General features: G+C 55.0%; 13 protein-coding genes across 20 annotated transcripts in view; 8 read left to right on the top strand and 5 right to left on the bottom strand.

Moving 5' to 3' along the window:
- The window catches only part of LOC137156929 (chelonianin-like), a 2811-nt gene extending 721 nt beyond the window's left edge, over positions 1-2090 (top strand). Inside the window, exons 3-4 of the mRNA XM_067553937.1 lie at positions 1089-1256; positions 1769-2090. Coding sequence (XP_067410038.1) covers positions 1089-1256; positions 1769-1779 — 179 coding nt within the window. The 3' untranslated portion in view covers positions 1780-2090. The remainder of the gene's footprint in view (positions 1-1088; positions 1257-1768) is intronic.
- Positions 2091-34681: 32591 nt separating this feature from the next.
- On the top strand, positions 34682-48512 carry DNTTIP1 (deoxynucleotidyltransferase terminal interacting protein 1). Its single transcript, XM_067553931.1, has 13 exons — positions 34682-34855; positions 35089-35159; positions 38875-38971; positions 39499-39597; positions 42476-42544; positions 43116-43172; positions 43470-43531; positions 44734-44779; positions 45276-45334; positions 45601-45661; positions 46121-46192; positions 47463-47518; positions 48024-48512. Exons 1-13 carry the CDS (start codon positions 34697-34699, stop codon positions 48160-48162), a joined length of 1047 nt encoding a protein of 348 aa, XP_067410032.1. The 5' UTR covers positions 34682-34696; the 3' UTR covers positions 48163-48512.
- A 2919-nt stretch (positions 48513-51431) lies between these two features.
- On the top strand, positions 51432-53490 carry UBE2C (ubiquitin conjugating enzyme E2 C). Its single transcript, XM_067554568.1, has 6 exons — positions 51432-51578; positions 51739-51766; positions 51975-52061; positions 52175-52379; positions 52869-52928; positions 53249-53490. Exons 1-6 carry the CDS (start codon positions 51469-51471, stop codon positions 53305-53307), a joined length of 549 nt encoding a protein of 182 aa, XP_067410669.1. The 5' UTR covers positions 51432-51468; the 3' UTR covers positions 53308-53490.
- Positions 53491-53992: 502 nt separating this feature from the next.
- On the bottom strand, positions 53993-55518 carry LOC137157275 (regulator of G-protein signaling 9-binding protein-like). Its single transcript, XM_067554567.1, has 2 exons — positions 55281-55518; positions 53993-54542 (listed from the first exon to the last, which is right to left on the bottom strand). The coding sequence occupies exons 1-2, from the start codon at positions 55516-55518 to the stop codon at positions 54055-54057; spliced, it is 726 nt and encodes a 241-aa protein (XP_067410668.1). The 3' UTR covers positions 53993-54054.
- A 1590-nt stretch (positions 55519-57108) lies between these two features.
- Positions 57109-60585, bottom strand: TNNC2 (troponin C2, fast skeletal type). 2 transcript variants are annotated; one of them, XM_067554566.1, is made up of 6 exons: positions 60490-60585; positions 58866-58917; positions 58527-58670; positions 58324-58438; positions 57753-57889; positions 57109-57420 (listed from the first exon to the last, which is right to left on the bottom strand). In XM_067554566.1, the coding sequence occupies exons 1-6, from the start codon at positions 60490-60492 to the stop codon at positions 57389-57391; spliced, it is 483 nt and encodes a 160-aa protein (XP_067410667.1). In that variant the 5' UTR covers positions 60493-60585; the 3' UTR covers positions 57109-57388. The 2 variants fall into 2 exon arrangements, with proteins under 2 accessions (XP_067410667.1, XP_067410666.1); XM_067554565.1 differs by lacking the exon at positions 60490-60585 and adding an exon at positions 59340-59375.
- Positions 60586-63690: 3105 nt separating this feature from the next.
- Positions 63691-67766, top strand: SNX21 (sorting nexin family member 21). Of its 2 annotated transcripts, none has more exons than XM_067553928.1 (4): positions 63691-63892; positions 64582-64837; positions 65205-65335; positions 65883-67766. In XM_067553928.1, exons 2-4 carry the CDS (start codon positions 64600-64602, stop codon positions 66552-66554), a joined length of 1041 nt encoding a protein of 346 aa, XP_067410029.1. In that variant the 5' UTR covers positions 63691-63892; positions 64582-64599; the 3' UTR covers positions 66555-67766. The 2 variants fall into 2 exon arrangements, with proteins under 2 accessions (XP_067410029.1, XP_067410028.1); XM_067553927.1 differs by having other exon boundaries at positions 65205-65362.
- Positions 67666-71628, bottom strand: ACOT8 (acyl-CoA thioesterase 8). Of its 2 annotated transcripts, XM_067553929.1 has the most exons (6): positions 71455-71628; positions 70856-70992; positions 69626-69851; positions 69120-69277; positions 68196-68387; positions 67666-68090 (listed from the first exon to the last, which is right to left on the bottom strand). In XM_067553929.1, the coding sequence occupies exons 1-6, from the start codon at positions 71625-71627 to the stop codon at positions 67972-67974; spliced, it is 1005 nt and encodes a 334-aa protein (XP_067410030.1). In that variant the 5' UTR covers position 71628; the 3' UTR covers positions 67666-67971. The 2 variants fall into 2 exon arrangements, with proteins under 2 accessions (XP_067410030.1, XP_067410031.1); XM_067553930.1 differs by lacking the exon at positions 68196-68387.
- Positions 71629-72014: 386 nt separating this feature from the next.
- On the top strand, positions 72015-78583 carry ZSWIM3 (zinc finger SWIM-type containing 3). Of its 2 annotated transcripts, XM_067553926.1 has the most exons (3): positions 72015-72194; positions 72446-72671; positions 74493-78583. In XM_067553926.1, exons 2-3 carry the CDS (start codon positions 72517-72519, stop codon positions 76510-76512), a joined length of 2175 nt encoding a protein of 724 aa, XP_067410027.1. In that variant the 5' UTR covers positions 72015-72194; positions 72446-72516; the 3' UTR covers positions 76513-78583. The 2 variants fall into 2 exon arrangements, with proteins under 2 accessions (XP_067410027.1, XP_067410026.1); XM_067553925.1 differs by having other exon boundaries at positions 72015-72671.
- A 515-nt stretch (positions 78584-79098) lies between these two features.
- Positions 79099-86641, top strand: ZSWIM1 (zinc finger SWIM-type containing 1). 2 transcript variants are annotated; one of them, XM_067553920.1, is made up of 2 exons: positions 79099-79260; positions 79727-86641. In XM_067553920.1, exon 2 carries the CDS (start codon positions 79907-79909, stop codon positions 81752-81754), a length of 1848 nt encoding a protein of 615 aa, XP_067410021.1. In that variant the 5' UTR covers positions 79099-79260; positions 79727-79906; the 3' UTR covers positions 81755-86641. The 2 variants fall into 2 exon arrangements, with proteins under 2 accessions (XP_067410021.1, XP_067410022.1); XM_067553921.1 differs by having other exon boundaries at positions 79099-79517.
- NEURL2 (neuralized E3 ubiquitin protein ligase 2) lies at positions 86338-90396 on the bottom strand. Its single transcript, XM_067553924.1, is given in 3 exon segments — positions 86338-86474; positions 89366-90054; positions 90056-90396. Coding segments are annotated over 3 exon segments (870 nt in total). The 5' UTR covers positions 90121-90396; the 3' UTR covers positions 86338-86358.
- A 323-nt stretch (positions 90397-90719) lies between these two features.
- Positions 90720-97776, top strand: CTSA (cathepsin A). Its single transcript, XM_067553923.1, has 15 exons — positions 90720-90786; positions 90977-91143; positions 91531-91642; positions 91941-91991; positions 92468-92554; positions 92689-92844; positions 93275-93366; positions 94274-94358; positions 94698-94789; positions 95098-95176; positions 95569-95717; positions 95815-95890; positions 96118-96207; positions 96484-96585; positions 97078-97776. Exons 2-15 carry the CDS (start codon positions 90977-90979, stop codon positions 97159-97161), a joined length of 1422 nt encoding a protein of 473 aa, XP_067410024.1. The 5' UTR covers positions 90720-90786; the 3' UTR covers positions 97162-97776.
- A 666-nt stretch (positions 97777-98442) lies between these two features.
- PLTP (phospholipid transfer protein) lies at positions 98443-105179 on the bottom strand. Its single transcript, XM_067553922.1, has 15 exons — positions 105064-105179; positions 104659-104758; positions 104181-104309; positions 103681-103836; positions 103485-103548; positions 103018-103081; positions 102686-102777; positions 102294-102467; positions 102101-102160; positions 101723-101887; positions 101433-101500; positions 101153-101195; positions 99153-99216; positions 98988-99064; positions 98443-98709 (listed from the first exon to the last, which is right to left on the bottom strand). The coding sequence occupies exons 1-15, from the start codon at positions 105170-105172 to the stop codon at positions 98575-98577; spliced, it is 1500 nt and encodes a 499-aa protein (XP_067410023.1). The 5' UTR covers positions 105173-105179; the 3' UTR covers positions 98443-98574.
- Positions 105180-111915: 6736 nt separating this feature from the next.
- Positions 111916-131000, top strand: PCIF1 (phosphorylated CTD interacting factor 1). Of its 3 annotated transcripts, none has more exons than XM_067553917.1 (17): positions 111916-112074; positions 112569-113067; positions 115890-116028; positions 116248-116372; positions 116883-117020; positions 118883-119013; positions 119235-119389; positions 119659-119806; positions 120011-120094; positions 121132-121231; positions 121470-121632; positions 122856-123028; positions 124104-124190; positions 124683-124867; positions 127322-127415; positions 127635-127785; positions 128855-131000. In XM_067553917.1, exons 3-17 carry the CDS (start codon positions 115905-115907, stop codon positions 129145-129147), a joined length of 2151 nt encoding a protein of 716 aa, XP_067410018.1. In that variant the 5' UTR covers positions 111916-112074; positions 112569-113067; positions 115890-115904; the 3' UTR covers positions 129148-131000. The 3 variants fall into 3 exon arrangements, with proteins under 3 accessions (XP_067410018.1, XP_067410019.1, XP_067410020.1); XM_067553918.1 differs by having other exon boundaries at positions 127635-127810; XM_067553919.1 differs by lacking the exons at positions 127322-127415; positions 127635-127785.
- The last annotated feature ends 2514 nt before the right edge of the window (positions 131001-133514 follow it).

The following is a 133514-nucleotide window of genomic DNA, read 5'->3' as shown; positions in this document are numbered from 1 at the left end:
ACACTAGCACCCCTAGGGCTAGTCTCCAGCAGTTCAAGGAGCCCTGGTATCTCCCACAGTGAGAGATCGGGTCAGATAAAAGGTCCCCTGAGTTCCAGCCCTGCTGTGGCTGTGGAGGAGGACCTGGGGGTCCCAAATCACAGGGCTCTGAGCCATGGCACTATTAGCCAGGAACTCCTGAGTGCCAATCCCAGCTCTGCCACCTGCCTGCTGTGTGGCCCTGGGCAGTCGCTGCCCCCTTGTATCATGGCCTGTCCTGCCTCCTTAAGGAGCTAAGGGACACATGGGGCAGCCAAGGACCCGGTTTCCCAACTACGAGCCTGTGCAGCCAGCATCTGACTCCAGATCTGGCGGGAGCGGACTGCTCGACTGGATTTGAAATGCTGCCAGCAGAGACTAAACACCCAGCCAGGGACACGCTCAGCCTCTTGTTGAGGAACCCCTCAGACCCAGCCTCTCACTCCGTCCATTGCACACATGGTTTGGCGCAGCTGGATAGCGAGTACAGAGCTCTGAGCGAGAGACGGCTGTGCAGTGCCATGGGCAGAGGCTGCACCATGAAATCAGGGGCCATCTTCCTTCTCCAGGGACTTTTCAGCCGTCCTGACAGCCAGTTCTGTGTTCCTGTGCAATCCTTTGTGCCAGTCCTAGGGTGACCAGACAGCAAGCGTGAAAAATTGGGACGGGGGTGGGGGGTGATTGATAGGCACCTGTATAAGACAAAGCCCTGAAAACCGGGACTGTCCCTATAAAATCAGGACAGCTGGTCACCCTAGCCATCCCTCCTGCACCGGGAGAGGCACTGCCAGCTCTGCGGGGCACGAGGGAATCTTCCATCCTCTGGAATGCCCTGGCCCTGGCCCTGGCCCCAGTGCTGAGTCTCTGCTGGAGCTGGACATGGATGTTTTTCCCTGATGATTTCTCGCTTCGAGTGGTAAAGGCTACATCACATAGCACGGAGCCACCCACGGGACAAGCCTCTGCTCCTGTGCCCTCAACCCCACCCACTTCAGCTGGGTGTGGGGGAGACACATCCTGGCAGAAATCTCTGCTTCTGAGTCGTTTGTCCCTCTGCCCTGTGCCCACAGATATCTGCAGGCTCCCTGCTGAAGTGGGTCCCTGCACTGCTGCCATTCCTCGCTGGTTCTACAACTGGCATGCTAAGAAATGTGAAAAATTCTCCTATGGGGGCTGCAATGGGAACAAGAACAACTTTGAGACTAAAGCCAACTGTCTCGAGGCCTGTGCAGGGCAAGGTAAGAACCCTGGAAACTGGCCAGGGCTGCCCTTTACACAGGGCAATACTGGGGGCTGCCGGGCCGCCACACTGCTCCCTAGTACATGAAGAGTGTATGTCTCCTACCTATTCCTAGGGCACCTGGGTGTGTCTGGCTGTGTCTCGGAGCTGCTGCAGCAGGCATGGAACAAGCCCGGTTCATGGCCAGCGAGTGCAGATATGAGCTGTGCAGGCAGTGATGATGTGCACGCTGCATACATGGCCCATCTCCCACAGTCCCATGACTGCAGACGGCAAGGACCCAGGCCACTCCTGCAGTGCTAGCCACCATTCCCCCACTCCCAGAGCTAAAAGGGTCTTGGTGCGGGGGGACAACAATGCTCCATGGTTCTGCCGGGGCCAGGTCTGAGTCCCCAGCACTGAGTCTGCTGGGATTTAAACCATCTTCCAGGCAGGGCTGGGTAGGGAGTGGGGCAGGCGCCTCACAGGTCCATGGGACCAGGGCTCTGACAGTTTCATCCTATTTCCCAGGGGCTCCCTAACACCTGGATGCCAGAACTGGACTCCGGAGGGGATGAGCTGCCTCAGCCCCACTGACCCGCACAGGCCGATTGCCAAGATTGGACCAACCCAAAGCCAAAGACCCGGCCCCCCGGGACTCTTCCCCCACAGCTGTGCTCGTTTCCAGAGGACCAGGTCGTGGTTTCCTGGGGTTCCTTCTCTTCCTCAATAAACATTTCCTGACGTCCCAGCACCTCGGCCTCTGCTTCATCATTCTCCAGGTCAGGCCTGTCCCAGCCTGGGCTGCCTCCGCCACCCTCCCCTTCCTCTCCTCCCCTCGGGGGCCCGTCGGGCTGGACACAAGACAGATGCTTCGGTTCAGGGCTGCAGTCCAGAGAAAGAGAGATACTGAGCTGCCTCTTGGGGCCCCGGCTCCAGCAGCTGTTGCTGTGTTTAAGCGCCGGGGCTGGGCTAGGCCTGCCCTGTGCTCCGGAGGGAGCAGGTGCAAAAGCCACCAGCCTCTGGGCAGGGCCAGAGCCTAGAAGGGAGGGCATCTCTCCCACCCAGACACTTTGCTGGGCGGGGTGCACAGCTCCTCAGCACCCTCAGGGGAGCAGAGCCATCTGCATAGGGCCTAGACAGCACCCCTGTGAGAGGCTCAGGGGCCACAGTCGAAAGTGGCGGAGGAATAGGCATTGGGGTGAAAGTGTGAGCGGGGCATGGTCCTGCTATTGTGGGGCCCTTTCCTGGCTCATGCACGACCCCGGTGCAGCTGGCTAGCGACCGGATCTGAGTCCTCGCTCCCACTCCCTTTGCCCAGGCCTGCCTGAGCTCGAGGGCTCCCCTCCACTCCCCTCATCACCCCGACAAGGCTGGGCCCAGGGTTCCTGGGGGTTCAAGCCCCAACCTCGCCGTGGTCACTTAGGGCAGGGCTAGGTTGTCCCCACCCCGGGTGCTCTCTGCGGTGGGTGCTGCCTGGCCCACTGAGCACACGTGTGATTCAAAGCGACACAACGGATTAAACAGTGACCAGTGCGGCTGTGGCTCGGCTGGGCTGGGCTGGGCTCCCCGGCCTGGCGGCTCTGCCCAGGCAGCTCCTCCTCACACGGAGGACGGGACCTCTGGCCCCTGGCTCCCTCATTGGCCTGTCGGCCCTGTCAATCAGGCTGACCTGGAGCGTTGGCCTCTCCCCACTGGCCCTGGGGACTGTCCGTCTCAGGGCCCTCCTTTCTCCTCGGCCCGCCCCCGCCGGTTGGCCCAGTGCGGGGCCAAGGCTCCCCTCACAAAGGGGCCGGTCGGGGGAGGGTTTCCCAGCCAGCCCCTTCCACAGCTGGGGGCTGCTTGCGGGGGGCAGACCCGCTCAGAGCCCGGCAGCCAGTGAGCCCGGCCCGGGGCTCCTCGCCGTGCGAGTCTGGCTCGGCTCCCGGTGCCGGGTTCGGGCCGAGTCCTGGTGGCGAGGGTCTCTCGGGGAAGGACGGACGGGTCCAGCAGGGACCTGGCCTCCTCCCTCCGCTCCGCATGGCCCTGGCCCCTCAGGTGACCAGGTGGGGCTGGCCCCTCAGGGGACCAGGCCTCCCACCCCCCAGGGCTGCCTGGCTGGTTCCTCAGGGAGGAGGCGCTGGGGGCTCTGGGCCTGGGTCAGCTTTGCAGAGTTCACAGGGGCTGTGTCTCCCTCGCTGATTCCCCCAGCTCCATGAGGCCTGGGCCATGTCCATTTCCTCGTTACCCTAGGCAAGGGGCCCCCCCTTGGCACAAGGCAGGGATGGGACTGGGCCTAGTCGGCCCCTCCTGGACTGAGGCAGCCAGGCTGCAGGGCAGGGGCCACTGAGCAGTCGCCAGGGTCCAGTGGGCACTGCTGGCAATCGAATCCCCCGCAGGGACTTTCTCCAGAGCCAGTCCCGTCTCCTGGGCCCCACTGGGGCTGCCAAATCCAGATACTGAGATGTAGTGGGGAATGGGCCATGACTTGGCTGCCAGCCCGTGTCTGGGGTGAAAGGGTGACTCGCACTCCCCTGCAGGGCGAGCGGTCTGCACCCCTGAGGCCAGGAAGGAATTACACATGCGCATCTCCGGAGCCACTGGCAGGGGCCCGGGTTTTTCCTTCCCTGGGGTCAATGAGCTGGGTTTGTCCCCTAGGATGGGGTGGGCATGTGCCCCCCTCAGTCCCTGTGACCCCAGCCAATGGGCCTTTTGGGCCTGGGCCTCCCTGTTTCTCCAGGTTCCTTCAAGGGGGTTTCCCAAGCCCCGGGATCGTTGCTGTTTCCTCCTTCCATCCAGGGGGATTGATTTATTGTCAGACACAGCATGCTGGGAGCTGGAGGATGACAGAAGCGATAGATCCCTGGGGCCACTTCCTCCTGTCCCCATATCTGAGCAGGAGGAATCAGTCACTGGATAAAGGTCCAGGACCACATCCCCATCACCAAGCCCTGAGTGATTCCCTCCAGACATCAGCGGCTCTGAGTTTCTGCCAAAGCTGCAAATGTAGCTTTCTTGCTGTTGGGACTTTCTCCCCCGATGAGCCCCCAGCTCGAGAGCCCAAGCACTCGGGTCTCTCATCAGCCCTGCTCTGGCCCATTACTCTCAGGTGCCTCCCTTATTCCCACAGGGAGCCAGTAACCTTTAGCTGGGGCAGCTCTCTGTCAGGACAGGAGACTCTCCGCCACAGCCCATTCTGTGGCCCAGGGAGCCATGAGCGAGGCCCAGAGCAGCTTGGCCCTGGTCTCTCGTGGAGTTCTGCAGCGGTGTCAGTTCTTGTGGTGAAGGAGAAAAATGCTTCAGGAACGGGTGCAGCCACCAGCACACGAAAATCTCTGGAGGTAAGAGTGGCCTTGTAATGCCTGACTCCACAGTGGGACCTTCACTCCCTGGGCCAGAGAGGAGAGCAACTGGGGCGCAGGAAGGTATATGCCTATATTGAAACAGCAGAAGAAATTGGGGTCACTCAGTGAAGAGCCTGGACCCCAGCCCATAAATCTGTGCTGGGTGATCCAGCTCCCCCAGGGGTTCAGGTTCTTCGCTATAACAGAAGGAAGACAATCCTGGCCTGGTTGGGACCTTCTCATTCCCTGGGTTGGAGAAGGGGATCTGTATAATTGAGGGGTTGAGTGTCTGTGGGGCTGAATCTGATGTCCCTCAGGTTTCATACTCGTGTGTCCCCAGTGACTTCAGTGGAGTCAACTTTGTGGATGACACTAAGCTGGGGGGTGTGCTAGATACACTGTAGGGTAGGGATGGGATACAGAGTAACCTAGACAAATTGGAGAATTGGGCCAAAAGAAATCTGATGAGGTTCAACAAGGACAAGTGCAGAGTCCTGCACTCAGGACAGAAGAATCCCATGCACAGCTACAGACTGGGGACCGATGGGTTAGGCAGCAGTTCTACAGAAAAGGATCTGGGAGTTACAGTGGACAAGAAGCTGGATATGAGTCAGCAGTGTGCCCTTACTGCCAAGAAGGCTAATGGCATATTGGGCTGCATTAGTAGGAGCATTACCAGCAGATCGCGGGCAGTGATTATTCCCCTCTCTTCGGCACTGGTGAGGCCACATTTGGCGTATTGTGTCCAGTTTTGGTCCCCCCACTACAGGAAGGATGTGGACAAATTGAAGAGAGTCCAGTGGAAGACAACGAAAATCAGCTCTGGGATGGAAAGTGCTGTGCACTGGAAGGGCTGAGGGGTCGTATTACCACAGATCATCTTTGCCAGTAGAAATCGTATTCAGGGACTAATTTTGGGCCCCGTCTGGCAAACATTTACCTGTGTGCTTGGCATGTAGCATGTGAACAGTCCAATTGAAGGTAAGCACGTGAGCATGAGCCGGATCGGGATCCTCCTGTGTTCTTAGCCACTAACTGAGGAACTAGCGGAAAGGGCGTCTCACAGTATCCTGGAATTAGGCTCACAACAAAAAAGAAGCTCCTGTCCTGTTAGGGAGCGGGCAGGGATGAGGAGAGACCAGGGACTCAGAGACACCTGAAATCAAGGACAGAAATTCACAGCAATATCCCGGCAGGGGTTATTTTTAATATCCATGTTTATTGAAGAGATATTTTCATTTCTAAAACAGAGACAAAGACTAATCCCAGAGCAGGTGTCCTGTGGCAGAGAACACACTCTGCGTCATGACCAGATCTAAAGGCGGCTCAGCCACCTGGCTACATGCAGAATGGAGGGGAAGCAGCAGAGATAAACACAAGCCCCATTAACAACAGTGTTACAGGTGAGGGGACTATTTACTCCAAGGAAGAGAACGGTGAGAACAAGAAGGATTTTTACAAAGCCAAGCTGTTTGTGTCCCTGGTGTAGAACACATGCAGGGCCTAGCTCCCCAAAGGGCAGTGGCCTAGGGACCTGCACAATCCTGCCTCTAATCTGCAGAGCACGTTACGATGCATGGAGCCTGTCCATGCAACGTGACCATTAGCCTGTATGAGTGGCCATCTGAACACCCAGCTGGCCATCTGCACAGCTTGAAGATGTCTCCTCGACGCTTGTTCATGGAAGTAGGCAGCCTACGACTGCGCACAGCACTGGGCTGGTGACATGTGGAGAATCAACCCCAATGACCCTACACACCATTTCTTTCCCTACATTCTAACAGTTCCATTTACTAAGTGCTGTACCAGTCTGAATTGGTGAACTCATCATCCCCACAAGGCAGATCCCGCATTGCAAACATGGGGAAACCTACACAGACATATGGGGTCTGTGCAAGCCACAGTTACACATGGGCAGAGCTGAGATTACAAATATAGCAGAGCACAGAGAAAATATACCCAGGCCCCAATCCTGGCTGTCAGCACTACAGCAGACTGGCTCTCTTTCTGCATGTTTAGTAAAGGCATGACTTATTAAAACATTGTTAATCTTGGAGTCAGGTGCAAGTGTCAAGTGCCTGGTTGCTCATTCCACAAGCCTTTATCAGGATCTTCCAGAAATAGACCTCCGTTTTTATGTGCAGAGCTGTGTAACTTGTCTGGTTTCCAACACATTGCCTCCAGCCTACATTGTCCCCAGGAGTTTGGAGTTGCAGAGGCCCATCCAAGCTATCCAAATGGATTCGAAAGCCAAACAATCCACTTCTGCTCCCACACTGAAGGGCAGCCCAGTGCAGCTGGGATGGGGCAGGAGGGAACTTCTCAGAAACCTCTAGCAGTTAAATGCTCAGACAGAGCTGTGCAGGACTCAGAGGAGATGCTTTATGGCAACAGAATGTCACCAAGGCCTAAACCAGAGGAGCAGCTTACAACTGAAATGAGCATTAAGAGCTAATGGAATGAGTTGGTAGCAGGCCAATGCTCTGTGGAATTCCCTAGATCTTCCGGACTTATCAAGGCATTTCAAGAGGACTCTGTGGCACCTGGTGCTGGGTCCAAGCTCCATTAATGGTGCTGAGGCTTGTTAGTGTGGATTACACCAGCAGAATTTGTCCAACACAGAATCCAGCAATTTGTCCAGAAAATCTTCTGACTGCTGCTGCCTCCTAAGTTCTGACTTGTTCAGGAGATACTGGTTAAAGACCAGCTCACTAGACAGTCCAAGAAATCATGTTAAAACACAGCTTTGAACATTTGGGCTTCTACACTGTAGTTTCCCTGGAAAAGGGTCTTGCAGCATTAGAGTGGCCTGCTACACTGCTGTATAGTGGTGATCTATGACATATGCCAAAGGATCAGCAGTAGTCACCTGATACTGGCTGAGTGCTAATAAAGTGATGCCTTTACTGAGAACAGAGAGAGTCACAGTAGTTAGAGATGGAAAACGTCCGTTAGCTCATTCAGCCCATTCACTCCATGGGGGCCCAGCAAAGGATGTATCAGATACTAAATCAAAACTAAGATGACTCTTAGCCAGAAGGTCTGGCTGAGCTCAGGGCAGGGGGAGACACACCAGAAGGGAAATTTGTGAGTAAATGAGTTTTCCTTCAGCTTGGAATTCTGACTCCCAGATGAAAACACTGGCCCTTGGTCCAGTCTTAAGGTCTCCAGAGGGAATGGCTCTGGGTGCACCATGTGACAGGACAGGTATCTAAGAAGAACTGGCCTAAACTGAGAACACTGCTAGGAGTGGATAACATCCATGCAAAGGCAGCTAACCCATCAGGAAAGATTTAATAAGAAAGAATATATCTCAAGAAAAAATTACCTGAATCATAGTGCTCAGATACTATGGTAAGGAGCTTAGAAAAGAGCCTCGAGAGCTAACCCCAACAGCCCCTTGCACCTTACACAAAGATGCATGAACGTTGATTTCTTTCACCCAGAGATACTGATCCCTGAGCAGTCACCTTGTCATTCAAAGAGGCAGCATGTTCCCTGGCCACCACTAGTAAAATAAAAGAGAAAGCTGGAAGAAGGAAACAGGAAAGAGAGAGGCACTTGTTGCCAGGAATGTGTCTTTAGGCTGATCTGATATCAGAAGGATTCCACGTCATCAGCTGCTTTAGAACCACTATCCCACAGGTCAGAATCAACATCTCACCTATCAGAGTCATCAGCCCTGTTAGAGCTTCCATCCCTCAGGTCAGTGTCATCATCTCCCACATCAAAGTCATCCTCCCCGATGTCAGCATCAGCATCTCCCCCGGCAAAGTCATCATCCCGCACGTCAGCATCATCATCTCCCCCGGCAAAGTCATCATCCCCCACATCAGCATTGTCATCTCCCCCGGCAAAGTCATCATCCCCAGCAAAGTCATCACCCCCTACGTCAGCATCATCATCTCCCCCGGCAAAGTCATCGCCCCCGGCAAAGTCATCACCCCCTGCATCAGCATCGTCATCTCCCCTGGTAAAGTCATCATCTCCCCCAGCAAAGTCATCATCCCCGGCAAAGTCATCATCCCCCTCGTCAGCATCGTCATCTCCCCCGGCAAAGTCATCATCCCCAGCAAAGTCATCATCCCCAGCAAAGTCATCACTCCCTACGTCAGCATCATCATCTCCCCCGGCAAAGTCATCATCCCCCACGTCAGCATCGTCATCTCCCCCGGCAAAGTCATCATCCCCGGCAAAGTCATCATCTCCCACATCAGCATCGTCATCTCCCCCGGCAAAGTCATCATCCCCGGCAAAGTGATCATCCCCCACGTCAGCATCGTCATCTCCCCAAAGGCAAAGTGATCATCCCCCACGCAGCATCGTCATCTCCCCCGGCAAAGTCATCATCCCCCACGTCAGCATCGTCATCTCCCCCAGCAAAGTCATCATCCCCAGCAAAGTCATCATCCCCCACGTCAGCATCATCATCTCCCCCGGCAAAGTCATCATCCCCGGCAAAGTCATCACCCCCTGCATCAGCATCGTCATCTCCCCTGGTAAAGTCATCATCTCCCCCGGCAAAGTCATCATCCCCGGCAAAGTCATCATCCCCCACGTCAGCATCGTCATCTCCCCCGGCAAAGTCATCATCCCCGGCAAAGTCATCACCCCCTATGTCAGCATCATCATCATCCCCGGCAAAGTCATCATCCCCGGCAAAGTCATCATCCCCCACGTCAGCATCGTCATCTCCCCCGGCAAAGTGATCATCCCCCACATCAGCATCGTCATCATCCCCGGCAAAGTCATCATCCCCCACGTCAGCATCGTCATCTCCCCCGGCAAAGTCATCATCCCCGGCAAAGTCATCATCCCCCACGTCAGCATCGTCATCTCCCCCGGCAAAGTGATCATCCCCCACGTCAGCATCGTCATCTCCCCCGGCAAAGTCATCATCCCCGGCAAAGTCATCCTCCCTCACGTTAGCATCGTCATCTCCCCCGGCAAAGTTATGATTCCCAACAATGTTACTATTACCCACGTCAGACTCATCACCCCTGACAAAGCCATTAGCCCCAGGAAAGTCATCATTTCTCACATCAGACCCATCTCCCACAGCAAAGTCCTCAGCTCTAGGAAAGTCACCATTCCTCAGGTCAGAAATAATGTTGCCCCCATTAAAGTTATCAGCACCATCCGAGCCATCATCCCTCTGGTTGGAATCTTCATTCCTCCCTTCAGCGTCATCATCTCCTCCACCAGACACAGGTTTTCCATTCAACTTAGGTTCTGTTCCAGATGTGGGTTTTTCATCAGACACCAGGTTTGTTATCCCCAACACAGGTTTTTCCTTCAACTCAGCTTCTTCTGATATGTTTTCCCCTGGGTCATCACTATGGAAAGGAGAATCTATCCCAGGGTTCCCTGAAAATGGGAGAAAAAACAGAAAAGTCAGAGACCCAAATATGTCTCAGTCATATACATCTGCTCCCAATCCACACAAAGCATGTCTAGAGGACATGGGCATTGCCCCTTTCCTTGGATAGTCTCTAGATACCCGTACACATGATACTTGATTCTATTCAGGTTCTTATACCGCACCCATCCCCGTGGTATCTGAGCACCTTTCAGAAGTGCAGTAAGCAATGTGACTGAACCCCAAGGTCTGAGCTCCTTGGTCAGACTCCAGGTAAGAGCAGCCAACTCTTGTCCCCCACCGCACGTCTCCAGTCCTTTGTTCTCCGGCTGGAGGATAGTGCTCAGCTTCCCTGGTGAGAGGTGGGGAAATCTATATCCCTCTGCATCATTGGTTGTAGGTGTCAGTGACTTGGTGATTGGATTTTCCATTGTCCTCTTAGGTACTGCACTGACATGGGGACTGAGGCCCAGACAGTGAGGCGACATTCATATCTATGTCCCTTAGCCTGTCCTGAGAGCAAACAGTCCTTTTCCCCTCACTGGGTAACAATATAGCATATAGGGGAAATTGAGGCACACACCAGATGCATAAAAATGTTACAGAAAATCCCCAGCTTGTCACACTGAGGTATTACGGAGATGAGGTCCTCATCCATCAAGATGGGATGTTGTCACCTAGCCCATCAGAGAGAGCAGAAAGTGTGACTTGGAGACACTGCCATGTGAAAGCTTAACACGAACAAGGAATCCAGGAGCACTTCTAGACTGCAGACTGACTTGACTTAGTGTGGCTATGTATCTGCAGCCAGAGGAGGCTGAATGGGGGCTGCAAACTCCTCAAATTATTTCCCCCTGCTACCATGACTGCCACCTTGCTAAGTTTCAGTTTCAATCAGCAGTTCTTCTTTGATGAGCTGACCTCAGCTAAGCAGTGGGTTGTTGTATGTTGTGAGGGATAAGATAGAGCTGTGTGTCATCTGCTATTGTTGGCATCTGAGTGACTGCTGTCTCACCAGTTCCCCTAAAGGCTGCAGGGAGATGCTGAATAGGGTTGGAGACAGAACTGATCTTTCAGGCCCTTCACAAGTGAGGGGCATGTGGCAGAGGTGCAACTTCCCATCACCATCCTTTGGGTGCATCCTTGCAAGAAAGACTCAGACCATTTGTGCCTCCCCCTGAGCCCTTGCCTGCATCTTCAAACCAGTAAAAAGTATCTCATGACTGAGTGTGACAAATACTGCAGAGAAACCCAGAAGAATAAGAATAGATGCCTGCCCTCTCTCCATTCCCAGCAGCAGATCATCCATCAGTGCCAAATACACTGTTTCTGTTCCATGTACGGGGCTGAATCCACACTGTGCTGGGGCTAGGAGATTGGCTTTGGATAGACAAGCTTGTAAGCAGCTTTCAGCTAGAGCTTGCATAGGAATGATGGGTTTGATACCAGGCAATAGCTAGATCCAATGCATCCAGGGTGGGTTTCTTCACTGTTGGTTGAACTATTGTGAGTTTGAAGGAGGGGGGGAGATTTCTTCAATACAGAAGGCACTGGCCATTTCAGTCAGGAGAGGTACCAGTTATTTGTGGTCTTCTTTTATTAGCCAGGAAGAAGAAGCATCAAACTCCCAGGTCTTTGGTCAAGTCTCCTTCAGGGTCTCCAGTGCTTGTGGCATGAATGAGCTGAGCTCATTGAGGCAGGCTGTTTGTTGGCCAGCACAAGGGGATCTGATCCTTGCCGCCCAAGGAGACTTCTGGATGCAGGGGATCTTTTCCCCTCCTGCCTTTGGTGTGAATTATCAAGGCCCTTCCTAGCAGGTGGCTGAACTGCTCCAGAGGAAACAAAAAGAGACCCAAATATCTGACCTGTTTGGAGTTCACCTATGCCCATTCCCAAATGGCACCAAAAATCTGTTCCACTACCACCATCCCACTCCTTTTCATGCGCATATAGCAAAATAGCAAAAGCTTTAATCTCTTGTCTCTAGTGAACTGGAAACAATAATGCTGAGCGATATGAACTGTCCCTATTAATCTTGATGTAGGTTCACGCTGAATCCCAATGACAATACACTACATTCCAATTTGCATATCTACTTCATTGGTGATCATTTAAGCAGAAGCATCAGGTTAATGTACTTAGCCAGTATCATTTTGATATAGTGGCAGCCATTGCTATGGGGTGCAGTGGTACAGCTTGTCAAGGGCTGCTGGGGTGGGGAATGAGGAACTGAAGCCACTCCATGCCACTCCAAACCTGCCTGAAAGAGGGATGGGGAGAGGAGATGCTCTTCCCCCAACCCTCCAGTGACAAAGCCTCAACTGCAGTTTGGGAGATCAGACACAGTCCTGACATGCAGTCTGTTGCCATAACCCTCACATGTCCCCTTTTCAACTCCCAAAACCTCCACCTTCCTGCAACAAATTCTACAATGCACTTACTGGCTGACAATCCAAAACTCTGGGGGACGCTGAAGATGGAAAAGTAGAGTAAAATAAACTGAATTTCATACCAAAATAACTACCGCCAGGAATGCTGCACTGACTGTATGCACCTGTGAAAACCTCCATTTCAGAATTCACCTGAAGCTGCTGCAGTGTTTCTAGTTTACTGCAGAATTCAGGCCCAGTTTATAAGCTCCACACTGCAGTTGTGCTATACTCATTGACTCCACATTGTAATTGTGCCATGCACATACAGCCCCAAGATATATCTGCAGCATGCACAATGGCACCACAGCACCTGAGTCCTTGCTTTACGCCCTGAGGCCCCTCTCCATCCCAGGACCTTTCCTTCACTATTCAGCCTCTGCTCCAAGAAGCCACACTGCTTGGATAGAAGGACGTCATTACCCTCCACAGGATATCATATATTCCAACCATAGGAGGCCTTATGTTCCCAGACCAAAGGAAACAGAGCAGGATCGTTCTGTGTGGGTCTCCAGGGGAATCCATTGCCATGCTGGGATGTGGACAGAAGTCTGAATGCTCAGTAGCCCATGGAATTTATTTTCTCCTGTCCTGAAGGGACTTTAACACTAGAATCCAGTGAGTCAGGAACCACGGCCAGTCTAGATGAAGGTGTTCAGGAAAGGGACTGTGAGGAAGATGGTTTATGGTATTTTGGAAAAGACAGATTCCAAAGGCCACTGCCACCAGAATGGGTCTCTTCCATGGGAAGCATTTACAAGCTTTTAAAAATACATCTATGTTTATTGATTTACGCAGCAGAGGAAGCAGAAATAGCTGGATCTCTCCTGCTGGGAGTTTCTACATCCCTGCATGTTGGGGCCAGGAGAGGGCATGGCCAGAGACATGTGTGCTCCAGCAACCCCTAGAAGACAAATGATGCTCTCAGTGAGGATGGGGAGAGCACAGGACCAAGTCAAGGTCAGGGAGCTGTGACTGGCTCCCGTCAGTCAGTCCTCTCAGCTGTGTCCGCCAGAAACCAGGCGCCCATGAGAATCTGGCCCCACACCTTTTCAGTCCTTCAAATGGCTTTGGGGTGCAAGTGAGAAATGGGGTTTCACTGTGTATATGTTTATATGGAGCTGCAAATGGCCTATCGTCCATACAGCTGCGGATCCACGGCTATTAATAGCACACAAGCTCAGTCAGAGCTAGCGTGGGCACATCTACCCGAGCTGGAAATTACACCTCCAGCACCAGTGCAAATGCACCCAGTGTCTGACCAGTGGATTAACTGCACCTCAGCTCAGCAATGGCAGGTCTCTCTGGTGAGCCACAGCCTGGTCTTTGTTTTATTTTAGTATATGATGTCTCTCCATTTCGAAATGCAAGTGGAGAATGAATGGCAATCAAATAACAGCTTCCCAGCCCACAAACACAACAACGCCCAACTCAGGAACCCAACGCCGTTCAGCCTTCCTCCTGAAAACATCGTTTGTCCACTCAGCAGCCAGAAGAGCAGCCTGGTACCAGGACTCCACGGCAGAGCCCTGCCTGAATGCTGAATACCTGGGAAGCAGTTGTGGGGAAAGACTATTCAGAGAAGCAGTGGATGGCATTATAGGCCCATTGTGACAAGGCAGCATATTAAGGGCCATCAAAACCTGGTGGGTTGGGCGATCACGTGCCTGGCTTCTACCTGAGCTAACTGGCAAGAGGCCATTGTGTGCAAAAGTACTTCCTCGTGTTTGCATTAAACCTGCTGCCCATTAATTTCACTGGGTGACCCCTGTTTTTTGTATTGTGGGAAAGGGTAAATAACACCTTTCTATTCACTTTCTCCACACCACTCATGATTTTATAGACCTCTATCATACCTCCCCTTTGTCTTCTCTTTTCTAAGATGAACAGCCCTAATCTAATGGAAGTAGCTCCACACCCTGGGGCATCTTTGTTCCCCCTCTCTGAACCTTTTCTAGTTCCACTGTACCCAGTTTGAGATGGGGGAAACCAGGACTGGACACAGGATTCAATGTGTGAGCGTACCATGGATCTATATAGGGCAATATTTTCTGTCTTATTTTCTATCCCTTTCCTAATAGTTCCTAACACTCTATTGGCTTTTTTTGACCGCAGCTGTGCACTGAGCTGACCTTTTCAGAGAACTAGCCATGGTGACAGAGATAGCTGCTGATATTAGGGGGAGCACAATGAAAAGGGGGCACCTCTAAGAAGTACCTTCCAGCCCCACCTCCTTGAGCCAGGGCAGCTAGTCCCGCTGGCTCCTGAGGGACTAGGACCGCAGGAGCAGGGAGCATGTGTCTCTGGGCTGGCCCTGGAAGGCATGCTGGCGGGGTCGGGGAGGGGGACTCACAACAACACAGTTTCTCCCCGGAGCGCCTGCTCCCTTGTGGACACCTCAGCAGGGGGAGGGGTGCAGGCAATGCCCCTAACTCGGGCTGAGCAGAGGGAACCTGCTCCTGGTGGCTTCCCCAGCGACCCCCAACCCTGCGCCTGGCCCGGGACCGCTGCACTCTTCCTGCCCCCAAGGGGGCGGGGGGCGTCTGTCCTTCTCCCACTGAGCCTCCACCCACGGCACATTTCCAGCTTGCTTGGCCCCTCTCCCTGGCAGCTGGGCCCGGGCAGAGAGCAAAGGGGACAGGCCACCACCACCTCCCCAGATGGGCTCTCGCTGGCAGCCACTACGCTGCACAGAGGCAGCAACCTGGAGGCTCGCAGCCACCCTCCCTCAGCAGGACAAGTAGCTCCATCCCAGCCCTTCCACTCCCTGCCCCAGTCCAGCTGCTGGGGAGAGGGAAACATGCCCGGGTGGGGAGGCACAGCAGGAAAAAGAGAACCTCCCCACCCCGGCAGGCCAAGCAGAGGAAGCCCTGAAAGGGCAGCTCGGCCCTTGCAGAAATCTGGGGGCACATGAGCCAACGTGCCCTCCCCCCCATGCGTCACCCCTGCTTGGTGACTCCAAGATCTCTTGAGCGGTGACAGCTAATTTAGAATGCATCGTTATGCATGTGTAGCTGGGATTATGTTTTCCAATGTGCATTACTTTGCACTTATCAACATTGAATTTCTTCTGCCATGTTGTTGCCCAGTTACCGGTTGGTGAGATCCCCTGTAACTCTATGCTGTCAGCTTTGGACTTAACTGTCTTGAATAATTTTGAATCATCTGTAAAACTTGCCTCTTCTCTCCCTTTTCCAGGTCATTAACAGTTATATTAAACAGCACAGGTCCCAGTACAGATCCTCGGGGGACCCCACCTGTTCACCTCTCTCCGCTGTGAAAACTGACCATTTATTCCCACCCTTTGTTTCCCATCTTTTAACCAGTTACTGATTCAGGAGAGAGCCTTCCCTCTTAGCTCATGACTACATAGTTTCCTTAAGAGCTTTTGGGGTGGAACCTTGTCAAACACTTTCTGAAAATCTAAGTACACCATATCAGCCGGGTCACCCTCATCCACATGCTTGTTGACCCCCTCACAGAATGCTAATGGATTGGTCTGATTTCCCTTTACAAAAGCTGTGTTGCTCTTCCCCAACAAAGCGTGTTTATGTAGGTGTCTGGTCATTCTGTTCTTTGCTATACTTTCTACTAATTTCCCAGTTCTGAAGTTAGGCTCACTGCCCTGTAGTTGTCAGGATCACCTCTGGAGCCCTTTTTAAAAATCGGTGTTACATTAGCTACCTTTGAGTCATCTGTTACAGAGGCTGATTTCAGCAGCAGGTTACACACCACAGTTAGTAGTTCTGCAAGTTCACATTTGAGTTCCTTCCGAACTCCTGTGTGAATATCAGCTGGTCCTCATGACTTATTACTGTTTCAATTATCAATTTGTTCTAAAACCTCTTCTATTGACACATCAATGAGGGACAGTAAGTCAAATTTGTCACCCAAAAAGAAGAGCTCTGATGTGGGTATCTCCCACGTGTTCTCTGCAGTGAAACCCAATGCAAAGAATTCATTTAGCTTCTCTGCAACAGCCTTGTCTTCCCTGAGTGCTCCTTCAACAACTTTGTTGTCTATGCCCCACTGCCTGTCTGGCAGGCTTCCTGCCTCTGATGTACTTAAAGATTTCTTACTCTTAGTTTTTGCATCTGTAGCAAGTTGTTTCTCAAATTCTTTCTTGGCTTGACCACCCTCTTTCAGCACAGAGTTAGACAAGCAGACACAACTCCCAACTCATCTGCATTACCACAGAGTGCATAGCTATTTGCTGATGTCACAAACCTATTTGATAAGGTATAGAGCCTTAGCAACTCCTTGGAATGGACTTTTAGTGACTGTTTGAGAAAGGAAGGATCCACATTTCCAGACCCAGGCCTCTACACCCACACTTAGGGCCCTAAATAAGTGGGCTCATTATCAGATGTGCTGAGCACCCAGAGCTTCCATGGAAGTCAAGTTAGGGCCTAATCAGGGCTTTCGGAGCCTGGCCTCTGGCACTCAGATTGGAACATTTGGCTGAATGACATAAAAGGGCTCCACAGGATGGTCATTGGCGTGACAGAGAACACGGAACATGACAGCACCTGACTGACTGACAAAGGGCCTGATCCTGCAGGACATTTCTCCACAGCGCATGTCAATCCCCACCATTGACTTTCCTCAGCCGCAGGACAGTGACCTTCCCTCCCTGAGCACCTGCACTGGGCCAAGTGAGACATTCCGGCTCTGAGGGCCTAGCAGTAGGGGCACAGCTGTTCAGTCAAGGAGGAATCGAGTGTTTTGCAAAAAGTGCCCCACTGGGAAAATGGCAGAATGGATTTTGCTTGACTTTTTCTCCAAAAGCACCTTCGAGCCGACACTCGCACGCGATGCTCCAAAGCAAAGGGAGTGTGTCTCCGAGTTCTGAGCAACTGACCAGAAGGTTTTCAGGGGAGAGTGACTCCAGGCTGTCACTAGGGGCTGCGCTGTGATATGGGGCTGCTTTCCAGGCCTGCAAAGTGAGAATTTGTTTGGCTGCTGAGAAATGCCAGCAGGACCCCCGGCCCTGGTTTGCGATAACAAACCCTGCCGAGGCGAGAGCATGTTGAAAGCAGGTCTGTGTGTGCTGAGCAGTCAGGAGCTACCAAGAGGAGTTTCAAAATGGCTGTTCCTGATGGGTTTCCTTGCTGAGTTTCATGTTTGAGACAAAAAACTCAGGTCAGAGCAGAAACAGTCTCGGAGCCCCATGTGAAGCACCAGGTGTAGAGCCCACCATCTTCTCTCCCCATCTATACCTGGGTCCCTCACGTTCTGGACACCCCTGTTCCCCCTCGCTGCCTCCTGCCTGCCGACCTACACCCAGTTCAGACTGTGGCCGCCTCCCTCCCACAGGTGACATGCCCCACAGCTTCTGGGACTGCTCTCCTGGAATCAGAGAGTCGGGAGGTAGAGCTCAGACGCCTCTTCCCAAACAGGGAACTGGGGAAGGCAGTGCGGGACTATGTTCTGTGCCGAAGGCAGCAGGAGCTGGAGCCAAGTGCCTGCGTGGATGAGCAGTCTGAGATGATGGAGCTCTGGCTGGCATGCTAACCATGTGTGGTGCACGGCCCCAGAAGACACTGTAAATCTCAAAGTCCTCAGGACACTGTAGTGCAGTTTGGCACCTGCATATTCTTATACCTTTTTATTTTGACGATAAAAGCCTCCAGCTAAAACAGTCCAGACCCTGCCGGCTTGAGCCCTCAGACCCCTGCCCTTCAGTGCCTGTCACTCAGCATCTCGGGAACTCGCAGTGTCCGGCCAGTCCAGCGGGTCTGTAAATCTGTCTGCTGCTCCGAGGGAATCTCATCCCCTTGCCCTGGCTTTGCTGTGGTCCGTGTCATTGCTGTGCCAGTGACTCTGACAATGGAGGTGTGTCTATTGCTCCCTGCACCAGGTCATTGATGAGGCAAACCAACCATCTAACGTGTCCGGTATTTCCAAGCACCACTGCCCCTGCCCCTTCCATGCCAGGTCTCCCCTCCACGCCCTGCTCTGCCTGTACTCACGTTTTGTTGGGGCGCCCTGTAGTGCTGTCCAAAGGGTGAAGAGCCCCAGGAGAAGAAAGAGGCCACCCGACTTCATGGTGCTGCTAGCAGCCAGGTCTGAGTGCCCAGAGCTGAGCCAGCCTGCAATTTAAAGTCACACCCAGGTGGAGCTGGTTCAGGCGTGGGAGGAAGCAGCTCACAGGTGAGCTCTAAGGACCTCCCATACGTTAGCCTAATTCCACGTTATAAGGAGCCAGCTCCGGGTATCTGTCCCTGCCCACACAGAATAAAGATATGATCAGGACCTTGTCATGTTTAGAAATTGGTTTGGAAGACAAAACAAAGAAACTTAAGGAGGAAACTGGAGAGACCAAGATCAACCAGTGCCCAGGGTCATCAGCAACTACAGAATACTGGTTGTGTCGGATATACCAACCTGAGTCCAGCAGACAATCCTTGCTCTAGGCTTCAGAGGAAGGCAGTCGCTTCCCAAGTTCTTTACTTAATGCCACCTGTGGGGGACTTCTTCTGGAACCCCAAGAATCATGATGACTTGCACTGCGTTATGCACAGGTTAGGAGACTGATCCCATTTGCAGAACAAGCCATGGGCATTCTTACGCCTGGCCATTTCCCTTGAGGCCCAGTAAGATGGATTCTGTCAGCACCTCCCTGGGTTGAGGATTGGAAATAGCAAAAGCCCTCTGTGCATTTAATGCAAATATCACTTCTTTTTAATCCCAAATGATAGGTGTCCCCATGTCCCCCTTCCTCACCCGAGTCCAGAGGTGCTGAAATGCTACAAAATCTTTCCTCCCCACTCCTAGGAGTCTTCTCTTCTCCAGACTGGACAGACGTAAGCTCTAGGCTGCGCTCAGAACTAAACTCTGTGTGTCGCTGAGATTAATTTAGCAGCTCTTCTCTGCCCCTGCTCCCAAATTTGTAGTTCCCTAGTGCGGTGATGTGCCAGAACTGGATTCAGGAGTCCAGGAGGGGCCTGTTCCTGACCTTGGCCAGGGCTTTATAACATATTCTGTCTGTTTTATAATACGCCTTCTGGTGAGAAATACATCCTCTTGGTCTTTCAGGCTGCAGCTGAACACAGCGCAAGCACTGCATGGCAGTGATAACAGAAACTCCTGCAATCCTTTCATTGCCCACACAGGCCAGTTCCCCTTTGGCCCAAGTGGACGACATTATCTTTATTTCTGTTAGATCCATCAGCTCCTCCTAGCCTCTCCTGTAACAGGTTTAAATCTTCTGGGTAGTGTCTGTGTCAGTGACCGTTCTGTTCTGGGAGCTGGTGTCATTTACACGGCCTTTTCCTTTCCATGACATCCATTTGACTCCCCTTCTCCTACCCCCAGCTTACATGCCTGTCTTCTGCTCCCAGACTGACTTGCGTAGGTTATGTAGCACATTGACTAAAGCAGGGGTTCTCAAATTGGGGGGGGGGTGCCCCCTCAGGCGGTTGTAAGGTTATTATGAGGGGGGGTGAGCTGTCAGTCCCCACACATGCCAGTAAGGGTGGGATGGCATGGGAGGGTGTGACACGCTGTACCCCATGTACACCCTTATGGTGCGATCTGTGTATCGTGCATCTTCACCCTGAGGGCGTCACTGTGCAGTGTCGGATGCAAAGGTTGCCATGGAAGGAGTTTGGGGCATGCTCGTGGCATATGGAACATTACTGTTGTGGTAGCACGTTTCCTGCAACGTCCCACATGTGTACAGACATGAAACTGCTGTGTCAGATCCCCAAACCTGTGTCTGGCATGGTTCGAATAGATGCAGACGAGCACAAAGCTGTGTTCCCACGCCCCGCAGAGGCCTGCACACAGGAACAATGGACTGGCCTGAGCACCTGTGAGCACTTCCGCTCAAGTGGAAGAAATCATGCCCATGGCCGGATAGAGCCGATCACCTGACCCCAGGGGTGTTGGGGAAACTTGTTAAAAGCTGAGGGGTCTTTGACTCAGGCTCTCCCCTGGAATCTTTCTCCCAAGTGACATCAAGGGCTGGCACCTACCCACAGGGAGGGGGAGCCTGGTTGCAAGACGCATCGCAGCCAGCCTGTGTGGTAAGCTGACATCACAGAAGCTAACGTCATGGATTGAAAGAGACTGGACTATTAACCATTGTGTAGAATACGAGTTATCTTTTAGTTAACTGTGATTAACTCCTTGACTCATTTATTGATCTTCTGCTTTATATTAATCTGACTTGGAATCAGTTAAAATCTTGTTGTAGTCAATAAACTTATTTCTAAATAAACTTCTTCTATCTAAAGCAGGGCCTGTGGACTGAGTGTGTGCAGAGACCTCACTCAGAGTGACAGAGCTGGTGCACATCAATTTCTTTGATAAATTGACAGACAAGTGTAAATGAGCTGGCAGGGTGCAATGTGCAGCACTGAACCCTGCGAGATGGCAGTTACTGGGGTTGCTCCTGGGACTGGGGGTGTTTTCTGGCGGTCCATCCATGAGTGGCTGGTCAAAGCGCTCCTTCACTAGGTGAGGGACTGATTACATGCAGGAGGCTGGGCATGGGCCAACCCAGGAGTGGGTGTTCACACAGCAAAGTGGGGTAAGTCAGGCCCAAGAGTGAAGAATTGGGGTGACACAGCTACACACCAGTCCAGATAGCAGGGAGGGAATGTCTCAGGGGGTCATCACTTTTTGGAGGGGTCATCACAGCCTGAAATATTTGCAAAGGGGGTCCTAACAAAAAAAAGTTTGAGAACCCCTGGACTAAAGCCTAAATGTGGTGAAGTGGCTGCCCCACACTAGCCTGGGAAGCGTTAATAAAGCCGTAGGGAGGCTGCGCTAGGAGAAGCCAGTCAGGGACGAGGAGGCCCTGTATAGGCAGCCAGCAGAGAACACAAAGGGCAAAGCACAAAGGAGCTTGGAAGGGAAGGCTGGTGGAACAGAGCAGAGGTGGACAGAGCAGTGGCTAGCGCCGGAGAAGGAGCAGCTGAGAGCCCTGAGGTAAGGGCCTGACTGTGGACTGCAGCTGCCCCTGAAGGAAGGGGCTAGACTGGGACTGTGGAATCCTCCCGGAAGGGGAGAGAACACAGACTGTGGCCCGGCCAGAGGGCTGTGTCATGAAGCAGACACCACAGGCTTTGGAGACACCGGGGTCCTAAGATGGAGACATAACAGCGGGCGAGACACAACCACGTGGGGCGCTGAGATTGACAGAGCTGATTCCCCAGACTAACCAGCGGGAGGTGCAAGAGTGGTGGGTGGAACCCCGCTACACTAAATCTAAGGGCCAGATCCTGAAGCCCTGAAGCAAAGCTCCAACTGAAGTCGGTGGATAAAGACAAAGCAAAGACAATATCTAGGCCATTCAATAACCAGCATTAGCTACATTTCCTCTAAGTCGCCTCTTTGTCCTCTTCAAAAGGAGATGAGAGGACTCTGGCGTGCACCAGATTGGTTTCTGCTATTCATTCCTGTCTCTTCAACCTATTCCCTCCATCTGCCCTTCCTTATGGCCTCCGGAGTGTCACTGAGAACTGAATTTAGAGTCACTGGCCTGTAGTTTCCTGGTTTACACTCTACCTTTTTTAAACTGTGAGGCAACATGAGCCATGCCCAGATGGTTAGGTCTTGCAGACAGTGCACGCTACCAGGGGCAGGCTTTCTACTACAAATGGGTCTAACAGACAGGTCTGAAGACACGTGGATGGCAACGGGTGCACCAGCAAACCTAGACAGACTGGGCCATCCATAGTGACGCTACCTAGCATTCCATGGTGCAGCTGTCAGATGATTTGCAAGACTTTCTCCTCGGGATGTGGCGTGCCCCCTTTCTGCTTTGATTTGGGACAGGAATCCACAGCTAATGAGGCAGCTCAGCAGAACACAGTAAGTCGGGGGGAAAATCGCATGCTGTGACATACCAGACCCTCTCCGTTAAGGCCTATGATTGGTCATTCAATCAACCAATCATGACACTTTGGACACAGGTGCTTCCATTCTGACTTGGCCTGGGACACAGTAAATGACAAGGAGCAAAGTCTGACCTGGCAGATTTCCTCTCGCTGACTTTAATAACGGAACGCCAGGTGTTCACAAGCACAGTCTCTCACAGCAGCACATCAGAATACGCCACATTTGTACTGAAAAACGTGTGGGAATCAGGCAGCCTGAGGTTCATCAAGATTTCCTGCAAAGGGTGAGCATGGGAGACCCATAACTCCTCTGCAAACATCTCCCCAAAGGTCTCAGAGATACACTACGTGTATGTCACTAAGGTGTACCCAGGCAGGTCCCCGAGTTCTAGGTGTGTTTCTTCCACTCCCTGGGACAATTCAGTGGCAGAGGGGAGAGGTGACACATTCAGAGCATCCACAAACTGGACCTAACAGGGCAAAGTGGCATTAAAATACAAGGAAAGAAAAGTGCTGAGAGAAACCAGAGCCAGCCAGTTTAGAGTAACTCCCAGAGCTGAGTCCCTCCTCAGAGGCTGTCCCATTGCCCTGGGAGAGCCAGCACTCAGGCATGCTCAGATCTTGTCTCACCAGTTCTGGTATGCTGTTATATTTTAAAACAATACACAGAACTCTGAGGAAAACAGCAGGAGTCCACGTCCCAGGGAGAGTGGATGGCACCTCTCTCGTTCTCCCATCTCTCTGTTGATCATGTTCTCAGCCTGCCTCAAAGCACCTGCAGAGAGTGGCGTGAGAGTCCTGTGTCTGGCTCTGACGGTTCTGCACAGCCCCCAAGACCTCAGCTTGGAGTCAGGACGTTCCAGGCTGACAGAGCAGTTTCCAAAAGGAAATACTAACAGCAGACTTGTGGCTATTTGGACAGCAGACGTGTCAGGAAACACTCAGAAAAGGCCAACTTCACTGTTGTTATTATCATGTGTTACTTGTGTGAGCGGGGCATGGTCCTGCTATTGTGGGGCACTTTCCTGGCTCATGCACGACCCCGGTGCAGCTGGCTAGTGACCGGATCTGAGTCCTCGCTCCCACTCCCTTTACCCAGGCCTGCCTGACCTCGAGGGCTCCCCTCCACTCTCCTCGTCACCCCGACAAGGCTGGGCCCAGGGTTCCTGGGGGTTCAAGCCCCAACCTCGCCGTGGTCACTTAGGGCAGGGGCTCCGGTGTCCCCACCCCGGGTGCTCTCTGCGCTGGGCGCTGCCCTGGATCTCTGATCACTACACACAGTGCAAAGTGACACAATTTTTTAAACAACCAGCAACCGAACATCAAATAAAAAAATAAGAGAAGATGAGTCAGGTTAAAGGAAAACACTCAGCGCTGCCCCTGGCCCGGGGCCCCACACAGCATCTCTGGGGTGTCAGGGATGGTCACAGTCTGCTTTCCACACGTCCCAGGCCCCCTGCCCAGGCCCTGGCTGCGTGGCAGGGATGCCATGGGTTGGACACTGCTCTGGCAGTGGCCACACACCCCCAGGCGTTAGGGGCATGGCCCTTCTCACACCGTCGTCCTGTCGGAGTCATGACCCCCCTCCCCGTCTGGCCTGCGCAGGCTCTGGGCTGGGGGCGTCTCCCTGCGCCGGGCCCTGCCCAGGGTCCCCCTCGCTCCCCCCAGCCGCTCGCTCACCACACCCAAACCTGGGCCCTGCCCCTGCCCTGTCTCAGTGCAGCTTGGCTCCCTGGGACACTCCTTGGGCCCCTCTGGCTCTGCTGCTGTGGATCTGCTCAGCTCAGCTCCTGGGTTTCTTCTCTGGCCTCCTGCACGCAGCTCCAGATGGTTCCTGCACCCAGCCCCAGCCCCAGCCCCACTCTGTTCAGCTCAGCTCCCTGGCCCGGCTGCTCTGTCCTTAGCTCTGCCCAGCCAGCTCCAGCTCACACAGGGAGGAGGGCCCCCCCCGCCCTCCTAGCTCCCTCATTGGCCTGCCTGCCCTGTCAATCAAGCTGACCTGGCGCGTTGGACTCTCCCCACTGGCCCTGGGGACTGTCCGTCTCAGGGGCCTGTTTCTCGAGATGCCAGCCAAAAGGACCGACTCAGTTTTGGTGAGGGGCTGGCAGCCCCTCAGACCTGTATTGCAGTAGCAGGCAGAGACCCACTGGGCTGGGTTCTTTTCAAACACAGACCGAGACAGTCGATCTTACAATCTAATTAGCGCCCAGGCCCAGTTAGCAGCTGTAGCAGACGAGGGGAGGAGAGAGGAGAGTAAAAGTGTTAGGCGCACGTGGCTGTAGAGCGGCTGAGGGCGAAGTTAGCTGGCTGCAAGTCCCTGGACGCTACCAGAGCCATTCAAACTCTGACCCCGCTTACAGCGCTAACAGTTCAAGCTGCAAATGCAGCCGCTCCTAGTTCCTGCAAGCAAGTTCCAAGTGCTCTTTTAAGAAGCAAATCTCTCTCTGTCCATGATCTTCTCACTTCTTCATTAAAGGCTTTCTCCTCCTTTTTTCCTTCTCTTTCCTTTCAGGGTGAGGACAATCACCTAGAGAGGATCATTAAAGCAGAGAGTTATTAGCTCCTGAAATTACAGTTAAATTAAAGGCCACACTTTCCACTGGCCTCAACTCACCCTCCAGTTGTGGTTGGGAATATATTTACATGTAAACGAGCATTTGCACAGGCAGATCAGGAGGCTGAAGCTTAATGCAAGTCCCCTTTGCACTGATGCAGTTGTTTTGTATGGTTTTGTATTTACAATATTGAAGGCCACTTTTGGCAAACAGGAACCTCCATCTCAGACTCGCCTCAGTCCATCCTTACCCAGAGGACTCCAGGCTGGGGGATGCTGCTAGAACCTACTGGCTTCTGGAGCCCGGATTAATGAGGGCAAAAGTTTCACATCTGGGAGCCAAGATTATCCCCAGCAATGAACTCTGGCTTCCCTCCTCACTTGTCCCCTCTCCTCTGTGCTCACCCTCTGTCTGAATCCCCTTGGGCTGTAGTGTAGTCCAAAGGGAACAGACACATGCTCACCCAGAGGAAAGTGAACTGTATTCGGTATACCCATTCTCCCACCCCTAGCCAGGGGAGACTTCTTCCTGCATAGCCCCAGAGGCTCTGTCTCTGTGGGGACTCGGTGAGGGACACAGGGCTGGCCAAGCAGGCTTGCTATGAAGTTGCTCTCTGTCTGCAAGTTGATTCCGAGTGCAGCGTGTTTATTATTTTCCCAAATCTCCTCAGTAAGCAGCATCCCTTGCATTCTTCTCTTGCCCCGCTGACTAGAGACTCATTCCCAGTGGGGCCTCATGTCATTTCACTGGGAATCCCTTTCAGAGGGTGTGAGATGAGAGCTCTCCCTCACAAAATGCAGCCCTGAGCGTCCACCTTCACACCCAGGTCTGTAAAATCGTAGAATCGTAAAACCCTCCAGGCTCTGCAGAGACTCACCCGGGTGAAGGCAAAGCCGAGCAGCCCTTTCCCCAGGTTGAGGGCCAACAGCCCCAGGACAGTAGCAAGGACCGGAACTGGTTTCCCCCTGCAGCAGGTGGAATTAGGGCTCACGCTGCTCCCCAGCTCTGAATCCAGCAGCATAGTCCTCCTGGCTGAGGTGACTGACAGGAGGGTTGAGCACTCTGAGAAAACAAAAGGCCAGGTACAGGCAGCACTAGCTCTGCCCCAGGGTGAGGTCAGACGAAAAGAAAGTGACCTGCCAGCCCCTACTGCTGACAGCTGGACTTCACACTGGGGGAGACGGGTTCAAGGGGCTGGGATCTAGATGGGGCTCCACACTAAAGTTACCAGCTGCCACAATTGGTATCTGCAGCCCCCTCTGACCATCACAAGGGAACCTAGTGGGTCGTTATTTGTATAAATAATTGAATGGATATCATATATAGAATAGTCTGAATATACTGTCACCAGATTCACCCTCCATTTCCTTGACTGTGATTTCCGGCTGAAGGTCCGTCCGCAAGCTGTGACAGTTAGTGGGTCAGATCATGCCTTCCGTTACCAGGACATTAAGTGATTTCAATGGAGTTGCTCTGGGTTTACACCAGTGTGAGTCAGGTCAGACTCTGGCCCAGAGCATGTTGAGAGCAGACAAGTAGGGAAAATCTCCCTACTCATTAACTGGCCAACAGGAGGGTGGGTGAGAGAACGGTGAAGCACGACAGGAGGTCCGAATGATTAGCCTGCACAGGACACACACGCATCAGGCCCAAGGAGATGAGACACCAAGCCCAGAAATGGCTCAAGTTTGAAAGCTGCAGATTAGCCTAGAAATAGCCCTTATCCCCACAGCCCCAACAAGCCAGGTATGCAGGGGAAATGGGTTAGAACTGGACATTATTTCTATAACCTCTAAACCAATACGTGGCACTTCAAATGACACATAGAAAAACAAGATCCCTGCCTCAAAGCACTTCCAGTCAGAACACAATGAGAGGGACAGTAATTCAGGCGTGGGAGGCTGCTGAGGAAATCTGTGTGGGAAGCCTCCTTGCAAGAAGCAGGTTTTAAGTACAGGTTAACTCCACTCTTCCCAGCTGTGGCTCAATTCTGATGCCAGCACTCAGTGATCCACCTTCTTCTATTGCATTTCCAGTATTCCACACCTTGCAGCCTCCTGGCTTTCATCCCAGACAGTCAGTTGTTTATCCTGCATTGTTATTATAAATCACTGTAGGACTGAAAACACCATTGAGTTAATTGCTTCATGCTGGTTGATTCTCTAGAAGGTGAGAACTGCAGCAAATAACAGCTCACTCTGGACACACCCAGCTATGATCTGAAATATCAAAGTACCCCAGCAGTAGCACACAGTGATCAGGTTTCCATGTAATGAGACTTCACAACCTGAAGCCAGGCTATGAGGCATGCTGTTAGATTTGAGCTAAATATGGCAGGCCAGGTCAGTGCTTAGATAAGAGACCTCCAAGAGAACCCAGGTGCTGCGGGAAGTGGTACTGGTGATGATCTTCCTTCTGAGGCAGTTCAGAACCCATGCTCCATCCTTAGAGATCCCTGGACACTTTTCTCAAGAGCAGGGGTGTTTGCCTTGGTTTCCTGGCCAAATTCCAATGCAGAAAATCACATCCTGGCTCCCTAAATCCCCTCCTGGATTTTCAGATGAATCAATGGTTTATTTGCAGTGTCACTGGTGAATAGCAAGTTGTACAGATTTCTAACCTAGACATGGCTGCAGATAGTTCCTGGGGGAAGTGAAATCTATCTACAGTCTTAAATTGGCTAAACTCTCCGTCTAGCATGTTGTGTAACAAATGTTATAGGAATTCAGGGACTGGTGGTAGTAATTAGACAATCATTTGCATAATATGAAACCCAAATCCAATTCCTCCTGCCGGCCCCCGGGCACTTTCACAAGATAGCAATGCAGCAGAGAAAGACACTGGGCCAAATTCCGCCATGAGCAGATGTGACTCACTGATTTCAGTGACGTGGCAACCGCTTATACCAGGGCTGTATTTGGCCGCTCGGTGGCCAGTCCCACAAAGGAGGCCAAAGGAACGTCTCTAGGAGGGCACAATCCTGCAGCACTCGGAGCCAGTCACAGACTTTTTGTGTTTGGCGACAACTCCCCATTTCCATCCTGCATCATTTTTGCACTTTTAAACATTTTAATAGTTTTGAATCTGTGTAACAAGCTTTTCTTAGTTTCAGAAACTCCATAATTTTTACAAACATTTATGTACTGAAACGCGCACAGAGAGGTGCATCTATCAGCACCTGGATTTTACAGACACAGGACAAGATTGTAGCCTGGTCTTGTATGGCTATGCAGGAGAGCAAACCCTCTCCCTCCCCAAATACGCGTGATCTTCTTATGCCCAGGAGCAGAGGCAGAGTAGAGGCAGCACCTGCTCCTCCCCCGGGGAGCAAGTGGGCAGAAGCATGGCTGGTCTGGCCAGGCCTGAGGGGGGAAGTAAGTGGCATGCTCAAAAGTCACAGCTCACTTCCCCCATCCTGGAGCAAGAGGGGAGTGGGAGAGGAATGGTGACTCTCCGAGCCACGGGCCCTTCCTGGGGTCCTCTTGGGAAGGTACAGCTCTATACCACCCCCTAATCAGGCCTCAGATAAAGGCTCCATTCAGCTCTCGGGAACTACAATGCTCTAAGCAACCTACTTTATGCCCGTATCTGGGTGATTACTCCAAATGTTACTAGTTTATTTAGCCCATTGCTTTTTTGCTGGAGTGCCCATTGCTGGAGCAGGGCAAAAGCTGTGCCCCGGTGTCTTTTTTCAGAGCTCTTTTGCATCCCTGTGATGTTTGGTTTGTGATTCCAGCCGTATTTACAGTGTGTGTCACTCACCTGATACCTGCAGAATGATGTCTGCCTGCTGATTGAAATGCCCAACTCTGGCCCACAGTGAACAGCGGTATGCACCAGAGTCCTCTGGCTGGACCTGAGGAATGACCAGGGATTGCTGCGCATCCATCAGGAACTCCCTCTGGATCCCTGAATATACACGTGTGCTATTCTCATGTCTCCGAATCAGCCCCATTTCATGACTCTCATTGGCTACCTGCAAAGGCCACCAGACACCCCATTAGCATCTCAGAGGCTGAACAGGGATGAGCAATGACTGTGTTGCCAGATATCGTAGGTCCACACAGGCTGACTTCCATTCTTGCGCACAAACATTTGCATGCGCAACTGACTGTGATCACAGCAGTGGCTGACCCCATCTTATGCACACAAACACCCCATTTGCTTGTATAAATTAGGTACTGGATCACCCAGCTAGGCAGAGCTGTACATGCAAATGAAAGTTTCTTTCATGTGAAACAGGCGCAACTCAGCTGGAGTCAACATGCTAAGATGCCCCCCCAAACCTAGAAGCTGGACACGAAGACCAAGTCTTTAATGTCTCTGAAGGGAGAGCCCACAGCAGCTATATGGAGAAGCTACCACCTCCTCCAAGACCTGGAGGAATAAGACAAAAAGAAACATCACCACAATCCCTCTGTGTCTATCCCCCATCTGCCCAACCACTCATGGCTTGTGAAATACTGTCAGAATGACAGGATACCAGTGAGACCTTCGCTGGGTTTGCTGGCCAGGAGAAGCTTATGAAATGTGTTGTGGCTCAGAAAGGTTGTGACTGCCCAGGATGGTTAATAATATGGTTACCTTGTACCAGCCAACGGCCCAGTAGTTGTGCATCCCTCTGGCAGCAGTGGGACACGGTAGGATTGCTGTTTCCGCACACTGGACTCTTACGGACCCAGCTGTCACAGCTGTTCTTTGCAGGGTAAGCCAAAGGCAACAAAGAGCTAGAAACGAGAGGAGAGAATCAGGGATATGAGCAGCCTGATTCCTCTTACCCCACCTGGGTGTTCTCATTATCCAGGAAAGGCCATCAATAGATCTGCTTCAGAATTCCTTGTAACAGGAGCTGCTTTGCATCAATGCTGTTTCCACTGGGGCTGGAACCCAGGTCATTTCAGGGGGATTTCTTGTCACTTCTGTACCTGCCAATGTACTTGCCTCCTGCACCTACTGGCACTTAGAGGTTCTAGTGCACCTTCTCCATCTCTGCATGACACACTCCTCATCCCTGAGTCCTTTGGCTGAGCTTTCAGAGATGAGCTGCAGAAAGGTGACTGTTGTTTCTCTGAACTGCGATGAATTTATTTGAAAGAGACGACTGACATTTAAAACACCTTGGTAACAGCAGAATGAGACCGAGGTCACTCAATGCTCTTCACAACATGTTTTTAAGTATTACACCTATTATCAAAATCACATTTGCCTTTGTTTTACATACTGGCCAACAGTTTCAAACATGGTTGCCTAAAAGTAGGCCCCTACATCCAAATTTAGCCACCTAAATTAAAATGGCCTAATTCTCAGAAGAGCTGAGCACCTGCCATTCCCATTGGCTTCAAAACAAACTGTGGGTGATCATCGCCTCTGAAAATCAGGCCAACTTTATTTAGGCCCCTAACTTAGGTTTTGGGGTTTTTTCTTCCTTATCTGTATCAAAACATTTGCTAAACTGCCCTCAGCATGGCCAGTGGTCCCATGGACATTTATTCACCTCTGAGGGGGTTAAGAATTTGAGTCCCTTGACCCAGTTTTGGTTAGGAGTTTGTCTAGTCGTTTATGTGGCAGCCAGGAGCAGCTGACGTGTAATTACTTAGACTGGTCTATACTTAAAAGTTTTGCTGGCATAGCTACGTCAGTTAGAAGTGTGAAAAGATCACACCCCTAATTTACATCGCTATGCCAGCAACAGCTCTAGACACAGATATACCAGCAAAAAAAGCCCTTTTGCTGATGTAGTTTATTTTGTTTGGGGAACCAGTATAAACTATACTGGCATTATACTGGCTTCTAGCTTTGCTAATATAGCTAAACTGGTATAGCTATACCACAAACACCTTCTAGTGTAAACAAGGCCTTGGTAAAAAATAAACAAAAATGTTCAAAACCAGTAGGAAAGAGAGTGTTGCATCTTCTCAAACCAGAGGTATGGCATTCTATACTGTCCTTCAGGTGTGTTTGTTCTGTTTCAATGAATCTGCTTGAGTCAGAATATAAGATCATAACATAGGGGTATCAGATGCCAGGGAAAATCAACAAGAAAGCAATCACTTCTCTGACAGATCTTAGAAGTATGTCACAGAAGCTAGTATCTCTATTTTCGGTACTTCCGTGGCCCCAATTGCAGTGGTCTCTGAGCACTTCTCAATCTTTAGATGAATTTTCCTCACAACATCTCTAGGAGGTAGGAAAGTACCATTATCCTCATTCCACAGAGACTATGTGACATGCACAACGCCACACAGAAAGTCTGTGGCAGAGCAAGGAATTGTATCTTGGGTCTTTCTTGTCTAAATGGAGACTTAAGGTACGTCTACACTTTGAGCTGTAGGTGTAAATCCCCAGCTCGAGGAGTGAGACCTACATGAGCTGAGAGCGAGCTAGCGTACTAAAGACAAAGTGTAGCCACAGTGGCACGAGCAGTGGGTGGGGGTAGCTGGCCAGAGCATGCACCTAGTGTCTCGGGGCAGCTAGCCCTTCCAGTTGTTCATACTGCTGCAGTTACACTCTATTTTTAGTGCACGAGCTCAATGAGGGCTAGCGTGCGTGTCTCCTTGGGCTGAGAATTACATCTCCAGCTCAAAATGTAGATGTACCCAGAGTGAATGGCAGGCCAGGATGCAAATCTACAGCACACTGGCACGGTATGCACTAACCAGCCACATAGACCTTGCTACCATGCGCTAAGAGTTCCATAGTGTAGGGTTTTTGTTACCATAGAGCCTGAACACATCACTAACATTAATGTATTTAGTCTCACAACACCCTTGGAGGTAGGAACATTTATCCCATTTCCCAGGTGGGGATATTGAGGCTCAATGAGATTAAATGACTTGCTCAAGGTCTCAGAATGAGTCTGTTGTAGAGCCAGGAACAGAACCTAAATCTTCTTAGCCACAAAATCATCTTGCATCCTTCTTTGGGAGACATCTGGGGCAGAAGACGTGTCTCCCTGTGTGTCTAACACATTATTGGCACCGCCAGGATGCAAATAAAACAATAATAATAGAGGCGAGGCTTTGATTGAATTTGGTTTTAAGAATAAATTCCACTCCCTTCCAAGTTACAGCCACTCAGACAAGTAATAACATTCCCCCTGGAACTTAAAAATAAGCAACACAACTCACTATCCTTTAGGGAATTCTGCTTTACATTGGTCTGATCTGCTTCACTGTCAGGCCTTCACCTTGCTGAAACACACCGCCTGTTGAAGGGGTCACTCCCCAGAACGCAGACAGCAACAAGAGATAGAGAAACTAATCCAGGTGAATAAATACCTAATGAGGACTCACCCAAGTGCAGGATCTGCATGGTCTGGACAGCTTGCAGCCGCAGGAGTACTTGTGCCCTCTAAGCTTCCTGTTCTAATAAATGGAAACAAGTGGGCTTGGCGTTGCAGAAAATGAAAGCTGGCTCTTCATCAAACACTGCTATGCAACATAATGTACTAGCTGGAACCCTAAACTCCACACAGCCTGAGCATGGAGGCAGAGGAACGGGACACAAACTTCATTAGATTGTGATGAGGAATTTATTAAATTGTAACTGAGCAACTCCACACAGCAGAGACATCTCTAGCTCTCCCCTGACACTCCAAGGGCCATTATTTTTTCCTTTTGGACTTGGGCAGCCGTTGGTCTGCTCGCCCCACAAAAGATTTCATTCTTCCCTCCCCACTGCTTGCTACACATAGAATGTCCTTCCAGAACTGATCTGTAAAACCAACACATTCTCTTCCTTCAGACACCTCCACAAAACCCACTTCTGCTGGGATGTCATCAAGAAACCAGCCATTCAATGATGGCCAAGTTGAAGGGTACTTGCGAAGAGCTGATATGTTTGTTTGATTAGAAAAAACTTTCTGCTGATTTCAAGCGATCACCTTACCCACAAAATGCCTAATCCTGACCCAATTAAGTCAAGGACAGCACTCCCACTGACTTCAATGGATACATGCTCAAACCTCTAGCGAGCCTACGTACCAGTCTGAGCTTATCACCAGCCTCCTCCTTCCTTCCCATTTCCCTCCTCTTGTGTGTCACACTCACTTGCTGTGTGTTGTCTTATATCATTAGACTGTAAACCTTCAAGGACAAAGACTGTGTTTTCCTGTGTGTATGATAACCACCAACGCACACTGGGGTCCCAATTCTGATTGGGGTCTTTGGGTGCTGTTTTAATACGTGCTGATACATAAACGATTAGCATAATCGGATAAAATCTGACCAACAAAATCGTAAAACTTTGTCTAACAATATAATACAAGGTAGTGTTTCTTTATATTGTAGGCTGGAGGTTCTGGAAAAGTCCCGTGCCTCCAGCACCTGTCAAGTAGGCCTGAATGAAGAGTCTGAAAGAGATAATCCTCCCATCACTTGGCGATATAAAGTTTCACCCTCCTGCATCAATAGAAAGAGCTTTTGTTTGCCTATCCAAACCTTTATTGAAGCAAGAACGTTTATTTAATAAATGGGTTTGTTGAACCCTTCTGACTGAGCTCCATTTTGTAACTGATCAAGATGAAGTTTTAAATCAGATTACAAAACAGAAGAGTGGCATCTTTCAGGCTCATCAGATCTAACGTTTTCTGGCTTAGCAAGGAAGGTGCAGGAGAGATGACAGTTCCAGCTCCCAAGGGAGGAATTTCACAAAGAATGGCACTCCAACAATTTTTTTTCCCAGATAAATTCCAGCTTATTTTAGATAGCATCAGGGAAATATGTATGGCTTATGATGAAGCAAATGGGTTAATGTCTACAATTGTGGCCCCTCTGACATCCAGAGGGTGAAATGAGTTAGATCTAAATCCAGTTTTTACAAGATCCCTCCATTCCTGATTTGGAATTAATAGTACAATCTTGTATTTTTCAGGTTTAAAGCTATCTTAATGGGGAATGTTTTTACTAGACAAGACATCCCATTGTTCTGGTAAATTCAGCAGTGATAGCTGTGTACAATTTTGGATAACTAAGGGTTTTTCTTTTTACACACACAAGGTTTTATAGGTTGAGTACAAATGACCTTGTGGAAAAAGGTTACTTCAGGTAGTATAAAAGTTTGAAATAACCAGGCAAGTTCTAAGGGCCGGCCTTCCTCTTTCATTAACGCCCCATAACATGCTTGGTTTATTTCTTTGTATTTTGCTGCAATGCGGTGTGGCTTTAGCAAGTATCTATTTCAGGGCGTGCGACTGATTATGTAGGTCTCTGTAGCCGCGCTGGGCATGGGTTACACCCTCAGGCTCCTCTCTGCAAACCGAGAGACAGTTTAACACCTACTGCTGTGTGGAGCCAGCACAGGCAGGAAGTGGCTTGGGAGAGATGACAAATAACCACAGCAGGCCTTCCCCCGGTCATGGGCTCTTTCGATCAACCCTTGCCGGGTGGGCAGGAAGAGCCCAGGAAGGTGCTGGACTCAAACATCGTCTGGTGTAAATGTCGGGTTCGGGGTCTCCCCGCTCAGCCTGCGAGGATAACCTCTGACAGGCGCGGGGGTCCCCGCACGGCCGCTGACACCGCCTCCAACACCCGCCTGTGCCCAGGGATCCCGCTACACGGCCTGGGGCCGAACATGCGCCTGCACATTCGTTCTGCGCTGTCTGCCGGGCCCGCTCGGAGCTGGGCCAGCGGCTGGAGGGGCAGGGCCGTGACACCGGCCGCCGGCACGGCCAGGCTGGAGGGGTCAGCAGGGCGGGAGTGCGAGGGCCTAGGGCCGGGCCGCTGAGGGCGGTGGGGGCGGGGCGAGCGAGCCTGGCTCGGGCCTGTCACGGCGGCCCTGGCCCCGAGGGGGGGGAGGGGACCCGCGAGCGGCGCACACGAGCCGCGGCCCCGCCCACAGCAACATGGCGGCCTGGCGCGGGCCGAGTCTTCCCCCCCCCCCCCGCCGCGGTTGCCATAGCAGCCCGGCGCCCTCGCGCTGCCTGGCCCTGCGTGCGTCGCGGACGCGATGCCGTCGGGCCGGCTCCTTCCGGGTGCGGCGGCGGGACGGGCACGGGCTCGCTTCCGGGCTCGATCCGGGATGGGGGCCGCCCGGGATGCCGAGCAGCAGCCGGGGCCGCCGGGGGAAGGGGGCCCGGAGGAGGGGGACGGGCAGCTGGCGAGCAGGGTGAGAACGGCGGGGCGGGACCGCACCGCACCGGACCGAACCGGGGCCATGGGCCGCGTTCCGGCTGGCGCCGCCACGGCCGAGCCCGCGGGGGGCAGCGATGGCAGGGCGGGCCCTGGGCGGGGGGGGTGCGCGGTGGCCAAGGCCTGCCTACCCGGGGCGGGACCCCGCGCCCGGCTCGGCTCGGCCCGGCCCGGCCCGCTACAAACCCCTCCCTGTGCTCCTCCCTGCAGAGCCCCTGGAACATCATGATCAAGCACCGCCAGGTGCAGCGGCGGGGTCGGCGCTCTCAGATGACCACAAGGTAAACGCGGCCCGGAGCACCGCGCTCTGCCCCCCGTGCTGGCCCTGGCCCGGCCATCCGGCGGCCGTGCACTGCTGGGGGTTTCCAGGTGTGCCTGTGCCTTGCGGAAGGCCTGCACAGCTGGCAGTCACTGCATCCCCAGGTGGGCAGGCGCACCGGCCCTTCTCCTGGCTCATGCAGATAACAGGAGCCTCCTGACGCCCACCCGACCTGCTAAATACAGGAGTAAACCCAAGCAAATGGGATGTGATAAGAGGAAGAAGCACCATCGTCCAGAGGACTGAGCAAAGGCGCAGTGTATAGAAACGCTCAGATTCTGATGCTGGCCCTGACGCACGCTCACTGCGGCATTGAGCAAGTCATGTCGCCGGCCTGGGCCTTGTTTTCTCTGTAGAATAGGGCTCTTTACCCAGGGGAGCAGTGTGCGTAAAGTTCCTTGAAGACTGAAATTCTCTACCGTTACTAAGTGGTGATGGTCACAGTGTGAAATGTCCGGGAACCTAGTCATAGCACAGGTCACTGGCTCAGCAGGTAGCCTTTTCGATCCTGGTGAAGTGGGAAATTCGTAAGAATGGCCACACTGGGTCAAACCAAGGGTCCATCTAGCCCAGTATCCTGGCTTCTGACAGTGGCCAGTGCCAGATGCTTCAGAGGGAATGAACAGAACAGGGCAATTTATCAATTGAGTTATCCCCTGTCATCCAATCCCAGCTTCTGTCAGTCACAGACAGGCATGTATGATTACCTCCCCTGTGGGCTGGTAGCATATGTGTGCATGTGGTGCAAGGAGCTCCCGGTCCACAGAGGCTGCATACGGGCTTTGGAGCAGGGAGGCTGAAGTGAAGGAGCTAAGGGAGACAGAGAAGTACATAGATGAGACTTTCCAGGACACAGTGGAATGGTCCCAGCCCTGGTCTGACAACCTCTGTGCTGTGGAGGAGGATGAAAGTCTCAGAGAAGAAGAACATCAAACTGGAGCACAGGAAAACTATCTCATAGTTGGGACCCTCCTTACAGATGATGCCATGGTATCCTCTTGCACTGAGAATACCTCTCCAAGGGAGGGAACTCCAATTATTAGAAGGAGACAGGTAATAGTAAAGGGGATTTGATCATTAGAAACATAGGTAGCTGGGTTCCAGAGGGGTAGCTGTGTTAGTCTGTATACAGCAAAAACAATGAGAGTTCTGCAGCACTTTAAAGACTAACAAATTTAATTTCAGCAGGCATAAGCTTTTGTGGGCTTCAGCTCACTTCCTCAGATGCAGTTGGTAGAAATAATACAGGTAGCTGGGTTTGCAAGACTTGGAGACTTGCTTGTCAGTTGCAAAGGTTGTGGATCTCTTGAGATATCTAGACAGCTAGGAAGAAGCCGGTGGTCATGGTACATGTAGGTACCAATGACCTAGGGAAGGATAGGAGAAAGGTCCTGGAGAGCAAATTTAGGCTGGTAGGTAAGAGATGGAAGTCCAGGACCTCCATGGTAGCATTCTCTGAAATGCTTCCAGTTCCATGCGTGGGATGAATTAGACAGGCAGAACTGCAGAATCTCAGTGTGTGGCTGAGACGATGGTGTATGGAGGAGGTATTTAGATTTATTAGGAACTGGGGAACCTTTTGGGAAAGGGGGAGCCTGTACAAAAAGGATGGGCTCCACCTGAACTCAAATGGAACCAGATTGTTGTCATATAAAATTCAAAAGGTATAGAGCAGGTTTTAAACTAAGAACTGGGGAAGAGCCAACAGGTGCTGCGGAGCATGTGGTTCAGACAGAGATATCTCGTAGGGGAGGATCAATTAATGGAGATTCTCTATATCCTAGTATGGAGGAGAGACTGGAAGAGGATAAAATATAGGTAAGATCTGATGAGAAACAGTCAAATGAAAAAAATGCAATTACATCCTATAATGGCAGACAGCTAAAACATGACAATTTTTTGAAGTGCTAATATACAAATGCTGGAAGTCTAATTACTAAGATGGGTAAACTTGAGTGCCTTCTAGTAAGCGAGAGGATATTGCTATAATAGGCATCACAGAAACTTGGTGGAATGAGGATAATCAATGGGACACGGTAATACCAGGGTTCAAAATATACCAGAAGGACAGAATAGGTCATACTGATGGGGGAGTGGAACTATATGGGGGGGCGAAAAGCACAGAGTCAAATGAATTAAAAATCTTAAATGAACCAAACTGTGCCATAGAATCTCTCTGGCTAGTAATTCCATGCTTGAATAATAAGACTATAGCAACAGGGATATACTACCATCCACCTGACCAGGATGGTGATAGTGACTGTGAAATGCTCAGGGAGATTAGAGAGGCTATACAAATAAAAAACTCAGTAATAATGGGGGATTTCAACTATCCCCCTATTGACGATATGTGTCACCTCAGGACAAAATGCAGAGAAAGTTTCTGGACACCTTAAATGACTGCTTCTTGGAGCAGCTAGTCATGAACCCACAAGAGCAGAGGCAATGCTTGATTTAGTCCTAAATGGAACACAGGATCTGGTCCAAGAGGTGAATATAGCTGAACTGCTTGGTAATAAGTGGCCAAAACATAATAAAATGTAACATTCCTGGAAGGGGGACACCAAAGCAGTCCCCCACGGTAGCATTTAATTTCAGAAAGGGGAACTACACAAAAATGAGGAAGTTTATTAAACAGAAATTAAAAGGTACAGTACCAAAAGTGAAATCCCTGCAAGCTGCATGGAAACTTTTTAAAGACACCATAATAGAAGTTCAATTTAAATGTATACCCAAAATTAAAAGCATAGTAAGAGGACTACAAAAGGGCTACTGGCTAAACAACAAAGTAAAAGAAGCAGTTAGAGGCAAAAAGTTAAATCCTATTGAGGAAAATAGAAAGGAGCAGAAACTCTGGCAAGTATAAAAATATAAGTAGGAAGACAAAAAAAGGAATTTGAAGAACAGCTAGCCAAAGACTCAAACTGTAAAAGCGACATTTTTTTAAAGTTAAAAATGAAGAAAAGAAAGTATTTCTTTACACAATGCACAATAAACCTGTGGAACTCCTTGCCAGAGGATGTTGTGAAGGCCAAGACTATAATGGGGTTCAAAAAACTAGATAAGTTCCTGGAGGATAGCAATGGCTATTAGCCAGGATGGGCAGGGACTGCTGTTTGCCAGAAGCTGGGAATGGGTGGTGGGATGATTACCTGTTCTGTTCATTCCCTGAAGCACCTGGCATTGGCCACGGTCAGAAGACAGGATGCTGGGCTAGCTAGACCATTGGTCTGACCCAGTATGGCTGTTCTTTATTCTAGAGGTTTAAGGACAGCCAGAGCACGAGGTTGAGTTCCTCAGCATCTTGCTTATAGCCATTGATGGATCTGTCCTCCATGAATTTACCTAATTCTTTATTGAACCCAGTTATACTTTTACCTCATTTGCAAACCACACACCTTTCCTGCTGACACTTCAAGCAGTGATGAATTCAGAGGAGCGTTGAATCCAGCACTTCTCTTCTCTTGGGAGCCCTAGTTTGGAGTGGAAATCATCCTTCAGCCTGTATTAGGAGAATTGTGTCCCCGTAGAGGTCTGTAAGCTCTGGAGGAAATCCATGTGGGTGAGAACACTGGGGACAGCACTGTGGAGTAGGATGCTGAGGGCAAGGGACTGTCTGAGCTGGGTGTTCTAGGTATGGCAGTAAGGTCGTGTGGAGTCATTTCTCTTGTGTTCAGCTTTACAGATCCTGCTGTCTCCATGGATTTGTTGCGAGCTGTTCTGCAGCCAAGTATCAATGAGGAGATCCAGATCGTCTTCAATAAATACATGAAGGTAAAAGCTCACTCAGAGAGGGAAATCTCTTGGTGGGCAGCAGCCTTCTACTACCTCCAACTTGTGCTATTAGGCTCTGACCTTATTAAACTCCAGCCCTGTAGCCCTCTTTACATACACAATACAGCCTTGTGAACCTGCTAAGAAGGGCAGGTGAGGGCTGCTCTGTGTAAACCTGAAAGGGTCACACTCCCAGGGCTCCCAGTCCTTTCTGGAGGAGTCAGAATGCACACAGTTAAGAGGAGACTTTAAAAATGAGTTCTGCTGGGAACAGCGAGTGACCAGAGGGGATTGAGTCAGCTCCCAAGGGGCACGGAACTTCCTAATGGGGTTGTATCCCATGTGCTTAGTGATGTCTCTGATGACCATACAGTATTTAGGTGTAGTATGAGCAGAGATGAGTCCTGGGATCGCCAGCCCCTGACTTTCTGTTCATATGAGAGCCTTGTTCCAAGGAGGCAGCCCCCTGTGGGAAGAGGTTAGAGCAGCCAGCGTCATTCTAACCCTCTCCTTGGGCCCTTTTCCAGTTTTTCCAGAAGGCAGCAGTTAACGTGAGAGAGAACATTGGGGAGGAGGTGGACCCAGAGCAGCTCATCCAGGAAACGTGTCGGAGCTGCCTAGAACAGGTAGGCATGTGCCATTGCCACACACAGCTGGGGTCACCTCCCTCTGGGAGTAGCCTTGCAAGAAAGAACCCAGTGGTGGAAATATCTGTGCCACAGTCACCTGAGAATACAGAGCACCACAGGCTGGCTGCCCGGAACCTCACAGTACAAAATGCCCTTGCTAACATGCCTTTATATCTAGGTCAGTGCTAGTCCGACTGAGGCTCACCAGCCGCAAGGGGCTCGTTACGGTTTCTACTGCGGCCCTTTGCAGTACATGACATTAAAACACCGTGAGATTTAGTTATTAACCCATCTAAGTAACTAACCCGTCAGGATGCTTTTCCTGTGTTTACCAATTGTAGTTAATAAAATAATAATACTTGGTCAGTCATTTTGCTGTGCGAATAGCGTGCGTGTGTGCGTACACTAAATATTTCCCTGTCATACTGTTTAAATATGAATGTATAGTACTAATGTAAATGAAACAATGAGTTCATACAACTGTGGCTCTTTTGGGGAATGCTGATTACAAATTCGGCTTCTCAACCACTGAGGTCTGTGTGTCTGTGAAGTAGGGAGAGCCGGCCAGCTCGGTTGTGTGGTTCAGCCAGCAGAGGGCTGTGGTGGGAGGAACTGCATGATCTTCTCTATCTCATGCCCCGTGTGGGGATGTTGGCTTCGTAAGCTTGGCACGATGAGGAGCCTGGGGTATGTAGCCAGCACTGAGCTGCTTCTCTTCTCCCACTCCTGTCCCTAGCTCTGTCCAGGTCTGGTTAATGCAAGGCCAACCAGCAAGGTGTGTGATTCTAGGCCCCGGCAGCTGTTGGATGATCCCATTGCAGCAGTAACCCAGTCACCACTTTGCCATCAGTGCCGGGCCAGGAGGCTGTGACCTTTCCTTCCCGATGCCAGCCGTGACTCTGTTCTCCAGGCCTATGACACCTGAAGATCAGACTATTGCAGTGTGGTCTGCGTGGGGCTGCCCCTTAAAGCCAGACAGACTGTCGCAGGTGCAGACCGCAGCAGCTTGATTATCGAGCGGGGCCCTTCCCCGGGAGCTGTGGGATCAGCACTGGCTGCCCATTGGTCTCTGCATGAAGTCTAAGGTGTTGGTTACAATCTGTGCAGCCTTAAATAGCCTGGGACCGGCCCTACCTCAGGCCTCACCTCTCTCCCCGGGCCAGACCACCACAGCTGCTGTCAGGGATCAGCTGCTATCTGGATCCCCCTAGCTCTAGAACAGAGAGGTGGCGGGCAGGGCATTGTCTGTGAAGGCTCCAGGACTCTGGAACTTGCTGTCCCTCCCATCTCCTCTTCGTCTGAAATACCCACATTTGGTGATCCTGTAATGCGCAGTGCAGGAGTCCTCTGTTTGGCAAGGTTTTGAAGGGGCTGAGGCTCTGCCTCTCGGAATGAGGACGTGGCGGGGTGGAGCTCATTGTGTAGGTGGCTGACTGGCCGAGCTCCTATCTGCAAGATTATTCTAATGCTGCTAGGGTTTGGTTGCAATACTAATGACGTGTTTGGGCACCTACATTTTTGGATAGGCGTCTCCATTATTTTAAATTGAAACAAATAAATGGATCTTAATTGGATTTCACAATTTTCTTCTCATTAATAGAGAGGAGCTGTAACCTCCCACTGTATGCTCAGCTTTGCTGTTCCTCAGCTGGAGTTTGCCCCATAGAGAGGTGCACAGAGCTTTACTGGCATGTTGCATCAGAAATGGGTGTTCTGTATAGAGCAACAGAAGCCACTTTCTGCACTGAAACATGTTGGTACCTTCCGAGGGAGCTCATGATGGACTGAGGGGTCTGAAGCGAGGGCTCAATTAATAAATAATTAAAATTCCCTCCTTTAAATCATGCCAATCAGTGCAGGCTTATGGAAAATAGATCCTGTGAGACTACCTTGATGTCTTTTTTAATCAAATTACAAGTTTGGTTGCTAAAGGTCGTAGTATTGATGTACTTATATATACACTGACATGGTTGTAAGGGATCTGACTTGGTCCCATACAACATTTCGATTAAAAACCGAGAATGATACAAAAATAACATGGCACACATTAACTGGATTTAAAACTGGCTAACTGACAGCCCTGTAATGTAAACAGGGAGTCGTCATCAAGCAGGCATGCTTTTAGTGGGGTCCCACGGGGATTAGTTCTTGGTCCCACACTGTTTTAACATTTTTTCAATGACCTGAAAGAAGACCCAAAACCATCATTGATAAAGTTTGCAGATGACACACACACACAAAGTCGGGGAATGGTAAATAAAGCAAAGGACATCATTTCAGGAATAAAGGTGGGAAACCTGCCTTCTAGTGAGACGCTCAAGGATCTCCATTTGTTTAGCTTAAAGAAAAGGTTCAGAGATGACTTGATCCCAGTGTGTATGTACCTAACTGGAGAACAGAAATGTGATAAGGGCTCTTCAGTCTGGCAGAGGAAGGCCTGACACCATCTAAGAGCTGGAAGTTGAAGCTAGACAAATTCCAACTGAAAACGGGTGTAAAGTATTAACAGCAAGAGTAATTAACCATTGGAACAATTTCCCAGTGGTTGCTGGATTCTCCGTCACTGGCAATTTTGAAATCGTACCTGTATGTTTTCTGGAAGATCCTAGTTCAAATAGGAATTAATTCAAGGAAGTTCTCGGGCTGGTGTTGTTCGCGAGGAGGGGAGGAGACGGGGCAGACGATGATCAGAGTGATCCCTTCTGGCCTTTAAGATTCTGTGTCTGTGTGACTCCAGAGATTTGAGCCAGATATGCCATGTGTAAAACCCATTATGGGAATTTATCAAACCCAGCTGTGAACACACACGGAGAGAACTTGTCCCATACCCAGCCTCCTTCTTGACCCTCCTCTAACTTTGCCTCTCTCCACACAGGCCAAGCTGCTGTTCTCTGACAGCAAGAAGGTGATCCCCAGACTGACCCACGAGCAGTCAGTGCCAAAGGTAGAGCTGCTGTTCATGACAGAGGGCTGAACTTCAGGGAGCTGGGGTGGGAGGCTGGGGTTGGGCTTCTAGTTGTTTTGTTTCTAGCACTGGCTTGGCAGGAGCTGGGAAAGGCCCATAGCAGTGTTAGTTTCGTATCTGCTGATGCTGAGAATCGAGAGATGGAACCGGAACCAGTAAGGGGTGGAGTAGGGATCTTCTAGCCAGCCTGATCTTTGTAAAGCCACCTGGCTGCAGAGGAGACCTCTGTGTAAGTGGATTCTTTGCCTCTCCATCAGTCCTGCTGATGAGGAAATGGAATCGGGGAGAGTGAAGGCTGGGAGAGGAGAGGACTTGCACAAAGCAGTGAGGGGCCCGGGCCTGGTCTCTGCCTTGGGCAGGTAGAACCCTGGTTGCCTATCTCTAAGGATCAGACTGGGGTGTCTCCACCTGCTTGAGTGTCATGCGCTTCTAGGTGCAACAGAGAAGATGGGAGTTGCTGGGTGGTCTAGGGCTGTAGCCGTGAGCTCCCATGATGTAGACTGTGGAAGGAGAAGGGCCGTGTTCATCCTGTCGCTAATTTCTTTGCCAGCGTGCCCGACAGATGGAAGAGGAATTGAGTCGGCGAGGAAGCCCTGTTCCCAAAAAGGTAAGGACCGTGTAAGGACTCCACCCTGACACGCTGCCTCCAGAGGATACGTGGCCCTTGTTTCTTGTGCAGGTCTCACTGGCTGTTCCCTCCCTATTGCTGAGGGAGGGCGCAGTCCCAGGCCAGCCTGTGGCCTCCACCCTACCCAGCCATGCTGGCTCCTTCCTCCCAGTCTCAGCATTTCTTAGAGTTTCCTCATATGGTTGGGAGAGAAGCTTCCAGCACGGAATGCATACGTGGGCGTCTCAGGTCAGTGTTGTGTGGAGAGAGAGTTAATGAAGGGCTTCTCTCTTGCAGAGGAAGGGGCGACCTCCAGGGCACAGCCTGCTGAACGATCGTGGTGCCTCAGGCGTGGTTGCGTAAGTGTGGCAATACGAAGGGAGACACAGGGCTGGCTGAGGAAGGGGCAAGGCAGCCCAGCTAGATCTCTCCTGGGGGGGCGGTGTCTCACAAATGGATAGCCACACGGGAGAGATGCTTTCAGCTGAGGTTGACTCATCCTCTCTCTGAGTCCAAGCACTGCAGGGCGGCAGTTCTGAACACGAGAGCTGCAGGGGAGAAGGTTCAAAGGCATGGTGAGATTGGGCATCAAGGCAAACAGGAGGCTCAGGCTTGGAGAGTGGAGACAAACATGGTCTGCTGGAGCCTGGCCATCAAAGGGTTTCAATGCAAGTTCAAACAAGCGAAAGAGGAGCATGTAGATGTCAGTGCTGTTGCCCCACTCCCTGCCAGTGGGAAGGCAGAAGCATATTGCATGTGCTGGAGACAGGAGAGCAGGGACTCGGAGGCCATAGAGAAGGAAATAGCAGTAGCAGAGGTGACAAAGATCTGCCGAGAAGGTGGAGGATTTTTGGCCAAGTCAAGACAGCTGCACACATGAGCAGTGTCCCCCGCAGGTGGCAAGGGCAGATTTGCAGCCATGGAGGATGTAAAGGAAAACTCCTGGCCAAGGGTAGAACTCCAGGTGTGACCTCTGGAGGTAAATGGAAAGCCTGAGTCAAGAAGGGAGAAGGGGGTCTGAAGCTCAGTTCAGGGGCTCCTGGCCAAGAGAAGCATTTCAGTGTGGGAGACCTTTGCTACTTTTCTTCAGCAAAATGTGCCGGGTCAGTGAGACTGGGGTAGAGTTACTGAAGGTCCTGAAATATGTGCGGTTGAGTATTTTCAGAGTAAGTTTAAAGGCAGAGATCAGAGGAGCCAGGGGAGATACAAGAGAGCAAGAGGGCCATGAGTCTTGTGGGGCTCTGGAGAGGAAAGGTGCAGAAGAGAAGCCATCACCAGAGAAATGGGTGGGGGATATTCAGGGGTGCTCTGTCTGTCTGTCAGGAGACAGTGTGGGGTGTCTCCGGCTCAGGAGAGCAGAACTGTCTTATGTTGTAGGCAGCTTGGATTAGTCAAACCTAAGGATGGCAACACCCTGGAGGTCACCCAGCCCGCCCCACAGGCTCTGTTCCCTGCAGGGCATCTCCTAGCGCTCTTTAGCTGGTCTAGATTTACATTCTTTGGTGGCTTCTTCACACAGTCCTTCTGAACTTTGGTCCTATATGCGTTCTTTCCCCATCAGGTGGAAGCTGAAATCTTGTGAGCCGCTGCGCCGGGATGGCCCAAAGGTACGTGTGCAGCTGGCCACCCTTTCCGTGGGGCTGGGTCAGTAGTGCTCCTGGCAGCCTCCCTCTCCCCTCTGCCTCTGTATGCAGTGATTGTCTGCCACCTGCAGGAACCAAGGCTGGTTCTAAGCCATGCTTTACTCAGCTCTGCCACCTTCCTGCAAAGACTGGGAGAGCAATGGCTAGGCGGAGGCCCTCATCTGCTCTCTCCCTACCCCAAAGCCTGTGACCACTCCCCAGTGCAGCCCAGCTGCTCAGAGGAGTTAGAATCCTCCTGGCTACCTATGATACGTCCCTGGGCAGCATGTTCTGCTTGGAAGGCCAGAGGGACTCACTGCCTGTTCAATCTGTCAAGGTAGGAGACACTTTCCCCTCCACGCAGCCCATCGCTAGTTAGCTCCACTGGAGTCGCTGGGGCCACTGCAGAGTTCCCTACAGAAATCTGGGGCTGGATCTGTTGGGGTTTCTAATCTCTCCCCCTTTCCCAATTGCTCTGTAGTGGGATCCATCCCGGCTGACTGAGTCCACGACTTTTGTGCTGGGATCTCGAGCAAACAAGTAAGGAATTGACCTGTGGGATGCAGGGTCTGTGCCCCTGGGGGTGAGGGGAAGAAGGCGGCAGTGTCGCTGTCTCCAGGGCTGGAGCCCATGGTACTCCTCTCATCAGTTAAATATCTCTGCACTCTGGAGCAGAGTGGGGAGGGCACGGGCTCTGGGGGTGGAAAGAAGCCTCTGTACATCTCATTTCAGCTTCCCCTGCTGCACAGGCCTAACCCTGCCCCTCCCCTTCTCCCTCCCTTCCCCCCCTTCCCCCCCCATTTCAGAGCTCTTGGAATGGGAGGAACCAGAGGGCGACTCTACATCAAACACCCCCACCTCTTTAAGGTCAGAAACCTCAGAACAATGCTTCCTTCTTTGGGGTTTGCTCGGAACTTGCTTGTGTTGGTGATGGGGAATATATAATGTGCTCGAATGTTCTGCCTCCTCTCACACCCTTCTCACGCTGCTTGTCGTCTTAGACTGCAAACTCCTTGGGGCAGGGACTCCCTGACACACTGAGGATATTACCTCAAGGTAGATAAATACAACTAGACCGTGGCTTCTGGTGGTGTGATGAATTTGTCTCGCGCAGGAGGCTTTGCTTTGCGGAGTAAGCAGGATGGGGCTGAGTCCTCATTCATAGGAAGATCTCTCACTGGGAGACCTGGGATTATCCCTTGGTTCCCACAGAGAAGGACTGGGCCAGGGCTCTGTGTCCATACCCAGAAGTTGCCCCATGATGGTGGTTACAGATGTTGGTATGTTGCTTGTGTGTCCGCCTCTGACCTTGCTGCTCTGTTGCAGTATGCAGCCGATCCCCAGGACAAGCACTGGCTGGCAGAGCAGCAGCACATGAGGGCCACTGGGGGCAAGATGGTGAGTGTGGCCAGGCCTGGCTGGGATCTTGGTGGGGAGGGAGAGAATCGTAAGGTAAACTGGTTTAGAATTGAAGGGTGCAGATAAACAGAAACCCAGTGCAGGAAGCAACAGGGATTCCAGGGGTACCCGGTGTGCTGCAGCCCCTTCAGAACACTGTCTTGCAGGACGCTCTCTGCACCTCGTCACTTGGGGCTGAGTTTTGGCAGCTGTTGCTTCAGCCTCAGCAGTGGAGGATTGGGCCAAAAGAAATCTAATGAGGTTCAACAAGGACAAGTGCAGAGTCCTCCACTTAGGAAGGAAGAATCCCATGCACAGCTATAGACTGGGGACCGACGAGCTGGGCAGCAGCTCTGCAGAAAAGGACCTGGGGGTAACGGTGGATAAAAAGCTGGATATGAGTCAGCAGTGTGCCCTGGTTGTCAAGAAGGCTAATGGCATATTGGGCTGCATTAGGAGGGGCATTGCCAGCAGGTCACGGGAAGTGATTATTCCCCTCTATTCGGCATTGGTGAGGCCGCATTTAGAATATTGTGTCCAGTTTTGGGCCCCCCACTACAAAAAGGATGTGGACAAGTTGGAGAGAGTGCAGCGGAGGGCAACCAAAATGATTAGGGGGCTGGAGCACAGGACTTATGAGGAGAGGCTGAGGGAACTGGGCTTGTTTAGTCTGCAAAAGAGAAGAGTGAGGGGGGATTTGATAGCGGCCTTTAACTACCTGAAAGGGGGTTCCAGGGAGGATGGGGCTAGGCTGTTCTCGGTGGTGGCAGATGACCGAACAAGGAGCAACGGTCTCAAGTTGCAGGGCGGGAGGTCTAAGTTGGACATTAGGAAAAAGTTTTTTACTAGGAGGGTGGTGAAGCACTGGAATGGGTTACCTAGGGAGGTGGTGGAATCTCCATCCTTAGAGATTTTTAAGGTGAGGCTTGACAAAGCCCTGGTTGGGATGATATAGCTGAGGTTAGTCCTGCTTTGAGCAGGGGGTTGGACTAGATGACCTCCTGAGGTCCCTTCCAACTCTAATATTCTATGATTCTATGATTGGCTTTGACGTGACTGCGATGAGACGGGGTTTGTGAGAGTCGGCGGGAAGATGCAGAAACCCTTTTGCCCTCGACTCTCCGGAGCAATTCTGCCCATGGCTGACCTGGGTCCTTGGAGGTAGTGGGGGATGAGTGCTATTTGCAGAGCGAGCGCTGCCGCTGGTAGCCACGTGGAAGTCTGAGCCTTTGTACGTGCTCCTTACCATCTCGTTTCCCACCTGCTGCAGGCCTATCTCCTCATCGAGGAGGATATTCGGGATCTGGCCGCCAGTGATGATTACAGGTGAGGCGAGGAACCAGCACCGTCTCCACCCAAACTTATAAAACAAGAAACAATTGGGGGAGGGGATTGGGGTTCATCATGTCCACAGGGCGCCAGGAGCAAGAGAAGCAAGCAAGGCCTGGAAGCAGAGTTGGTCCTGCCTAGGATTGTGCAGTGCCCTCAGTGCCACCTTGTGCTCAGTACCCATGATTGGGATGAGACTTCTCGGCCCCAGTGTGTGCCCACCATGCTGAGCTCTGCGGAGACGCGGGAGAGCCCTGCCGCTCTGCAGATATCTGTGGTTGCAGGTGCAGATTTATTGTTTGCCATGTTGCGGATCGTGGATCAGATGCGGATCCAAATTGTGCGTCTGCACAGGGCTTTAAAAATTGGGCTTCTGAGGGGGGCTGGGCTCTTGGGAAAATCTCACCTCAGTTGTGGGTTCGGAGCTTTCCTGAAACCATGACCCCGACAGTGTCTGTGTCCCTCCATACGTGCTCACTCCTGTCTCCCACTTGCTCACCAGGAACTCTCTTGATTTGAAGCTGGAGGAGCTAAAGCCTTTTATCCCACCTGCATGGATGACTGAAAAGATGCAGAAACATATGGAGATGCTTCGCCATGAAGGGGACCCACAGCCTCTGGAGGGAACCCATGAAACATAAGAAACCTCCTTGCCAAATGGTGCCCAGTCACCGCCGGTCACGACACGGACTCTTACAGGAGTTTCCCCATCTTTCCTTCCTTTGTGTTCCACTGGACACGTTGGGGCTTGCGCTTTTGGTGGCCCAGGTACCAGAATGCTGCCCACAGGGAAAAGCAATGCAGCAGCTGTGTCAAACCTCCCCGGAGCTATCGGCCCTTCCCCTCCATCAGTTGCTGCTGGCAGCAAGCAAAGTCACTGGCTGCTTCCTGCTTCTCTTCAAACAGAGCTGCGCTGCTCTGTGTGTGTGAACTTCCTGTTTTGGATCCTCTCTGTGTACAAATGGATTTGTAATAAATGCTGCTGCCAGAACCTGCTGGGTCCATGCAAAGGCATTTACTGGGGGGGAAGGGGGCTGGACTGGAGAGAGGGATTCAGAGCTGTTGCTTATTCAGAGCTGCTGAGGGAAGGCGTGAGAGTTTCTCCCACTTTTTGGGGCCAGGAGCTGGGAAAGAGGACACATGAGCTGCCACTCCTGCCTCCTCATGGAGAAGGCTCTTTAGTACAATCTGGAAAGCTGCTCCTGTCGTTGGTATAGCAGAGGATCTAGGGCAGTCAATAGGCAGACTGTGGGCCAAATTTGGACCACCAGATGCTTTTGAATTGACCCCAGAATCTTTTTATTTACTTACTATTATCCTTGTTGTTTTATTAATTCTTTTATCTGGAAACTGGAGCTTGACAAAAAGTAATTGACTACCCCAGTCCAGGTTTTGAATTCCAGTGCTGCCATCCCTTGTGCTGCATCTGCTGCTGTCACCTTTAAAGTTGGGGCCTGCTTCCTGTTTGCTCTCAGCTGGTGCCCTTCTGTGGAGCTGTGATTTTCCAGACAGAAGTGATGACTCATCCAGGCTCCAAACTGCACATTGCTCCACAGAGACAAGCTGGGAGAGGTAATATCTTTTATTGGACCAACTTCTGTTTGAGAGAGAGAGACTCTTCTTCCAGTTGCTTCAGAGACAGAGTTGGAGGGATCCTGCCTTGTAGCACTTGCTAGCTGAAGAGAGAAAACAAAGGCTGGGGGAAGGGGTGCAGTGAAAACAAGCTGCTGCCATGGCAGAGGCGGGGCCTTGCTGGTATCTCTATGCCACGTCAGTAGCACTTGTTTTCCTTTTTATACACTTGTCATCCCCGCCTTCTCCTTAGGGCCTGGCTGGCTCCAGGGGGTGGGGTAAGGCTGGGCCCAGCTGGCTGGAATTTAGCACATGCATTTGCATTTTGAAGTTAAATATGTCACATTCTGCAGCTCATACTAGTGCTAGTTGAGTAGATCATAGAATTGTAGGACCGGAAGGGACCTTAAGAGGTCTTCTAATTGAGTCCCTGCACTCAAGGCAGGACTAAGTATTACCTAGACCATCCCTGACAGCTGATTATCTAACCTGTCCTTAAAAACCTCCGAAGACAGAGGTTCCACAATCTCTCTAGGCAATCTATTCCAGTGCTTAACTGACCTGGCAGTTAGGAAGTTGTTCCTAATGTCCAACCTAAACCTCCCTTGCTGCAATTTAAGTCCATTGCTGCTTGTCCTAGCCTCAGAGGTTGATAAGAACAATTTTTCTTCCTACTCCTTGTAACAACTTTAAGTACTTGAAAGCTGTTCTCATATCCCCTCTGTCTTCTCTTCTCCAGACTAAACAAACCCAATTATTTCAATCTTTCCTCTTCGGTCATGTTTTCTAGACCTTTTATGCTCTGCTCTGGACTTCCTCCAATTTTTCCACATCCTGCCTGAAATGTGGCGCCCAGAACTGGACACAATACTCCAGTTGAAGCTTAATCAGCACGGAGGAAAGCAGAATTACTACTTGTGTCTTGCTTACAGCACTACTGCTAATACAGCCCAGAATGTTTGCTCTTTTTGCAGCAGTGTGACACTGTTGACTCCTATTTAGCTTGTGATCCCCTGTGACCCCCAGATCCCTTTCTGCAATTCTTCCTAGGCAGTCATTTCCCATTTTGTGTGTGCGCAACTGATTGTTCCTGCTGAAGTGGAGCACTTTGCATTTGTCCTTATTGAATTTCATCCTGTTTGTCCAGATCATGTTGAATTTTAATCCTATCCTCCAAAGCACTTGTAACCCTCCCAGCTTGGTATCATCCACAGACTTTATAAGTGTGCTCTCTATGCCATTCTTTAAATCACTGATGAAAATATTGAACAGAAACAGACCCAAAACTCATATCTGCGGGACCCCACCTGATATGCCCTTCCAGCTTGAGTGTGAACCACTGATAACTACTCTCTGGGAAGGATTTCTCAACCAATTATGCACCCACCTTGTAGTAGCTCCGTCTAGGTTGTAGATCCCTAGTTTGTTTGAGAGAGCCTGTGAGATAATATCAAAAGCCTTAATAAAGTCAATGTATACCACATCAACCCCTTCCTCCTCCCGCCCCCCCCCCATCCACAAGACTTGTTACGCTGTCAAAGAAAGCTATTAGCTTGGTGTGACAGGATTTGTTTTTGACCAATCCATGCTGATTGTTACTTAATATCTTCTACCTGTTTGGTTAATTATTTGCTCTATTATCTTTCTGGGTACTGAAATTAAGATGGCCTCTGCATTATGTATAGGAGAGAGAAGATTACACTTTTTTCTGAGCAATGCTTATATCCCACCATGTCTTCCAGAGAAGTTTGCAACTCCCTCAAACGCACAAGCAGCCATCTGTTTGGGATCCAGTTCTGAAGCATTTAACTCTTCCAAGATGGGGGTTGTCACAGATGAAGCCGATGTGTCTCTATAACCTACTGACATCAAGAAATCACGTGCAATGACTTAATACTTGATGCCCATTTGCATGGGTGCATTCGTTAGTCATGTTATGCAAAAATATTCTAAATGGGGTGAGTTCTTCACTTTTTCAAGGGCTGAGTCTTGCTTTCAGGGTGCACCACATGCTTCTAAGCAGTCAGTTGAGGTCGTGGTAGGCAGTGTGCATTTGCCGATCCTGTTTTGGACCCAGCGTCACCAGGGCTAGCAGCGGGGCGGAGACGCTGTGTCTGCGGTTACTGGCCCTTTAAGAGCCGGGGCTCAGCGAGCGGCCTTGCGTCACCGCCAGCAGCCAACGCCGGGTAATTGACGCTCCATCGGACCAATCCTGCGGCTGATGGATCCGGAGGGGCCAGTTGCCAGGGCGCCCGCGTCCCCGGCGAGCGGCGATTGGCTGGATCGAAACACAGCGGGCGGCTGATTGGCTGAGGGGCCGGAGGTTTGAAACATTCAAACGCCGGCGCGGGAGGGAGCGCGGGGGCAGCGCCGCCATGGCCTCGCAGAACGCGGACCCCGCCGCCCGGCCCGGCGCCGCCGCCGCCGCCGCCCGCAAGGGGGCCGAGCCCGGCAGCAGCGCCGCCCGCGGCTCCGTCGGGAAGCGGTGAGCGGGGCCGGGCCGGGCCGGGCTGGGACCAGGGCTGGGGGGTCGGAGCCGGGACCGGGACCGGGTGGGGGCTGGGGGGCTGGGGGGACGGACGGACCGACCGACCGACCGACCCTGCCTGCGGCCGCGCCCCACTGACCGCCTCCCTTCTCCGCAGGCTGCAGCAGGAGCTGATGACGCTGATGGTGAGTAGCGCCCGGCACCCTGGGCCCGGCCCGGCCCGCGGGATGACACCCCGGGGGGGTGCCGCCGCCGCCGCCTCCCGCCCGGCCCAGGGGCACCTGGCGGTCTGGCCCCGGGGACTGAGCCCGGCCCCCCCTGACCCGGCCCCGCCCCGGCCCTTGTGCTGCCCCCGGCCCCCCCTGACCCGGCCCCGTCTCTGTCCCTGCGCAGATGGCCGGCGACGCAGGAATCTCCGCCTTCCCCGAGTCGGACAATCTCTTCCGCTGGATCGGGACCATCGACGGCGCGGCAGGGACGGTGAGCGGGGGCTGGGCTCGGGGGGCCGGGGGGCGGGTCTGGGTTGGGGGCTGGGCCCCGGTGTCCAGCGTCCGGTGGGGCTGGGCTCCTCCCGCTGACCGCCCCTGCCCTAGGTCTACCAGGACCTGCGGTACAAGCTGTCCCTGGAGTTCCCCGACGGCTATCCCTACAACGCCCCCACCGTCAAGTTCATCACCCCCTGCTACCACCCCAACGTGGACACGCAGGGCAACATCTGCCTGGACATCCTGAAGGAGAAGTGGTCTGCGCTCTACGACGTCCGCACCATCCTGCTGTCCATCCAGAGCCTGCTGGCAGGTGAGGCTGTGCACACGCGCGCGCGCACACACACACACACCCGGTCCTGGGGCTTTGAGCTCCCGGCTCCCCCTCCCCACCGCAGGCTCCTCTCGCTGGCTTTGCTTGCCCCCGAATTCGGAGGTGACTAGTGCACTGGTGGATGTGAGCACAGCCCCTCGCGCTGACCGGTGTCGCTCCCCCGTCTGCCTGCGTATCCGTCTGCCACCGGCTCTGCTGTCCGGCCCATCAGCTCTCGGGGCAGGGACACTGCTTTTGTTAGGCTTGCACAAGGCCTGGCAGGGTTGGGGCCTGGTCCGTGGCGGGGGCTCCTGGAGTGACAGCTGTGCCCCGGGGCAGGAGGCTCAGGGCACCAGGCTGAAGAGAGCAGGGCAGCCTGGCGGGACAGTGGGACTGGCTGGAGCGGGGCGGGCGCCTGGCTGCATAAGTAACGGGCAGCCTCTTCTGCCCTGGCACTGACCCACTCTGTCTTCTCCTCCTGCCCCTCAGAGCCGAACACGGAGAGCCCCCTGAACACGCACGCGGCCGACCTCTGGAAGAACCAAGCAGGTGAGTGTCTCCCGGCGGGGCCCATCGGGCACCAGGCGTTCTGGTTACTCCTGCGTCACCTGCATGCCGAGTGGCAGCTGAGCTGTCTGCGGGCCAGCCCGGAGTTGAGCTGCTCCCCAGCGGGCTGGGCCCTGGGACTCGGCCGCTTGCTGGCCTGGCTTCCTTTTCCTGCCCAGTTGGGAAATCGGCTAGCTTCCTGTGGAGCCTGCTCTGGCCAGCCAGCCACGTAGCGCTACTATCGTGAGTGGAGAGACCCAGGGTGAACCTCCTGTGGTCCCGGCGTCTGCCCCCTCCAACCCTCTCCCCACCTCCCTCCCCAGCCTTCAAGAAATATCTGCAGGAAACCTACGTAAAGCAGGCGAAGAGCCAGGAGACCTGACGTCTGTGTTCCCTGTCCATGCTGCAGCTGTCTGTCTGTCTGTCTGTCTGTCTTTGTCCGTCTCTCTCTGCTCTCTGGAACTGTCTTCCCCTGCCTGCTATGTACAGGACTCTCATGGACTGGTTTACATGAATTCTGCAATGGGAACCCCCGTGACTGTATAAATAAACGCTCATTTTTTAACTCGGGTTTTGCAGTTCATGGTACTTGCAGGTGGCTGCCCGGTGTCTTGGGCCACGCTGACCCCTCTGGCCTGACTGCCGTGCCCCGGCAGGAACTGAACCCGGGGCACCTTTGAACGGTGCTGGTATCCCACCGCCAGCGCCCCGGCAGACAGGGAGTCCAAGCACACGTCTGTGACTTCAGACACCTCCGTCACCACTGCGGTGTGGAAATGGTTCCCTGAGTCGGGGGCGCTAAAGGGAGGAACACAAGTGGGAGAACAATGACGTTTATTAATCCACCAGCCGCCGCCTCGCCACGGCTCCCTGCAGTGCGTGTGCTGCAGGGGGACGCCTCTTCCTCCCTGCGCTGGTAACACCCTTCACACCTCGCAGCTGGTCCCTTGCCAGCGCTGTCTCGGGCTTGCCGCAGCCAACCTGCTCCTCCCCCAAGCCAGCCCCTCTGCCTAGCTCTCCCCGCTGTGCTCCGAGGAACTTGCCTCTCTGGGCTGCTGTGGCTGAGGGTCCCTCTTCTGGATTTCCTCCCCTTGGGAGCAAAGTCCTGCCCCTGGGCGTGGAGAGTGAGTCATGACGCTGTGCAGCAGCGTGCAGGCCAGCCCCCACCCTGCCTGCAGCACCCCGGGCCAGCCGCCACCGCCACAGCCTGGGTCTCGCCGCACACGCTCTCAGGCCAGGCCTCCTCCGTAGCCTCCACTGTCCAGACAGGGACATTCACTCTGGTCTCCATCTCCAGCAGCATCACCCCCACCTGCTCAATCTGCTCCTCCAGGCCGGGCACAGCACCCAGCTGCTCTGGGCTCCTGGTCCGCTTGTGGCTTGGCCTCCTCCAGGTCTTGTGCCCTCCCTCGGTGGCCTTCCCCGTGACTCCAGTATTGAGCAGCTGTACCCCTGACCCCTGCAGGGGGAAGAGTTGGCAGAGGTGATGGGCTCTGCACAGGTCTTGGTGGAAGAGCTCCAGCGCCGACAGGCACAGCACCCACAGCCTCTCGAGCTCCAGCCGCTCTGGGCGGGCCAGCGGCTGCCTCAGCCCGGCTAGGAGCATGTTCCGCAGGCCTAGGGGGAGCAAAGACATCCCAGTTACCGTTCCTGCGAGGGAAGCCAGCGGCGCAAAGTGCCCCGTCGGCTGGAGTGGCGGTAACTAACAGCCACCCAGCAATGAAACGCCCTGCGGGGCAGGGAGCGCCAGCTGGGTGCGGGGACAGCTGGCTCGCCAGGTGTCTGCCCGGCTGGGGGGGGTGGCTGCATGATGTGCTCCTGCCCACAGGCGGGGCCCCAGGCGCACTCGTGCAAGGGCCGTGCTCTGCCCTCTGGTCGGGGGAACCAGCAACCGGGGAGCCAGGGGTGGAGGTTAAAGGTCTGAGCGTGTAGCAGGGGTGAGCCCTGGGCTCGGGCTAGAGGCTGTTCCTCTGCATGGGGACAAGGGACGGGAGGGGGAGGCATGCATTAGCTGTCGGAAATGCCCATGAGAGCTGCTCTGCGCCAGGCCTGGCTGGGGGAGCTGCCCGTGGGGCGCAGGTGCCAGCGGCAGGCAGAGGGAAGCAGCAGCTGGCCACCGGCAGCGTGTGGCCCCTGCGCTTAGATCAGCCCAAGCTGGCTGAGCACTGTAGCTGCGGGCAGGGGAAGAGCAGGGTCCCAGCCCCGGTGCTGGGGGGAGGGGGCTGTTCTGGCTTTGTGCCCCCCGTTAACCGGGAGCATTGGCCGTGCCCCGTGGGCGGGAGGGCAGCATGGCATCATCTGCCCTGCTCCCAGCGGGGAGTCCCCGGCCACTGACGGGTTGGGCTCAGTCCTTACCCTGGCTGAGCGCGTGCACCTCCTGGCTCCTCTCCTGCAGCTCCTCCCGCAGCTGGGCCGAGTCGGACGTGCCCCCGAGCTGCAGCGCCAGCTGCCTGTGCCAGGCAATGACTTTGCTCAGGGAGGTGTGGGCGGCTGCACACTCCCCCCTCACCTCCCACATCGGGGAGTGGGGCCCAGGGGACGTGTCCCGGGGCAGGGAGCCTGCTCCCGGGGGTTCCCTCTCCAGCGCCTGCATGCAGCCCGGTCCGGCCCTGCTCCACCACGGCCTCAGCTGGCCCTGGTTTGTTCCGCTGCCTGCGGGGGGTGGGTGGGGAAGCCCGGCTGGCTGGTCCTGGGTCCTGCTGTCGAGGGGGCTCCTCCACGCCCGGAGCAGCCAGAGGGCTGTGCTGCGAAGGGCTCTGCACCCACTGGGGGAGGCTGTTGTCTGCGCCGCAGGACCCCTCTGCTTGGCTCCAGCTGTTTTCCAAGTGGGAAGGCGGCCTGTGCTGTGCAGACACGCACGCACGCCCCAGCCACTCTCCCTGGAGGCGCCGGCCTCTCCCCCTGCCAGGACGCCACCTCCCTGCTCCAGTCCCGTCACTGCAGTGATGCTCCCCGGGGTGGGAGCTGGCCGGAGCTGCTCTGCCAGGGGCCACCCCAGCCCCTGGGCTTCCCCGTTCTCGCAGCGGCTCCCTCGCTCTGGGCTGCTGGAGGCGTCTGGGGCCAGGCTGAGGCGATGGCAGATTCGGGGCGGGCTCTGGGGTCCCAGGGGAGCGGCAGCAGGTCCAGGCAGGCTGCAAGGCGCCCCTGGGGCCAGCGCTGCCTCCTGGTTTCTGTGGCTGGGTTTAACCCCTGAGGCCCTGTGGTAGGGAAGAGGGGTTTCCTGGCCTCCAGGGCCCCCAAAGTTTGCTGCTGTCGCTACTTGCGGCTCTGGGCTCCCCAGCTGCTGGGGATGGGGGGCCTTGAGCCCAGGGCCTGCCCCACCCTGGCTGTCTCTCCCCACCCCTAACTGTTAAGGGGGGTGTTTGAAATTGACCCTGCTAGAGCATGAAGGCCCGTGATGGGGCCATGCAGCAGTGGGGCTGGCCCAGGGTCTGAGCTGTGGCCGGCTCCGGTGCCGGGAGCAGCAGCGGATCCTGGAAGGGAGAGCAGAGCTGCGCTGCCATCGTGGCGGGTCCCTGGGCTCCGTGCCCTCGCGGCCATGGCCAGGCTGGTGATGGGCTGCCTGCCCAGCTCCCTGGAGGAGGGGGCTCAATGTGACTCCACCCCCACCCCCCAGAATAAGAGTGTCCCCATGTTCCCAGCCCCTGCGCCCCGTGAGCCAGCCCTGCCCTCAGGTAGTGGCGGGGTTTGCCCCAGGCCTGGCCCCCCCGGGCTGCCCCTGCAGCCCCACAGGAAGGGGCTGGCTTGCGTGCTAACGAGCCGAGCGCTGCGTGTGAACGAGCTCTTCCCCTGCGGAAAATCTGAGCTCACTGCTGGCCCGCTCCCCAGCGGCCGTGTGGGAACGGCCGGAGCAGAGCCCTGCGTGCGCGGTGCCAGCTGCTCCCCGCACGGCGACCCCAGGCTGTGCGCTCGGGGCAGGGGCCCCGCTCCAGTACAGGGCCGCAGCGTGGGCACGAGGGGCCCTGCTTGCTGAGTGGGGGGGCCAGGTGCTGGAGATACCCACGGTGGGGCCCTGGCGATGCTCCGTTCCTCGGCGACGTGAGCCGAGCCCCTGGCCAGCGCCTTGGTGTCCTGCATGGGAGGTCTGCACAGCACGCGGCTCCAGGGGCCTGCGCTGGGGTTGTGCCCAGGATTCCCCTGCCCCCCGGGTCTGCCCCCCGTATCAAAGCCAGGCTCCAGCAGCTTCAAACCTTTGACCCTTTTAATGAGGCTTCTGTACTATACACAGCATTTTACAGCCATGGAAAAAGAGTGAGAGGTGAGTCCAGAGCCCCAGGGCCGCGAGGGAGCCCATCTCCGGGAGTGCTGGAGCCGTACAAAGCAAGCTGGCCCAGCTGGCGCTTCGAAGGGCAAAGGAGGGCAGGCGCTCTGGCTGGCGGCTGCTCCCAGCGTGGGCTTAGATCTGCCGGGCGGTGATGGAGCAGGGCTGGGAGCTGGGCCTGGCTCGCGGGAATGTGGGGCCTTTACTGCACGCCTTCCATCATCTTCAGGAACTCTGCAAACACAAGCAGCCGGGCAGCCTGGTCAGTGCCGGGGGCCTGGGGAGGGCGCGCTGCGTGTGTCCTGCAGCACAATGCTCACAGCCGCCCCCCCACGCTGCACCCCACACACTGGGCTACCAGGAACCCTGGCACCAGCAGCCAGCTGTGGCCCCACTGTACTGGGGGGAGCCCTCAGCTCAGCTGAGAGGCCAGGACGGTGGAGTTCTTGGAGCTTAGGCGAGCTCTGAGCACAGATCCAGCTGGGCTCGGGGTGGGGCGGGGCTGGGGCGGGGGCACTGCCCTGGGCAGACCCGCAAAGCCTGGCAGAGGGAGCCCGGGGCCTCACCGTCAAAGTCAATGCGTCCGTCATTGTTCTTGTCCCCGTCTTTCATGAGCTCCTCGATCTCCTCGGCCGTCACGCTCTCCCCAGAGGCTTGGAAGATCTCGGACAGCTCCTCGGCGTCGATGTAGCCATCCGCGTTCCTGTGGGGGCAGGGCAGGGGGCTCTGAGCAGGCCTGGCCTGTGGGGCTCGCAGGCAGAGAACCGGGTCTGCAGGGGGCTCGGGCCTGGCCGGGCCCTTAGCCTGGCCCCTGCTCTACCAGCCCCCCCATTTGGTTCAGCTGCTGCTGCAGCCAGCAGGCGCCCGGAGGGCTGAGACTCAGCCAGGGCTTGGCAGGTCCAGCTGGGGCAGAGATGGGCATCCCCTGGGATGAGAGGGAGGCAGTGACGTCATTCAAGGCAGCCAGACGGGACGGGTCTGTGGCCACGGGCCGAGCCGCCTGGGCAATGGCCACTGGGCCACTGACCCTTCCTGCAGCGGGAGGCAGCAGAGTTCAGCCGTCTGCGAACCCCCGGCCGAGCTGGGGGAGACGCGTGCTGGTTTCGCCCTGGCCCGTCCCTGGCCGCGCCGACTCACTTGTCGAAGATGCGGAAGCACTCCGCCAGCTCCTCCTCCGACTTGCCCTTGGCGTCCTCTTTCATCTGGCGCACCATCATGACCAGGAACTCCTCGAAGTCGATGGTGCCGCTGCCTGCGGGGAAGAAGCCAGGCACCAGGTCAGGGACCGCCAGCCCCGGCCCCCTCCCCCGGGATTACGCGAAGAGGGAGACGCTGCTCACCATCTTCATCCACCTCCTCGATGATGGCGTCCAGCTCCTCCTTGGTGGGCGTCTGCCCCAGCATCCGCATCACTGTGCCCAGCTCCTTGGTGCTGATGTCCCCGCCGCCGTCCGCGTCAAACATGTCGAAGGCGGCCTTGAACTCTGCAGGAGAGGCCGTGTTAGCGGCGAGGCAGGGCGGGGCGGAGCCAGCCACTGAGAACGGTCCTCAGCTCGGCCAGCGCCGGGCGCTGCTCAGGCCTGAGCACGGGCATCCCCCAGGTGCCGTGGGGGTGGGGCAGCCAGGCCTGTTCCCCTCTGCCCGTCCCAGCCAGCAGCTCCTCGGTCAGTTACACTCACCCGCAATCATTTCCTCGCTGAGGAAGGACCGCGCTTCCGCCTGCTGGTCCGTCTGCAAGGCAAACAAAGCAGCTGCTCACCGAGCGCCCCGCGAGCTCCCCACCCCAGCGCCAGCCCCGGCCTGCAGCCTCCTCTGCTCGCAGGGTGCAGGCGAGCGGGTCCCTGAGCCACACCCAGCCCCGGGCCCCCACGGCTGATCATTGCCGCTGACCCCAGCACAGCTCTGGCACCTGGGCTTGGAGCCAGGCAGGTCTGGGCTCAGTTGCACGGCCCGGAGCCCCGCCACCCAGGCCGGCATCCCGTGCCCGTGGGTGCAAGGCCAGTGCCAGGGAAAGGCAAGCGTGGGCGTGTCACACGTAATTTACACAGCCCAGCCGTGCTTCACAAGTGCTAACACAGCTGTGCACCGGCACGGGCGGCCCCCGGCCAGTCCCTGCAGCGAGACCCCGTCTGGGCTGCCAAGCGTCTCGTCACCTCTGTAGCTGGCTCCGACATCCCGCAGGCTGCGGCCCAGAGCCCCCTGCCCTGCTTACACCGTGCTGGGCACGTGTTCCCCACTGGCGCACGCCGCTCCCTGGCTGGGCCGTTGGTTGGACACAGCCCAGGGGCCGGGTGTTGGCCTGCAGGCCCTGAGCCCAGCGCACCTGGCTGCCCCGTTCCCAGTCCAGCCCATGCTGCTGCCCTGGTTCCGGACACCTGCAGCAGAACCGCGGGCTGGGCGTTCTCCGCCGGACGTGCACAGCTATTCTTAGCAGAGACCCGGCGCCCCTTATAGGGGAGCAGCGGGAGGCCCCTGCTCACGCAGCTGTTGGGAACCGGATTGAGTTACTCCTTAAGGGCCAGGCCTAGGCAGCTGCAGGGAGCTGGCGGGACCGCGGCTGGGTGTCTCATGACCCAGAGCTCAGTTTACTGCCCAGCCTGCTGGGTCCAGCCCGTGGCTGCGCTCAGCCTTGCCCCTGAATCCCAGCCAGCCTCTGCCTCCTTGGAGTTGAAACTCAGCCTCCTGCCCTTCAACCCTGCACCCCGGCCCCACCCGAATGACTGGGGATGCTAGCACGCCAGAGTCCCCATGCAGGACAGGGACTGCTCAGGGCTGCCTCGCCCAGCGGAGATGGGAGCAGCCCCTGCCCGTTCCTGCCCCAGGTCTCCTGGCCCCTTAGGCGCCTGGTCCTGCTCCACACTGCAGGTTCAGGGGCATTCCCCGGGTGACCCTCTGCCAATGGCAATGGCAGCCCCTTGTTTTCCTAAAATGCCCCAAACTGCCCCCCCCCCACCTCCCCGAGTGGCGGTGGTACTGCAATCCCCTCCCCCCCCACCCTCGAGCTCATACAACCAGCCAAAGCCATTTCGCCCCCCGCTAATGCGGGGCGCAGGAGTTGCCCGACGTGGGGTGCCTGCCCATGGACAGCGGCTCCAGCTGACCATAAGCTCTGCCCTGCAGGACCCGACTTTATTTCTGGGTCCCTGGCCGGCCCGTGCCAGCCACGCCGATGGGCACACAGCTGAGCTCGCTGGCTCCTAGCAGAGGACCCCACGAGCCCTCCGCAGTCCAGCCAGCGCCAGCGCTGGGCCCCGGCTGTACCGCGCTGGCTTGGCCCCGGGATGCTCCCGCCCAGACGCTTACCATGGTGGCTGGTCACCCCGCAGCGCCCACGGAGCTAAGTCGCCGCGTCCTGCACCCAGCAGACCCCAGAAGCTTCCCCTCCACCCCTGGCGCCCCAATTTGTACGGTCTTCGCCCAGCACGCTGCCGCCCAGCACCACGCCATTGGGTGCCGCTCTCTGCACGGCCTATCAGCTCCCCTCCCACGAAGCCGCGCCCCCCGATTGGCGGCAGAGCCATTTTACCTAATTTAGCAACAGCTTTATTGGCCAAGCCGTGGGATTAAGAGCAGGTCGGGGAGTCGGGGAGAAATCCAACCCCTGCAGGGAGCAGGGCACGGAGACGCTGCTCCTCCCTCCCGGCTCCTTCCTGCTGAGCACCTGCCGTGGGCTGGCCCGGCGGGCGGGTTCCAAACGGAGCCAGCTGGAGTCCTGGGACCAGGGCCAGCCTGCCAAGGCAAGCCCACGGCAGCCCACGGAAGAGGGGAGTGTGGGGGGTTCTGACTATTGCCTTCAGCACAGAACGGAGGGTGACATCCATATGCCCCCCGCCCCCGGGCTGGGACTGGGGTGAGGCAGGCTGGGCAGGGCAGGGGAGGTGGGGGGAGGTAGACGGGTGGGCGAGGGGGCGCGTGCGCCCGGTCCCAGGCCGAGGACATCTCGTCATTTTGTGCTAGAAGCTGGTGAAGGCCCAGGAGCTCGGACGCAGCCAGTCCGCACCGGGGCAACTCGCACACGCCAAGTGCTCTGCCCCGCCCGGCCCTTCCCAGGCAGGCTCAGCTCCCGACCCGGGACGTGCGGTTGGCGTGTTTAGCCCGTTCCTTTCTTGCTGGTGGCCCTTCTGGCCTCAAACGCGAGGACTATTTCGGTGGTTGGGTTCATTGCGTGTTTCTACCCCCACCCCCTGTTCTCAGCCACCGTCCCGGCTTTCCTCCTCCCCGTCACTCTGGGGCCATTGCTCCCCCGTCCCTGCGTTCCTGGTAAGGGGCCTGGCTCCAAGCTACGCCCCTCCGGCTGGGGCAGAGCCCATCCTGCTCATCATCTCACCCCGAGACGCTGCCAGACGGAGAGCGCAAGGAGCAGGATCCTCCTGGCTCTGCAAGCCCATGGCAGGGAGTCGGGCTCAGGACACCCTGCTTGGAGGAGACTGGCCTGGAGAACCAGGCGATGGGACCGGCGCAGCTCCAAGGGGCCCGGCATGGTGGATGATGGCCATCTAGCCCTGCGTACGGCTGAGGCGCTGCCTGTCCCGCCCAGGAAGGCTGTCACACAGCACCACAGCCCCGGGAAGTGCAGCGACGTGCCCAGGACTCTAGCGGAGGATGGGCCCACAGGAGCCAGGCTTGCTTCGGGCCTTGCCATTCCCAGCCACGCCACACTCGGCCTCGGAGCTGGGAAAAGAGCCAGGCCTGGATTTCCACCCCACACCCAGGGATTCTGGGGCGCTGCAGTCACAGCATCTTCCCCAGCCTTTCTCCGAGTGGGGGGACATAGCACAGCAGCAGGGTAGGGCAGGATGCCCCATCACCCCGTGCTGCTCCATGCATAGGCTTGGGGGGGGTCAGTCATTCCGGGCCAGGCCGTGCGCTCCTGCTAAAGCCTTGTCCTCGTCCTGCATGGAGGTTCAAATTCCTCTGGCAGCGTTGGGATCTCTCCACCCTACACTCGCTTGTTTATATTGGGATCCAGTTTCCCACCCATCTGGATACAGGGCAGGCGCTGTGCATGTGAACACAGCGACAGTCAAAGGCAGGGGAAGCCCAGTCCCCCTCCAGCCCGGGCAGCCCAGACCCACTCACGGGAATGGCCAGGCCCGGAACAGCTGCTAGGAGCCCAGGCTGCCTTAGCCCTGCCTTTGATGCCATGTTTACAGAGCGGGGCGGTGGCACGAAGGGGGCCTTGCTGGCTGCTGGGGCTGGTTAAGGGGACAATCCAGGGGCCACTGCACGGCTGGGAACTGGCACAGTCAATGCCCTGGTGCGGGATGCTTTGATTTGACTCTGGACGCAGGTTCCTCAGCGAGAGCCCAGCCCCCGTCACTCGGTTCCCACTCACCGTCCCCCCTCAGGCCCCCTTGGCAAGCACAAAGCACCTGTGGTTCCTGGGGGAGGGCCAAGCGCTGCCCCCAATTCCTGTTCTGTGTCCCCACTGCAGAGCGACCTGTGTCTGACGTGGAACCTGGGGCTGATGCCAGCCAGGCTGGTGGAGCCTGGGGAATGCATGGGAGAGGGCGAGCTGGCCGCACAGGAGACAGGGCCAGCCCTGTGCCATTGCCTCGGGGGCCCTCCCTGCTCAGAGCAGAGCCGGGCACAGTCTCTCTGTGGGCAGGGCAAGGTCCGAGGAGGCAGGAGTGGGGACAGAGCCCGTGGGAGCCCTCGGCCCAGCTGGGTCCCCACTGCGCCAAGTGAGGTGGCGGACTGATGGGAACAGCTGGGCTGGGCTGGGCTCCTCCTGATATTAATAGACATTCCGAAGAAACGCGCGGAGCAGGGAGTGGCGGCATCTCTCTAAATAAGGCAAGGAAGCAGCTGGGTCCAGGCTGGGGCTGGGACGGGTGCCCAGGCCATGGCCGGTTCCCAGTTTGGAGAGACGCAGAGCCTTGGGGAGCCAGCAGCTGCCCACCCAGGACAGAGGCAGGCATGGGGCTGTGAGCGCGCCTCCACCAGGAGTGTGTCCTGTAGCCTGGTCCCAGGACAGTCCCTGGACACTTGCTCTCACACGCTGCCGGCTTCATGTCCCTGGGGGGCGGGAGCAGGTGATCCCCACCCGTGTGGGGGTCCCAGGGCTGGGAGCCCTGGATTTGTGGATCTCCTTGGGGTCCTCTTGGCTGAACTCCCCCACTGGACGAGTCTTTAGATAAACCCACCCTGGGTGGGGCGAATTGGGCACCCTGTGCTCAGGGACAGTTTGATCTGAGTTAGGGGAATGTGCACATAGCCTCTGGGGGCTGGATCCTGATCCAGGGCATGGGGCACTGAATCCTACTAGATCAAGTTAGAATCAGGACAGGGCACTCCACACACGCTGGGGTTCGATCTGGATTGACTCCGGATTGGCTGGATGGTCGGGGGACGGGTGACGAGGGAGGAGTAGGCTGATGCGGTTGGCTGCCCTGCGGACGGGGCTCGGGGTCATCCAGACTGGGAGAGAGGGATGGATCCGGATTGGTGGAGTGCCGCTGTGTGGCTCAGGATTAACTCCGGATTGGGTGGGGTGGGGGGAGGTGGATCCAGATTAGGCACCGTGCACACGGGAAAGCGCCGCCCGCCCGATCGGGATCAGCCAGTCCCGGGCCGGGCAGGATCCGGGTTCCCGGGCGGAGGCGGAGCCGGCGCCGCAGCCGCAGCCGGAGTCGCGGCAGGGAGGATCCAAGGAGGAGCCGCGGCCGAGCGGCCATCGCAGCCCGGATCCCGGCCCCCGGCCCCGGTGAGCAGCTGGGAGCGGCCGGGCCCGGGGCCCCGGATAGTCCGGCCCGTCCCCGCCCCTGCGCTCCCGCGGGCAGCCCGGCACCCCATGGCCCCCGCGACCCCCAGCCGCCCTCGCCCCCCCGCCCATTGAACCCCAGCCGCCCTCGCCCCCCCGCTGCCCCCAGCTCCCCCCCCGGGGCACGGAGCTCGCTGCCCCTGCAGCAAACCGCAGCCCGCCACCGCAGCCCGGGGCTGGTGCAGGCGAGCAGAGGGGCGGGGGGCAGGCCAGGCTCTGGGCGGGGGGGGGGGGGGGGGTGTCTGTCTGTCTGTCCTGGGGTGACGGGGCCGCGGGTGTCGCTGCCTCGTTTCCTTGCAAGTCTGCAGCGAACCCCACGAAGTGCTTGGAGCGACTGGCTGGGAAGCCCCTGACTGCCCCCTGCCCCCCACCCGGCTTCAGACTTGACCCCAAACTTCCCCCATTGCCTCAGCCCCTGCTCCCCTCCTGGGGGCCCAGGGGCTGAGGCAATAGGGGGGATTTGGCAGGTGCAGGATTGTGCCCCCTCCTCCCCCCCAGCTCTGCCTCCTCCCCGTGGCTTTGGTATCTAAAGTTCCCATCTCACCACAGCCATCGCCCCCCTCCCGCCCGGCGGTGCAAGCGCCTTCTCCCACGCAGCGCCCGCCCTTCCTGACCAGCCTCTCCCCCTGCAGCTCCTGCGCTGAGCCGCCATGGCCTCCCGCCTGCTGCACCGCCTCCGGCACGCCCTGGCTGGGGAGGCAGCGGGGGCAGAAGGCCCCGAGGTGGAGGAATTCCCGGAGAGCTCGGAGCTGGAGGATGACACCGAGGGGCTGTCTACGCGGCTCAGTGGCACCCTGAGTTTCAGCAACGAGGAGGAGGAGGATGAGGAGCTGGGGGACCCGTGTGAGCCGGGGCTGCCTAGGGACGTGGGAGTCACGGAGAATGGAGGCAGGTGCCAGAGTCCCATTTACTAGGGTCTAGGGTGGGGGGCGATGGCGCAGCCAGGACCCCTTTCTGCTGGGGGGGAGGAGGTGGCGTGGGGGCGCATGGGGAGCTCCTCTGAAGGGCGGGGGCAGCCTGAGACCAAGCCCCAAGGTGCTGGCTGGAGGCAGGCTGGCGGGAGGAGCCCCTGGGAGGTGCAAGTTCCAGTGGGCTGCATGCAACTGCACCGAACGGGGAGCCCTGCGCTCCCCAGACCTCTCTGCAGCGGGGCGCCCTGGCCCCGGCCCCGGCGGGAGTTGTCCCGTTACACAGCGCCTGGCTGGCCTGTGCCGGTCTGGGGGTGACTGCTTGGCTCGTCTCGTCTCGGGTGCAGATCAAAGCCCCTCCCCGGCTGAGCGCCCGGGCAGCAGCCAGCTGACACGCCAGCTCCAGGACCTGTGGAGGCGATCGCGCAGCAGCCTGGTTCCCCAGCGGCTGCTCTTCGAGGTCACCAACGCCAGCGTCGTGAGTGAGCGCTCCGCCAAATATGTGGTCAGTGACACCTGCCGGGGTGGGGGCTGGGGGGTGATGGGGGGTGATGGGCACAGGCTGCCCAGCCCTGTGGGTGCTGGAGGCCCCCTGCTCCTCCTGGCCCAGCACAGACGGGAAGCGCGCGGGTCCCCAGGCCCTGGGAGTGTGCCGCCCACGCAGGGAGGAGCCAGAGCCGGGCCACGCCAGGGGGCTGGAGCTGACTCTTGTCTCTGTCTCTCCCGCTGCTTCTCTGATGGTGCTGGCGGCTCAGACGAGCCTCAGGTAACTACTGCTGACAGGTGCTTGCCGCTGTGACCCAGCCTGCTCCCCTCCCCCTGCTTCTGCCAACCCTCCCCCACCCCGCAGAGCCGCCAGGGGCTCACTGCACTGCTGGCTCTGCACGTCCCCTTCGGTCAGCCCCCGACATGGGTGTGATTCGTGCACGCTGCTCAGTCCCCAGGCGTCCCCTCGCTCCAGCCCTCCCTCGCGCTGAGTCCCAGGGGCCGGCAGCTTCTCCCTGACGGCTCTGCTCTCACCCCAGCTCTACACCATCTACCTGATCCGCTCCGGCCAGTTTGACAAGGCCCCTGCCACCATTGCCCGGCGCTACTCCGACTTCGAGAGGCTGAATCGGCGCCTGCGCCGCCAGTTCAGCTGCGACATGGCAGGCGTCTCCTTCCCCCGGAAGAGGCTGCGCAGGAACTTCACGGCCGAGACCATCGCCAAGCGGAGCCGGGCCTTCGAGCAGTTCCTGGCCCACCTGCACTCCATCACCGAGATCCGCCGCTCCGCCGCCTTCCTGGAGTTCTTCTTCCTGCGGGACCTGCAGGCAGCGCAGCGCCTCACCTGCTCTGGCATGTACCAAGAGGCCCTGGCCACTTGGAGCAACGCCTACCGGCTCCAGGACAAGCTAGGCATCTGCAACTCGGGCCGCTTCCTGCTGACGCTGGCCGGCCTGGCTGTTTGCCACCAGGAGCTGGATGAGCTGAGCGAGGCTCATTGCTACTGCGAGAAGGCTCTGCAGCTCCTGGAGGCCCAGGACAGCCACCCCTTGCTGGAGCCCTTCCTTCAGGCCCACATCCACCTGTCCTGGAAGGTGGGGAAAGAGAAGCACCAGTCGGAGGCCAGGCTGCAGGGCCTGCCGGGAAGTGGGGTCGCTCGGCAGCAGCAGCTCACCCTGAAGGAGTTCTTGATCAAGGAGGCTTTGGACTGAGTGGCCGAGCCCCCAGCACTGTGGGCTGCACAGGGTGGAGCAGCTTGTGTGGTGGGGAAGGAGATGGATTGTGCATGTGGACTGGAACAGCAGCGGCGGCCGTAGGTCAGGGATGGGGCGTATCTTGGCGAGGCCTAGAGAGAGAGAGCTGCAGGTCAGGCTGGGTGCAGTGACAGAGCTGTGGGGGAGGCCCAGGCGGGGACATGAGCAGGGATAGCGGTACGTTGGCAGAGGGATGGGGCTGGGGCCCAGGACTGGCATGGCAGGTGCTTGGAGATGGCCCAGCTGGAAGCTGGTCTCTCTACAGCTGCTCCGTTCTCTTGGAAATGTGCTGCTTAAAGTACGTGAAATCCCTTGTCCCCCAGAGCTGGGCGCACAGCCCCCCGGTGCCAGGGCCGACTCCTCCCTCCCTCAGGAGGGAGCTGCTAGGACTAGAAGGGAGTTTAGTTGGGCCATACTGATCCTGTACTAAAGGGAGGCGCTGGCTCCAGGCAAAGTCTGGGGCTCTCGCTGGGAACTTTTAATAATACGTGAGGACCTGGTAGGAAAAGGGGCGGAGACTCCCCTAAGTGTGTTCAAATGAGCCCTCCCCTGCCCCCCTACAAGGAGATGGCAGCAACCCGCAGGGCCAGGGCAGCAGCTGGGCTGATCCGCAGACACTCCCTGTGAGGATGGAGTCAGTCCTTCTCCTCCGGCCCCTGCCTGCTGGCCCTTGCTGTGCTAGGCTAATGCTGGAGTAGCTGGGGCTCCCCTAGGAGCCTCTCAATGCCAGCCCTTCGTGGGCCGCTCAAAGCGAGAGCGAGAGCCAGGACAGGAACCGCAGCCGAACGGCTGGGCTGGGCTGGGCGGAGCGGCAGGGGGGAGCAGAACTGAGAAAGAGAAGTTGCAAGGGTTCTGCAGCAGCTTCCTTCTCTGGTGCAGCCAGGAACGACCTGCAGCCAGAGATCCAGCCCCCTCGGCTCTCCCGATACCCCTTTGCGTCTGTCTGCCCCTCCCTCCAGCCCCGGGCAGGGGGGGGGAGGTCCTGTCTGTGTAGGTCAGAGCCACTCCAGGGGTGCTAGCGCAGCAGGGCCTGTGGCAGAGCGGGTGTAAACTCCAGACGGAGACGGAGTCTCAGTGCCACAGGGGCTTTATTAGAAGTAGGTGGGGGAGGCCGAGGCCAGCGCCTCGCAGGACACTGTAACTAACTGTCAATAAACGGATGCTCGCCCAGCTTGTGTGACTGCGTGGTCCCTCCTTCGCAGCCTCCAGCACTCTCAGGCCGTGCAGGCCTCCCAGCGGCACTGAGATCTTGCTGCCTTGAGGCTTCTCTCTGCTCCTGGTCACGCCCGTCTCTGCTCAGGGGCCCAGCCTTGCCAGCTGTCCCGCCTGCACCCCCAGAGCCGCCGGGGGACGTGGCTGCTGTCCACTTCTCCAGCTACAGTTTGCTCTCAGCTGGGCCCTGCTTCACACGGATGACTCCTTCCTGGGCACAGGTGACAGCCAAGACTCCATCCCTGCGCCACAGCCGCCCGTGCACCAGCCCTCGGCACCCACCTGCCCAGGAGAGAGAGCATCCATTACCCTGGGGTCCAGCAGCTCCCCAGTGCGGGCACAGGGCGGAGCTTCCCCCCCAGCAGCGGTAGCGAAGGGAGGACTCACCGGCCCAGGGGCTCTCGCACTCGTACAGCATCCAGTGGTCAGCTCGGAAGGGGGCGTGGAACCACATGGAGTGGTCAAGGGAAACCATGAACTTGACAGGATGTTGCCGGTGTGGAAGCAGAGCTGTGCCCAGGAAGGCGTAGTCGGAGATGTAGGCAGCCACGCAGCAGTGCAGCTTCATATCGCACTCCCCTGCCAATCAATCAGAACCACTGGCTCAGCGAGCCCAGAGATGAACCCTGTCATGCCACGCTCATCCTCGCCAGGGACACGCCCCTGGAGCTGCTGAGGGCTCAGCTCCCCACGGACGTGTAGCTGTGGGCCAGGCCCCCTCAGATGCTGCACTCTACCTGGCCACTGGGCTGAAGGACACCGTGAATGAGCCAGCGGCTACAAAAGGAGCCAGTCCCTGCTGCACCCTCGACTGTGGGCTTGCCCTGGGTTAGAGAGGCGGGGGGGGGCTGTGCACACGTGTGAGCCATTGGTCCATCACAGGCTAGGGGCCCAGTGTGTCTGGACCACGTCAGCACAGCCCATTCCTTAGCACGCCAATGTTGCAGGCACAGACAATGTGCTTCTCTAAAGCTCCAGATCTACGTCTTGGTTGTGTGGTTCCCCCCCAGGGGATGCTCTGGCCACCGCAGGTAGGGGAAGTTACCAGTTGCATCCCAGCCCTTAGCATGAAACCCAGTATCTTTATCCCCACTCTACAGAGGAAGACACTGGCAAGTGTTGACTAGAACTTGCCCAAGGCCACAGAGCGAGTCAGTGGCAGAGCTGGGATTAGGCCCCAGGAGTTCCTGTCCGCCATTCCCTGCTCCGCTACCAGGCAGCACTGTCTTGCTGGGAGCCTGGAGTCCCACATGGGGAATGCCCTGGGGTGCATGCTGGACGCGGTTACTCAATCCTTGATGCAGGACTTACCAATGTGGCCTCGTGCTCGCACCCAGAACAGCTGCTTGGGCTCCCGAGGCAGCTGGCAGAATACGTCCGGTGGGTTCACAGGTTTGATCTCAATCGGGACCTCCTGGGCCAGAATCTTGTTGAGTCCCAGCCTGTATTTCTCCACCAAGTTGGGATCCCTTTAGAAAACAAACATAATGACACGCGTGCTAGATTTCCAGCCAGGAGTGCTGTAGCCCTGTTAGCCCTGCTGCTTTGGTGGGGAATCCCACGTCCCCTGCGGCTGTATGGTTTCAGCTCACAGCCCCAGGACAGATGTTTTTTGGCAGAGCTCTCAGGCGCTGGACCAGCTTCCCATGCCCAGAGAATTACACTGTCACTCTCCTCTGCTGGTGCTGGACCGCTCCCGCAGGAGGTGGGCTGAGTCTGCTTAGCAGGCTGAGAGCTGCCTCTCCCCAGCCATGCCCCAGCACATGCAGTTGAGGGCAGAAACTGTTGCCCTGCTTCCGACCTCTCCATTCACTCACTGCAGATATTTCTGAATTAGCTCTTCTTGAGTCAGCAGCTCCTCAGGGGGCGGCACGGGGGGCATGGTGAACTGGTGCTGCACGGGGCTCTCCTGGCTCTGCTGGAAGGAGGCCTGGCAGATGAGGATTGGCTTCCCATGCTGAATGGCCTTCACTGAGCGAACAGAGAAGCTCTTCCCTGTGCGTGTCCGCTCCACCTGGTATAGAACGGGCACCGTGGGATCCCCTGGAACAGGGAAAGACCTCATGATTTAATGCAACGTCTCGCTCCTGGCTACACAACGGCAGCACGGAGCACTGAGCTCGAACAGTTGCTGCTCAAAGGGGATTACACTTACAGAAGGGACCCTCTGCCTGGCCCCCATCATCTGCATTGGATCAGGACTGGAAACCAGAGCTGCCTTGGACGTTATCAAGCTGATGCCTCCTGAGGTGAGATTCCTATCCAAGGATCCCTCTTTGAGGAGCAGTTTCCTAAGCTGTTCCCATGAGGACTCTTTGCTGCTGCTTCTATGGAGGCAGCAGTGGCTGCTTCAGGCTAGTTATGGCTTGGAGGAGACTGGCTTTAGGGGGTGACTAAGACAGAGCAGTGCACTACTGCTCACCACCCTGAGCTCAGGTTGGGTCACTTTACCCATTTTACAGCAGTGTAAAACAAGGCAGAGAAGTGATTTGCAATGTGAAATCCCAAACCCAGACAGGTGCTGTTCCTCCACCCAGCCAAGGGCCCCAGATCCAGATGGCTCTGAAAAGCATGCATCAGACCAGCTTACTCTGCAGGTAGCAGCCAGGGAAGCTCCCTCACTTTACCCCAGCAACAGCTGGGTACTGCAGCCGCTGGGAACACCCAGGGGGCTCCTACTTCGGACCTCAACATCCTCCCCACCATGCTCCCGAGCCTCCAGCTGAAATGTTGGCTGGAGCATCCTTGGTGCACTAACCATGTTACCTTCTAGTCTATATACATTCTTATACAGCCCTGGTCAGCGCAGTAGCTAGGTACCTTCCACTCCTGCACTAGGTGACATGACTGCCCTGGCATGGGGGGAGGTTTTCTCATCCTCTGCGCCAGGAGAGAAGGGGGCAGCGTGGAGCGTCTTGTTTCTACAGGTACATGCTCCATTAACACACATGGTGCTGTCTGTGCTCTGCCCCAGAAGTCATGATCAAAGAAATGTTCTTGGACCAGACCACCTCCCCCCAGCACCAGGGTGGTTCCGATCTCCTCACCTGCTCGCACAAAATAACAGTGCAGGGAGTGGGCATGGATGTCGTCACTCACAGCCTTCGCAGCCGCCACCAGAGCCTGGCCCACTATCTGCCCCCCAAAGAGCCTCTGTGTGAAAGGGACCCAGTAGTGCCTCCCTCTGCAGAAGGGGAATGAGGCAGAGGTTAGTCCTGGCGACACTAGTCCCTGTGTTCGGGGTCAGTGGGTGGCAATTGTAGCGTGTTTTGCTTTTGCACATGTCAGCAGGGGCAGGAAGGCGTGGGGAGGTCCCTGCCCCTCGCTAACTAAGGTGTTCTGCCTGGTGCACGGCGCAGCACGAAGCGGGTGAGTTTCCAAAGGGCTCCCCCGTTCTCGCTGCTGCGGCGAGGCGCGCCGAGCCGAGCCTGGGCCGGGCGGCGGGGCTCCAGGGCGAAGCCGGCTTCCCGCCCGGCGGCTGCTTTCCCCGGGGACCGGGCGGGCGATGGGCCGCGCACGAGATCAGACGGGCCGGGGCGCTGCGGGCGGGGCCCGGGGAGAGGAAGCGCTGGGCGGGGACAGCGGAGCAGGGGGGCCGGTCCCGCGCGGCGCGGCGGGGACTCCGGGGGGCGGCCCCGGCCGGCACCTGAACAGATCCAGGTCCAGAGGCTCCAGGCTGAGGACGCTGGTGACCAGGACGCTGCGCAGGTCGCCGGGCGGCGGCTGCTCCCCCTCGGGCAGGTCCCCGCTCCCCGGCGGCTCGGCCCCGGCCCCGGCCGCTGGAACCCGGAAGCTGCCGGCGCTCCCGGAGGCGGCCATCTTCTTTGGTCACGTGACACAATGTCTAACCGGAAATGACCTCTCCGTGACCGGAAGCGGCCTGCAAAGGCGGGCTGCTATGGCGGGTAACACGAACGCATCCGCCGATTGGCTGTAGGATCTGCCCGTCACCCCGTACATCCGGTATCCTCTTGAAGAAGCGGGAAGTACCCACCTAAGATGTGGGGGCGGGACATCCAATCTTATTGGACGGTTCGATTGTCAGTCCCATGGCACGTAACCCGCCATCCCTGTGTTGGTTGGTGATGCCGCTGTCAATCCAGGAGCATGGCCACTGATTGGCCCATTCGCTGGGGAGGGCGGTGGCCGTGGCTGGGTTAATATGAGCTGAGCTGGAGCGTTACCGTCTCCATCTTCGTGATCAGCTGTGGGGGCAGGAGCGTCACCCCTCCCCCGGGCGAGCGGCACTGGGCAGGCGGCAGTGCGAGGGGGACGTGGAGGGGCTGAGCTGCCTGCCAGCCCTAGCAGTGACGGCCACTGGGCAGCTGCGGGCCAGGGGCAGCGGGGCTGGTGAAATGGCAGTTCTAGGCCTGGGCCTCCCCTGAAGTGGGAGGGGTGCTGGGGGGAATGGGCAGCAGAAAGGGTTACGCTCAGTGTAACTTGGGATGCTCGTTAAAGCTGGGGGAAAGAAGGGGCCGGCTAGTCGATGAGGTTAAGTAGCAGTCTAGGCATCTGAGGAAGGCCAACAAAGGCCCTGGTCCTGAGAGCCCCAGGACGCTGCCTATAGAAGAGGTTGTCGTGCGCTGTGTCGTGCGCTGTGCAGTAAAGCAGGAATCCTTATATCCGTCCTATTCCAGCACTAAACTCAGGGTGAGGCTACACAGAGCCTAGAAGTGATGATCGAGCACATGCGGGGGACTGAGTAGCCATGGAAGTTGGCTCATGCTTTAGAAACTACGATGATTTCAAGGAGTGTTTCAACACTTACAAGAAGGAGAACAAGTGCCACTATGGCTTAAAGAACTGCGTCTCTGTCCGTTTTTACAATCAGAAACATGGGACCAGCATCCGCGAGGACATCACGTAAGGCTCTCTGCACTCGGGGAGGGGGAGGGAAGGGGGTGTATTGGGAAGCGGGCCTCAGGAACTTATGAAAATGCTTATGTTTCCTGAGGTATGATCAAGATCCTGACCCACTTGCAGTCATTAATGATCCTTTGGCCTTCTACCAGGGATAGGGAATTAACCTTCGTGTCCTGGCCAAGTCCCAGCATGGAATCAGTCTATGCTGCCTGACTAAATAGCTTCTGCAGCCTCCACTAGAAATGGGATTCTTTTTCACTTCCTGTCTGAAACTGCCAGGCAGTGTTACCATATGTGGTTAAATAGCCGCCTTGGTCCATCCCAGATGTGGGTGAGTTTCATTGGGGAAGAAGTAGGTCCTCTGAAAAGTGCTTTGGGATAATAACAATACCCAGCTCTTCTCTAGTAATCTCAAAATGCTTTATAAAGGAGGGTGATGTCACTATTCCTATCTTTATAGAATGGGAAAATAAGAGAAAATGTCTTGTCCACGGTCACCCAGCAGGCTAGTGACCGAGCCTGGAATAGAACCCAAGTCTCCTGAGTCCCAGTCCAGTGTCCAAGCCACTAGGCACGAGTTATTTGTACCTGTTTGAAATGATCAGTTGTGGCTGTGGCACATCTTGCTTAAAAACTAGGGGTCAGATTTTTCAAGTCAGATGGGTACGTTTGTGTGTGCCTAACTTAGATGCAAATAGCCAATATGCAGGCACTCCTTGGGTATTTGCCACACTTGTCAGTTTCAGATTCCCATCCAGTTTTGAGTCCACATTAATTTCACTCCTTCACCTTTTACTATCTTTTTCCCTACTACCCATCTCTTCCTCTTCCTCTCTCTCATTCCCCTTCACTAACCTGGGAGTATATTTTTGCTGCTCCTAGTTCTTTCCCTGCAGCCTGAACTGACTGACTTAGTTTGATATGCTCACCGTCTCTCTCTCCCTTGCCTGCCTTTCATTTCCAGGACAGGTTTTTTAACCTTGTTCAGTGAGCTTGTTAGCCAATATGGCTTCACTCTTATTTCTTGCAATTTTCTTTTTCCAAGGAACTGTCTGTTGTGTGCCTTAATTAGTGTCTTAGCATTCCCCAATCCCCGTCACACTAATGGATTTTAATATTGCCTTCCATTGCACCTTACTTGAGGGCTGATTATGTAGGCCTATTTGACTTATGCAGGACTTTATTTGAGAGGCCCCATTGAAGTAATGGGCCCAATTGTGCTTCTGCATAAATCAGCAGCGTTAGTCAGTTGAGTAAAAGACGTCAGGGGATCAGGAAAAGGATCAGAATCCAGTTTCTTAATTCCTCCCAACCTGCATTCTTGAAACAAACTCCTGACGCATGGTAAGAAACCCTTCCTCCTTATGTTGAGCTAAAGTAGCTTGTCATCTTCTCCTCTGGATGCAGAAGACATCTGTAGTGGTGACTTGGGCTGTAAGGGAACCTAATAAGAACAAATACAATTTCATGACATGACCGTGTCAATGATACGCTTTGACCTTGCCACCTCTGAGGACTGGGAGGGTCAGAGACCAATTGCAGAGGCTTTGTCAGAAATGAGGACTTCAGGCCAACCTAAGACAGTGACCAAATACTATAGGTATCACTCTTCTCTCTTGACCAGTGTGTAGAACATCTGCCATATTCAGTGAAATCTTTTCATTCTAACATTGCCTATTATGACTTTTATGGTATGTCCTTGTCATGCAGTCACTCCTTGGCTACAGTATTGGCATGTAAGAGAGGGAAATGGCTGTGCACTAGTATAGTTTAGTCAGATTACATCCTATTTCATTGCTAACTTTCTCTCCATGTCCCCAGGTTCATCCAGGTGAAGTTCGGCTGTGTCCGGACACGGGAATACAGTAAGAAGAAGAAACCACAGCCCAGCTTGTGCCCTGCTTTTTTTGTCCTGCAGTATAACGAGGAAATAGATCGGCTGGTGATTACTGAACTGAACAGTAATCACATCCATGTAGACCCCGGGGGAACCTCCTTGGCCCGTACTAGCTCTTCTCTAGTGACGAGAGCCACAACGAAAATTGCAAGTTGCATAGCAGATGGCAGCCCTGCAATGAAAGTGCGTAGACAACAATCAAGAGAGGTGGCAGCCACTGTAACAGACAGTGAGGAGTGTGTGATGGCTGACAAGACTTGGAATGGGTCTCCTGCTCCACTCAACAAGGCTGCTGTGCTCCCAGAGTCAGTGAGGGAAAGTGCCTCAACTTCAGCTTTAGTCAGAGTTGCAGAGGTCATGAAAAACTTCCTGAGGGTGGACATGGGCTCACTGGCCTCTATTAGTGTGGGCAGCAACCAGGACCTAGACAGACTGAACTTCCAGACCAGCAAGATGAGAAGCTTGTTTGTCAAGTTCCCAGAGAGCCTTTTGCTGCACAGGGTGCAGAGTGAGAGGGGGCATGTGCTCTATGCCTTCCTAGTGGAGAGTAAGGACCGAGTAGGGAAGATGGTGCACTTCGCTGTCTTAAAGGAGGACACCGGTGAGAATGTAAGCACAATGCTGACTGTCTTCAAGGAGTTCAATCCTGAGTGGCAGAAGGCCAAGGTGGTCTTTGTGGACATGTCTTTCCTTCACAAAGCCACCCTGCAGGAGCTCTTTCCCTCAGCCCAGGTGCTTCTCTCCGTCTACCACACTGTCCGATTCCTTGAGAAGAAGGTAAAGGAAACGGAGGCCTCTGTTTCCTTCAAGCATAACCTGAAGCTGGCTTTGAGGGAGGTGGTTTTTTCCACTTCCAATGCAAATCTAGACATCTTGTCTCAGCTGGTAAAGCGCTTGGTGGACAAAGAGTTGTACGACTATCTTCAGGCCAACTGGTTCTCCTGTGAGATGCTGTGGTACATGCATGCAAAGAAGGGCCTTCATTCCTGCAGCACCTACATAGACAGTCTGGATCTCATCACTCATAAAATATCCAGTCTCTTCAGCAAGCAGTTGTCCCTGGAGACCAGCATCCTTCACTTTGTTGAATATGCAGACTGCTTCAATACCAAAGGTCTGGAAAACCTGAACCAGGGTTTCTCAAGTGTTGAAGAGGAGAATCGGAGCAATCTCGTGGAAAAGCCTAAGATGCGTACCCGTGCCTCCATGAAACGCACCCCTGTTGCTGCCTCACAGTCCCAAATCAAATGTCCTGAGCCTCCCAAGCAACTTGCCAAACAGAAACCTTCAAAGACCCCAGGCACCATGCTGGCAGCAATCCGAGAGCGTTGCACTGACCTGGCCTACCAGCTGTGTCTGAATGAGTGGGAGGTGGTGCAGAAGTCAACACAGCTCATTAATGTCATGAAAGACAATATTGTGGTTCAATTGCTAGAAGACACACACCAGGTCAGCAAAGACTGCAAAAGCTGCAGCTGTTACTTCCACTGCCGGTACCAGCTCCCCTGTAGGCACATCCTGTCTGTGCTGCATGCCAACAAGAAGGCTGTGGAAGAAGCTATGGTTTGCAAGCGTTGGCAGAAGAAGTACCAGCACCTTTCAGTCTTAGGAGATAACCTCCTAGATGGTGCTGGGCATTTGACGGGTAACCAGCCAGCAGCAGCAGAAAGATATGACAAAATCCAGGCCCTCAGCAAGGAGCTTGCTAATCTCCTAATGCAGTGTGATGGAGAAGAGTTAGAAGAGCGCAGCTCCACACTCAAAATGATTGTGGATATCTGGGCAAAATGCTCAGAGCCAGTGGAGGAGGATGGAAAATGCTTTACCTTCAGAAATGTGGGGGACTTGCCATTTCTTTGGGTAAAGCAGGAGGAAATGGAAATGGAGGATGCTGGTGCAACCTCTGAGAGATCAGTGACGGATACCAACATGTTCCTGATTTGAAATGCCAGATGTTCTGGATTCAAGTTTGGAGATTCAACAAGCTGTTAATGGGAGCTGATGGTTCAACCCTCTCCCAGCCTCTTATGGTTCTCTCCCCATTCCCAGTCCCAAGGAGACTCAGGGTTAACTGTTAACTTCCAAGACTGTTGAAGATCTCAGTAATAAAGTTGAGACTTTCCTGTGTGCTCATGTGTCTTCTCAGACTAGCCATGTTGTGGGCTTCTTGTTCTCTTTTTTTGTAAGAGATGATATAGGTGTTTAGAATATGGCAATTCCCCCTTGCCAAGTACATGCTAGGAGCTTATGTAAGAACCTCAGGGCTGCTGAAGACAGGCCAGTAATGCTGCCTATGGGATGGTCTTCTTAGCTCAGTCATCTACCACAGAGGCCTGAAAACTAATCTGAACCTGGTACAGAGGGCTGTACACTGAAAACCAAGTTATAATGATAAAATGAATGACTAAGTTTCCCAACTCACTTCTTTCGTTTCTGAAAACTAGTTCTTGGTTTTTAAATTTTGAGTGAACTTATTCTCATGGCTCACTGTGGTAAGACTTTTTTTTTTTTTTTTTTTTAAGTACTTGGCTTAGCACAGGCAGAGAGATGCAAGTCAAACTGCCTTCCCTCCTACACCCTCTGCTGTGCACCATCTCAGGGCTATGCCCTGCTCACCTCTAAGTAGCAGCTGGAAGAAAGTGCAATAATGCATTAATGGTTTGTATGTTGCTGTTTGTGTTGAGGCCACTGCTAGTGGTCCGTTCGCTGCTATGTATTTAGACCAAATTAATTGTTAAAATATGGTTCTCTTTGTTGTTTTGTCATTAAATTTGTTTTCCGTTTTGTCTTGGGCCGTAGCCTGTCCTTCATGCTTGGCTTAAAATGCTGCTTTTACTCATCGTCCCATGTTGGTTTCTGATCAGAAGTATGTAAAGTATAATGAGGCAGCTATCCTCTCCAGGGGTTGAATTTCAGTCTTATAAACATGAAACGTGTGCCCAGTGCTGTGAAGGCTCCACCTGCTGGATTACATTCAATGTGGAAGTCTCTTGGTGCTTTGTATCTAGGGTGCTGTAGTCTTGTAGAGTGTGATCCTTCCTCATTCCTAATGAGAAGGGGCTTGGGAGCCCTGAGGGGAGGGTTGTTTTCCTACCATAACAAGTGTTAACTTAAGTGAGGATTTTGTTTGTTGTAGAAGCAACAGCCATCCCCAAAAGGAAAGAAAAATAGACCCTTTAACTTCAGTTGATCACGCTGGACCCCCACTTTCCTTTGCATGCGGCCAGGGGCCTATTCTCCAGTGGGGCAATGCTACGGGCAGCTAGGCTACCTCCCATAGTGTGGACACCATGCATGCATAATGACCCTTGTCTGCAATAAACTGATGCTAAGGCAGTATCATGCTCCAGATCCTATGTTAGTCCATGGTGTCTTTAAGGGAAACTTTTTCCCTATTGTGCAAATGTGTGTGAATAATGGAGGTAATTTGGCTTTTCTGAAAGTTCATATAAGCCCGCTCCTCATCAGTGGAAAGCAATAGAGGTGTGAGACTTAGCTATGTCATTTGATCACAGGAGGCCTGAGAGTCATCTGTAATGATCCTAAAAGCTTGTATTTCAGATCTTCAGTTGCAAGGGCCAGGAAGGAAACTCTTCTCCCCCCCCCCCCCCACCCCTCTTGTGTTGTTTCTTTCCCCCTTCTTCTGAAGCAGCAGCAGCAGTGATGATCATGCCTGGACTGGGCTACTGGACGGAGTGGGCCCATGCTCTAAGGGGGTATGAGAATTCTTCTTCCCAGGAGCTTGGCTGGTGGGTCTTGCGCAGGGTTGAAGTGATTTCCTTATTCTGGAGCAGGAAGCTAGGCTCATCTGCACCTATCACTAAGTCAGTTCCCTCCCCTTGCAGCAGCCTTGAACGTTGCTGGAGCTTGTTCTTTCCTATTCTCTGCCCGTGGTGCACTGGCCTGAGGGCTGCAAACCCTAGGCCTCTATCTGCTGGTTGCTGTGGGAGATGAGGGTGAGCGGGGTGTGATGGACAGGAGCGTCTCACCCTCTTTACCCCTGCGGGCCGCCAGTGCAGGTCGCCGTGGCAGGGCCCTGCATTTACACAACAGCCATCCCACCTCAGCTGGGCGGCCCTGAGGAGGGCACAGGGGCTGCAGCTGGGCGCTGAGTGGGCCACAAGCGGCCCGCGGGCTGCGGAGCAGGGACGAGATGACGGGGTGCTCCCTGCGGCCTGCAAGGGGAGGCCGGGGGGGGCAGAGATGAGCCGGTGCGGCGGGCGCCGCTGGCACCGCCCCGTCCAGCGCTGGGGCCTGGCACCGTGTCTCCCGGGCGGGGGCGGGGCGGGGCGGACTGACGTTACCGCGGCCAGCAGCGCCTGCGGCCGCCCCTCCCCTGGCCGTCCTCCGCTCGGTCACGGGGGGTGGGCTGGGATCACATGACCCAGAGGTCAAGGGTGAAGCCCCTTTGGGGCGGGGGGCGGGAAATGTTGCCGGGATGTAACCATGGAGACGGGCTCCCGGCCATCCTATACTCTGATTGGTTAGTCCGTCCGTCCTCTCTGTGCCCTGATGGGTGGATTCGCCAGCAGAGAGCGGGGACCTCTGCCGATTGGCTGGCGTTCGGAGCAGCGGCTTTATGATTGGCGGTTTGGCTTGTCAGTCAGTGCTCGCCCCGGCCTGCCAGTGGCGAGTCTGGTGACGCGGGGTACAAGGCAGAGGAAGATGGCGGCGGGCCGAGCCGGGCTGAGGGTGAGAGGGGCGGGCGCGAAAGGGCGAGCGGCCGGGACGGGGTGGGCCCGGCCAAGCGGGGACCTTCTGTCGCCACGGTGCGGCCGCCTGGCGGGCCCGGGCGGAGCAGTGCATGCCGGGACACGGCGCTGCCCCTCCCCCGCCCACACAGCCGCAGGCCCGGCCTGGAGCGCTGCACGACCCCTCCCCCCACCTCCACACACACAGCGCGGGGCTGGCGCAGTGCATGCCGGGAGGGGCCCCCCGCCCCAGGTCAGGTGGGCGGGCTGCTGCAACCGATGACCTGCCCTGGCTGTGCCAGAGACCTGCCGCCCTTTGGCTCCCTGCAGGCTGCTCCCACCCCCTGGGCCGCCTGTGGCATGACCCTGTCAGTCGCTAGAACTGCAGCTGCCAGGGTGGGAGAGAGACGGGCAAAGGAAGTGCGGCAGCCGAACTAACCCCCTTTCCTCTTCCTGCTTCCCAACAGGCCTGTCACCACGAAGTGCAGCATGAATCTGGCTGAGGCAAGATGAAGGTTGTGGCGGTAACCAGGAGCTCTGGAGTTGGCATTCCCAACCTGGATGGGTCATAGGGAATTACCCGCTTGTAAAGAGAATCAGGGGGAGAAAGCTGTAATGAGAGGGGAAATAGACATCTCCTATTAACAATGGCCCTAGTTACTGTGAAGGAACTGCTGAGCTTTGATTGTGGTTCGCTGGTAGCTTATCAATTAGATAAAAACTCTCAGCTGGACTCTATCAGTTTCCAAACTGTCCTCATGAGAAACATATTTGTGCATTTTCCAGATGTCATATTCATCCACAGAACCCACAACCCCAGGGGCAAAGCTCTGTATATGTTCATGGTGGACAGGCCTTTCCTGAAGCTGCAGGGTGAGATGACAAAGGTCATTCATTTTGCTGTCCCAGCTAAAGAATCTGCAGAAAGCCTGGCTCACATGTATAGGACCTTCAAGGCCTTCAACCCCGAGTGGAAGAAAATTAAGACCTTTTTGGTGGATCCACACTTTCGACTGTTGCAGACTCTTTCTGAAGCATTCCCATCTGCAGAGGTGCAGCTATCTGTTTTCCATGTATGCAAACATCTGCAGCAGAAGATTCATCAGATGTCTTTGGAATGTGTCTCAGAGAGACTGATCTTAAATGCCTTGAGGAACACTATGTGTGCAGCCACAGAAAGCAACCTGAGAATGATGTACACCATCCTGCGTGACTTTGTAAAGCCAGACTTGCTTCCCCAGCTTCATGCTCAATGGCTTCTCAATGACAAGATATGGGCTATGCATAGATGGAGGAGTTGGATGGAATGCAATCAGTATTTTAAAGACTTGGAGATCATCACACGGGGCTTAAGCCAGGTCTTCTGCACTGGACTGTCTCTGGAGACCTGCATCACTTCTCTGGCCAAACACTACCAGAAGTGTGTTTCGAAGAGACCCCCTGATGCTGTATTGTGCTCTGTTAACCCTCTTAGCAGTACCATGTCTACTGAGACAGTTTTTCAGAGCCTGCCAGCTCAGGACTCACCACCAACCTCTCACAACCCCCAAATAGCTCTTCAGAGCCAGCCAGATCAGAATTCTCCCCCAATTTCTTCCAGTCTCACAGCAGCTCATCAGAAATGTCCAGGTCAGAATTCCCCACCAAATCCCCTGGTTCTTCAGCATACCCTACCAGCTACTCAGAGCCCCCTGCTTCTTCAGAACCAGCTGGTAGCCCCACAGAACTTCCAGTTTCAGAACCAGCCAGCTCAGTATTCTCCACCAGTTTCTCCCAGTCTAGCAGTAGCCCAGCAGAAATGGCCAGCTCAAAATTCCCCTCCAAATCCCCTGGTGGTTCTTCAGAATCCCCTGCTTTTTCAGAACCAGCTAACAAACCCTCAGAGTCCCTTGGATCCTTTATCCCATGAAATTAAATTAGAGATCATCACTGAAGATCCAAAGAGTGACCAAGATGAGGAGAGTAACCAAGAGACTGAAGACTGCATCAGGCGGTCACTGAGAGACATCTGCACGGAGCCTGCAGCCAGACTGTGCTTGAACGAATTTGCAGTTGCACAGAAGTCTGTGCAGCTAATAGGCACCAATGAAGATACAGTCAATATACAGATCCTTGAAGACACCCACGAAGTGAACCAAAGGGGCCTGAAAAGTTGCACTTGCCACTTCAGCCAAGCTTTCCAGCTGCCTTGCAGGCACATCCTGGCTGTGTTGAACTCTGATAAGAAGATTTTACAGCCGGAGATGCTGAGTGAGCAATGGCAGAAGGAACCTAGTATCTCTCAGGCAGGGCAAAATGGCACCGATGGCCTCTTGGAGGTTTTGAAAAGCTCCTGGAATGAGTCTCTGGATAAATCCTTAGCAGTGTCCTTTCTTACAGCGGAGATTAGCCGGCTTCTTACCCAGTGCAGCAGTGAGGAGTTTGATCGGAGGTATAACACCCTCCGAGAATTGGCCGATAGTTGGATTGGGCCTTATGTTCAGGTGAAGCTGTAGTTCAGAACTGGAGAGCTCCATGCCCCTGCTCACGCCCTCTTTGGGGTGTGATTCTGCTGCTTTCTGGGGCCTCTGGGAGAAGTGAGGTGTGAAATACTACAAAGATATCTGTTTAAATGTAATTATTCCAGTGGTATGTCTTCCAGTTTATTCTCCTTAGTAATCTATGAATGTGAGCCTTAAATCTGCATCATGATAGTTTATCCTTTGGTTTCAGATCCTAAATTATCCTAAATGTCTATTGGGTGAACAGTTGCTCTTGGCGTTGAGACCTAAGGAGGTAGACTTAAGTAAGAATTCTGTCTCTGGCCCAGCCAACAGGAAACACTGCTGGGAACGGAATGGGGGGGTAATAACCTGGGACTAACTTGCCTGAGCCGTGGTTCATGAATGCAGACCCTCATGGGATCCTTTTGCTATCTGTTGCTGTAGCAGGGTTCAGGGTTTAGTCCCAGGATGTGTGTCAGTTGTGGTTAGACAGGAAGGCGTGTGTGTCTCTGAGCCACCCCTCCCTTCTCTAGTCCATCATGGTGATGGTGAGGCTTCCCGCTGGTCTGGTAGAGCAAGATCTGCTCATGTGAAGTCAGACCTTTGTTTTTAAACTACATCTTTTGTTTTTCTCCCTTCACTTCATTGCCTCTAATTATTTAACTGAAACTGCTTGTTAAAGAGCCACAAAACCCCAGGGGTAGCAACAGGTCTGCAACCTCTGCTATGAACACTGGAGTGGTTTGGCTGGTTATGGCAGCTGCTCCTAATTCCACAGAAACCTGTCCTCTCTCTGTCAACAGGCTTGTGTCACTGACATGGGAGGAGGGAACAAATTAGTGTTACAGTAAAACTGAAATTAGAGTTACAGGAAGACAAACAGGGAAGTGGCGAAATCAGAGCTTTAAATGTCCTGTAGTGGGACAAAGTGGGGCGTGCAAAGGAGAGAGCAGTCACAGTCCCCGCCATTAAGAGCTGCTGCATGACAGGGGATATATGAATTAATGGGTGCACAATCCCTCTTGGCAGCTTCAGTCAAGGAGACCTTGGGGACAGGGAGATGCAGATATAATTTTCTGTACCAGTCAGCAGGGAGTGGTGAGGGGAATGGGCCAGAACATGCTATTTAGGTCAGTAATTTGTCCCACCCTAGCTTAGCCTGGTTCATTCATGTCACATCAAATTGTTTGTAGGGTTTTTTTGATCAATGGTTCATTAACAGTTTTGTTAATATCAGAATCAACACTCCATTCACAGGAGCAGAACTACTACATGGTCAGGTATTTACTTGTGAGCTAGAGTTCTGTAATATCAAACTCCTTTATGTAAATATAACATCAAATATTTTCCTTAAAGGCTTTTGAATTGTGAATTTCTCCTTGGCTTTACTTCTCCAAGTGTGCAATGGAAGGGGTCTGAAAGCCTCTGTCTACTGGTCTCTTCCTCTGTCTGTCTCTCTTCCAGAACTGTGCATCCCCTCTCCCTTTCGCAGTTATCTCCCCCTGTACACCTTGCTCTGGATTCTCTGTCATGAAATTCTGTGCAGCTCTGATCAGATCCTCCTCTTTAATCCCTGGCACAGGCACTGTGGGGATGCCAGCTATCATCATGGCGAGAGTGAGGATGCAGATGTCTGGAGGAGGGTTCTGCGCTGTCTGTCTACCTCTGTTCTTACTGATTTTTATTGGCATAAGAAAAGCACCTGTGGGAGGAAATCCACATGTAGCCAGTGGGAAATCTCCCGCTGGGCTGCCCAGCTCTCTAACGTGCTGTCCATTCCTTTGCTGGGTGGTAGGATATCCTTTCACAGAAGCACTCAGCTGCATGCCAAAGGGGCCACATGGCTGCTTGTCTCTTACCCGTTCGGCTGGGTAATCCCATACAGAGATCTCATACTGTTTATGCTGAGGAAACTTTCTAGAATACCTTCCACAGTAGTGTCCACGATACGGCTCCCACCTTGTGTCCCTGTACTCTGATCTGCTACTGAGAAGGAGCCTTGAACTCTGCTGGGCGCCACTACAGGGCTGCTTCAGTGTCGTCTTCTCTGGGTGCAGCAGAGAGGCTTCTACATATGAAGGAGCTGCACTTTCCTGTGCTTTCCTTCTGAGCAATCCTGGAACCAAAACCCCAGCAGAAGGAGATGTCTCCCTGGACTGATAGACACTGAGTAGATTGCTCTTTACCAGTTGGAGCTGTGTGTTGGTTTCTGGTGGGGGGGGGAGGGGGAAAAGGAAAAAGTAGGAGCAGAATATTAATAGCAGATTGTGCTTCAGCCATTCCTCAACAGGTGGGCTCCAGGTCTGAGGGAGGCCTGTGCATAAACTGCCTTTCAACCATTGAAATCCTGGGGCCTTGCTTTCAAAGGGGTCTCGCTGTGCTCTCTAACTGAGCACATTGACATTCTGTTGGGCAGTGCCCAGCGCTGGGTCACACATCTGAAGCCTGCTTTGAAAATGTGGTCCTGCATGTTCCTAGATAGGGGCCTGAAGAGCAAGAAGGCAGTTTATGGCTGAACTGATGCGCAATACACACACGTATATTTTTTACCAGGGTTTCCGCTGCACTCATACCACATAGCTATCCATTTACATACACCTTTCCACGGCCAACACTGGAAATAAGTCACCACTATTTTAGAGTAAACATCTTTCCTAAGAGAAATTACACCATTGGAGTGAGAAATAGGCTGTAATTTTCATTCCAGTTGCAGGACTCAGGAGCCATTGTCTTGCATCCCACCCCACCCTGTGAGCTGGAATCTGTGTGGGTTAGTGATAGCACATTGCACAGGCAGCCAGGAACACTGCATTCCAATCCCAGCTCTGCTGTACTTTTTCTTCAGGAATCCAGGCCTGTTCTGTGTGTGCAAACACCTGCCCAGCCATTGGTGGGACTGACGACAGAGTCTGCAAAGAGCTGATCCTTACATGGTGCTGACTCTGATTCCAGCTGAAAGAAAGGAGTCTGGCTTGAGGCCTTTAACCTCTTTTTCTCAGCCCCCTCTCCATGGTGTAGTGAGTTCTTTTACCTTTGACCAGTGCGTTGAACATGGAGAGTGTGCTGTTAATTCTAAGGGGTAGCAGGCAGGCTTTCCTGAGGAATTTAAGAAGGAAAGTTCCGCAGACATGGATGTTTCTGCCCTACTGTGGGACAGAGTGATGCTGACCTACCAAGAGTGTATTATCTTTAAAAATGGACCAGCCAAACTACGGGGGGGGGGGGGAGGGAGATGGATGTTGGTGGAAACACCTCCCATCTAGGTTGGGATGGAGGATTACTGCTCAGTTTTACTCCACTAATCGTACTGGGAGCTCCAACACAGTTAATATGCAGCTTGGCTTTGCTGGGCAGATAGGACTAAACTGCTATGACTGTTCCTGGACCATGCAAAGGCCTTGTACAGAGCAGGGATTGCTGACACAGTTATGATACAGTCCTGTTGTTTACATGCCAGCGTGGGTGGCATTTTATTTGGACCTCCATATGAAGTGTTGATTGTAATGTAAGAAGCCCTTAACCTGGAGTCTCCTATTTGATGAGTTAACTTGCCATGACAGCTAACAGGTCTCGGGGTCACCTTCCAATCACTTTCTGGTTTCTGTACAAAATACTTCCATATTGGAAGGAAAAGCAGTTACCTTGGATGGGAGTTAAAAAACCTGAAGCATTTTCCTTCACCAGATAGGACATTGCAAGTGTTGGAATCAGGCTGGTGCCTCTGCTCCCCATAATGGACCAGAACTGACCCCTCCCCATTCTAGAACCAGCATCACAGGCCCTGACCTTACCTCACATGGAACCAGCAAGCTGCTGACCTCCCTGACTGCTTATGCCACAATTCTCATTCTGTCCATCCCCAGTGAGATCCCATGATCCTACAAAGCAGAATTGCTTTCTGTAGGGAATTATCCAACCCAAGGAGTACAGATGGGATAAACCAGCTGCCCTGCTCTGTCTGTTCCATTTCTAATGGCTGGGAGTCCTTCTGTGCCTGTAGGAAGCTGCCTGGGCTCCAAACTTACCTGGATTGCCCCTGCAGAACCTTCTGCCATGGGATGCTGATGGGAAGTGAACATCCCCCACCCTCTTTTGTTAGGGCAAGTTTATCATCACTAAATTTTGTGACTTTGAAGTAGCAGACAGCAATTGACACCCCTCAGGTGGATATGCCATGCTACCACCTCCCCAGTGCTATGTGGAAGAGTCTGAGACTAGGCCACACCAATACTCCCAACAATCTGCTTCTGCATCTCTTTATTATCCTCTCATTTATATAACATTCTGGCACATGCACCAGCCCCTCCATGTCTCTTTGTGTGCAGGGAAACCCCCTTCCCCTGGTTTTCCTTCCCTGCTACTGCAGACTGTGCTATAAGGCCCTGCCATTTCAGTGGTCTCTGTGCTATTTCATGTCACTGCACAATGCGTGTCAGGGTGGGTGTAACTGTTGATGTTCCAGTCAAATGGTGTGAAGTGGGGGGACCACCTCTGTTCCTGGTGCTCCTTGGGTGAAGATGGGTGGAAGCATGGATCCCCTTCTGGAAGGCCATTGTTCACTTGCAGGGACTGCAAGTTTGAAGAGCCTGCCTGCTGAGGGCTATCCCCTGGACATCTCATTCATACTTGCAGAAGTTCTTCAGAAGTGGGGGCAGGTCCAGCCCATCAATGGCCAGTCGGTGGACAATGTGCTTCTGGATGACCAGTCGACAGAGGGTCTGCAAGGAAAGGACTGAAAGAGGAAGGAACGAAAAAATATGAGCTTGCTGCTCTGAGGGCATCGGAATCACCCCAAGCTTCGGAGACAGGTGACTGTTAAAGGTAACTAGGACAGGGAAAGGGCACCTTGTGAGGTCAGGAGAGAAGAGTCCCCGGGCCAGTGGCTCCTGGAAGGCAGTTTGTTATGGGACTGCAGCAGATTAATCTGCTTCAAGGGCATCATTAATTCAGCCTCACAAAGATCAGGCAGCTGATTAAGCTGGGGCACCGCTCTCCTGACAGCTGAATACTACTGTCCCCTGGGAGAAGCACAAGATGAGAGCAAAGTATAGAAGTATTTGTCTATCCTCCCAGTAAAGGCGAGGACAGCAGTTTCTGTGCCTGAGCTGGTGCATTTTCATGATTGGTTAATTCATCTCACTCCCTGTGTGACGTCTCTATCCCTTAGTGCCCCTCAGTTAGCAAACACGAGGGACTGAATGTTGGATCCCTCAGAAGTGCGGCTGGGGTTTCCCAGAGAGACCGATTTCACAACAGTTTTATGGTTAACTGTTTAGAGCTGGTTTAATGAGTGAATTTTCTGTTCCCTCTCACCAGTGTTCCTGATGGCCCAGATGGGCTGCAGGCTCTGATCCTGCCCCCCAGGTAGTCCCATCAGATTCCCCTCCTGTACGTGATCTTTAAGGCTCTCAACATTCAACAACAAAAAAAATTAAAATTAAAATCTACAGGCTGCTTCTAGATATTTTTCTTAATTTTTTTCAAGTTATTTGATTCTGGTAAAAGGCACCAGAGTGAGAATCCTGGAGAGCGAATCCTCTCTCCACAGTACAGCCCAGGCAGCAGCAAGGCATGCTGTCACCCCATGTTATCCTGCTATAGTCCCCTCTCCCCGCCCCCCACCCAACTACAGGATCATCTCTTGGGAGAGAGGGAGAGTTCAAAGGCTGTGATGATCTGGCCATTTTGTGATCAAGGTGGCTAAGCACCCTTCAGCTGTGTTTCATCTGAACTCTTGCTGAATGTCTCTATCTCAAATGGATGCCTTAAGTGCTGATGACTTTTAGGAATTTGGGGCAGAGATGCAAGTTGAGCACTGCTGAGTCCAAACACGTTACCGCAGTTTAGAGGAAGATGCTGACCTCGGGCGTATTTTCAGACAGTTTGATTGTTTACCTTCACTTGGAGGCACTAGGCTCTCGGGTTGTTATGACCAGGGGACTCAGTAAGAAGCGTCTCTGTAACAATCTGCACCAATATCTTCCTCCCCATGTCCACTTGCTCTGAATCTCCCTTGTGGCCCACACGCATCACCAGTGGTGGCAGCTTCCTCTTTCTATGCTTATTCTGCAAAGTGACTCCTGGCCAATAAACAGTGGCAGTAAAACTTCTCTTTATATGCTAAGAAAGCTTTGCAGAATTAGGATCACAGACTTCAGTGAAGTGTGAGAAGAGCCAGAGTCGGCCTCCTGCATCAGTTCCAGCCACCTTGTGAAGCCTAAGTGAACATCCTGAGGCAATCTGCCTGGCACTGCAACTGCCCCCAGCAGCTTCCAGCCTGAAGGGCTCAAGGGGAAAAGATATTTATTCATGCTTTGAGCTGGACGCAGGCCCTCCACTAAAGGTGTGGTCTAGTCCAAGAATTTTAGCACATTGGAGTAGGGGTCCTGTTAGATCAAAGGAGGTTTAATAATTGATTATTGCATATGCAAACATGCGAGTCATGTTCAAAATATCATCCTAGGACTGAAAAGCCTCCACGGCAGAGAACATCTTATCTCCTGTGTTTGGACGTTCACAGAACTAACTCAAAACAACTCGCAGAGAAACTACTGGATTTCAGCCTTGGTGCCAAAATAATCTCAACTTTAAGACAGTGAACCAAGTGAAGGCTTCCCCTACATTGATCAGTCACTCTTCTGCCTGTTCCATGTTTAGAATTGTGCTTTGGTTTTATTTTAGGGTGGGACATGTGGCCGCACATCTCAAATCCAGGTATCAGTCAATAAGCAGCGGTCCACATACAACAAATGTAGCACGTTAGCCAGCATAGCAATTCTTATGTTACTAGCCATTAAAATCTGATCAAGAGTTCTGCCCACAGGCTCCTTGTCTCCTCTGCTAAGGTAGCCAGCAAGGTGGCTAATTAGCGATGGTGGATTTTGTGATGTGGCCACTTGACCCATTAGGAATTTGACTGAGACACCAAACCCATTTCACACAACGGCCACTAAACATCTGTGCATGGAAATGACTTTACCACCCGTGTGGTGAGTTGGTTGGCCCCAGTCCCACTATTCCTACCTATGAACATCTTCATCAGATGCCATAACCCAGGAGTCCTGGATGTTCCTCAGCCCATGAATGGCTATACACTGCTTCTGCACAGTGCACCCAAACCTTAGCCCAGAACTGCCTCCCCACACTGATCCCAATTTGGAAATGTCACGGAAATGAGAGCGGCCAGGAACTCAGAGATGAGAGGTGGGCAGGGCAGGGCAGGGAGGCAGAGACTAGAGATCAGGGGACAGAGGTGAGAGCTTCAGGAGTGTAGAGAAAAGAGGCAGTGAGGCCAGGGTGCCAGCAGCTGGAGAGGTCAGGGATGCAGGAAATGGAAGGTTAGAGAAATGAGTGTGTTAGGACAGCAGGTGCTCAGTGGGACCTGTGCTAGGTCTGATTTTCAGGGCTGAAGCTGTACCCAGCAGGAAGTGAGTGCTTTCTCCCCTCTAATCTGTCTGTCTTGTGCCCAGTACCCTGGGATCGGAACTTCTGCCCTTTGAGATGATGACATTTAATCTTACTGGATTCAAGAAGTTTTTTGAGCCCCACCCAGCTCTGCTCCTCCCAAGCTCTGATTCAGCATGAAGGGGTCTGTCTAGGATGGGAGGAAACACGGGTACCTACATCCATATTCCACTTGGATGGCACGGACGCTCTTGGTTGAAGCAAAGACATCAATCACCGCATAGAGTGGGCGGGAGGTGGGGAGACTCCTGGCACTCGGTCCCATGTCCTCTCCATTGATGACGATGTGCATGTCTGCCGTCCCGTCAGGCCGGATGGCATACAACACCCCTATCCTACTCCTCCGGGCTGTTGGGGGCAGCACGTTCATCTTGTACAAGTCATCCAGGATGTGGCTGTACTGGCTGGGCCTGCTCCGTCCCACCAGTTTGTCTCGGGGAATCCTGACTTGTTCTATAAGCAGATAGGGTTCTGAGAGGAAGCCTGGGATCCGAGCCTCCGATTCATCTGGCGTGACACGATTGTGATGCCTGGTGATGGCAAAAACCCAGGTGTCCCCCATATTGACCAGATCTGGGAGCGAATACTCTGGCACCACGTCCAAGCTTCGTGGGTCATGTGCTGTGAGCCCCACCCGCAAGTGGCCGCACCAGCCCAGCTCCTTCTCCTCAATCTCCACCAGGAAGATCTGTCCAGGCTCCAGGGGCTCCCGGCTGAAACACAGCCCGTTGGCAAAGCTCTCCACCCTGGTGGCCTGAGTGTGGGAGGGGTCGATGCGGATGTTCCTGCCGTGGACGTGGTGGAAGCGGCTGGGTGGGGGGCAGACAGCAGCCATCTCTGTGGCCTTCACACAGCGCTGGGTCGGGGCTATTTTTAAGCAGGCTCAAACAGCTGATAGGGCAGAGCGGTGACATGTGTGACCGAGCAGGGGCCGCGGGGCTCGCACGGTCCTAGTGCCGCCAAGCCCCGGGTGAGAGCCCGAGAGAGCCTGCCTGGCCTGCCCGGCCTGTCGTGTCGTGTCGTGTCGTGTCGTGCGGCCCCGCGCAGCGCACGGCCCCCCGTCCCCGTCCCCGTCCCCGTCCCGCGCCGGGCTCCCCGCACCGAGAGCGGCGAGAATCACGGGGGCTCAGCTGCCTCTCGGCGGGACTTCCCAGCACAGGCGCAGCTGGCCCGGCCCCGGCCCCGGCCCCGGCCCCGCGCCCCGCCCGCAGCCACAGCGAGACCCCGCAGCGTGCGGCCCCGCCACCGGCCCGGCCAGACCCGCTTCGCTTCGCTTCCCGCCACCTGCGAGCCCCGGGCCCGCCTCCCCCCGCCGGCCTGGCTCGGCTCCAGGGCCCCAGGGCCCGGCCCCGCAGCGGCTGCTCAGCGGCAGAGGCGTGATGGGAGGGGCGGGGCGGGGCGGGTCCGGCCGCACCCCCATTCCCCCCGCCCCGCCGGGCTGTGATTGGCTCAATTCGGGATTGGCCCCGCCCCCGCAGGGATCAGCTGCGCCCCGCGTCACCTGACGGGCCCCAGTGCTCATATGAGCGGCAGTCACGTGGCTGCTCGAGCAGGCGTCTCGGGGAACGAGCTGCCGGGAGGTGAGAGCGGGGTCGGGAGCCGTGCCGTGCCGTGCTTCCCGGTCGGGCCCGGCTTGCGGGCGCGGGGAGCCGCCGCTCGTGTGGCTGCCGGGGGGTCCGGGCGGGTCGGTCGGGTCGGGTCGGGTCGGTCCGGTCCGGTCCGGTCCGGTCCCGCCGCCCCGCGTGACTCTGCTCCTCCTTCCTCCCGCAGATGGGGCCCGTCCCGCTCTGCGCGCTGCTGCTGCTGGCGGCCTGCCGCGGCCGGGCTGCGCCCTCCGCCGACGAGGTGACCTACCTGCCGGGGCTGGCCAAGCAGCCCGCCTTCCGCCACTTCTCGGGCTACCTGCAGCTCGGCGCGCACAAGCACCTGCACTACTGGTAGGTGCGGGCCGGGCCCTGCTCCCGGCCGGCCGCGGGCAAAGACGCTGCCTCCCGCTGCTGCCCCGCCGACCCCAGAGCGGGCATGGGGGGCTGGGCCCGTCTGCCGAGCGCCGTGATCCTCGGACCGAGGGGCAGCCCCGGGCAGGGAAAGGCGGGTTTCAGAGGCGGTCTGGCGGGCGGCGGTTCCTGTCTTGCTGGCCAGCTGTAGCTGATACCAGACTGGCTGGATCACTCCTGTGGCCGTGAGAACAGGCACGTTCTGCCCAGCTGGGAGCATGCGGGGCGATGGTGAACGAACCCAGGTGCTCACACAAGTGGGGCTCTTTTGAGGAAGGCTGGTTGCTAATTCAGCTCCTGAACCACTGAAGTATCGCTGATCCACAGGTTTCTGGAGGCTCAGAGCGACCCTGAGAGCAGCCCTCTGGTGCTGTGGCTGAACGGGGGACCTGGCTGCAGCTCCATGTCCGGCTTATTGACAGAGCATGGCCCCTTCACGGTCAGTACCCCCCCCTCTTCAGTCTGGTCAGTACCCCCTCTCTTCAGTCTGACCTACCCCCTGCCCATACATGCCCATTCTCTGGCTTGCTGGGAGCAATCTCCCTCTGAGGCTTGGCAGTGACGGGGCTGTAACTGCAGGGAGGGGAACCTCATTGCCTCCTGAACCTCGCTGGTCCTAGGCACCAAGTCAGAGATGGTCCTGCTGCTACCTCCAAGGGGGACAGGCTAGCTGGCCCGTAGGTGCAGCTCCTGCATTGCTTTTTCTGTCACAGTAACAGAGGCTTTTCCTTTCTCAGATCCAGCCGGATGGGAGCACCCTGCAGTACAATGCCTATTCCTGGAATAAGGTATGGACTTGGCTTCCTGCAAGGGACCGTCTCCCCCACCCTCACCACTGCAGTGGAATGGCCCCTCCTGTGCACCTTGCAACAGCTGTGCAGGCCAAGGAGGGTGCTGGGCCCTGTGCACAGTGGGGTGAGAGGGAGGGAGGCAGGCCCTAGGCCTGGCCTGCAATTCTCCCATAGAAATGGAGCCTCTGGTAGGGTTTTCCCTTATTCCCCTCCCTCTGGCCTCCTAGGCTGTGTCTACACTAGGACATAGAGCTGTGGTGCTAGGGAGTTGGCCAGCCGGTTCTAGCAAACACCTGAAACTAGTCAGATCTGGGCTGTAACCTGACCGTGTTAGCAGGTGCTACGGTCAGCCTGTCTTGTCCCGACTAGAGATGGAGCTGGTACACGGATCTAACGTGGCACCTTCAGATCCTCCGAGTGGAGGTCTTGGCTGTTACCTGTTATCCTTGTGTGAACTGTTGCTGTCTCTGCAGATTGCCAACATGCTGTACCTGGAGTCCCCAGTAGGCGTCGGCTTCTCCTATTCTGATGACAAAGACTATGCCACTAACGACACACAGGTGAGTCAGGTTCTGGGGCTGCTGGCAGTGACATGTGTGCCCCCCGTTACTGGCCCATCTCTTGCAGTAAGGAGCTGGTTCCAGACCTGGGGTGCCTGCAGCACAGCCTGGCTCAGCTTCCTCTCTGCTTGCAGGTGGCCCACGACAACTACCTGGCCCTGAAGGAGTTCTTCCGCCTCTTCCCAGAGTACAGCAAGAATGAGTTCTTCCTCACCGGGGAGAGCTACGCTGGTATTTATATACCCACGCTGGCGGAGTGGGTGATGCAGGATTCCAGCATCAACTTGAAGGTAAGAGACGTGCAGGCTCAGACCCCCTTCGCTGGAGCATGTTGTGGGGAGAAGGGGCATCCATGTGAATCCCACTAGCCACCCTCTTTCCTCCTGCATCTGCATGCTGTAACATGGGTCAGTCCTTGAGCTCGAGGGAGAGCGGGCAGAGCAGGGGGAGGGAACTGATGGCCTCAGTGGAGATTCCTGTCCCGGGGACACGCTCCTCTCTGCTGGAAGGTCTCTCCCCATGGCTTTGTGTCCGTGCTGGGGGATGTTAAACCGTGCTCTGAGCTGTCCATCTCCGGTGTGGGGTTTGTAGGGGTCCTGGTGTCCTGGCCAACTCCCCTTCCCCACCCGAACACCCACTTCCTGCTCAGCAGGTGCCTGGGTCACTGCTCCCTGGGGCTGGGAGTGCGCAGCAAGCTAAGTGCTGCATGCTGTGTTCTAGGGTCTCGCCGTGGGAAACGGCCTCTCCTCTTACGAGGTCAATGACAACTCCCTGGTCTACTTTGCCTATTACCACGGCCTCCTGGGAACCCGGTAAGTGTGGGCTGGGGCTGTGGGCGCCTGGGTCGCAGCTAGAGGGTGCTGCCCTCCCAGCACTCGGATGGCGAAATGGGACTCGGCGTAGTGCATATCGGGGGGGGGAGTCCGGCCACCAGCTGGTAGCTATTTTCTGCTCTGTCCAGCCTCTCCTGCCCGGGTGCTGCCCTGGGAGCTCTGCACCCCCTGGCACAGCTGGGGCAGCAGCAGGCCAGTTCCTTTCCTAGGGAAAGGGATCTGCTGTGAGGAAAGCGCACGGAGGCCTGGCCCCTAGCCCCAGGGCTAGGCCTTGCTGGTGGGAGTGGGGCGTCCGTTCTGTGCTACATGGGTCTCCTCCCACCCTCATCTCTGCTTGCCTGAGCGCGCTCTGGGTGCGCAGCCAGGGATGTGACGGGCACCTGGCAGCTGTTGGCATGGCCTGTGGCACTGCTCTCCTCCGGGGCAGGGCTGTGTGCAGTGGCGGGGCTGTTCAGGTTTGGTTCCGTGGCTGTGCTGCTCAGTCTACACTGGAGAAGGCCGGTGGGAGCAGCGCGCCTGGCACGGGAGCAGGAGCTGGGGAGGTTTGGGGTGGACTCTCGTTCCTGGGGGAGCTTGTCCCACAGTCTGGGGCCAGCCCCCAGGCAGCTCTGTCTCCTGCTTTCCCCTGATTGGGGCAGCTCCCTTGTGGCTGAGGAGTGGAGTTGCCTGTCGTGGTTGTCAGCCCAGAGCGTTGGGTTCTTGGGTGTCCTGTGTGCCTTTGAAGAGCAGGACCCGTGCGATGTGCGCATGGGTCCCGTGTGGCAGAGACGTGCAGCAGCTCTTGGTAGTAACTGGAGCTTAAGCGCTGGTGGCTTCATGCCCCAGCCTGCTGCGTTGCTCTTCCCTGCACCATGGTGGTGGGGTCTCACGGGGTCTCTTGTTCCAGGCTATGGACGGATCTGCAGAACTTCTGCTGCTCCCAGGGGAAATGCAACTTCCATAACAACCCCAACCTGAACTGCACACTCCGGGTGAGTATTGGCCAGGAAGCCCTGGGGGAGGTGGCAGCGTGCCCGGGGACACTGCTACAACCGGCCACGAGGTGTTCTGCACCGCTCCCCAGGGCGTAGCCGGGTCCGGGGCTGATCACTGCACCGTGGTGGGTTCTGCGCCAGCAGCAGGGTCCTTGCCCTGGCTTTTTGAACTGGTGTGCTTCCATGGGGTGTTGGATCCAAGGGCAGGGTTTAAAGGGACAGCTGGGCCCATGGCAGCTCCTTGAATCGGTCAGCACCCAGCAGACCATGGTAGCGCCTGAGCCATGAGTTGCTGTAACGTGCCTGCTGGAGTCCAACCCACGTGGCTTCTTCCAGATGGAAGAGATGATCCGCATCGTGGAGGAGTCGGGCCTGAACATCTACAACCTCTATGCCCCGTGTGCTGGTGGCGTCCCAGGAAGCTACAGGTAGGAACAGCTGCTCCAGCGCCTCTCCTGGTTCCGGGCTTGGGTCTGGTGAGATCTGCACTGCCAGAGTCCTGTGCTGACTGGCAGGTGGGAGGGGTGCAGTCTGCCCATCTGTTCCAGATTGGTCCTTGCTGGCCAAGGGAAGGGCTTTGGACTGGGGTGGCCCTGCTGCTGTCTGGGGCTGTCTTCAGCAGGGTGCCTGCCCCATGGCCTAGGCTAATAGATTCTGCCCTGGAAGGGGAACCAGGTCAAGTGATGGGTGGGGCTCTCTGACCCTGGTACTCAGGCTGCTCTTGCCCTGGATGCAGGTATGATCAGGACCAGATCGTCAGCCATGACCTGGGCAGCTCCTTCATCTGGCAGCCCCTGAGATACTCCTGGAGGCAGGTGAGTGTCCTGGGCTCCTGCTCCCTGGGGTGTGGGGAATGGGCGCCTGCCTGCCCAGCTCAGGGGGAGCCCTTCTCATGAGGAGCATGCTGCCCTGGGACAACAGCCAGACTGGGGCAGACCAATGGTCCATCTAGTCCAGTGTCCTGTCTTCGGAGGTGGCCAATGCCAGATGCCACTTGCAGTGCTAGCCTGAGAGGCTGATCTGGTGTAACGGCTGCAGGAGAAGGCAGGGTCTCTCAAGCTCTGCGGCTGGTATCTGCTCCGGCCAGCCTGTGCTGCTGCCCATGGTGGGCGTGGGCAGGGGAAGCTAACTGTCCCTGCCGCAGGGGTTGTGCAGGGGTTGGGGGCAGTCGGGTCTGCCCCACTGCTGCAGCATTTCTCCCTCCCAGAATCTGCTCCGGATGCCAGCTGCCAATAAAGCGGTTAAGCTGGAACCCCCCTGCACCAACTCCACGGCCTCCAGCACCTACCTGAACTCCCCGCAAGTGAGGAAGGCTCTGCACATCGCGCCGGAGGCTCCTGAGTGGTATATATGCAGGTGGGGACGCTTCTGGCTTGGAGAGGAGGCTGCTTCCTGGCCAGGCCTTGGCTGGGGTGGGGTCTCTGCCAGTGTAACCCTGCCTGTTCCTTCGCAGTTCGGAGGTGAACCACAACTACAAGCGGCAGTACATGACCGTGGACAACCAGTACCTCAAGCTGCTTGGCACCATGGTGAGTGGGGGGGGGCTCAGACACCAGCCTGGGCCTGGCCCCTTTGCTGGGGGCTCTCGGGGAGGCGTGGTCAGTTACTGGAGCTGGGTCTTGGCTGCGGGTGCAGCCCCTGAGCCTCGCCTACCATGGCGTGTGTGTGACAGGCTGGTGCTGAGCCCTCCCCCAGCTCACGCCCCTGGGTGCCTGCTGCCCTCCGGCCTGGCTGACCGCCCTTGTGCTCTCGGCAGAAATACCGCATCCTGGTGTACAATGGCGATGTCGACATGGCCTGCAACTTCCTGGGGGACGAGTGGTTTGTGGACTCCCTGCGCCAGAAGGTAAAGGGGGTGGGGGGAGCCCGGGACAGCGGGAGGGTGGCTGCTCCAGCGCGTGAGTCAGTGGGAGGGTCTGTGCAACTGGGCACTGGGGGGGTCTCCACCAGCTCCGGGCCTGGATTGCTGTGTTGACAGAGGTCGGCATAAAACCATCAGCCAATGCCCCAGTCCTGGGGGCGGAGTGTCACGGGCTGCAGACTGCCCCACCCTGGGAGCGTGGTCCTGGAAGACACCTGTGGATGGCCAGGCTGGTGCTAAGGGGGTTGGCTCTGGTTCCAGGTGCAGGTGACCCGCCGGCCCTGGCTGTATAATGACGGGGAAGATGACCAGATCGGGGGCTTTGTGAAGGAATACACCAACATTGCCTTCCTCACCATCAAGGTAACACGTCCCCCCCCGGCCGGGGCGGGAGGGGGGCCAGGGATGCAGCTAGTGCTGGGCCCTGCAGCTGCAGGCACCGTGTTCAGAGCAGCAGTCAGGAGCAGAGCTGCCCCAGGCAATCCCTAGCTGGCAATGAGGGGGCAGGGCCCCTTGGCCCTCCCTGCCTTCATCCTCCTGCAGGTGCTCGAGGCCCCAGCGCCTGTGCTATGGCAGGGGCCTGATGACTTGCTGCCTCCCCTGAGCTGGCCCAGGGCAGCAGATGCCAGGGGGCTGGAGCTGTGGCCTCAGCTGCTGGGACTGGGCCCAGGGCAGGCAGGAGTGTGTGTGGGCCAGCTGCAGGGGGAGCTGGGAGCGGTGTGGGGAGGGGGGGGGGTGAGTCCCCGGGGAAGGGACCTGCTTCGCTCTGGCTCAGAGCGGCTGGCAGCCACTCACCCTGCTGCCTTAGCCCTGCGTGGCCGCCCTTGACCCGCTGCCTTCACCTGTCTTCCGCAGGGAGCCGGCCACATGGTGCCCACGGACCAGCCGCAAGCTGCCTTCACCATGTTCAGCCGCTTCATCAAACAGCAGCCGTACTGAGCGTGGGGCTGCCCGGCTGCCTGGCGCAGCTCCTCCCCTTCCCCTCGCCCGGCTGCTGCTTGCGGCCCGAGGGCCTCTCGTTCCTCCACCTGCCTCAGACACTGGCTTTCCCCGGGGCAGGGGCAAAACCTGGGGGTGCTGGAGCAGATGAGGGGCCGTTCCTACCGCTCCCCGGCTACGGGCTGCTTGGGGTGTGGGCAGAGGGGTGCTGAGGCTGGGCGCGTGGGGGTAGTAGGCCCCAGCTCCTCCGGGCTGCAGGCAGTGCAGCCTTTACCTCCCTGGGGCTGGGTTGCCTTCCCCATCTTAGCGCTGGGAGCTGCCCTCGGGCCTGGTGGTGGAACAGCACCACCCCGGCTCCTTGTTCCGCTCCCAGGCCCCTGCACCTATCCCCTGGGGCTGGCTCAGGCAGTCGCTTGCTCTGGGAGGAAACCCTCCTCGCCCGAGGCCAGCAGGGCTGCGGTGCGGCCAGGCCTGCCTCTCGCTCTGCCTAGGGAAGTTCTCAGGGGTGTGTCCGAATGAAGGAGGTGTGAAATGAAGATGAGCCTGGCCCTGCCCCTGCTCACTCCATGGGACCGGGCCTGCTCCCTGGTGCTTGCAATAAACTGTCACAGCTGACCCTGCGTCCTCCTGCTCATTGCACGTCTCCCCAGCCCCAGCTCATGGGGCCAGGGCCCAGCCCCTGCATGTTTATACACCCCCCACCCCTTGAGCGAAGGGTAGGGGGAGGGGAAGAAATACAAGCTGGCTGGATCAGCTGTGATGCAGATCCCCAGTCCAGGGAGGAGACCTTCAGGGGGCAGCTTCTGCCCCCTGCACGTTCTTAGCCCTTCCTGTGAGGCACGTGGGGCTGGGACCTCACCTCTGCCCCAGCCTGGCCCTGTGCTCCCCGGCACCCCTACTCAGGCTGGGCCTGCCCCCGGCCCCAGGCTGCTGCTGGCAACTGCAGGCAAAGCCTGCGCAGTAGCTGCCATGCGGACTTCCTCCTGGGCCAGGGCAGCCTGCAGCAGGCGGCAGGGGCCTGTACTGAGAGCAGAGGCGGCAGCTGGGCTTCCAGCAGGCTCAGCCCTGGCTCTGCCCTCTTCCCTCCTGGGCCGAGGTGGGGGGCAGAAACTAGCTCCCCAGGCTGATGGTTGTCAGGCAAGAGACTCTGGGTTCAAAGGACTACATCTCCCCTTCCCCCACCTTGGCCAGGCCTGGCCCACTTCTGCTGCCCCTGGAGCCCACCTTGGGCTCTAGCAGGGCCCCCTGCACCACCCCCCAGTGATGCCCGAACTGCCCAGCCAGCGTCTAACCCTGTTTATTAGTGTAACAGTAGCCAGGGCTCCTGCCGGCGCAGCCTGAGCGGGGGCTGCTTTCTAGCGAAGGCTGGGGTGGGCTGGCTCTGGGGGGGTACAGACAATCAGCCGTGAGGGGTTAGAGCGCGGGTGGGGCCGTTGTGCTGGGGCTCTGCGGGTGGCTGGCTCTGGGGGACGGGGCCGGCTGGTATTTCTCAATCACCTCCCGCAGCCCTTTGGAGAAATGGAGATCTGCCCCCACAGTGATGAATCCCTGCAGGGGAGAAGGGAAGGAGTTTTAGCACAGGCACGGCCTCACCAATGCCCCCCAGGCGCCTCGTCTCCCTCTCTGCTGGGGCCCCAGGGCTGCAACCTGACTGGGCTGGGGGGTGTAGAGTACTCGGGATTGCACCCAGGGCCCCACGCTCTATGTGCCCCCCAGGCCCCCTGGAAAGTTACGCTGGGTCTGAGGGTGGGGCCTGCAAGACTGTCTCACCCCCCTCCCTCCCCCCTGGCTGCAGGTGCTTTGCCAGTCCCGCCAGGCCCACGTACCGCATGGCTAGTGACCACCTCCTTGGTGAAGTCCATGCCCTCAGGCAGCGGGATCGGGACCCCCTTCTTTGTCCTCTCTGCAGAAAAGAAAAGGGGCTGTTTGAATGATGCCCTGGGGCCAGTCGTGCCCAGCCCAGCCCAGCCCCTGGCAGCGCCAGCGCCTACCATTCAGTATGGGCATGATCATCAGCTGCAGCAGTGTCTTCAGCGGGGTCTGCAGTGGGAACAGCTGGGGAGAGAGAGGCAAGGGTCAGCGCTGGGCTGGTCTGCACAGCCCCACGGCTGCCTCCCCCTCTGCACTGCTGCCCTTGGGAGGGGCCTGCCCGCCGCTCTGGTCTCCTCAAACCCAGAAAACCCAGCCCAAAGGGGGGATTTCAACTATCTGCACAGGGCCGGGAGCCTCTCCCCGCGGGCTGGGCTAGACAAAACATCTTGAGGTGGGGATTGGCTGCTTCCGGGAGCCGCTAGTCCTGCAACCCGCCGGGGGAGAGGCAGCTCTTGAGTTAGTGCCGAGTGTGGCTAGGATCTGCTCCTGGAGGTGAACCTCACTGCACTGCTCTGTAACGGCGACCAGCCTGTCACAGAAGTGAACATCCTGGGAGGTGGGAAAATACCTCCAAAACCCCCCACAGCAGCATCTCCTTCACAAGGGGGAACTCCTCACAAACAAGGCGCCTAGTGCAATGGAAAGTAGAAGGAGCAGTCAGGGGTGAAATGAGGGCAAGCTGGGTGGAAACTTTAAAAACACTGCTGGCTGCTCACACTAAATGTGTACCACAAACAACCCAGGACAAAACATGGCCCCCTAGGTACAGAGCAGAGTCGAAGGGGGCTGCAGACAACCAGGTCTCCTGTACGAAGTGGAAGTCAAATCCTACCGAGGAAAACAGAAAGGAGCAGAACTGCTGGCAAGGCAAGGCAAGGCGAGACGTTTAGTTAGTCAGGCCAAGAAAGACTTTGAAGAGGAACTAGCAAAAGTCACAAAGCCAGCAAACGTCTCAGTGCAGAGAAGCAGGAAGTGTGCAGAGCAATCAGCGGGGCCACGGGAGAACGAAGGTTAAGATTGTCACGGGTATTTTTAGTAAAAGTCAGGGACAGGTCGTGGGCAATAAACAAAAATTGAGGGATGCCTCTGTCCTGTCCCTGACTCTTACTAAAAATACCTGCAGCAGCAGGGGTGACTGGGGAGGGGCTGGCTGCTGCTCCAGCCCTGCTCCAGAAGAAGTCAGGGAGGCCAGTTGCAGAGAAGCGAGATGAATTCTTCGCATCACTCTTCGCTGCAGAGGCTGCGAGGGCGAGTCACACACCTGAGCCAGTCTTTTTAGGTGACGGGTCTGAGGAGCTGTCCCAGACTGAGGTGTCAGTACAGGAGGTTTTGGAACAAGCTGATACATTAAATGGCAATGAATCACCAGGATCTGCTGGTATTTACCCACCAGGCCTGACGGAACTCAAATGTGAAAGTGCAGAACTACTGACTCTGCTATGCAATCTGTTGCTTAATTCAGCCCCTCTAGCGATGGTTGGCAGATAGCTACTGTATCACTGAGGTTTAAAATGGGATCCAGAGGCAATCCCAGCAATTACAGCCCCGTTAGCCTAACTTCAGTACCAGGCAAACTGGCTGAACTATAGTAGAGACCAGAATAGCAGAGGCACAGATGAACACAGTATGCTGAAGGGTCACATGGTTTTTGTGAAGGGAAATCATACCTCACCAATCTACTAGAATTATTGGAGGGAGACAAGGTGGAGATAGTGCACTTGGACTTTCAGAAAGCCTTTGCCCTAGAGAGTGACTGTACTAATGCCCTTGTTTAAATCAATGGTACACCTTCACCGTGGCTACTGCGTGCAGACCTGGTGGCCCCATCCAAAAGAGAGAGATCGACCGGAAAAGGGCAGCAAACGGGATTAGATTCCATATGTGAGAGACTGAAAAGACTGGGACTGTTCAGCTTGGACACGAGCTGACTAGCGGGGGGATGAGAGAGCTGTCAAGTCAGGAATGGTGTGGCGAACGTGAAGAGGGAAGCGAAATTTTCCCTTTCACCATAAGATGAGAACCAGGGTCACCCAATGAAAACAGGCAGCAGGCTGGATCGGGCCCGTCCGTTTGACTCCCTGGGCTCCAGGGGCCATGCAGGCCAGGCTGCCCCACTCACCGCCAGGGACTCCAGTGCCGACTGCTTGGAGTAGATACGGAACCTGCATGGGGAGGGGAGAGAGAGAGAGAGCGCTGTGAGCCGGGGGGGCCCACACCCACACACAGGCACGTGACCCAGGCAGGACATGCCTTCCGCAGCCCAGCTCCCTGGCTGCCTCAGACCTTGCGCCCAGGCCCTCTGCATGCTGCAGGCACGGACGGGCACTGGCTTCCTGCCCCTGCCCTGGGCTGCCCAGACGCCCCAGCGAGGGGCTCACAGGCCCAGGGATGGGAGTTACCTTCTCAGGTCCGAGTGCACCCGCAGCGCTTTCCCCCGCAGAGACACCTTGGCATTCAGCTTGGCCTCCTGCAGGGGAGACAAAGCCACAGCCCCATTACTGCCCCACCCCATGGGGCAGACAGCCCAGCTCCCCCACCCTGCCCGTTCGCAGCAGCAGCAGCAGCTTCACTGGCTGCCCTGTCCCAGTGCCCAGCTTCTGCTCTGCAGCAGGAATTGCAACAGGTGCCCCCCGTGGGGCCTGGGAGGGCTGGGTCCCTCCCCCCTGTGGGCAGCCCCGGCGCAGCTCACCATGGTCATGCTGGAGAGCTGGACTTCAGAGTGGTTGGCGGGCACCAGGGAGATGTTCATGATGGCGGTGACTGAGACGAAGGTGCCCGAGGGTCTGATGGTGCAGACTGGGGGAGTCAACACCTGCAGCACCAGCTTCAGGGGCGCGTCCACCACTGCGGGGCTCTGCCGGGAGACAGCGGGGGGTCAGTGGGGCAGGGCAGGAGGTGGCACCGACGCTGAGCCGAGTCTCTGAAGGCAGCTGGCTCCTCTCGCTAGCACCCTCCTGGGGCCGGGGCCCACACAGCCCCTCCAGCCCCACCCCTCTGCAAGGAGCTGCACCCCTACGTGGAACGGGCTCCTCCCAGGGGACCCCTGCCCCACGGCCACAGCTCTCACCAGCATGATGATGCTTCCGAAGAACGTGGCTCTCAGCAAAACCGCCAGGTCCTTGGGCACCTGAAACAACGAGGAACCGTCCTGGGTGCGGAGATCATCCCCCAGTGCAGTGCTGGTACGCCACCCCTCCGCCCCCGATCCGCACGCCCGGCCCCTCCCCCCCATCCCCAGCCCCGCGTCCCCTCCCCCGCACCTCCTCTCCCCCGATCTCCTTGCTCAGCACCCCGGCCTTGAAGTAGGCATCCATGGCTGAGTTGAAGAAGTACTCGGAGAAGGCCACGTAGACCATGCGGTCCATCTCCTTGATCACCGGGGCCACGGCCTGGTTCACCTGCGTCTCGTTCGACCCGTGGTGGTAGAACATCCCCTGGGCAGCACAGAGGGAGGTGAGTCCCCGGGCCGCCCATCCCCACCCCAGCCACCGCGGAACAAGCTCCCCAGGCACTTGAGCCATTGCAGACCCGGCTTTGCGCCTGGCGTGCACCTGACTGGCATCAGCGCGCATGGCGGGCCTGACCCCGGGCACCCCTGGAGCCGTGGCATCCTAGGACCTGGCCCAGTGGCTCCCCCGCCCCCCCCCATTACCTTGAAGTCCAGATCGAGGGTGTCGGCGGAGACAGTGGGGTCGCTGAGGAGGGAGTAATCGATGCTGACGTAGTCGTCCACCTGGTTCCGCACTGCGCCCAAGGACGGCGGGGTCAGTCGGCTGGCGAGGCCTGACCTCCACCCAGCCAGGACTCCCGCCTGCCCTCCCCTGCCCCCACGCAGTCCTGCCCCCAAACTGCCCCAGCAGAGCGGCGCCGGGACCCAGCCTGGTCCCACAGCTGCAGCCATTGCCCCCCACCCCCAGCTTGGACCTGGGCATGGGAGCGCCAGGCCCCCTCGCGCCCCACCCGCGCCCAGCGCACGAGACTCACCTGGCACCGTGTCCAGCAGTGAGTTCAGTTGCACCAGCCCCGCATAATTCAGCGCTGGGCAGATCTGAAACAGACACCACAGGCTGGGCCGGGTCGGGGGGGCCAGGGGACGGGCAGGGTGCAGGCGGCCCTGGCTTGATCTGTCCCTCTAGCCTCCACCGGAGCCTCCACCGGGGCTGCTCCCCTGCCAAGGGGCCCAGTGGGAACCGGGAATGGTGTCCTCATGCTCCAGGAGCTGGTGCGGCAGGACAGACCTAGCAGGGCCCCTGACCGGGACGGAGTGAAAGCACCAGCCCCTCCCCAGGCAGGGTGCAGGTGCAAGCCTCCCTCCCCCCGGCTCTGCCTGCACCCCCCGCAGCCGCCCCGCAGCCCCGGCCCCCGCTGACCGCAGGGCAGGGTGCTGTGCTGCATGCCGCTGTCGGCCCCTGCCCCCGGCACCACGGGCACGGCTCTGCCCCTGGCCCTACCTGCCGGTTGAGAAGGAAGCGCAGTCCGGGGATGATGAAGGTGGACAGGAATTCGTAGACCTTCCTGTGGGGACAGAATCACAGCCCTCAAAGCCCTGCCCGCCCGCTGGGGACAGCCTCCTGGCTCGTGGGGCGTGTGCGGGGGCGACGGAGCTGCTGGCCAGTGGTGGGGGGGCCGGCGGCGCCCGGGCCGTACCTGAGCGTGCCCGTGAAGCCAGTCTGCATCCTGGCAACGGAGGCGTTACAGCTGATGTTGGAGATCTTGAGGCGCCCAGCCTTGTCCATGGACAGCTTCAGCACGGTGCGGATGTTGACGCCTTGGGCAGAGGCGTTGATGGAGCCGATGTCGTAGCTGGGAAGCGAAGGGTGGAAGCAAGTCAGCGGCAGGGACGCAGGGGAGCCACTGCCCGAGGGAAGCCCAGAGACCAGCCCAGTGCTGTGGGGTCGAGACCCTGAAGGTGGATGTCAGGGTGAGTTTCTGAGCCCAATGACTAGAGGGACGGGGGGACAGGGAGGGGGCCCGGGACCCGACCCTGAGCTGGGGGGGGAGGGACCCTGGGACCCACCCCATGCTGGGGGAGGGGCAGGGGGCAGAGGAGCCGACCCCACGCTGGGGAGGGCAGAGGGGCCGGTCCCACCCGCGCTGGGGAGGGCAGAGGGGCCGGTCCCACCCGCGCTGGGGTGGCTGTAGCTCACAAGAACCAGTAGAGCAGCTGGCGCCGGAAGCGCAGGCTGATGGAGCCGTTGTTGATGCTGAAGGCCAGGTGCTGCTGGGGCTGGAAGTGCAGGCTGGAGAGCGCCAGGTCCAGCTCCGTCACCTTCACCCTGTGGGGTGCAGGCGGCGTCAGCCCCCCCTGTGTCGCTAGCTCAGCTTCGCCGCCCTGGCTGTGGCCGTGAGCTGAGCAACGGGAGATGCCCCCGGGCGGCGTCACAGCCGAACCCCGGCCCTGCGGGGCTGCACCAGCCCAGCGCTACCCCCTCCGCCAGCCCCCCAGCCACACCCACCTGCTGCCACCTGCCCCTTTGCAGGCCCAGCCGCCCCACTGCACACACTGCTGCACCAGGCCCCTCCCGCCCGGGCCCTGCCGCCCCCCCCCGGTGCTGCTGGTGCCCAGAGGGCGTGTGGGACCTTGCGGGAGGTGCAGAGAGGCAGCTCCCCGCGGCGCTCACTGACCCGCTGATGTTGTACTGGAATTGCCCTTCTTTCCCGTGCAGGTCAGGGATGCTGATGTGCTCCAGCTCCTGCTCCACAAAGCGCAGCCCTTCCTGCTTCACTGCAAAACAACAGCCGCCTTATCTGCCCGGCCTTGGCTCCCCGGGAGGCCCTCCCGCCCCCAGCTCGCTCCCACGGCACCGGCCAGCCCAGGCCATTCCCGGCCCTGGCAGCCTGGACGTATGTGAACGGGCCAGACTGGCCCAGCCCCGCGGGGGCTCAGGGTGGGCTAAGGAGCGCAGCCCCCCGGTCCTCACCCCGCCGGCTCAGCACCAGCAGCAGGGCGCGTCCCATGGCGGGGAGCCCAGCACAGCGGGCACAGCCCGAGCCGGGGCCACCTGCGGGGCTGCACCGCCAGCTCCTTACCCAGCGCCAGGCCCTTGGCCGTGATGCGGATCTTGCACCCGGGGACAGCGGCTGTCACGGCAGCCACCAGCCATGGCAGCAGCAGGAGCAGGAGGTTGCACGCAGCCATTGCACGTCTCCGCCTGGAGGGGAACAGAGCAGGGTCACGGGGCCAGCTGAGCCGGCCCCCCAGGCGGGCTCCGGCAGCAGGGGTGGAGACGGTCTCCTAGGCCCTTGCCATCCCTTGCTTGCCCCAGACACTCTGCCCCCCACCCCCTCGCCAGGCCAGAGCCCTGCAGACTTCCTGCCTGACGCTGCCTTCAGGACACCCTCTGGCTGGCCCTGGCCACAAGCTTCCTGACCCACGAGCTCTCGGTGGGCCCCCAGGCCCCACTGCCACGCAGCCCCACCCCCCACCTGGGGCCTCCAGGGTCCCCCAGTGCACATCCCACAGAGTAACCCCTGGGGCAGGGTGGCCGCGGGAGCAGAGGGGCAAGGGCAGCAGCAGCTGGGCAGGGGGCGGCGATGGGGGGCTGGGGGCAAATGGGGGGACCGAAGGTCAAAGTGCCGCTGCTTGAAGCTGACAGCGAGCTCCCGCCCGCTGCCCTGCCCGGCCGTGTGGGGCGAGGCTGATGCTGCGCGCCTGGCGGGCTGGGGTGCCGCAGCACCGCCCCAGCCGGCTGCCCTGCACCCCCACCCCGGCCTTGCACCTGCAGCGGGAGCCAGGGGCGGAGTTCGTGCCCAGCCAGGCCCTCGGAGCGCCCGGGCAGCAAAGCAACTGGCTCGTCCCAGCTGCTTCCCAAGAGCAGGATGGGGGCACCAGCCCCCCGAGGGGTTTGGGGGAGGGGTCTGGCTCCCCCAGAGGTGGCCTGGAGGCAGTGGAAGCAGGTTCAAGGCGGAGCAGAGCGGCTGGGTCCCGGTGCCGCCCTTCGTGTGCCCGCCAGGCTCAGTTCCTGCCCAGGGGCTGCCGCGCTGCCGGGGCTTTGGGCAGGTCGGCCCCGCAGGGCCTGGAGCAGGCGGGGCCTGGCCTCCTGCTGGGAGACATTCCCGCACCCTGGCAGGCGCCCCCGGGGCGCAGGGCTCGTGAGCTGGCCCCTGGCGAAGCTGCCACGTCGCCCCTGCCTCCCCTTGGCTGCCTCACGCGCTCCTGGCTTGAACGCCGGCCGATTTAGGCAGCTTGACATTCTTTGAAAATCCCCTTGAATCCTTGGCCCCCGCTGGGCGCTGAGCCAGGCCAGAGCCGTGCCCCTGCCCTCACACCGCCTTCTAGGCACTGTGGGCTGGTCGCTCGCTCGTCCATCGGAGGGGCCAGGGCCAGGACTCCCTCCTCAGCCCCTGCACCCAAGCGGGCTCTGGAAACCAAGTCAGGGCCTCAGCAATACTGGCCAGGCTGGCCAGGGAGAGGGTGGGGCTGGACAAGGGCCCCATCCTTGCCGTGGCTGTTGGCTGGGATGGGCCATGCAGGTGCTGATGAACCCTGCAAACGTCCTGGCAGATGAAATCTGGTGCAGCAATGGGTGTTAGCGACAGCCCACCACAGGCACCAGGCTGGGCTGCCCAGAGAGCCCGTCCCGCTGCTGGGCCCCAGGCCCCAGAGATCCCATTCCAGCCCCCCGTCCCGTGCTGGACACCTAATGAACACGCACTCACCCCCATCTGCCTCACCACAGCCTCCCTCCCTCCCACGCGTTCCAACCCCCGCCGTAGCAATCACCCCCACAGCCTGCATTCCCACAGCCGGAAGAGGGGAAACGCTCAGCTCTGCAGTGAGGAATCCCCCCCACCCCTTGGGGCACCCGCAGCAGCACAGCCGGCCGTGCGGTCCTCACACACCCCTCTGCACCTTCCTGGGTTGGAACAGGAGCTGGGTCCTTTTCAGCCTGCAGGGCTAGCTAGCGCTGGCCGTCGGCGATCCCTGCAGGCACTGGACAGGGACTCGCCTCCCTCCATGGAGACCTCTCCCCTCTCTCTCCCTGTTCTCTACCGTTTCTCTTTGCAGGGAAAGAAGTTAGGGACCCCCCCAGCCCCCGCACACGACGTCCCCATCTCGTTACACAGGCACTTCCCTTTCCTGGGCCAGGGGATTTGCCTGGCTGCACAATACCGGCTGCAGGTCCTGTACTTACAGTCCTCGGGGCTCACTTTGTCCTGGCTCTCCCGCGGCTGGGAGGCTGAATCACATGGAGGGAGGGAAGGAAGGAGAGACCCACTGGCTCCAACAGCTTCTCAGGGGCTGGCTTTGTTCCCCTGCCTTTATAGATCCCACTGTCTGCCCCTCCTCATCGCCCGGCTGGGAGGAGACTGTGCTGCCGGGAGGTAGCCGGCGGCTGAGCGGATGCAGGGTCTCCGGCATGCCAAGAGCAGCCCACAGAGCCAGCATCCCTGCCCGCAGGCCGTCTGGCCAGGGCACCAAGGGACTGAGCTGCACAGGCAGCCACCGGCCCGGTCTTGGCACACAGTTGCTCAGTGTGCACATGCAATGGCAGCAAGCGTGTGTGCCAGTCACAGCACACGCCCGGGCCGAAGGGTGGCATGGAAAGCAGGCCCCCCCAAGCAGATTTGAAGCCATTCATCCCGTGGTTTTAGCAGTCTCTGTTTCGCTTGTGACACAAGGCTTGTGCCCCCCCCCCCTCCCCCCTCCCAAACCACAAACCCTGCCAGAAAAATCACTTCTGGCACTTGGGTGTCAGCTTCATGGAACATCGTGCCAGGCGCCCTCCAGCCTGCCCGGGGCTGGCCAAGCACAGCCAGGGCCACCCACCCCCCGTCTGTGCTCTTTGGACAGCTGAGACTCCACCAGAGGCTGCCTAGGGCTCAGCTCTCCTGCTGCCCAGTCAGCTTCCTCGGGGCTCTGCCCAGCCCCACCTCCCCCTTCGCCCGGGGGCGATGCTAAGGACAGAGCTGAGGTTCTTCACGCCCCCAGAGGCAGTCGCCAGGGTGGCCCCAGGAACAGCCATGCTGCCAGAACTGCCCCGCACTTGTCCCAGGCAGCAGCGCTCGCTGACTGCGCTTGCTGGGCCCTCGCTGGGGAAGGCTCCCACCAAGCTGGGGTTTCCCGGGGAACGGCCCCTGGCTAGTTCCTTCAGTGACACAAGTGCAGCTTCCACAGCCTGGGGGCATCCCTGGCACTGCGAGAAGCAACATGTGGGCGGGGTGGGGGGGGGGATCCTACTCCTTGCCACAGATGCTTACACAAGCCTGTGCAAGCAAATGTTCCCACGGGTCTGTCTAATCCGCACATGAGTATCACATGCCGCTGGATAAGTGTATTTGGAAATCACTCACTAGCAATGTCTGCGGCACACACACACATCGCGGTAACTGCTTGTGTGGTTGCCTAAACTCTGAGCCTGTGTCTAATAAACAAAAGGAGAATTACAAACTAAACAGCAAGCAGCTAGTGGTGCTGTAGGGTAGACCTCCGGGAATCCGGGCCCAGAGAAAGCCCGAGAAAAGCAATGACTTGCCAAGTTGTTGCAAGGTAATTTGTGCTCAGTGTTTGGTGCACTGGAAATTAGCTAAACGTGGGTGCCCGCCGGGAAGCACCAAGAACAGAGTAGATCCCAGAGACAGATCCGCCGTGGTGCAGGGCAGACAGAATCGGTGAGGGGTGTTTGGACAATCCCTTTAGAATAGTTGTATGTAGAATATACGCATTTCTCAGAGCCTGGCGTGTAACTAATCAGTGCAGGCATCCAGGAGCTCTGGAGATGCCAGTGTGGTTTCATGGAGCATCTTGGCTAAGCCAGTGCTGGAAAGATTGCCCTTGGTGTGTCCCGGAGGAGAGGAGATCATCGACATCTCTCCATCTCCTACCCTGGCAGCCCCAGCTCACTCCGACAGGCCGGTTGTTAGGACTTCAAAGCTTCTTTGGTCACCCAGCTATTTGCAGACTAACTCTCTGTTTATAGCTTTTGGAGAGGGAGAAACCACCCAGCCGGGCCGCATGAGGCTGAAACACATGCCAAAGCCCAGCTGCTTCTGTGCAGAAAGTCCAGTGGAAGCAGCAGAGCCATGCGTGGTGTTCAGCCGCCCCTGCAGAGAGATTCGAGGTGGGGGGTGTATGAAATTTTAATTCGATGTGTTAAACTCCCACTGATCTAACAATTCAATCAGGCCAGGAAAAGCAAAGCAGCCCATTGACTGTGACCACAGGGGCAGAGCAGAAGGTGCGCATTAGCGAAATGAGAGGCTGCACAACCCTAAATAGCTTGGAGTGCAGCAGCAGCAATTGGCTGTGGGCTCTCCAGAGAACACCCTGCTCTGCCTCCACCTGCAAAGTACACGCTGCAGTTCCTCCCTGACCACCGAGGTCAGGCCAGGCCAGGCCAGGCCCTGCCCGGAATCCCCAGGTCCTCGATGCAGGTGCACACCTGTGTGTGCGCTCGCCTTTGCTGTGCAGCCTACCAAAAACATTCACAGTGGCTGGGCTGCGGGTCGGCTGAGACCGCGGCTATCACGCTGGCCCATGTCTGTGCTGGTGCTCCCCCAGCAGCACGTCTGTGTGGAGCTGTTGTCTCCTTGTACACTGAGCGCATGTCTACACTTACCCCGCAAGAGCAGTGCCAGTGTAGACAGCACGTTGATGGGAGGGCTTCTCCCATTGCCAGAGGGAATCCACCTCCCTGAGGGGCGGGAGCCAGGTCAGCAGGAGAATTCTCCCATTGACTTAGCGCTGTCTCCACGGGGTTAGATTGACACAGCCGGGGCTCTTGGGGAGGGGGACTTTTCACCCCACTGAGACACAGCTACACCGATGCGAGTTCCTAGTGTAAATCAGGCCTTAGATTGTAAGCTCTTTGAGGCAGGGACCGTCCTTCTGTGGTCATACAGCACCTAGCCCCATGGGTCTTTGACTGGAGCTCCTGCCTGGACACTTCACAACCCTTAGCCTCAGTTCCGCTCTCTCTGAAATGGGGCTGATGAGATCACTTCATGGGGGATTGAGTAATGTTTGTTGTGTCATGGGGCCTCAGGGTTGATTACAGAGCGATCACAGGGAGAAAACCATCAGTGCTAAAGGGCTCTGTAGTCCAGCAGAGAGAGGTAGAACCAGAACCAGAACCAGAACCAATGGCTGGAAGTTAAAGCTAGAGCAACTCAAAGTAGAAATGAGGCACAGCTTTGAACAGTGAGGAGATTAACCACTGGAACAAACTGTGATGCTGGCCGCCAGGTGCCAGCTCAGCCAAGGTCCCCCAGCTTCAGCTGAGCACTGACAAATCCAGAGCAGGAGTCAGCCTGGCTCACCGGGATGTTCGCATTGTATAAAGAGGGATTAACAGTGTAAGAATGTGCTCAGGGTTTAGATTCTATTGCATGCTGGTGCGTGGCTGCCTGCACTAATCTCACTCAGCTCCTCGGTGTCCCGCAGGGTACGGCAATATTGGAGCATTCGCGCTGTAAGCCTTTGTACCTGTGTAACTCGGCAGCCAGGAGAGGGGCAGTAACTTGTGCCAAGTGCTGGTCTCCAGTAGGTGTTAAGACCTGCCCGACAAGGACGGCCCAGCAACACCAAGTGGACTAGAGTGGAACATTAGCGAGGACACAAGAGTCTGCTGTTTATGCCCATGTAGATGAGTCGTGCATGTGAATTCCTCCCATCAGCTGAGCTTGCAGCACAAAGCAGAAGTGGGGAAGAGAATAAAACCCCCTAAGAAGGAGGAACTGTATCATTAAACTTCTAGGAGTCGGGGGCAAGGGTTGCTAGGCGTAAGCAGAAGTGCTGAGCTTGGCTTAGCCTGAAAGGGCGTTATAGAGCTTAAACAGACTATCACAGCTACCCCTCTGGAACCATTACAGAGCTTGCTCCTATTACTGTTGAGACTTGAAATTGGAACTCGTTTGTGTGTACACGTTTACCTGCTTTAACCTTGTAAGTACCTCTCATGTCCGCTACCCACAGAATAAATCTTTAGAGAGTTGGCTATAGGACTGGCTAAAAGCTTTGTCTTTTGGTGTGAGATCCAAAGTGCAATTGACCTGGGGTAAGTGGCTGGTCCTTGCAGACTGGCAGTAACCCGAATGTTGACGTGTTACGTGCTGTCAGGGAGATCTGTCACAAAGGCAGGCTCGCCTGGGTGACAGGACAGATCGGAGTGCCCAAGGGCACTGGCTGTGGCTGCATGTTTAGGCTGTTCTAGAGCCGGAGGAGTTTACACCTGAGCGTCGGCTGGGAACAGGTTGCCCTGCGGTTAGAACTCATCCTCCTCACACGGACTAAGGGGGGAAGTGCAGGAGTCTCCATGTCTCGACATGGTCAGCTGCAGACTTTGCTGGACGATGCTTTCAGGGACGTCTGCCCTTCTGGTGGCGTGCAGGGCACAGACATTGCACACCCACAAGTGTGAACACTGAGGCACGGCGGGGCGAGCAGCCTGCCCTACACGTTCGAACCCTCGGGCACAGGCCCTGCACGGCTCCGCACGCCCAGGGCAGGGGCAGGGGCAGGGGCAGGCAGAGGGGAGTGCCCTACTCCGGGCTGCCCTGCTGCAGAGCCCCACGGCTGCACCCAGCTCCTTCCGCCCCTGCCCAGGCCCAGGGGGACACACGCTCCCGCAGCCAGGCAGGGCCACTGGGGCCAAGCACACGCGGGTCAGGATCCTCGACCCGACCCAAGGGTGCCTGGTGCCAGCCGCCTGTCACACCGCCCGGGCCAGAGGAGAAAGGACCCAGGCGTCCGGCTACCAGAGCCCCGCCTCCGCCTCCTGCTGCCACACTAAAGATGGCGCCCGGAAGGCACCAGGGCATTGGTAGATTAGCGCATGCGCATTGTTGGCGCCTGACGGGAGGTGCCAGCTTCTACACATGCGCATTGCACAGGGCCGGGGTTCGGAGAGTCGCGCCTGCGCAGCGTATGAGTTGGGCAGTCGCGCCTGCGCAGTGCCCGGGGCGGGGCGGCCCGGCGGCTGCGCGCTGGCTGCTCCGGGTCCCGATACAAGATGGCGGCGGAGGGGAGGGCGCGGCGGAGGCGGGACAGCAGCAGGAAGCGGCGCGTTCCTCGGTGCCCACAGGCCCCGGCCCCACACACAGGTACCGGCCGCGCCCGCCGGGCCTGCGCCGCGCTCCGGGAGATGAGGCGGGGCCGCGCCGTACCGCGCCGCGCCGCCGGGGGGTGGGACGGGCTCGCGCGGCTGAGGGGGAGGCGGGCCCGGGTCCTCGGCCGCCATCTTAGGGCCCTGCGCGCCCTGCCCCGGGCCGGCCAGCGCTGTCTGTCTGCCTGTCTGTCTGTCGGCCGCGGCGCGCGCGGGCTCCCTCCTCCCCCCGCCCTCCGCCGCCGCGGCCTGAGGGAGGCCTGGCCCGGCCCGGCCCGGGCGGGAGCGGGCGCGCGTCTCCTCTCCCGCGGCCCCGCGCCTGCGCACTCCCGGGCGGGAACGGGCACGGGCACGGGCAGCCCACGGCGGGAACGGGCCGGGGCGGGAGAAGCGGGCCCCCCGGCGTGGGCGGGTCTGTGGCGGCCGGGACCCGCGGGCCGGGCTCCGAGCCGCCCGCAGCGGACACTAAAGCGGCCTGTTCTCGCCCCGCAGCGCCCGCCGCGGGCCAGGCGCGCCCCCGCCCGCTGTGAAGATGCGGCCGCAGCCCCGCGCAGCGCCCGGCGTCGCCGCAGAGGAGAGCGAGCCCCGGCCCCAGACCCGGTCCCGGCCCCGGCCCCGCCAGTGCCGCCCGCCCCGCAACTGTAAGTAGCTCGGTGCGCACGGACGGCACCCGCGGCCCGGCTGGACGCCGCCCCCGCCTGCCGCACGGCGCTCCGGGCCGCTCCCCCCGGCAGCTAGGAGCCAGGCCGGGAAGGGAAGGCGCCGCCCAGCTGCAGCGAGCCGAGCCGAGCCGATCGCGGGATCTCTCCAGCCAGCCGCCAGTCGCTGCACCTTTGGGTATCGCCGCGCCGCCGCCGAAGGGTCCCGCCGTTCCCGCTTCGGGGTCGCATCCGCACCGCACCTGCTGCCAGCGCCAGCCGCGCTCGCTCTTGCTGTAACAGGCTGACTCAGACTGTACATTAGGCTCCTTTCATTTCTTTTTGATGTTCATGTGAGTGAACCCAAAATCCGTCCTGCTCCCTCGGTATGATCTGCCCTGTGTTATGCATTAAAAACGACAACAAAATCATTAGTTTGTCAGTGTCATTCTGGGTGCCTGGGAGAAGACTTTGTTCCCCTGTAACTAGAATAGCCTGGGGGGGTAGGCCAGCTGTCACAGTGCATACAGTTCCTTAGACGCTGCTGTGAGACTGACGCCCCAAAGCAGCGCAGAAATAAGTTGTGATGGCGTTCAACTTTCCGAGCCCCAGCAACCAGCCCTGCCTTTGGAATGAGGGGAAATAGCCTCAAAATTTCTCCCCCTCTGCTGCTAATTCCTAATGTCTGCCCCCCACCCTTCTGCTTCATTATAGAGGAAACATGTACAGTCCCATAGTGATGAAATGGAACACATCCTGCTCCTTGTGGCTGTGTTCCCTTGCTGTGTCTTCTTCCACCTTCCTGCCATCTTTTTTGGTAGTTACCACTTCCAGGTTGTAAGCTTTTGGGGGCAGGGACCAGAGCTGATGTCTATAAAGTACTGTACACACCACCCCATATAGCATAAAAAATACACTGTGCTCATTTTGGATCTGTTTTAAGTCCCAGCATTAGTGAGACACAGGCCAAACTGCTTCTGCAAAGAGTCCCACCAGCATGATCCACTGGAGAGATAAGGGGAGTGGGTTTGTAGTCTGCTCTGCCACATTTTCTTCAGTGACTTGGGAAAAATCACACTCTGCTTCTATTTTCCTGTCTATAAATGGAAGTAGCACTTAACAAATTAAGTGCTTTAAGCTTTATGGATGAAAAACACTAACTAAATATGATATATATGCCACGTATTATCCAGCCTTGCCACAACTGTCATTTTATTTAACACTTTGTGGCCCGTAACTAGTTGTAGCTTCTTGAAATACATACCTGGTTTATTTTGGGTCCTACTACATTTCAGCATAGTGCACACAGTGTGGAACAGGACACCTCAGCAGTTGTATTGAATAAGCAGAGGTGTGGGTTTTTACACATTTTTTCTAAAGGGAGGGATTAAAAGATTTTAAAAATTAGACAACATGGGTGCTTAATTTAATGAACTATCTAATGAAGCTTGTGAGTTTGGAGCCCCAAGAAGCATATTCCAGCTATGGTCTAGTGCATAAAAGTGACTATATAGCGAGGCTGAGCTCTTGCTTTTTCCCCCTGCAAAATGATTGAGCTAGTTTTGCAGGCTTTGCTCACAGTCAGTTAGGATGACTGTAGTGGTCACATGGGTTAGAGTGCAGGAGACAGCACAGATATGCAAAGTTGATACTATTCCTCCACTTGCTGAAATGTCTGTTCTTATGTTCTGGTGCAGGATGTGTAACAGGTGCTCTGGGATAATATACAGCCTCTCAGCTGTGAGAATCCAAGCTTCTAGAGGACATACCTCCTCCACTAACCCACTATATTGCCTTTGGTGGGAGAAGGAGAGGGTGGTTCCCTCTTCGTAGCACCTCCTCCAGCAGGCTACCAATACACTTCAGTTCTTCTGACCTGCACCACATTCTTCTTTTGTAGTTAGTGCCACAGGTGCTCATTTCTGGCTCGTAGATCTTTCTATTCCGCTTCTAAAATTCCGCTTCTAAAATGTGCAGGGCTTCTTTTAGTATGCAGGAATGGAAGCTAGAATGAGTGACCATCAGATTTAGCATGTGACCCAAGTCAGGATTTTTAATAAGGGTCTCTATAGGTGAAAGATGAAAGCATGGCCACTTTGCAATATTATTTTATATTAGTGCCACTTCCCTACACTTCTTTAATGGCGAGGAGGTGGCACAGTCTTAGATTCTGAACGGGGGGGAGGGGGAGAGAAGAGAAGGATGGTGAAATACATAGCTGCCCAGTTGGAGTGGGAAAAACGGGTAGCTGCTGAAAACTCCTTAACATTCATCCCTTTTCCTTTACTTCACTGTAGAGGCAGCATGTTTAGGGCTGATAGAGAAGTCATCTCTGGTGCTTGATACAGCACAAGTGTTTTGATAGCTTCGCGGGGAGGGTTGACTGAAAAGAGAAGAGCCTCTCCAGTTGACAACATTTAATAATACTTACTTTGTGCTTTACCAGTATGACCTAGTTAACCTTCACATCCCCTTTGTGGGCAGATAGGAGTATCATCCCCATTTTGCAGATCCAAAACTGAAGTACAGAGGCGTGATACCTTGTTCAAAGCCCTACAGCAAATCAGTGACAAGACTAAAGAGTTCTTGCCTCCCAGCCTATGCTTGCACCTGGGGATCTCAGGGGTTGTCTTTCTAATAGAGCACTGGAATTATTTTAGTTAGCAGTTGAATGTTTAATAGATGCCCCAGGTTTAAAGCTATACAAAGTGTGTGTGTGTGTGTATTGTTTCAAGCCTGTGCCCATCTCATAAAGGTAACTGGAGCAGATGAGGTGGGCTCCTTTCCTGGTATAGTGGGGTAGCAAGAGGTTGGCCTTCTGAGTGGTTTCTCTCCCAGGTAGGCAAGTAGGAGATCAGATACTTGACCTTTCAGATGGGGTCTAGTTGTAAGGTGTGTATTTTCAATGCTAGCTAAGTGGTTCCCCTCTTGTGTGCTGTTCAGAGTTCCTATTACTCAGTGTATAATTAACTGTTACAGATGCCTGTTAGACTATCTGTCACTGAGTCAGGAGTTGCCTCTCTTCTTCCCCTCTCCCGTTTCAAGCTCTGTGTTGTTGCTGGTAGGGGATTGTACAGTTAGAGCTAAGCTGTTGAACTGGCCCAGTGGATCTGGGCGCAGGGCCAACCTCGCACAAATCATATTGTGATGTGCTTTTTGTGTATATTTTCTCTAGTGCATGTGCTGAGAAATGGCCAATGAGAATCACGGCAGTCCCAGGGAGGAAGCTTCTCTGATGAGTCACTCACCTGGTACCTCTAACCAGAACCAGCCCAGCTCCCCGAAACCCATCCGACTGGTGCAGGACCTGCCAGGTACTTGTTCTGCTGTTTTAGGGGTCCAGGAACTATTCTGGAGCCTGTGGCAGCAGGGAGGGAGAAGAGGAAGTTTAAAGCAAGGAGCCTCTCTGAGTGCTAGAGGGGATCTTGGGATGGTGCCCCTTCTCCCAATTTACATGTGTGGTGAGGATGGCAGCTGGAGTGGCAGGGTTGCTGTTCAGGACTGCTCTTGTGCTGATGCTTTTTCTCTCCTAGATGAGCTGGTGCAGGCTGGCTGGGAGAAGTGCTGGAGCAAACGGGAGAATCGCCCTTACTACTTCAACCGCTTCACCAACCAGTCACTGTGGGAAATGCCTGTCCTGGGACAGCATGATGTCATTGTGAGTAACTGTTTGCCTCAGGGGTCATAGTAGTGTGGGGATGCCCTACTGGGACTTACATGGCACTCCTGTAGGAATGGGATTGTACAGAGAAAGCTCCTCTTCTGAGAGTCTGCTGCACACTTGGACTGAAGGTGTCTGGTACTGTCAGGGCACTGTGGGGAAAAGCTTACCCCTGCTACAAGAGTCTTGTCTGGCCCTGGCTACGTTTCTGTTTGAGGGACATACACTGCTGGAGTTGTCCCAGGCGTTGCACCTGTTCTAGTGCACTACGTAGAGAAAGCTAACTCTGGAGGTCCATCCGAAAAATCTTCCAACAAAAATAGAAAAGATAAGACTTGATCTCTCTGCGTGTATCAACCTATAGTGCCTCAGTTTCTCTCCACTGTAGAGAGTGGGGCAATGAAATGGAGAAGACAAGAGATTGTTCTCTCTGGTGGGGATTGTGGGGCTGTGGAAGGCCTGCGAGTTAATGATTCTTGTTGTAACTATATGTTGGCATCCTCTTAGTCCGACCCTCTGGGATTGAATGCTGCTCCAATGCCTGTGGAAGGAGGAGTGACGGAGACCGCTCCGGAGAGCAAGCCAAGGAAGAGGAGACTCTCTGAGGATGTTCAGCCCAGTGGTAACAGCGTGAAGAAAGCTAGGGTGGGTCCTGGTTCTCTGTAAGGTATCCTTAAGCTCATCCAGTTTAGACTAAACTCTAGAATGAATGTCCAATATAGTTTAAGTTTAGACAGGAGGGCTACCAAAGGATTGACCAACAGGTGACAGAGCTGAGTTACTCATGGAAGATCCTACAAGAACTGAAGGTTCTGTGGCCTGGCTACACATTTTGAGAATTGAGGAAAGAGATGGGTTGCTCAGGGAAAAGGGAGTGGAACCGAGGCAGTCAGCACTGGGCCTCCTGCTGGGTTAAGGCTGCTGAAGGCCTGAGGAGTAGAGAAACACCTACTAAAGGGATAAAAGTAGCAGGATGACTCCAAATTCCTTGACTGATTAAGATTAGAAGTAATACTCTAAGTATGTGCAGCCAGTGAGCAGAGCCTTGTGTATCAGCCTGCTGGGCCTGAAAGGGGCATGCCCAGCCTCTAACTGTTTGCCATATGTGGCATTGGGAAGGAATTAGGCAGTGACCTGGGGTTGGTGGTGGGGGGGTTCACCTTCCTCTGCAGTATGTGGGTGTGGGTCACTTGCTAGGATTATCTGGGTGCATCTCACTTAATCATTTCTCTGCCTTTGCAGGGGCCTGGGGCACTTGTGCACCTCAGTCCCTCCTATTCTCTCACATAACCGTCTACTCTCCTGTGGGATGTAATATTTAGTCTAATTTCGGTTGCCGGCTTTAGCGTGTGGGTGCTAAGTGGTGTTGGTGGCCTGTGATATACAGGAGGTCAGACTAGATAATCTGGTGGTCCCTTCTGGCCTTAAATGCTATGCCTCTAAAGTGAAGGTCTCTTACCAAACCAGCCTGAAAGTAAGCACTCCTACCAAACCAGGCAGCCAGTTGAAAGGTGCTTACAGTATTGAAAGGCCAAAAAATCAGATTTTGTCATGTACAGCAAATGGGAGGCTGTGTCCCAAAGGGAGTGGTGCATTCATGTGAGGGAGGTGATGGGGGCTGTAAAGCACAGGCTAAGGTGAGAAAAAGAGAGAGAGCATGAATCTTGCTGCTGTTGATCAAAACTTGCAGCAGCTGAATCTGAGAGCATTAGCAAGCACAAACCAGTTGGCAAAAAGAAGGTTTTTGCAAGATGGTGATTGGACTATGAAAGAAAACATCTCAGGGTAGATATTACAGCCAAGAATCTGAGAGAGCTGCTGTGAATCTCTGTGAATTGGAACCTCTGAGAAATGAGTAAATGGGAGGGGTAAGGATAGGAATGTGATGTGAGGTGAGCACTGAGATAACTGTTGCTGGTGCTAAGGAGCCAAGAGTCAGAGTTTCTGCACAGAAGAACTTTACACAGCGGCGTTCACTGCACTGTGACACACACAGATATTTAGGGTTCATTTGCCAGGATTCCTGGAGTGGCAGAGTGCAACTAATCCTAAAGGCACTGCCTTCACTGTGCGTTCCTTCCTTCCATGTTTGAGACCTGTATTAAAAACAGAAATCAAGGGGGCCTGGAACTTGGACTCAAAGAGTCAGCTGAACTGCTCAAGGTGAGAGGACTGTTTCCGTTACTCTCTAGTAACTCAGACCCATGTCACCTGACACCCAAGGAACAGGAAGATCAGACTTGGACCCGTACCACGTAGTTATTGTACTTGTGGCAGCCGGGGAATGAGTGTGTCTCTGTGCTGGGAAATGGGCTATGCCTGAGCAACGGGGTAAAGTCAGTACCCATGTTTGTGTATGCCAGGGGCAATGTGAACATATTCTCTCTCTAGCAGTCAGCTGGGCATTCTGAGATCTGCACTGTTGAGGGAGTGATTTTGGGGGATAATGGGCATGGTGCCTCAGTGCCTTACTTTCCAGTATAGTGACTGGCATTTCTCTCTCTCAGGTGGATGTTCCAGGGACCCTCGCTGCACAGCCAGTCCCCAGTTCTCCCAGTATTCCAGGGACCCCTATTTTAAAGTTGTGTGGTATTTCACCCGAAGATAAACAACAGGCAGCTCTTTTACGACCAACTGAGTGAGTCTTCTCTTCTTCCCTTCTGCTCTTTCCTTGTTACCAAGTTAGGGACAGCTGATTTTCCCCATGCCTTTGAAGGGGAACTTGGCAGGTACTAGCTCCAGGCTGGGGGGAGGTTGGGTTGTTCAGTCTTCTGACTTCTGGTACATTGCAAGGTGACTTTAAAGGGAGACAATTGGTTAAATGTTTGACCATCCTGACAACTGTTGCTTCTGTCACAGAGTGTACTGGGACCTGGATATCCAAACAAATGCAGTGATTAAACAGAGGACCCCGTCTGAAGTGCTGCCGCTGCACCCCGAGGTGGAGCTGCTTCGATCCCAGCTCATACTGAAGCTGCGGCAGCATTACCGGGAGCTCTGCCAGCAGCGAGAGGGTAAATTCTTGTCTGTCTCTCCTCCTCCACCACTGCAGTGCCTTGCTCTCCTTCCTTCTGTCTCATCTTCATCTGCCTCTCTGGTCAGTCTGTCTCTTCTTCCCTGTACTGCTCCTTTGTGGCGCTCTCATGCTCTTTGGCACAGTTTTAGATTAGACTCATCAGGCAGAGATTGCTTGCAGCGGGATGGGACCCTGATCTGAGCATCTGGGCAGTACCATAATACTAATATTAAATAGTAACAAGCAGACTTTTTTCTGTTCCTCTAGGGATTGACCCCCCACGGGAATCCTTTAATCGCTGGATGTTGGAGCGGAAGGTAGTCGATAAAGGGACAGACCCTCTGTTACCAAGCAACTGCGAGCCAGTAGTCTCTCCTTCCATGTTTAGAGAAATCATGAATGACATTCCCATCAGGTACGGCTAAAGCAAAGTGCACCTTTGGAGTTTCTGCCCTGCGGGCATTCTAGGGTTTCTCTGGGGGGAATCTTCTGAGTTTCACTTTCCACTGTGGAGCAGCTGCGGGCTTGTGTGAAGGCTGGGAGCTGGACCTGATGCTTCCTTTTTGGAGTGGTAACTGGGAAGCTGACTGTGATATGTGTTTATTTGGATTTGCTTCAGATTATCCCGAATCAAGTTCCGTGAGGAAGCCAAGCGACTGCTATTCAAATATGCCGAGGCTGCAAAACGGCTTATTGAATCCAGGTTGGGACATTCTCTTGCAGTTTGTATGATCAGTTTCTGAGAACAGAGAATACTCTAAAGTCTTTCTAGAAGTGACTGTTGCATTCCCACCTTGAATTCTTCTCAGTATTGGTCACCTCAGTAGGAACAAAGCAGGACTAGAAAAGACACCAAGAAAGGCAATGAAAATGGTCGGTGGCATCTTGTGAAGGAGAGGGAATCAATAGGAAATGAGTATGGAAAGATTTAGGCTATTGAGATTGGAAAGAAGAAGAGCTAGTGAGAGCCTGTGAAATGCCTGGTGCAGAGAAGGCCAGCTGGGTGGTGTTTATCCTTGTGATAAGACAAGAACAGTAGGCACCAATGGTAGGAGAAGGCAACCAATTTAAAATGGATAAAAGGAAAATTACAGTAAATGATCTGGGGAACTCTCCATTGCAGGATAATAATTGACACAAATAGGTCTCATCCTTTATTTTTGCTAGGTTTTCTGTTAATGAAGATAGGGCCCTTGTCATTATTAACCTATCTGAGATACAGAATTGCACCGTGTGATGCCTTACTGCTTTTCATTGAGCAACATTGGTTTGCTAGAGGAAGACATAGCCCTGCCCCAAGGAGATCAAAATTTAAATCCTACCCAAATAGTCCAGTCCAGACGTGGCTCATAGGGAGAAGATGGAAACTTCTATCGATGCAGTTTTGAATTTTTAATTTGTTGGGGATGGGGGAGGATTTTATGCCTTCCCTTGAAGTGTAGTGGCCACTGTTGGAGATGACAGGACCATTGGTCTGTTAAAGCAGTTCCTTTATTTACCTCTCATGTTGCAGAAGAGAGCAGCTATCTACATTGCGTCTTGGAGACAGCATGGCAGGTTCTGGTCAGGCAGGCATCTGAGAACTGCCCACAGGAATCCTGGATGGCAGTGACAGGGCACTGTGTTGAGGAAGACACAGCTGCCGCAATCCCGCACTGATAGGAAGGCACTGTGTTGGGAAGGGATGTGTTGTAGGTTAAACAGTGGTGGGTTAAATTCCTGTTCCTCCATTGTGTGCAGGAGTGCATCACCAGACAGTAGGAAGGTGGTGAAATGGAATGTGGAGGACACCTTCAGCTGGCTGCGACGGGACCATTCAGCGTCTAAGGAGGACTACATGGTCAGTATCCGCTTTCCAGTTCAGTACAGCTGAATGCATGGAAACCAAGAAAAGGCGGGGGCTTTGGAGGGCAGGAAAAGGCCCCTTGTCGAGAAGTCTGTGGTTGCCTTCTCACTTACATGTGCTTTGTGAGACAGAAGAGAGAACTGTGTTAGAAGCCCATGAGAAATCGGTTGCGAGGCTAATGGGGAGTTGGTGATAGTGATGTGTAAGGGCCTCTCTCTCTCTGACCCTGCAGGACCGCCTGGAGCACCTACGCAAGCAGTGTGGGCCCCATGTGTCTGCTGCAGCCAAGGATTCTGTTGAAGGCATCTGCAGTAAGATTTACCACATATCGCTCGAATATGTTAAGCGGATCCGGGAGAAGCATCTTGCCATCCTCAAGGAGCACAATATATCTGGTAGGCAGCAAGCTCAGAGACACGGTACAATGCCGCAGTTGACAACAGAGTGATGTATGATGCAGTGCAACCTAGCCTGTCCCATTCAAGTACAAGTCATTGTAGTGGGGGAGTTGTGCTGTTTGAATCCCAAGTACCATGTCTAAGTAGGATAGAAACAATGGGTCCATTGCTGGCATCAGGTGAATAGTAGCACAATGGGAGTGCAGGGGCTGGTGGGCCACCCTGAGACATCACTGCCAATGAATGTGAATCATCTTAGATGTGTACACTGGGGGGGTCACTCACTTCAGGACTGTAGGCTGAGTGCATTGCACAAACAAGGGGCTTCTTGTATTCCTCTGTTCTCCCCACAAGCCACCTGTGTGCTCCCTTGTCTGGCTTCTTCCCTGCAACTCCGCCCTCTGCCACATTCCAAGGGCTGTCCTGCAAATCCCACAGCTATGCGAGGGGTTCTGTGTGCCCGCCAGTCCCCATCTCCATCTCCTCCAGGTCCCTGCTTCCCAACCACTACTACCCATGCCCAGCACTGTCTGGGTCTCCTTCCTTCCCACCTCACTCCGCCATCTGCATCTTAAGAGGACTAGATGGTCAGTACCCCCTGCTTGCCTCCCAGATGGCTGCTTCCTCACCACCATTGCTCTATCCCCTCCTCCAGGTGCTCACTTCCTCCCCTGCAAACCTGTTATCTTATTTCTGTTAGAGTCTAGGTTACAGACCATCTTCCCCCACGGTAAATTACGCAGCTGCTCCTGCTATGTGTAGGTGGCGGTAGAAAGATTCCTCTGATTGCAGCACCCATGTGGGGGCCTTGGTTTTCCTCTGAATCTGGCTTGTCTGGTTTTCCAACTTGCATCAAAAGTTATAGGCTTGTGTCCGTTGGGGCCCAGAACATTCCCTGAAATCTTGGAATTGATTGGATACAGTGTTCCAAAGTTACTGTGTTACTACAGGAGGAATGCCATTGAAATGTGTAGGGTCTTGGTTCACTTGACCAACATGTATTTGAAGTAAGCTGCGGGTTCAGCTTTTAACTGGCTGTCTGAAGGGGCTGCCTGTTGACCTGTGATGTGGTCACCCTGGTCCTGTGGCATTGTGTGTTTGGGATGGGACCTACCACCTTGGCTCCAGACCCATCATCCTGTCTTTGGGGTGTAGGTGGAGCCTGTCCCCTTAGTGTGCTTGGATTCTAATGTGGCTGTCTTTCTCTGTGTCTCCCATAGCTGAGGTAGAAGCACCAGAGGGTCAGGACCGGCTCGTATACTGTTACCCAGTGAGACTGGCCATCCCTTCCCCGCCAGTCCCCAGTGTAGAAATGCATGTGGAGAACAATGTGGCGTGTGTGCGATACAAGGGGGAGATGGTGAAAGTGAGCCGCAACTACTTCAGCAAGCTGGTAAGGGCTGAACTTCAATCCTGAGGAGCAAGAGAGAAACAGATTCTCACCATCGTGAATTGTTTTTAATGGGAGAGGTCTGCCCTCTTGTTGCTCTCTGAGAGGCACTCTGCAACAGGATGGTCTCTTTTCACACTGGAAGGGGAATTCTGCCCAGCGCTGGTTGTGTAACCTTGAGAGAGAGTTTGAGAATTCAGAGCTCCAGCGGGGGGGAGGGCGCGAGGGGCAAAAGGGGGGAGAATGTAGAGGCCAAGACAGGCCTCAGGCCTGGTTTACACTGACCGGCAAATTCAGTAGCAGTCGACAGGAGTGATGCAAGCTACGTAGAGTAGCTTGTGTAACTCCCATCGACTTTGTAACGTCTGTTTTGCACGCCGTCTCCACTACGCTGTGCCGACGGGAAATGGGTACCCGTCATGCAGTGCTATGCTTTCTTTGGAAGTGGTTTTATTAGATTGACTTCTGGATCGATTGAGCATGTCTTCAGTGTCACTCAATCGAACCAGAAAAATCGATCTGATGGCGGCGAATTTGCCACCGTCATTAGACATAGCCTCGGTGTATGGCAAGGAACTGTACAAAGGAAGGAGTATTTATGGCCTGGACTGTGGGTTCAGAATGCTGAAGGGTCCACATGAAAACATCATTGCCTGCTTTTACCCAGCCCCTAAGTATTAGGCCACTCATCAAAAGATCACTCATTAAAACTTAGAGCGCAATGCATTTAGAGCCAATAAAAGGCAACAATTCCTGATTTGTGTCGTATGCCCACCCACAGCAAGGCCGCCTCTGGATGTGGCGTCTATGGCAAAGGGTAACTTCCCTCTAGTGTCTAGCCTGCAGTATGCTACATTCAAAGTAGGTGTGGCTGAAAAATGCTACAAAGCTTCCCCTAGAGCCTCTGCCACTTCCATCACCTCAGTGCCTGCTGTCTCTCTGCTTCTCTCAATTGATGGGATGCCCTTGCACAAGCACCCACCAGCTCTCTGGTTTCTTATCACTCCAGCATCCTGTGGCTCTCTAACTCTCCTGCTTCCTTACTTGCTATTTTTAATGACCTGGGTTTCTCTTCCAGTGGCTTCTCTATCGGTACAGTTGCATTGACGACTCTGGCTGTGAGAGGTTTCTGCCCAGGGTTTGGTGCCTTCTCCGTCGATATCAGGTACTGGTTCCTTCTCAGCTTTTGGGCAGCAGGCAGCTCTGGTGGAATTGTAATACTGATGCTATCAGCAGTGCTCTGAGAGATGCAGCAGAAAACTGGGGACACTAGATCCAGCAACGGAGCAAAGTTGGGCTAAAAGAGGGTTTTCCTGAACACTGGGGGGTAGGATGCTACACTGGGGAGCTATCACATGGGCTTGGCATTAACCCTCAAGCTGGCAGAAGTGCACACATTTACAAAATGAACCTGCTATTCTTAGACTGAGTTCTAGGTGAGGGGCGCTTCATAGGAAGGAATGTGTGGGATTGATGATGAGTGATGGGGGCCCAGGGTGTTCTTGGCTGTTCTGGAGAGCTACTTGAGCGGGAGAAGGGTTGCTGTCAGCCTGGGGGGAGTGGGTTATGTGGCCCTGGGTCAGAATGCAGTGAGAGAGGAGCAGTGGCGGCGCACAGCTCTTACAGGAGTCACTCACTGAGGGTTTGCTCTCCTCAGATGATGTTTGGTGTTGGTCTGTATGAAGGAACTGGCCTGCAGGGGGCACTCCCGGTGCATGTCTTTGAAGTCCTCCACAAGCTCTTTGGAGTGAGTTTCGAATGCTTTGCCTCGCCCCTGAACTGCTATTTTAAACAGTACTGTTCGGCCTTCCTGGACACAGATGGGTATTTTGGATCCAGGGGGTGAGTCTTGCATTCTATTGCCCTTGCCATGTGTATCCATGAGTGCCTGCATTTTTGGCTGGGTGGGAGCTCTGTCCTGGATTTAAGAACTCACTGATGACCACTACTACCTGGTGACATCAAGAAGCCTGAGTGTTCACTGCCTGTTCTGCTTCACTCTTCACTGAAAGGGTTAATGGTGACCGAATCTCAACACAATTAATATTGACGACAAGTGAGAAGGAGCGAAGCCAAAATAAGGACAGAAAAAGCTAAAGACTAATTAGATAAATTCAAGTCAGCAGTGGCTGATGAAATTCATCATATGATACTTGAGAAGCTAGCTGAAGCAATCTCAGAACTCTTAGCCATTATCTTTGAGAACTCATCGAGGAAACATGATGCCCCAGAGGACTGGAGAAGGGCAAACATAGTTCTTAGCTTTAAAAAGGGGAACAAAGAAGATCTGGGGAATTACAGACTCAGCAGCCTAACTTTGACACTATTAAACAATCAACTTGTAAGCACCTAGGAGATAACAGGATGGCTTTGTCAAGAACAAATCATGCCAGACCAATCTAGTTCCCTTCTTTGACAGGATTACTGGCCTACTGGTTAGAGGGGAAAGGAGTGGACATGATATATCTTGATTTTAGTAAGACTTTTGACACAGTCCCACATGGCATTCTTATAAGCAAACTAGGGAAATGTGGTCTAGATGAAATTACTGTACGGTGGATGCACAGCTAGTTGAAGGACTGTAATTACTATCCAGCTGGGAGGATGTATCTAGTGATTCAGTCTTCAGTCTTAAATCTGTTACTAGTCAGTGTTTTCATTAATTACTTGGGTAATGGAATGGAGAGTGTGCTGATAAAATTTGTGGATGACACTAAGCTGGGAGGGGTTGCAAGCACTTTGGAGGGACAGGATTAGAATTCAAAATGACCTTGACAAATTGGAGAATTGATCTGAATTCAGCAAGATGTAATTCAATAAAGATAAGTGCAAAGTACTTCTCTTAGGAAGGAAAAATCAAATACATAACTACAAAATGGGGAATAACTGGCTAGGTGGTGGTACTGCTGAAAAAGTTTCTGAAGATTATAGTGGATCACAAATTTAATGTGAGTCAGCAACGTGATGCGGTTGTAAAGAAAGCTAATACCATTCTGGGATATACTAACACAAGTGTCGTATATCTGACACAGGAGGTAATTGTCCTGCTCTACTCAGCACTGCTGAGGCCTTAGCTTACTGTGTTCAGTTCTGGGCAGCACGCTTCAGGAAGGTTGCAGGCAAAGTGAAGAGAGTCTAGAAGCGAGCAACAAAAATGATAAAAGGTTTAGAAACCCTGTTGTATGAGGAAAGGTTAAAAAAACTGGGCCTGTTTAGTCTTGAGAAAAGAAGATTATGGGGGGAACCTTGTAACGGTATTCACATCTGTTAAGGGCTGTTATAAAGAGGATGGTGACCAATTGTTCTCCACGTTCACTGGAGCTTGGGCAAGAAGTAATGGGCGTAATCTGCAGCAAGGGAAATTTAGGTTAGATATTAGGAAAAGCTTTCTAACTCTCAAGATAGTTAAGCTCTGGAACAGGCTTCCAAGGGACGTCGTGGAATCCCCATCATTGGAATTCTTTAAGAACAGGTTGGACAAACACCTGTCAGGGATGATCTAGGTTTGCTTCTTCCTGCCTCAGTGCAAGGAGCTGGACTAGATCATTTAAAAGCTATCTGCTTACAAAATCAGACATTAAAAACACAGACGTGTCACAGCATACTAGTACTGAAAAAATGCTTGCTTTCTTATTTTTACCATATAATTATTGAATGAATCAATTGGAATATAAATATTGTACTTGCATTTCAGTGCACAGTATATAGAGCAGTATAAACAAGTCGTATGAAATTTTAGTTTGTACTGATTTCGCTAGTGCTTTATATGTAGCATGTTGTAAAACTAGGCAAATATCTGGATGAGTCGATGTCCCCCATGGAAGATCTCTGTGTACCCCCAGGGTACGCGTACCCCTGGTTGAGAATCACTGGACTTCCAACCTTACGTTTCTATGATACCCTTCCAATCAGGCCTGGAGTAAATGTGGCATGGATTGGCTGTGAAATGATCAGGACTGTATTGTAGGCCCTGTTGGATGGTATCTTGCCCTGGATTTGGCATGTCCATTAGGTCTGGGTATATGCTCCTTTCATCCTGAAGGAAGGGGAGTCTCAAACATTGAAAATTGTGAAATTGGAGCCCAGGCATGCGTCAGCCTGCGGGTTCCCAGGTGACTAGTTATGTGTCACCTTGGTGACTGTTTGTGCCACAGGGGAATGAATGTGGCAGGCCCTGCCCTGCTAGGAAGTCCGGCTGTATCTGGCTATGTGGTTGCCCTTTCGCAGATGCCGCTGCCTTGTAAGATGTTTGCAGCTGGGCCTTCCTAACTGGGAGCTTTTCCTTGTTCCCTTCAGCCCATTCCTGGATTTCTTCCCCATAAGTGGCTCTTTTGAGGCAAATCCTCCATTCTGTGAGGAATTGATGGACGCCATGGTCTCTCACTTTGAGGTACGTCTGCTCATCTCTGTCACTGCTTGGACTGGGACAGTCCTCTTTTCCCTCTGCTGTTGTCCTGCGCCCCATGGCATGGTTACAAATCAGCAGGTCACTGAGGATAGTGACAGATCTTTGCTGGTCTCTGAGAAGGGTGCGTTTCCTTCTCAGAGAGCCCATCGCGCTTGTTGTTGTTTGGCTAGGAATAAGACTCTTCTTTTCCTTGTGAATTAGAAACTGCTGGAGAGCTCCAATGAGCCTCTCTCCTTCATTGTCTTCATTCCTGAGTGGAGGGACCCTCCGACGCCAGCCCTGATCCGCATGGAGCAGAGCAAGTTCAAGCGGCACCAGCTCATCCTGCCAGCCTTCGATCATGAATACCGCAGTGGGTCTCAGCATGTCTGCAAGAAGTAGGCCTTTCTCACAAGCCCGGGGGTCTTAGTCTCTGGTTCGGAGGCTCTTGAGATGTACTGCGGCTTAGAAAGGCCCTTGGCAGGAATCCCTGCTCCATGGTGACATTGGCTGGGTGTATAAAACAGGCTAGGAAAGAAGTGAGGTGACGTAGCACATCTCAGATTTAGGCTCAACAGACAATGTCAAAGGTCACCATATTCGTGTAGCCAAAATGAGTTATTTCCTTCCTGTTAAAGATTGTCATCAGTCTCTCCCCCAGGGACACGTCTCTCATCTGACCTCTGTATGCCCTATGGTACTGTGGAGAAGAGCCATACACCTGCATACAGTCTGGGATGCAGTTGGCTGAGCAGAGTAGCCTTCTGGGCGAGTAAATGTCCTGTTGCCTCTACCATTCAGAAACAGTTAAAGAAGCAGAAGCTTGGGCGAGTTTGCACCTCTGGCTTTTGTGGCAGGTTAACAGCTTGGTGGGCAGCAAGAGCTTAAATATCACCTGTCTCCACTGAGTATCTGCTTGGCCCAGAATGCCTGACAGCAGGATTTGTCATAGCTGGGATGGTAGGAATTCCCAGCTGTGTGTGTTGGGGTAGGAGCTGTGGCAAGATTTGTACAGTGTTCCCTCTTCTCTAACTTGTTGAGCTTCTTGCCATTTTCCTGTTCCCCAGGAGCTTATGGTGCTGCAGTGTGTGCTTAGCCAAGAGCAGTTCTTGGGGTGTCCAGGGGAAGCGTAACACACTGATTCTCTGAGGTTACCTTTTGGAAGGCTCTCAAACCCATGCAGGCACCAGAGAGCTTGCAGTGGGGTCCTAGCGATGTTGGCATGTTTGGACAGATACCTCCTAAGCAATGGGTTGTGTGTATGAATTTTAACTCACCAGTATGGCTTTCTTCTAAAAGAGAATGACTATTCCTCAGTGCTCCAGAGGGGAGGGAAATGGCGAGGGTGCCTGTGAGGGGAGGGTCCGGGCGCAGCTGAGGCAAGCGACCGGTTGGGCAGGGCCAGAAAGCGAGTGCTGAGTGCCTGTCGTCTTCCCTTGCAGAGAGGAGATGTACTACAAAGCCGTGCACAACACTGCTGTCATCTTCCTGCAAAACCATGCAGGCGTCACCAAGTGGGAGCCCACGCCTGAGCGGCTGCAGGAGCTCGTCACAGCCTATAAGCACTCAGGACGGACCCTCAGTTCCACCGGTTCCTCCTCCTCCTCCTCCTCCTCCACTTCTTCCTCCACAGCAGAGAAAGATCGGGAGAGTGGCCGAGAGCAAAGCACCAGCCGGGAGCCCAATGCCAATTGATCTGCAGAGGGCAGCGTGCAGTGACAGACAGCAGGGGTAAAGGTAACAGCTCCAGAGGCAGCGAGGGTTGATGTGGCAGGTGGAGAGACTGCTGGCTCTGTAGCACCAGGCCTGGGGGACTCGCTTCAGGCAGCTCCACACTGCTTGCTTTCCTTTGTAAACCTGCAAGGCCCCTTCCCTCGACAAAGTCCGGGGAGATTGCCTCCCCTCGTGCCCTGGGCGAAGAGGATCGGCTACTGCCCGAGTTGAGGGACAAGGAAAGCAAACGTTGCAGCCATAGGAAGAGTCTGCAGCCCTTTCAAACACTACAGCTCCGAGGAAAAGGCAGCTGGAACTGGGCGGGCTGCGCAGATGAAGAACGGACAGACTGACAGACAGAGCTGTGGCCTAGAAGGGTCCCGGCAGCTGGCTGAAACCTGGGATTTCCAAGAGACCAGCAGGCAGGGGCCAGAGGCTCTTCCTGCTGGCTTGGCACCAGCACAGCTGTGTCCATAGTGTAAATAGTTCTGTCTGTGGTGACCATGCTCCCTGCAGGGTTTGTTTCCGTAGCATCTGTTTCTTTTCCACATGTACGAGTTCCGTGTTTGCTGAAGCTGTTTGCCGTATAAAAGAAAAGCAGAGAAAAGGAATTTCTTTTTGTGTGTAAAGACGTCGTTGCAGCTGTTTTGTAGTCGTGGTTTTTACCCGGAGCCCTCTGGGCTTTATTTAACCTCCTGGGGTTTTGTTTTGTAAGGATTAATTTAACACCGCTAACCATTTTATTACTTTTATCAAAGAAAGCAAAGTCTATTTTTGATTTTTGTTTCCTAGTTCTTAGGGACATTAAAAACCAGCATTACAGCTCCCCTTGGTGTCAGTGCTATTTCTCATCTGGGGCCCCTGGGACTGCCCAGGGGAGGCACCTGCTCCCCTGTCCATCCTCAGACTCTGAGCCTTCTCCTGGGCCTCTGAACTGGGTGAACTCTAGGAAAATGATCAGTTCTTATAGAGCTTGCACTTTGAATCTGTCTGTAGTGCTTGTGGGCTGAGTTGGGCAGTGTAATGTGCAACGTTTCTAAAACACGTATCCAAAATGTCTTGGGGGTTAAATAAAACCGTTCAAAGGATAAATAGCAGAGACTGAGGCATAGGCAAGGGAAAAGAAACCATTTTGCTGAGATGTAAAATGGCAAGGCAGAGGGGGAGGAACGGTAGGTGCTCTGATACCTAGGTTGTAGCCTCCTTAGAACTACCCCAGCGAGAGGCTGTTGTAGAGGAAGGCTTTCACACGGGTAATTGCAAGAATGTTGAAGATGTGGAGTGGCAGGTGTGAGTGTTCTGTTAGTGAAGTCAGGAGCTGGGCAAATTTGAACTGGCTCTTGGAATAACTGGGGAGTCAGTCAGTGATGCTGAGGGTTGTGGGTGGCATGACCTCCCTTCTTTTTATTTGAGGAGAAAAGGACAGAAACACTCTGCATATGCTGGAATCTGAGGTGCTGAGATTTATGGCGGTCCTGGAAGAGGGAATTGCTGTAGCCTAGGCAAGAGGGGGAGAGACCTGGATGCAGTGTAGTTGTGAGAGTGACGAATGAGGTAATGTTCTGGAGAGAACGATAAGCCAGTCTACAAATGCAAGTGAAGATGATGCCAGGACTCCAGACGGTGATGGCAAACAGGAGACACAAGAGACTGGAACTTGGCTTGGGGAGGCACCTCCTGTCCAAGAGAAGCTTTTTGGTGTTTGGGACATTTAACTGAAGTGAGATAAAGCCACAGATATACTTGTCAGAGGGGCTGAGGCGGCAGTCAGGGAGGATTTACAGACTTTTCTTTTTTAAGGCCAGAAGGGGCCATTGTGTTTGTCTAATCTGATTTTCTGTATAATCCTGCATTAAACCCATAACTGCTGCCTGAGCTAATGCTTATCTTTTAGATTTAAAGATTCCAAATAATAGCGCATCCATCACAACCCTAGGTAAGTTCCAGTGGTTAATTCTTCTCTGTTAAATGATGCCTCATTTCCAGGCTGCTTCCAGTCATTGGAGTTTGTGCTGTCTTTGTCTGTTAGATCAAAGAGCCCTCTGCTATCAGAAATACCTTTCTCATGTAAGTACCTACAGACTGTGAGCGAGTCACCTCTTAATCTTCTCTGATTAACTAAATGGATTAAGCTTTTTAGGTCACACACTATAAAATAAGGCAGGTTTTCAGACCTCTGATCATTCCTGTAGCTCTTTTCTGAACCTTTCACATTGTTCAAGATCCTTTTAACAGTGTGGTCAAGAGAACAAGGTGGTATCCAGTAATGAACTCACTCGGAGTCACTGAAGGTCCTGAAACATGCACCTGAGTGTTGTCAGGATAAGGGGGCAGCTAAGGGTAAAGGTAAAGGTCGGGGAGAGGGTAGATACAAGACAGAGGGGAGCCTTGTGGCTCTATAGAGAAGGAGGCAGTAGCAGCTGTCTGTCTCAGGCTGAAATATTTTGGAAAATTTCAGCCAAAATGGTTCAGCCGTTTCTGAGATTAGATCTGGAGCCAATCTCTCAGTGTCAGGGGGAGAGACGTGCATCAGCCCGGAGGGGGAAGTTGGGACTGGCTAAGCTAAGGCGACGAGGAGCTGGAGGAGGCAAGCTATGACTGATTGGGCAAAGAACCTGGGATGAGAAACCTGAAGAATAGTGACTGGGTCTGGTAGGCAAGGGGGATGAGATGAGGACAAGGAGCCAGGGTTGTGGAAGAGACAGGACAGGGACAGGACAGAAGGGATCATGCTTAGGGAGAAAGGGCTGAAGAGTCTGTGTACTAGAGCACGCTCCCCTAAGCGCCTGGACTAGAACCCAAGATCCCAGACTTACCTTTCCTCTTCTCTGCAAATATCTATGAAACCCACTGGCAAAGGTGATACCTTCTTTAGTGCCAATCCACGTAGAAGATGACAACCCACTACTGCTATCGGTTACGCCGTTAGTTCAAGTGGCAGAGGTCTGTGTGCTGGATGTAAAGGTTCTAGGCTACCAACGAACCATATGAATGTCAGCATGATGCCACACAGTAGAATTTCTGGGGGGATTTCCTTCAGTTTGCTCTGAAATACCTAGGAAATTATCCATGCACACAAGCTACATTAAAAAAATATTCAGGTTGCAAAATCAAACACTCAGAAACAAGGAAATACCCCAGAATCAAGGTTGCCTGTGAATCCTTAACTGTGCCCTTGGGCATATGCGTTGTTATGATAGGCTTTAATTACATAATCCCATACTATTTTTTTCCACAGGACCCTGCCTCATTCAGTGCACGGAAGGGACCTGCTCCGTGTGGTTTATCCCCAGGTGTAGCGAAGGAGGCTGATGTCTATAAGACATCTGCCTCATTTGTTGCAGAAGTTGAAAAGTGTCTCGTGTATGAAGCAAGGAATTGTAAAAAAGGACGGTCTCATAGACTTGAAGGCTAGAAAGGACCCTCGCGATCATCTGATGTGGTCACATGCACATTGCAGGCCACAGAACCTCACCCACCCACTTCTGTGATAGACCCATAACCTCTGGCTGAGTTACTGAATTCCTCACATCACGATTTAAAGACATCAAAATGACAGAGAATCCACCATTTACCCTAGTTTCAAGCAGCAAGTGACCCAACCCACAGCTGAAGGTAAAAAAAATTCCCAGGGTCTCTGCCAATCTGACCTAGAGGAAAATTCCTTCCTGACCCCAGCTACAGTGATCCATTACCCCCTGACCACGTGGGCAGGACCCACCAGCCAGACACCTGGGAGAGAATTCTCTGTAATAACTCAGAGCCATCCCCATCTTCAGCCCCTGGGGATATTTGCTACTAGCAGTTCCAGATGGGGCCCGTGCCATCGTAGGCAGTAGGCAGTCTCCTCATACCATCTGTGACCCGTCCGTGCCCACCGGGAAATGCCAAGCTCAGGGCAGGTTCCAAAAGGAGAGCAGATTCTCCCAGCATGGGTGGGTAACTGAAGTTATACTCCCTAACAGCCACAAACAGCGCCTCTCATTCCCCACACTGGTTATCAAGAAGCTAAAACAAAAAATACACAGCCCCCTCTACTGCATTTCAGTCTCTGGCTCCCAGTAAGCAAGTAGGTCCAGTAAAGAGAGAAGTTATTTAAAACTCTATTCCCTTTACCAAAATGTTCTCCTGACCCCAAAGGGTCAGCCACATTGCCAGATCAATATAAGTTTGGATCTTACCCAAAATACCGCGCTGCTAGCCAATCCTTCAGTAACTAAAACTGTTTATTATAAAAGGAAAGAAACAAACAAGGTGAAAGGGGTTATAGGATTATAGCAATCAGATACATACAAATGATTTGAAAGTCCATATATATCAGGTTTTCAGTATAATGGTGGAGTTGCAGGCTTGTACAGTCCCTCTGGGGTACATCCAGTACCTAGATGG

The sequence above is a fragment of the Emydura macquarii genome, unplaced genomic scaffold (genome assembly GCF_026122565.2).
Source record: "Emydura macquarii macquarii isolate MOO-44397 ecotype Brisbane River unplaced genomic scaffold, CSIRO-AGI_Emac_v2 contig_1483, whole genome shotgun sequence".
NCBI classification, from domain to species: Eukaryota; Metazoa; Chordata; order Testudines; family Chelidae; genus Emydura; species Emydura macquarii.
This window is presented reverse-complemented; position numbering and strand designations above follow the sequence as displayed.

Excerpts from the sequence above, each read along its gene's own strand:
- UBE2C (XM_067554568.1), top strand. The coding sequence starts at position 51,469 with ATGGCCTCGCAGAACGCGGACCCCGCCGCCCGGCCCGGCGCCGCCGCC. Across the intron at positions 51,767-51,974 it reads AGGAGCTGATGACGCTGATG|ATGGCCGGCGACGCAGGAAT; the intron begins GTGAGTAGCGCC and ends GTCCCTGCGCAG. Across the intron at positions 52,929-53,248 it reads CCTCTGGAAGAACCAAGCAG|CCTTCAAGAAATATCTGCAG; the intron begins GTGAGTGTCTCC and ends CTCCCTCCCCAG.
- DNTTIP1 (XM_067553931.1), top strand. The coding sequence starts at position 34,697 with ATGCCGTCGGGCCGGCTCCTTCCGGGTGCGGCGGCGGGACGGGCACGG. Across the intron at positions 34,856-35,088 it reads ACGGGCAGCTGGCGAGCAGG|AGCCCCTGGAACATCATGAT; the intron begins GTGAGAACGGCG and ends TCCTCCCTGCAG. Across the intron at positions 43,532-44,733 it reads GGTGCCTCAGGCGTGGTTGC|GTGGAAGCTGAAATCTTGTG; the intron begins GTAAGTGTGGCA and ends TTTCCCCATCAG.
- TNNC2 (XM_067554565.1), bottom strand. The coding sequence starts at position 59,360 with ATGTCGGAGCCAGCTACAGAG. Across the intron at positions 58,918-59,339 it reads TGTCGGAGCCAGCTACAGAG|ACGGACCAGCAGGCGGAAGC; the intron begins GTGACGAGACGC and ends TTTGCCTTGCAG. Across the intron at positions 58,439-58,526 it reads CGAGGAGGTGGATGAAGATG|GCAGCGGCACCATCGACTTC; the intron begins GTGAGCAGCGTC and ends TCTTCCCCGCAG.
- ACOT8 (XM_067553929.1), bottom strand. The coding sequence starts at position 71,627 with ATGGCCGCCTCCGGGAGCGCCGGCAGCTTCCGGGTTCCAGCGGCCGGG. Across the intron at positions 70,993-71,454 it reads CTGGACCTGGATCTGTTCAG|AGGGAGGCACTACTGGGTCC; the intron begins GTGCCGGCCGGG and ends CCCCTTCTGCAG. Across the intron at positions 69,278-69,625 it reads CTAATTCAGAAATATCTGCA|GGATCCCAACTTGGTGGAGA; the intron begins GTGAGTGAATGG and ends TGTTTTCTAAAG.
- LOC137157275 (XM_067554567.1), bottom strand. The coding sequence starts at position 55,518 with ATGCAGGCGCTGGAGAGGGAACCCCCGGGAGCAGGCTCCCTGCCCCGG. Across the intron at positions 54,543-55,280 it reads GGTGCACGCGCTCAGCCAGG|GCCTGCGGAACATGCTCCTA; the intron begins GTAAGGACTGAG and ends TGCTCCCCCTAG.
- SNX21 (XM_067553927.1), top strand. The coding sequence starts at position 64,600 with ATGGCCTCCCGCCTGCTGCACCGCCTCCGGCACGCCCTGGCTGGGGAG. Across the intron at positions 64,838-65,204 it reads GGGAGTCACGGAGAATGGAG|ATCAAAGCCCCTCCCCGGCT; the intron begins GCAGGTGCCAGA and ends TCTCGGGTGCAG. Across the intron at positions 65,363-65,882 it reads AGCGCTCCGCCAAATATGTG|CTCTACACCATCTACCTGAT; the intron begins GTCAGTGACACC and ends CTCTCACCCCAG.
- CTSA (XM_067553923.1), top strand. The coding sequence starts at position 90,977 with ATGGGGCCCGTCCCGCTCTGCGCGCTGCTGCTGCTGGCGGCCTGCCGC. Across the intron at positions 96,208-96,483 it reads TGGACTCCCTGCGCCAGAAG|GTGCAGGTGACCCGCCGGCC; the intron begins GTAAAGGGGGTG and ends CTCTGGTTCCAG. Across the intron at positions 96,586-97,077 it reads TTGCCTTCCTCACCATCAAG|GGAGCCGGCCACATGGTGCC; the intron begins GTAACACGTCCC and ends TGTCTTCCGCAG.
- ZSWIM3 (XM_067553926.1), top strand. The coding sequence starts at position 72,517 with ATGGAAGTTGGCTCATGCTTTAGAAACTACGATGATTTCAAGGAGTGT. Across the intron at positions 72,672-74,492 it reads AGCATCCGCGAGGACATCAC|GTTCATCCAGGTGAAGTTCG; the intron begins GTAAGGCTCTCT and ends CCATGTCCCCAG.
- PLTP (XM_067553922.1), bottom strand. The coding sequence starts at position 105,172 with ATGGCTGCGTGCAACCTCCTGCTCCTGCTGCTGCCATGGCTGGTGGCT. Across the intron at positions 101,888-102,100 it reads TCGGAAGCATCATCATGCTG|AGCCCCGCAGTGGTGGACGC; the intron begins GTGAGAGCTGTG and ends GTCTCCCGGCAG. Across the intron at positions 99,065-99,152 it reads GATCATGCCCATACTGAATG|AGAGGACAAAGAAGGGGGTC; the intron begins GTAGGCGCTGGC and ends TCTTTTCTGCAG.
- PCIF1 (XM_067553917.1), top strand. The coding sequence starts at position 115,905 with ATGGCCAATGAGAATCACGGCAGTCCCAGGGAGGAAGCTTCTCTGATG. Across the intron at positions 119,807-120,010 it reads ATGAATGACATTCCCATCAG|ATTATCCCGAATCAAGTTCC; the intron begins GTACGGCTAAAG and ends GATTTGCTTCAG. Across the intron at positions 120,095-121,131 it reads AAACGGCTTATTGAATCCAG|GAGTGCATCACCAGACAGTA; the intron begins GTTGGGACATTC and ends CATTGTGTGCAG.
- ZSWIM1 (XM_067553920.1), top strand. The coding sequence starts at position 79,907 with ATGGCCCTAGTTACTGTGAAGGAACTGCTGAGCTTTGATTGTGGTTCG.